Source organism: Bos javanicus, chromosome 2 (genome assembly GCF_032452875.1).
Source record: "Bos javanicus breed banteng chromosome 2, ARS-OSU_banteng_1.0, whole genome shotgun sequence".
Lineage (NCBI taxonomy): Eukaryota > Metazoa > Chordata > Mammalia > Artiodactyla > Bovidae > Bos > Bos javanicus.
Window position 1 is genome coordinate 134,803,766 of NC_083869.1, and position 123,036 is coordinate 134,926,801.

General features: G+C 54.0%; 1 protein-coding gene across 2 annotated transcripts; it reads right to left on the reverse strand.

The window, feature by feature from the left end:
- Nucleotides 1-43,997: 43,997 nt before the first annotated feature.
- On the reverse strand, nt 43,998-121,070 carry ACTL8 (actin like 8). 2 transcript variants are annotated; one of them, XM_061395264.1, is made up of 3 exons: nt 120,882-121,070; nt 47,598-47,998; nt 43,998-45,255 (listed from the first exon to the last, which is right to left on the reverse strand). In XM_061395264.1, the coding sequence occupies exons 2-3, from the start codon at nt 47,943-47,945 to the stop codon at nt 44,506-44,508; spliced, it is 1,098 nt and encodes a 365-aa protein (XP_061251248.1). In that variant the 5' UTR covers nt 47,946-47,998; nt 120,882-121,070; the 3' UTR covers nt 43,998-44,505. The 2 variants fall into 2 exon arrangements, with proteins under 2 accessions (XP_061251248.1, XP_061251258.1); XM_061395274.1 differs by lacking the exon at nt 120,882-121,070 and adding an exon at nt 117,671-117,810.
- Nucleotides 121,071-123,036: the final 1,966 nt, after the last annotated feature.

Sequence of the window (123,036 nt, forward strand, 5' to 3'; positions counted from 1 at the left end):
CTCACAGCCCTGTAAGGTCTCACTCCATCACTTTCCTCAGCTTCTCTGACCTCTACAGCACTTGCTCCTTCCACTCCAGCCCCGCGGATCTCCTGATCTTCCCTCGACATGTCGAGCAGAGGCCTGCCACAGGGCCTCTGCACCGGCACACAGCCAACTCCCTCACCTCTTTCGGATTTTTGCTGAAATGTTGATGGGCTTCCCCAGTGGCTCAGCTTGTGAGCCCTACCAGTGCAGGAGACGTAAGAGACTCATGTTCGATCCCTGGGGCGGGAAGATCCCCTGGGGAAGGGCACAGCAACCCCCTCCAGTCTTCTTGCCTGGAGAACCCCACGGACAGAGGAGCCTGGTGGGTTACAGTCCGTGGGGTCGCAGAGTCGGACACGCCTGAGCGGCGCAGCAGCACACACCAGACTCCCGTAACACTGCCCCTCCGTCTTCCTCTCTGGCTCTTCTTCGCTCTGCTCTTCGCCCAGCACTGCGCCGCGCTCTCTCCTTCTCACGTGTGCGTTATCATCCTCGTTACCTGTTGTCAGTCTCAGCACCGCAGACGCAGAGATTTCGTTCCCGTAGGGCGCCAGACACAGCCTAAGCGCTCCACAAACATTTCTGGGGGTGAATACGGGTTCACACATGCAGACCCTCAGGTTTCTGGGTAACAGGTGAGCCCTTAACACACTCCCATCTGCGGACCTGCCCGCCTCCTGCGCACTGTGCCTTCTGCGCAGTCTCACGGCAAGTCTCTCCCAGCGGTTTTGGAAAGAATATTCTCTGGCTTGAAGCCCATGTCCCCAGATGGCTCTGGGCCTCAGGCTCCCCGGGTTTAATCCCAGCTCCACCACCTGCTGTTCCGTAACCTTGGGCAAGACACCTCGCGGGTCTCTTTCGCCCACAAAGAGGAGATACCACCACCGCCGTTCTACTGGGGACTATTTATTATGTCTGTTGTGCAGATGGGGAAACTGAGGGTGGATGAAATAAGGTAGCTCCCACTGGCTGGATAGCTGCTGAGCCCAGAAATCAAAACCGAGAGGGTGCAGAAGGTAGAAGCAGCCTGGGGGCTAAAATCCTCAAAACACCACAGAAGCGCTGACGTGGAGTCATTCTTGCTCTGTTCGCCAAACAATGGAAAGTAAATTCGCCTGAACAAAGCAAAGCAAGAGCCAATGCCAGCCACATGGACTAAAAATAACCCTCCAACATCAGTGTGGAAGGGTCTTAGAGATAATCAACCCACTTTCCCATTTCCAAAGGAGAGAGAGAGGATGGGGGGCGGGGAGGCACTTCCTGGCGACCACACACGAGAGACCAGTGTCAACACCGGGATCTGAGAACTGGGCCAGCCCTGCCTGACCTTGTTCTCTTTGTTGCTTGATCGCTGTTACATTCATTCAACAGACAGCCAGTTCTCACCCAGCTCAGGAGTCAGCCGGGTTCCCAGACCCCAGGGAGGCCAGCTCTCTGGAGACTAAAAATTCCCAAGCCCGGGTCTGCATCGAAGGCAGCAGTGCCGCTCACAGAGCCAGGGGAGGGGCCTGCGGGCCCCTGGGCAGGGCGTCTGCACACCGCCCGTGTGTCTGTGGGGCTCACAGCTGCCGGAGGCGGGAGAGGCAGTCAGAGGCCGGGGGGGTCCAGGCACATCTGGCTGGAGGCTGTTCAGGGACAGGCTCATCTCACTTGTTCAGAAGCAGTGATTTCTAGCTGGGAGGTGAGGAGGATGGTTCAGCCTCTCCGAGTTACAATTAGAGATGGCACGTCCCTAGGGCCTGACAGATTTAGGACTGGGTCCTAGGGAGCATTGCGTATCCTGAGAGGGGAACATAAAAGGGCCTCTAGCCTTTCCTTCTGTCTCCATTCAACCAAACTGCTGTGCGCCCACCACCGGGCGGGACCAGGGGACACCAGAGGAAGCCCTGGGGTGGGCGGTGGGGGCCAGGATGAGTTAGACCAGGCTAAGAACACACGGAGCCCACCTCCCTTCAAAGAAACACGGCAACCCCACGATGCTGGCGTCTGAAGCTAGGCAGCGGCAGCTCCGTCCAACCCAGGGGTATCAGCTGGGCCTGTCTGACCCCTCAGGGGCATTTGGCAATGTCTGGTGACATTTTTTGATTTTCGTTAACTTGTCGGGGGCATGCTCCTGGCACCGAGTGAGATTAGGGGTGCCTCTAAACACCCCACAAGGTTCTGGAGCACTCTACAATAAGGAGTTACCCATTCGGGACTTCCCTGGTGGCCCAGTGCCTAGAACTCCACTCTCCCAAAGCAGGGGGCGTGGGTTCGACCCCTGTCAGGGGACTAGATCCCATACGCCGGAACAACAGATCCCGCGTGCCTCAACTAAGCCCTGGTGCAGCCAAATGCATCAGTAACAAAAACCAATATTAAAAAAGAATTATCCAATCCCAAACGCCAACAGCATGGAGGCTGGCAAGTCTGCTCTAAAGAAAGAGACGTCACCCGGGAGTTCTAGGACCCACAGGGGCCCACGGACGCCGTTCCAGAAATCCCAGCAGCTCCCCGAAATCGTGAGCAAAGCGTAAGATCTAGGGATCCGTGTGAACTTTTCCCACGTGATCATCGTTGTCCAAAAGTCTCAGGCCGGTTTGGAGGCCAGGCAGGGTGCTGGACGACCTGAGCACTTTACGTGCGGCTCCCGGCTCAGGGCGGGCACACAGCAAGCGGTCGGTACCTACTGTCTGGATGAACGGCAGGGGGTCCCTAACGAGACCCAGAAATAGTTTCCCTCTTCCCCACCCAAGTTCTGAGCACACTGGAAAATAAGACAAAGGAGCAGCAGGGGGAGGCCAGCACGTCACCTCTGGTGCCGCTAAAGGCTAATTTGGAGAGCGGAACACAGCTTTCTGTGAGAGCCAAACAGGCCCGCTCAATGAACCCCAGAATTAAGCAGACCGGCCCACCTTGTCACAGACAACTCGGTGAGGACAAGCCGCCCACCTCCAGGCCCCGTTGCAGGAACAAAGCCCACCTCTAAACTAGCATTGTCCACAGAAACATAACACAAGCCTGAATTTTTAGTAGCCGTGATAAAAATACAAAAAGAAACATATTCATGTTAAGGCTTTTTGTTTAACCCAATAGCTCCAAAATGTGATCACTTTAATACATAAGCAACAACAAAAAATACTCATGAGATGTTTTACATTCTGTTTTCATACCAAGTGTTCAAATTCCAGAGCGCGTCTTACACTAACAGCACGTCCCGGTCTGGACTAGCGACGTGTGAAATGCTAATAACCTCATGAGGTGAAGTCTGCCACGTTGGACGGGGAAAGTCTCAGAGGATTGAGGAATTATGCCTGCTCCCACGACCCAAGCAGGAAAAAGAGGGGAGGGGAGAGACTCCCTGAGCCAAAGTCACCCGTCAGATAAACAACTCCACCCGTCCCGGGACAGACCAGAAAGGCTAACGCGTGCGCGCTAACTCACTTTAGCCATGTCCAGCTCTTTGTGACCCCAGGGACTGTAGCCTGCCCGGCTTCTCTGTCCATGGAATTCTCCAGGCCAGAATACTGAAGTGGGTTGCCATTCCCTTTTCCAGGGAATCTCCACAACCCAAGGATCGAACTCAGATCGATCTGCCTGCATTGCAGGCAGATTCTTTACCTACTGAGCCACCAACCCAAAATGTACATTAATTAACCTACTTTTTCATAAAAGGAAATATTGGAATTGGAGGTGCACACCTCTGAATGGATACATGGCTGGATGGATGAACAGATGGACTGATGGATGGTTAACAAACAGATGATGTGAAATCAAGGTAAGATGTAACACCCCAGAGCAGGCAGTCGACTTCTATTGTTAAAAGTTACAAATGTCAAATACTGTGTGATGTCACTTATATGTAGAAATATAAAATATGACACAAATGAGCTTATCAGAGACAGAAACAGACCCACAGACATTGAAAACAGACTTGTTGCCAAGAGGGAGGGTGGTAGGGAAGGGATGGGTGGGGAGGCTGGGGTTAGCAGATAGAAACTGCTACATACGGAAAGGATAAACAACAGGTCCTCCTCTTTATTTAGCACACGGGACTATATTCAGTATCCTGTGTTAAACCGTAATGGAAAGGAATAAAAAAGAATGTATACACACACACACACACACACACACAGGTAGTGTATATAACTGAATCACTTTGCTGTTCAGTAGAAATGAACACAACATTATAAGTCAACTATGCTCCAATGAGATAAACTTTTAAAAGCAGAAAAGCCACAGGTGTCAGATCCCTGTGAACGAGCATGTGCTTTGTTTTAAAAAGACCCGAATCCAGTGCACTGTCACCTCATCACACCTTCTGCAGGTGGAGGGAATGGTAATGTCCGTATAACAAGTCTAAGGAGTATCAATCTACCAAATAACAGGCAACATACCTACCCTATGGCAGACAACGGGACCCTTCATTAAGAGTATGAGCTGTATGTACAGAAAGGCTTTTATTAGCTATTGACTGCTCCGTTTCTAGTACCTGGCACATAGTGAAGTGAAGTCGCTCAGTCGTGTCCGACTCTTTGCGACCCCATGGACTGTAGCCTACTACGCTCCTCTGTCCATGGGATTTTCCAGGCAAGAGTACTGGAGTGGGGTGCCATTGCCTTCTGCAGAGGATCTTCCTGAACCTAGGATTGAACCCAGGTCTCCCGCAGTGTAGGCAGATGCTTTACTGTCTGAGCCACCAGGGAAGTCCTTAGTAGTTCTTGGCACATAGTAGGTACTCAATAAATATTTGTTGAATTAATAAATTGTCTAATTTATTCAAGGGGCTCAGAGAGGTTGAGTAACTTGCCCAAAGTCACACTGCTACCAAATGGTAAAACCTGAACTATAACCCAGGCTTTATGGAGGTCAAAATCCATCTACCGTTTGCCTCTTAACCGACTGATGCAGGAAAATCACACTTTACCACCTATTCTTTATGAATATGGCACCAGGTCAGCCCTGTGGATTCCTCATGCCGGAGAGTAACACAGCAGAAGTTCAAAGCCAAGGCAGTTTTCTCCATTTCTCCAGCTCAGACTTCTGCATGAAGCTCTCATCTTCGGGGGAAAAACAAATTCATTTGAACTAAAACAAGCAGAGCTCATGAGAGCCAGTTGTCAGATTTTTCAGGAATTTTGTGAGCCAGTTGTTTTAACATAGTCATTATTTTAAAATTAAACTCTACAAACTTACCATGAAATAAACTGCATGAAAAGCAAAGATAACACATTCTCCAAATTAACCACGTCACAATTATTTACTCTATTTTACTATCTCCGCTCTGAAGGTTTCTAAGCCCACTGTATTTGTGTGATGAAACTGCTTTCTGATGACATCTTACTGCTCATCTCTTCCAACTCCGTCTTCAAAGATTTCACCTCTGTGAAGCTGGTAGCTTGCCATCAGGCATGGTGGGAGTGTTTACACCATGGAAACTGGCAACCGCTACAAACCTGTTCCTGCTTTTATTAGCGTCCCGGAGAGATTGTTTTCACACTGTTATCAGCATATTACAGCCTTGGATGTGGTCACAAACCAAAGGATGGCTTTACGATTCTCCACTATACACCAGGATGACTCAGAGCAAGCCATCTTCACTCAAAAAGGACATTTCACTGCAGGAAACAGCACCAACTTTGGAATCTTTGAGCCTCCCTGTGGGAGGTAGACAATTCAGTGCACTTTCCTTTTTGGGGTCCAGCTGCCTTGCTCATCTCGACAGGGGGCCCTCTGTGACCACACAATCCAGGTAAACAGCTTTCCCAGAGATATCCAACTCCCTTGGGAAATATCAACGCCCAGCCCCCTGTAGTTACTGCTACCTCTGTCAGAGCAGGTCCTTCTGTCTCTAATGAGCAACCGGCACGATGCCCGCGGCTTCATCCTGGACCTGCTGAGATGAAGTCGATTCGGCCACAGCCTCCTGTCCACACTGCACACTCGTCACCTCTGCTTTCAGGGCCTCTGGTGGGTGTGTCAGTAATTCGAGTGGAGACGATGCAAAGTAGAGAACAAAAGCAAAAGAAGTCAGACTTGGGAAGCATGCACGTCCCAGCAGCCAGCTCGTCTGTATGCCCTGAGCGTCTAGGAGGATCTTGGATTCTTGCATTTCCTTCTCGGTGGAGCTGAACATTTGTGGAGAGTCTCAGGCGCCGGATACATGCGTGCGTGCTCAGTCGCTTCAGTGGTTCCCGACACTTTGCGACTCCACAGACCGTAGCCCGCCAGGCTCCTCAGTCCGTGGGATTTTTGCGGCAAGTATACTGGAGTGGGTTGCCATTTCCTTCTCCAGGAGGTCCTCCCGACCCAGGGATCGAACCTGCGTCTCCTGTGTCTCCTGCATTGCTGGTGGATTCTTTCACTGCTGAGCCACCGACGAAGCCCAGGTATGTGCTGGGCACCTTAAAGAGACTCTTATTTAACTACTTAACACGGTAGGTATCATCAGCTGCCTTAACTTACCAGGCGATGGAGGCTTGGGGAGGTTGAGGATCCTTCTCAAGGTCAAGCAGTCAGTGAAAAGCTAAAGCCAGAATCGCAGCACTCTCTCGGCTGCAGACGCATGCATGCTGCACCTGCCTGAAATCGTTGCCCTAGAATAAGCCTTGGAGCGTGAGTATGATCTCAGCAATCAGAGCTGAGGAGGAGGCTGCCCGTGGCATGATGCAGACCAGCGTGAACTCAAAGAGGCAGGAAATAATGGGGATCAGCAGAGAACACTGAACAGCTAGAGGTTCGCACAGGAGATGAATGGATTCTCGGGGACGGGAAAACATGTGACTACAGAGAGGTGGTAAGAAAGGGTGAGTGGCCGGGTGGGCAGGTGTGAGGATGAACGTGAAGTATGGGAAGGGGGAGGGCCGGAAAGGCAGACTGTAAACGGCAGATGGTGGTCGGAAGGATGGCTGGAAGGACGGACAGTGAGTGGTGGATGGATATGGGAAGGAAGGAATGAACGGATGGGGAAAAGAAAGAAGGGAAGGGAGGGGCGAGATGAGAGATGGGTGACCGAAGGACGGGTAGGCAAGTGGAAGGGTGGTTAGTGAAAGGCAGGCGGGTGGATGGACAGGCTGAACAGCTGGTAGACGGGTATCACCAAGAGCACGTGGACGGGCTAAGAGTGGACCCGAGCCAGTGAATATTGAAACTGTGGGCAGGGGGACGATAGAAAAGGGAACCCAGACGGGGCGGATGAGCCAGCAGGTGATGGTGGGGCAGCATGGAAGGGCTTTCCAGGCCTTTGGTTGAGAGACGGTGAAAGACGGGAGAGATGAGCAGACGCGAGAGCGTGCGGACAGCATCGTGATGGACACAGAGCAGGAAGGGAGAACAGACATGAAGGCCAAGAGAGGGAAGGCTCACCCAGCCACGGGCACCGGGAAAGGCCCCTTTTCAGAGGCACCTTTTGAGGTCCCTAGGGAAAGAGAGTCGCACCCAGACGGGGACCGAGGACCAACCGGAGACGGGCTGACACAAGACGGGCAGCCAAGCTGTCTCGGAGGCTCAGCCCGGGCAGCCCCCCCGGGGACCCTGGTCGAGGGGGGTTCTGCCCCTGCCCCCACCCCCTCCTCCCACTTCCCGCGCCTGCCTGCACCCCTGCTCACACAGCCTTTTCTTGGCAAGAGGTTCCCTGGAGTCGAGGGGTGGGGCCAGCCCGTTTGACCTTCTCTGTTCTTGGACATAATTACTGTTATCCCAGATAATGGCTTTGAAATGACGCTGCCATTACACACCTTCCTGCTGTTCGGCCCATTTGTCTGAGAGCAGCCCTGTCCCGGAGACCAGGGGTTGCAACGGAAGAGCCTCGGGGGTGTTTTCTCTCTCCTCCCAGGCACCAGGCTTGCCTTAACCCTTCCTGTCTCCGCTCTGGTCAACATGGAGCTCAGGACATCAGGCAGACGGGCCCTCCGGGCAGGGACCGGACATCTCTGGAGACACTAGGAGCTGGGGGGCTCAGGCGTGGATTCGGGCACCATGCTGAGCCAGAGAACATTCCGGGGGGCGGGGAGAGGACACCCACAGCCAAAGCCAAGAGCTGTGCAGGTAAAGGGAAGAGCCTAAAGTGGGGCTACGAGAGACCCAGGCGGCAAGCTCAAGGCGAAGATTGACCCTGAGCCGGCTCGATCCCTGGAAGGTGGGTTCGTGTCATGAGCATCCCGGTTCCCCCTTGTGATGTGCAGGGCGGGGAACATGCAGAGCGCTCCAAGGCATGGGGCCACGGTCGGGAGACCCGAACGACTCTGCCCAGAAAGGGCACTTCCTTGGGGCCCGAAGAACCATGCCTTTAAGCCAGAAGAGCCCCGTCACGGAGACCTATGTCAAGTCTGCAAAAGGGGTGAAGGTACAGACAAGCCCCTCCCACCCTGGGAAGGATCCCAGCTTCCCAATTCCACTTCCATGGTTTCCCACCCATAGGCAATGCTCCCAGGAGGGCTTGACCCCCGCCTGTCCAGGAGCTCTCTAGGGCCAGCCTGCTTGGAACACTGCCTTTGGAATTTTCCAGGCTTACACCTGAATCCTGGCCCAATCGCTAGGTAGCTGTGTGACTGAGGAAAGTGCCTTAACCTCTCTGAACCTGCTTGCTTGTCTGCAAAGTGGCGATAACAATCCCACTCACTCACAGGGTGGGTGCACAGTATCCAAGGCAGAGGTGCTCAGTGAATGAAAACGCGAGGAACAGGACACGCAGTGATGCTCCCACGTCCCAGCCCTGCTCCCCTAAAGCCTGATCTCCTGCCACACCAGGCGTTGGGTCCTGGCCCTCTCCCTTCCCACTGGCTTCCATCTGGCTCAGCCTGTCACAGTAACAGTGCTCATCTGCTCCACCTGGGACCCAAGCCACACGTGGGGGGACCTGGAGTTTCCGTCAGACCATCGAAAAAGCAAGAGAGTTCCAGAAAAACATCTACTTCTGCTTTATTGACTACGCCAAAGCCTTTGACTGGGTGGATCACAACAGACTGGAAAATGTTTCAAGAGATGGGAATACCAGACCAACTTACCTGCCTCCTGAGGAATGAAGGCGGGAGGAGAAGGGGACAACAGAGGATGAGATGGCTGGATGGCATCACTGATGTGATGGATGTGAGTCTGAGTGAACTCCAGGAGTTGGTGATGGACAGGGAGGCCTGGCGTGCTGCGATTCATGGGGTCACAAAGAGTCGGACAAGACTGAGCAACTGAACTGAACTGAACTGGAGTTTAAAGAGACAAAAAGGACCCGAATCATGAGTCCTCCGGGTCAGGCAGCCTCGAGGTCACAGCCAGAGAGACCCGCTGAGGGAGGTGCATCAGGCAGTGTCCAGCCCTTAAGCTGGCTGACCATCTACAAAGAAGGGGCTCCCAGCAGCTTGCTTGGCTCCCAGTCCACCTCCCGAGACTCCCGGCGCTTCCAAGCCTCTCCTGCCCTCTGCAGTTCCCGTCTATTGCCTCGTCACCTGTCTGGACTGTTTCCTAACACTCCGGCTTGTAGCAGCCTGGCCTGACTCGTTTCCAATTTGTCTGCATTGACCATGACCACGTCAGGTGAACAGAAACGACCGATGTGACAATGCATGGAGTGTTCCTGATGGGGGGCACAGGGGGCTCCCAAACCCAGTGGCTTCTCCATTATAAGCTGGACCCTCCGTGGGCATCATCCATCTCCTTTAATTACCTTCATTACACTTTTCCATTTAAATGTGTCCTCTTACTTGGAAGAAATCAGCACTCCTGAACTGCTTGGCTCAGCCACCCAGGAGAGGTGTGAGGAGAAGCAGTGAGGCCCGAAAAGGCTGAGATCCTCCAGGATCTCAGAAAGAACTTAGAAAAAGCCCAAGCCATCAAAGTCTAGCCTCGGGGTTCTCCTCCTGCAGGAAGCCCTCCATGATTTAAACCTGCCCAAATAAGATTGGAGTCGCTGCCATGATTTGGGCACTCACAGGCAATCATTGTACTTGGGGCTAGCTGAGTATTAACTCACTTAGTAATCTCCCCATATGTGGTGAGAAAATAGGCTCAGAGAGGCAAGGTAATGTATTCAGGGTCGCACAACTCGTGGGAGGTTGGGTAGGGATTCCAACCAGATTCCAAAGCCTGTGCTCCCCCCACCAGGCCACGTCGCCCATCCCGTCACTCCTTGATGGAGGGGCCTCTTTCTGTGTTTGAAGCAGGTTTCTCAGTGACGGAAAACTGTCAAAGTTTTCTACCATTGTTCTATCATCTCCACGAGGCTGGGGGTCTCCACGGGCCAGGATCACTGACCTCACCGGACCAGGAGCTCCTCGAGGGTGGAAGCTGTGCCTCTCCTCTCAGACTGGGAAGTTGCACCTCCCCATCAGACCAGCTCCTTGCAGAGGGGAGCTGTGCCCCCCTTCACCAGACTGGAGCCCCAGCTGTCCCTCCCCACCCGGCCCTGCCCGGCTCGGGCTGCCTGTCGTGGCCCCCACCTGTCAGTTACTCCCCCTCCCAGCATCTGGCCGCTGGTGCTGTCTCTTCCCTGAGGCCCCTTCCTGGGGCTTCTCTCTTCGAGATAAGCAGCACATCCGTCATCTCACGAACAGGTGCCATCCACGGCCATGCCCAGCCTCTACCAGCTGGAGCAGAAGGGAATCCACCCCCTTGGTCGGAGCCGCACAGCCCATGCTCCCGCCAGGTCCTACCCCGAGGGCGGCCCAGAGCCCATGCCTGGAGCAGGCCACGGGCAGAGGGTCAGAGGCCTGCCTGCGTCCGGTTCCACCCCAAGGGAGCAGAGGGAAGTCCTCGCTACCCCACCGACCCTGCTTCGGACCCCACTTCGAGTTCCATTCCCAGGCTTAACTGACCAGCTGTGTGGTATTTGGCGAGTCTCCCCTTCACTCAGCCCCTAAACCTCAGTCCCCACCTTGGTCCTGCCCCCACTACTCGGCAGTCTGGGAGTCCCCGTCTGCAGGGCGGAAATGACACCCGTTCACCCTTCCCCTCATGGGCTGCCTCAGAGGATAGACCAAGCTGTGGTCAGGTGATCAGAGGCTCCACCCAGGCTGGGAGGCCAGCCTCCCTGCGCCCAGGCAGATGTTCCACGCAGGTGCGGCAGGAGGCGTGAGTGTCAGGGTGGCACCCAGAGGTCGTGCCACCGTCTTGTATCCTGGGTCTTTATCATGCACTGGAGTCAGGTATTCTCGAATTCCAATCCTGCCTCTGATACCTATGAAAACATAAAATGTGTATAACCCTTGACCTGCACTCCCGTTTCTAGAATCGATCCTCAGACATTAAAGCCCCATTAACGATGGGCGTCCCTCGTGGGGTAGCTATCACAGGACTGTAAGAGCAGAAACCTCGAAACAGCAGGGAGGAGCATTCAGAGGACAGATTGAACGCTGGAGATCATGCTGTCAGCCACTCGAAAACCATAAAAGTCGTAGCCTATATCCATCGCATTGACCTGAGGTGTTCAGAATACATTTTCAAGCAAAAGGATACCATTAAGGAAAAAACACATTAAAGGAGAAGTTACGGAACAGCGCGGCGCACCCTGCGTTCCCCAGGGTCTCTCCGTGCGCACGTGTGCATTCGTGTGTCTTTACAGGTCTGCGAGCATCACTGAAGCCCCAGACGGGAAGCCAACGTGAGGGACAGATGAGAAAGCAAAGCGAGGCAGTCTAACCATACCACACACATTAGCGTCTGTTTAAACTGTCTTAATGAGGATACGTTTAAAACAAAGCAACGGCAATTTTTAAAACTCCCCTCTCTGTCACTGATGTACAGTGGGACTTGGGCATACGGCTCTGACGAGCCTCAGTTTCTTCACCTGCAACATGGAAATAATTGTATAAGCTAACAACGTCTGCCTTGTAGATTCACTGGGTGGATCGCAGAGATCACAGCACAGAGCAGGTCATTTCCCTTCTGCGGGAAGTGGGAGGGGAGAAAGGGAAGGCCACACCTCTGCACCCAGCGGCCCAGCTCCCACGGGGCAGTCTCTGTGACTGGGGTGGGGTAGGCTCTGCCTTCATCCTCTGCCACCCCTTCCCCGGCCGTTGGAAAGGCTAAGTCAGCCTCCATCGTTTTGCAGCGGAATGACTAGACAGATGCCCATCCTGCTCTGACATCCAGTGGGCACCCCCCTGGGAAAAGACAGTTATCTCCCACTGCCTCCTAGGCATACACCCCCCCCCATACCTAGCCTCCCCGAGAGGCCCGGAGTGACTTCAGGGATGGGCAGGCTCTGCAGCGGGGCCTCTGGATAGTGCCCGAGTGAGGGGGAGGACGAGGCTCTTAGGTAAACATCGCTTGTAACACTGACGCTTACAGCTCTGCCCTGCAAAGCTCACCTGAGATGTCTGAAACCAGCCAGAGATTCCAAAAGAGCTTTGCAAACACAGCTCGTGCAGGCTGCTGCCCTTGGGGAGTTGGGGTTAACTTCTGGGCTTCCGCATGGAGGAGCATAGAGATTTGCTGGATTCCACCTAGGAGGGGCCTCCCCTGGTGGCTCAGACAGTAAAGAATCTGCCTGCAATGCAGGAGACCGGGGTTCGATCCCTAAGTTGGGAAGATGCCCTGGAGAAGGAAATGGCAACCCACTCCAGTGTTCTTGCCTGGTGAATCCCAGGGACGGGGGAGCCTGGTGGCCCGCCGTCTATGGGGTCGCACAGACTTGTACACGACTGAAGTGACTTAGCAGCAGCAGTAGCAGCAGCAGGGAGGGGAAGGAGGAGGGGTGGGGAGGGGGAAGGGAGGAAGAGGAGGGGAGCAGAGAGGAGGCACGAATCGAATTCCTGGAGACCTGAGAGCCTGTGGGTGCCCCTGAGGAGGAGCGAGCCCGCCGAGTGCCCGCGGATGCCGCCCCCCGCAGAGGGGCCCCGCGGGGACCGATGCTGACCGCAGGCACAGGATGCCGCCTGCCGACACCTTGATGCCTCCGGAACTCATCGCCCTGAGCAGCAGAGAGGACCACAGCCCTGAGTCGAACCAAACGTGAACTCAAAAGGATCAAATTTACCTGCAGTTGTCTGAGATTGCATTTTCTGCCCTCAGGCAGAAAGGGAGCTTGGGACTGAAAGCCTGTTCAGTGAGAGAAAAATAAAGTTACAGTGTCTGGCACAGCACACTAGGCGGCTTAGAGATCCCTCGTCTCCACACAGCCCCCGGATTTGAAAACAACAGAAAGAGTTGCCGGGGCAAGGAGGCGCCCCAGATTCCCACCCTCTCAATGTCCCCCGTGTCCCACGGGGAGGTTCCGGAAACACAATTTGAAAACTTCTCCCCCACCCAGAGGATGCGGTGTGGAGCGGAGGATGGCTGCAGGCCACGCACCCTTGCTCTTGGGGGGCCCCTCTTTCCCCACATATGAGTTGTCACTGCAGATCAGAGCAGACGGCAGCCCCGGGGACTGTCCCAGGAGCAGGACTTGGTGAGCGCACATCCGCTCAGAACCTGGGGAGGACGTGCCGGGGCTCCTACAGCAACTCCACCCTCCCCGGATGCTGAGGGTCCCCAGGGCTGGATAGCCCCGTCTTGGTGCTATTGAACTTGGAGCTGATCATTCTGCACTGTGGGGCTTTCCTGTGCATTGTAGGAGGCGGTCATCAGCCCCTCTGGCCTCTCCCCCCAGGCCTGTAGCACCGCCCAGCCTCCAATGATAACCACATGTTGCCAGATGACCCCAGGGAACCAAGTCCTCCCTGCCCCAGCTTCCCTGTGCTGAGCATCCCTGCTCTAAACGGTCCCTCTGGTCTCCTGATGGTTTTCTAGAGGTTCTCCAGGTCAGGGTTGCTCACCTAAGCCCCCTCAAAACCCTGGTACCCAGTCACTTGATGGAATCCTTCAGACAGGTGGGAACGTCTGGGTCTCGGCCAGCCCATGTGATTATGTGAGGGGGGACTGCCCACGTGGACCTGGCCATCTGTCCCAGGAAATTCCTTCATGGAACCAAGTGCTATCAGAGCCAGCATGGGGCCGGAGCAGCAGAAGCCATTCCCGGACGCACAGGAGATAACAGCCAAGGCTGGCACTCCGACCCTGCGGGGGAGGGCTGGTGGGAGGAGAGGCCCTGATGAGTTTGGAGGGGGTCTTTCCAGGCCCTCCCCGGGCCCCGGAGATGAGTCTCTCAGCATCACCCAGGAACCAGGCACTGGTGCTGTGAGCAGGGGACCCCAGCCCTGGCTGCCCACCCAGTGTGACAGAGGGGTGGGGACATAACCCCACAGGCTCCAAGAAGCCTGATTTGGAGGAGCTGAGCTGGGGAGAGGCCAGCCGATGGGGTAGAGACATGGGCGGCCACACGTCTGAGCTGGCCGTCAGGATCCGCCGCGTGGCTCCAGGCTCCCGCCTGCCCGCCATGCTCCCCACCGCAGCCAGCCAGGGGCAGCGCGTGGCACAAGAGCTGAACGCCGGGCTCAGCCTCGCCTTCCACAGGCATCCCTGGCAGCCTCGGGGGCCCAGCTGCATGCTTGGCACGGGGGCCCCAAGATGACCCAGATCCAAGGCTTGGGCTCCAGGGGAATGTCAGGGAGAAAGGCGTATGGGTCACTCTTAGGTCTGACGAGAACTAAGAATGGGGAGCCGTGGGATACAGGGAATACCTGATCTCAGACCAACATCTCCCTTGAGCTACCTGGATGCCCTTCAGGATCCCTAACTCATCACGTCCCCGAGGACGTCTGCACTCTGCCCTCAAACCTTCCCGTCCTCCGGCTTCACCATCGAGGGTGGAGCCACCTCAAGCCTGGACCCCAGCTGAGAGCAGCGGCGGAGCCTGCGGCCATCCCCTTCCCATCACTCTTCTGTCCGGGCAGGCACCAAGTCCTGCCAACCCCAGTTCGCACATATCTCTCAACTCTAACTGCCTCCCACACCCAGCACCTGCCTGAGTCCCTGTGCTCACACGTCTGGCTCTGGCGGTCTTCCCGGCCTCCAGAGAGGGTGCATAACACAGAGCTGAGAAACTGCCTGGGATCAAAACCCAGCTTCAGCATAAGCTACTAGTTGTGGGATGTAGAACAAGTTTTCCAACCTTTCTCAATTTACTCGTCTTTAAAATTTGCATCGAATTATTAGAGAAACACAAGTCAAAACTACAGTGAGGTTCCACTTCACACAATGGTCAGAATGGCCAGCATTAAACAGTATACACATAACAAACACTGGAGAAAAGGGAACTCCGACACTGTTGGTGGGAACGCAAGCCGGAACGGCCACCACGGAAAACCACATGGACATTCCTCAAAAACCAAAATAGAGCTGTCGTATGATCTGGGCGTCCCTGGTGGCTCAGTAGGTAAAGAATCCGCCTGCAATGTGGGAGACCTGGGTTCCATCCCTGGGTCAGGAAGATCCCCTGGAGGAGGGCATGGCCACCCACTCCAGTATTCTTGCCTGGAGAATCCCACGGACAGAGGAGCCTGGTGGGCTGCAGTCCACGGGGTCACAAAGAGTCGGACACAACTGAGCGACTAAGCACCCACAAACACACACATGTGATTCGACAGCCCCACTCCCAGGCATGTATCTGGACAGAACTGTAATTCATAAAGATACATGTATCCTTGTGCTCATAGCAGCACGGTTTACAACAGCCAGGATGTGGAAATAAACGTCCATCAACAGATGAGTGAATGGAGACCATGTGGTATATATGTGTCAGTTCAGTTCAGTCGCTCAGTCGTGTCCGACTGCGACCCCATGGACCGCAGCACGCCAGGCCTCCCTGTCCATCACCAACTCCCGGAGCTTGCTCAAACTCATGTCCATCGAGTTGGTGATGCCATCCAACTATCTCATCCTCTTTCATCCCCTTCTCATCCTGCCTTCAATCTTTCCCAGCATCAGGGTCTTTTCAAATGAATCAGTTATTTGCATCAGGTGGCCAAAGTATTGGAGTTTCAGCTTCAGCATCAGTCCTTCCAATGAATATTCAGGACTGATCTCTTTTAGGATGGACTGGTTGGATCTCCTTGCATTCCAAGGGACTCTCAGGAGTCTTCTCCAACACCACAGTTTAAGAGCATCAGTTCTCCAGTGCTCAGCTTTCTTTATAGTCCAGCTCTCACATCAATACATGACTACTGGAAAAACTATAGCTTTGACTAGATGGACCTTTGTTGGCAAAGCAATGTCTCTGCTTTTTAACATGCTGTCTAGGTTGGTCAAAGCTTTTCTTCCAAGGAGCAAGTGTCTTTTAATTTCATGGCTGCAGTCACCATCTGCAGTGATTTTGGATCCCCAAAAAATAAAGTCTGTCACTGTTTCCACTGTTTCCGCACCTATTTGCCATGAAGTGATGGGACCAGATGCCATGATCTTAGTTTTCTGAATGCTGAGTTTTAAGCCAGCTTTTTCACTCTCCTCTTTCACTTTCATGAAGAGGCTCTTTAGCTCTTCTTCACTTTAGTTCTTTTAAATCACTTTGCTGCACGTCAGAAGCTAACACAACATTTTAAGTCAACTATACTTCAATTAAAAATTAAAATTAAATTAGCATAGTAATAGTACCCACATTATAGGGTTGTTCAGAGGATTGAGTTAATATATATGAAGAAGTCGTAACTGTGCCTGACACATAATAAATGAGCGATAACTAGCAGCTGTTATCTTTCCTCACTCCATCCTCTCTGATGCAGCTGGAGTGATCGTCCTCATCTGCAAATCTGCCTTCATCTCCCGTGGAAAGTGCTTCCCACTAGGCCCTTCACAGCCAGGACCCCAGTAAGCACTCGCGTTAGCTGTCAACTGCTGTGTGACAAGTTATCCCAGAGGGTAGTGGCTTAAACCAATGAGAAACATCGATGATCTCACCCAGGTTCTGAGGGTTCATCTCAGCTGGGTGTTTCCAACTCTAGGTCTCTCTTGAAGCTGCAGTCACGGTGTCGGCTGGGGCGGTGGCCACTGGCAGGCTTGCATGGGGCTGAAGGATCCACGTCTCTGATGGCTCACGCACACGGCTGTTGGCCGGAGGCCTCAGCTGCTCACCACAGGGATTTCCCCGAAGGGCTGCCTGAGATGACGGCAGGCTTCCCCGCAGGCAAGTGACCCCAGAGCAAAAGAGAAGCCACATGCCTTTCAGGAGCTAGTGTCAGGAGTGACCTGCCACCACTTCCGCCCTTTCCTTCAGGAATACACACCAACCCCAGTACAGTGTGGGAGAGAACTACACAGGGCAGGATACCGTTCTGTAGGTTGGCTCCCAAGCCACATCCTTCCCCAGCCCGCAACTCTCAGGCAAAGCTGCTGGAACGGGAACCGCTGCATTTCCTGGCACTGCCCTTGCCAAGCCTCTGCGTTTTCATACATGCTGTTCCCGCTGCCTGGAAATCTTTTCCTTCACATCTCAGCGTGGCCAAGACTCATGTTTCAAGACTCAGATAAGGACTTTCTTTCTAGAAAATTTCTCTTAATTCTCTTAAAAGATTCTTCTTAAAGAATCTGCCTGCAATGTGGGAGACCCAGTTTCAATCCCTGGGTCAGGAAGATCCCCTGGAGAAGGGAATGGCTACACATTCCAGTATTCTTGCCTGGAGAATTCCAAGGACAGAGGAGCCTGGCGGGTTATAGTCCATGGGGTCGCAAAGAGTCAGATAGGACTGAGCGGCTAACGCTTCACTTCGCTTCACTGTGTTCTAAGCCCTGGTACTAAATGCTTCCCATGTAGTAACGCATTTGGTTTCCTAACAGCTCCACGGTGTAGGTATTAACTTACAGATGGTGGAACTGAGGCTCAGAGAAAGTAACTTGTCCAAGGTCACCCAGCTGGTTAAGAGGCAGAGTCCAAAGCTGACCCCAGCTGTCTGACTCTTAGCCATTATTAACGCAGTGCCGGCTCTCTCTGCTCGACGATAGGCTCCAGGAGGGGTGGAATTTTGCCTTATTTGTCTCTGTGCTTCCAGGGCCTAGGACATCTCCTGGACCATAACTGAGAAGAAAGCGCTTAAGAAAGAGGAACAAAGGAAAGAAACGAAGGGAGGGAGGCGTCAGGCTCTGAGCTGGGTCTGATGGGTGAGGACTCAAGTCAGGAGGCTGAGCAGGCGGCCTGGGTCCACCTGGGTCCAGCTCACCCTCCTCCCAGGAGCCTGTGGGATTTCCAAGGCCCCGGGCTGTTCTCTGATCCCCTCCCCTGGTGGGAGAGGGAAAGCGCCCTGCCTCATCACACACGGCCCTGCAGACTTGCACAGGACTGGCTCTTCATTGTCATGTCTGCTCAGGCGCTTGTTCTATTAAAGAAATAATTTAATTAACTCCAAGAAATGCAATTAATTTTAATTGTTCATGATAATTCATTGTTTAATACCCTATTAATAATTATAAAAAAATCCTAATGCCCAGTTGCTGTCCTATAAAAGGATAATTAAACACTCGTACGGGAGACACTTCATTTTCAAGGGCTTCAACAACATCATTTCAGCCTCTGGAGCACAGCTTCCTTGACTCAACCAGAACCGTACTCATGTGGAGGCTCCCAAAGGTGGTGACTTCTTCTTTCTTTAGATTTGTTTTACCTTGGAGAAGGACGGGGTGGCCCAGAAGCTGGCAAAGAGCTTTCCAGCAGGTGGAGAGCTGCTGCCTTGTGGTGGGGGCAGGGGGAACCTGAGGAGGTTTCTGAGTCTTCCTCTAAGCCAGGCAGGCCTGTCCTCATCTGCTCACACAGCACCTGTGTGACCTTGGATGGAAAGTTCGGTTAGGCAATTAGCACACATTCGTGAGCAGGCAAAGTGATGCCCGGGTAAAGCTTACATTCTGGAAGCGAGGGTTAGACTATGGGTGGATGGGTGGATGGATGGTCAGGTAAATGGATGAATGGACAGATGGATGATGGACGGACAGGCAGATGAATGGACTAATGGTTGGATGATGGATACATGGATGGGTGGATTAAGAAATAAATGATTAAGCAAATTCTGTGCTCTGAAGATGCGTAACTTGAGACTTGCAACGTAAGTTGTATTTGGGTCAAAATGAGGAGTGCAATCCAGGAGGCAGCATCTCAGATGCTCTGAGAGACGCTCTGAGAGACGCTCTGAGAGGCCCTCTGAGAGGCGCTCCGAGAGACGCTCCGAGAGGCGCTCCGAGAGGCGCTCTGAGAGCCGCTCTGAGAAAGTATAACCGGGCAGACAAAGCAAGAATTAGCAGGGAGGAACGCTTATTAGCCAGACGGGCCACGAAAGGCTTTCTGAGGAGGTGGCTTTTGTCCTGAGATCTGTATTTTGACAGAGTCCGTCTTACAAGGATCTGTGGGAAATTATTCTAGGCAGAGGGAAGAGCAAATGCAAAGACCCTGAAATGGGGGTAAGCCTGCAGTTTTTGAGGGATATCAGGGTGGATGAAGTGGCGTGGACAGAGACAGGAGGAGGATGGTGGGTGACGAGGTGGGAGAGGGAGCTGGGGACGCGACTGCGCAAGACCTCGTAGGTCAGGGGTCAGCAAACCCCAGCCGGGGCCAAACCCAGCCCACTGCCTTTCTTGTAAATAAAGTTTTATTGGAACACCGCCACGTCTATCTATTCACCTGTGAACTGTGGCTGCTTTTGTGCTTTTTTTTTCTTTTTGGCATGGTTTCAACAGAGACCATATGGTCCACAAAACCAAAAATATTTACTATCTGGTTCTTACAGAAAAGGTTGTCAACTCCTGTTGAAGGGATTTTATTCTAACTGCAGGGGAACCCTTGGAGGGTTCTAAGCAGGGAGTGTCATGGTCTAATTTCTATTTTTAAACCTTCGCTCTGGCAGCTGGGTGGAGAGAAGGCTGGAGGGGCGGCGGGCAGGCAGCCGCTAGAAGGGGCTTTGCGGCCTGGGCTCTGTTGATGGAGGGTCGCTCCATCAGAGGCCAGGCGGGGAGAGCAGGCCACCAGGAGCCCCGCCGCCTTCCGGGGAGAGGAGACGGGAACTGCTGCAAGGGCTGGGGCTGGAGAAAGGGACTGAGCCGGGAGGTCTTCAGACGCTTCAACTAAGCATCTTGATGGACTGAAATCCATCAGTCCCTACCCTGAAGCTGCCTCATGAGGCACTGATATGTGACATTTCCCCAGCTGGGGCTTGGCGCCCCCTTACTGACAGTGGGGAGGTTGGCCCAGATCTCCAGGGCCCTGTTCAACTTGACCTTCCTGAGTGCCTTGGTCCACCTGGGAAGCTGAGTCTGGAGCAGTCATTCCAACCCTTGGTCCAACCATGCCTCCCACCGCCTCCCGCCTGCCATGGGAGCCGGAGGGCAGGGAGGAGCAGGCTGGGCGGGTGGGGTGGCCGGGCCAGAGCTGACCTCAGGAGACCAGGCTGACCTGGCCCGGCCGGGGTGGGGAGGGCGTGGCGGGAACAGGAGAGCTGTGGACTCGGGCCAGGGGCTCAGTGCAGTTTCCTGGAGTAAGGAGAGGAGGTGAGTGTTAGAGCTCCACCCGGACCTCTCAGCTCCAAAGACATCCCGGGAGCTGTCCTTCATTCATTCTAGAACACCTGTTGAGACTCCTCCGTGGATACAGCAGCGAATAAAACATACAAAAATCCCTGCCCTCGCAGAACGTTAAACTCCACAAAAAGACTTGGAACACCTATTATGTGCTAGGAGCTGGGTGCTACAGCAGTGCACGACATAAAGCCCACTGCACGGAGCTCCCACGCTCACGGAAAACCACTGCCCTCCATCAAGGTCCCCCGGGTAATGCCTGAGAGGGGGAACATGGCCCAGGGAGGCTCATGGTCCCTCTTACCTGCGCTGAAGACCCTTGGCAGACATTTGGCCCCAGTATACAGGCTGAGAAACCGAGGCCAGTCCCCATCAGGGGCTTTATCAGGCTCACAGGGGCCAAGAGCAGAACTTGAGCCTGGGCCTCCGGGTGTCATTAATGTCCCCACTCCCTCTGTGTGGGGCGGCCAGCATCCGAGAGTCCAGGAGCCCCTGGTAGAAGGAAGTCTGTGAGTTTGGAACATTCCAAAAGGAGGTGAAGTCGCACCCCACCCCAAGCCTGCCCACCAGCCAGGACGCTGCCTCAGTGCTCAAAGGTGGCCCACCATTCACCACAGGCGTGTCTCATGCTCCAGGGCCCCGGCTGGGGTGGAAATCGCGCCACATTTTCCAGGCCCTTGGGGAGACTGCTTGGGACTGGAGCCCACAGTGGCCTAAAGAGCCCCCAGAAAAGCTGGTGTTCAGGCTTCCTGTGTCCCCCACCCCCAAAATGGAACCCTCTACCCCACCACCCCAACAGAGCCTGCCCAGGGTGTCTGGAGAGCAGGCGAGAACTGAGGAAGGGGTTCGGGGAAGGGACAGTAGGGTGGCCTGGGCACACTCAGCTCAGGGCTGCCTGCTCTGGGGAGGCCAGCAGAGCCCTGCCTCCAGGGGTCTGGGCTGGCGGGAGCTTGCAGAGAGACGAAGCTGGGGGCTGGCCCAGGGCCTGTGTCTCGGACAGTCAGTCGTCGCGTGTGCACACCTGTGACGTCAGGTGAGGGGGCTGGGGCACACAGGCGGGGAGGGGCAGTGCCCTTAGTCAGCCAGAGAGGCGAGGCGGCAGAGAGACAGAGACACAGAGACGGGCACTGCGTCACGCACGTGCACACACACGCACGTGCACACACACACACACACACACGCACACACGCGCATGCACACACACAGAGGCGGGGCGTCAGACAGAGAGACAGAGACACAGAGACGGGCTCTGCGTCACGCACGTGCAGACACACACATGTGCGTGCACACACACACAGACACACACACGCACACACACGTGCACACACACACGTGCACACACACAGAGGCGGGGCGTCAGACAGAGAGACAGAGACGGGTGCTGCGTCACGCGCACACACGCACACGCGTGTGCGTGCACACACAAACACACACACAGAGAGACACACACACACACAGAGGCGGGGCGTCAGAGACAGAGACACACACACGCACACACCCACACACGCATGCACACACACACACGGAGGTGGAGCGTCAGACACAGACACAGAGCAGGGTGCTGCATCACGTGCACACACGCACACCACACACGTGCACGCACACACAGGAACTCAAGCTCCCTGGAATCCTACCCGCATCCGTCCATCCCAGGCTCCGGAGGGGAACGGCAGATTTGCCCTCTTGAGAAGGACCAGGGTGGAGGGTCCCCGGGGCTCTTCACCACGTCCCTGCCCTTAAAGTAAACGCAGATCCCACTCCTCTCAACGCAGAGAGCCCGCCCCCTCCTGCCTCCTGCCTCCTCCACCTGCTGGTGGTGTCTGGACCGCGGGGAGGGAGCTGAGGGTGTGCGGGGCAGGGGCTGGCTCAGGGGGAGAAGGAATGACGCCCCATAGCCCCCAGGGCCTGAGTGTAGCCCACCCCCACCCTGCCCCAGAGGTCATGGGGTGGAAGCAGGGCTGAGCGAGTTGGGGGACACCGGGCCTGGCACCTCCTAAATGCCTACTGTGTGCCTGGCTCTGCTCCAAGGCACCATTTCCGAAGAAGTGAGTGAAGTCGCTCAGTCATGTCTGACTCTTTGCGACCCCATGGACTGTAGCCTACCAGGCTCCTCTGTCCATGGGATTTTCCAGGCAAGAGTACTGGAGTGGGGTGCCATTGCCTTCTCCATCGTCGAGAATCTCCTTAAAATCCCCCGGGTAGGCCTTCTTCCGTCGACGGGGGCCCCCTTCCGTCCTGGTGATCCTGCAGTTTTGTGCAGGACACAGGGGCAGTGGGGCGTCTGAGCCCTGAGGAGTCCCGGGGAGAGTGTCCTCTGCCGGGGGAGGGGGTGGGGGTGGGGGTGGGGGTGGGGTCAGGCACAGCCATCTCAGCAGGGGGCACCGGGCTACCCGCTGCCTTGGGAGACAATACAAGGGCAGCCATCTGCTCCTGCCGCCCCCAGTGGGAGCGCCAAGACAGGGCCCAGCATCTTTCTAATTTCCACAGAGAAGCCAGTACGGCGGCTGCATCTCCACCCTGAGCACTTAAATATACAATTTACTTGAAGGAATTACACACTGCCGGCTGCTTTTAAAATAGAGAAAAGACCCCCCGCAGAACTGTTTCCTTTCCCCCAGCGGCGTCTTCAGCAGAGAATCTGTCCAACCTTCTAATTGCGCCATCTGTGCGGGGGAGGGCCGGGCCTTCTCCCCTCACCCTCCCCGCCTTGTCGCTTTTAACTCCACATCCCCACCTGCAGGGCTCTTGCTGCGCGGCCCTCCCTCTCTGACCCCACAGCTGCCGGGGCCACGGCCGCGGACTTGGCTGGACGCCCGGGCCCTTGACTCTCCTCGTTTAACACACAGAGTGCTGGCCTCTCAGCCCCTGACTCTGGGGTCCGCAGGGTCTCTTTTGGTGGCTCAGATGGTAAAGAATCTGCCTGCAATGCAGGAGACCCGGTTCAATCCCTGGGTTGGGAAGATCCCCCAGAGAAGGCAATGGCAACCCACCCCAGTACTCTGGCCTGGGAAATCCATGGACAGAGGAGCCTGGTGGGCTACAGTCCATGGGATCCCAAAGAGTCAGGCACGACTGAGCGACTAACACTTTCACTTTCAGTATCTCTTTTAAATTCTGCCCCTTGCAGAATGTTCTGGAAGCCAAGCCCAGGGGCCTTTTGCTGCCCCATAAGCAAGAAGCTAGCGAGGCTCCAGAGACCCAGCTGCACTTTCTGCTCTCCAGGCTACCATCTGGACCTTGAGGACCAAAACAGGCCTGGGCTCTGAGCCAGGCCCCTCCCTTGCTGGCTGCGTGACACAGGGGGAGCTGCTCAACCTCTCTGAACTCTCGATTCCTCCATAAGAAAAACGAAATGCCCCATCTTCTTCTATTCGCCCAACCACCTTTCTTTCTTGGGGTTCCCTCCAAAGCAGACAAGGATTTGGGTGCAGGTCAGTTATGAAGGAGGTGATCCCAGGACACCACGTGCCCAGCACAGGAGTCAGAAGGGAGAGGAAGGGGGAAGGGAGGCCACGAAGGTGAGCACTGAGCACCTTCCTGGGAGAAACGGGCCCCATCCCCCTGGGGCCCTCTGAGAGACTGCACGGCACGGCTCAGGACTGCCGCCCCGTGCGGAACACTGACTCCCTGGTGAGGGCTGGCAGCGTACCTGGGGGTGTCTGCCTGCACCGTGGGGAGGCACAGCCCCACTCACCTCCCTGCGTGGCTAGCACAGCAGCGACCACACAGTGGATGCTTCGCGAACAGCTGCTCAGCTGCTCCATTGCCCACCAAGCAAACAGCCTTGTTTAAAATTCTGATCTCATTAAAGTTAGGACAAACAGCAATGCCTGTGAGCTTTAGGCCGGGCACTGTGCCCCAAGCCACTAGGCCACTCTCCCCACATGGGTCAGAGCCAAGGAAAGCTGAGACCAGGGTCATAGCCTCTGAGGAAGTGAATCTCCAACTTCTCCTCCCTTGGCTAGACTGGCTTTCTCTGCCTGACTGCCACCTGCCCTGGGGATTCTGCCCTCCCATCCCTAGTCTGATCAGCCTCTCCCATCGGGCCGCCTGCTGTGATGGCTGGTTCTCCCCGGGGGAAGCTCCACTTTTCCCACCTCCAGGCAAGCTGGCTCACAGCTGGGCCCCATCCCACTCCTGGTGACATGGGGACCTTGCATGACCTCCATCTGGGCAGGGAGGTGGTCAGCATCGCACTGACTCCTCACTCCCCTGCTTCTTCCTGTTTTCAATATTCACAGCCACCTCCCCTGGCCCGAGAGTTCCTGCCTGGAGTCTGAGCGTCTGCGGGACAGCTCCTGACTCATGCAGTGTGGAAGAGGACCCAGCGAGAGTTGGACAGGCTGGCTCGAGCTGCTCTGAGCAGTGACTCACCCTTGCCATCTGCATCTAACAGATGGCCAGAGCTCTGCAGCCCCTGTTACCTGGACCCTCTGAGATGTCCCCACGCCTTGATCAAACCCTACAGGCCAGAGTGCAGACCCCCTGCGCTGACTGAGCAGAGGAAGGGCAAAGGTCACCCAAACATATCCTTACGGTTAGCTTTGTGCCAGGCACCACTGTGACCTCTGGGATTAGAGTGAACAAAACCGACCAAGTCTCAGGGAGCGAATGTGCTAAGGTCCGTGGAGGAAGAGGGTGTGGCATGAAGACAGGCGATAAACAAGCCGATGGATGGCTTCAGGGCTTGATACACATTCTCTAGAGGGAAAGGGCCGGGCGATCTGACAGCGTGACCAGCTGGGGAGGGGACGTGAATGGCGAGGGGAGACATCTGAGGTTGTCATGCGAGGCCTCAGCCATGCAGGGGTTTGGGGACAGGCTGTTTGGGCAGAGGAAGAGGAAACAGCACAGCACGCGCAAAGGCCCTGGGTCCAGGGGCTCACGGTGCGTGTGAGGGGAACTGGATGCTAACATGCAACTGCGGGGTCTCCATCTGGGATTAGGTTCAAAAACAATAGACAGCAGATGCCAAGCACGTCCGCATCCTCAGACAAGGCATGAGCCACCCAAGCAGGGTTTACAAAGAAGGTGAGGAGAGCTGGCCCTGCAACCCTGTGCTCCCACCTCCAGCTCAGAAGGGGGTGGAAAGACCGAGAGGAGCTGGAGATGAGGAGGGCAGGGGGAACTGTTGGGATTCTGAGAGCTCCCCCCTACCAAGAGAAGGTGGGGGGCCCACCCTTGCCTCAAGCCCAGGGAGAGGGTCTTCAGCAAGAGGGTTTGATATGAGACCCCTGGGTGCTTGGATGGTAGGAGCATAACAGGGATGAGTGATTTGGAAAACGCCAAGGTGACAGTGCCGGGGGCGGAGGGCACCTAAAGCCTGGCGCTGGCCCAGCACTGAGCCCCTCGGGGGCTGAGTGGGCATCACCGCGGGCTGGGGGAGGGCACCTAAAGCCTGGCGCTGGCCCAGCACGGAGCCCCTCGGGGGCTGAGTGGGCATCACGGCGGGCTGGGGGAAGGCCACCTAAAGCCTGGCGCTGGCCCAGCACGGAGCCCCTCGGGGGCCGATGTGGGCATCACGGGGGGCGGTGAGGGGCAGATCAGAAAGGTCCCTGGAGGAGCAACGAGGTCCCTGCACAAAGCAGCTGGGACTACAGAGTAGGTGGACGACGGCGGGAATCCCAAGGACCAGCTGCAGGCGCAGGTGACCTAGTTAAGTGGGGCCATTTAGTCCTCGGTCCAGTCTGACTGGGTGTCCTTATTAGAAGAGGAGACCGGGACACAGAGAGACGCCAGGCACGTGCAGAGCAGAGACCGGTGAGACACGAGGAGGTGCCCCTGCCAGGCAGGGAGGGCCTCGGACCCCAGCCCTGCCTGCACCTGGTCTGGGGCACCCAGCCTCCAGAACTGCCGAGCGAAGAAACTCCTGTTGTTTAAGCCCCCAGGCTGGACACTTTGTCAAGCAGCCCAAAAAAGCGAGTGTGTGTGTGCGTGTGTGTGTGCTCAGTCGTGTCTGATTCTGCAACCCCATGGACTGTAGACCACAGGCTCCTCTGTCCATGGGACTCTCCAGGCAAGAATACTGGAGTGGGTTGCATGCCCTCCTCCAGAAAAAGTGGTTGCTGCTGCTGCTGCTAAGTCACTTCAGTCGTGTCCGACTCTGTGCGACCCCATAGATGGCAGCCCACCACACTCCCCCATCCCTGGGATTCTCCAGGCAAGAACACTGGAGTGGGTTGCCATTTCCTTCTCCAATGCATGAAAGTGAAAAATGAAAGTGAAGTCGCTCAGTCGGGTCTGACTCCTAGCGACCCCATGGACTGCAGCCCACCAGGCTCCTCCGTCCATGGGACTTTCCAGGCAAGAGTACTGGAGTGGGGCAAGTCCAAGGAAGGAGTAAATGGGGGGGATGGGCAGGGGGCAAAGGTACCTAACCCTAACTGCTTTGCCAAGGTGGAGGCACAGGCCTGTGGAAGCTCCGCTGCCTTTGCAATAAAGCACATTCCTCAGCCTGACATTCAAGACCACCAGATCAGCTCCTACCACCCACCAACGCTCCTGAGCCACCTTCGCCCTTGACAGAACTGGCCGCCAGCCTTCTAACTCTTAGGTCCTCCTCTGCACCCTTGCATGGGATGATCTCTTCCTCAAAAACCCTCCTTTGTCTAACTCCACCCCATCGTCTCAGGGCAAGTCCAACAGCACCTCCTCCAGGAAGCCCTCCTGGGCTCTCCCCACCCCGGGCTTCTGCTAGTGTTGTGATCAGTTTCCTGAATGTCCTTCTCCACTGAACCGTGAGCTGAGACTGCGCGCTCCATGCCCACTTGCTCTCCGGGGTCTGACAGCGCGCCTGGAACTTGGATTAAAGGAAGGATGCATAGAGCTGCCCTCCCAAAAAGGCGTGCTTGGTGAGACAGAGCGTCTCTGGCGTCAGAGCCGGCAGGGGCTCCAGAGGCCGCCTGCTCCGACCTGCGTGTCAACACCTGGGGAGCCGGGCCGAAGGAGGAGCCTGCTGCTCAAGGTCACAGGGCACAGACAGCCCCACGGGCCCCAGACCTCCCGCCTCCCAGCCCTCCTCCCTGCAGAGTCACGGTTTCTGCAGCCCCCTCCCAGCCCCCTTGACGAGCGGAGTTTAATTATTTACGACAGCGCTTTAGAGCTGCGGGTGAACCCACTGGAACGTATTTTGTAAAAGTAATGAAGGCTCCGTAATGTGAGACCTCGCTACAGTTCCCGTCACTAAATCTTGGCCCAGGAGTCGGGCAGACTACGTCGGCATTTTTTTTTTCCCCTCCTTTCTCTCAGAGAATTACAGGGTTTGCAGATGAGGGGTGGTTGTGACACAAAGCGTATCCAAGGCATTTTTTCTCATTTGGGGGGAACGAAGCCGTGGAGCCAGAGGCTGACTCCCGACGGCATGTCAGCTCCGGCCCCGCCCCAGGACGCGCCCCTCAGAGGTGTCACAGGGTCCCCGGGGGGCAGCAGACACAGCGACACGGGACTGAGAGAGGGCAGGGTCTCTGTTCTGCCTCCCTGGGCCTCAGTTTCCCCATTTGAAAATCAGAGAGCTGCTATTTTTTTCCTAGAAGACTCCAGTCTTTTCCCTAAGCCACTAATGGGTTTATTACAAGATACCCACAGACTCTCAGGGACTCCCAGCAGCCCTCGGGCAGACGTCCACGCCAGCCTGCAAACGAGGCAAAGAAAGGCCGAGTGACTTCTCCAAAGTCAAAGCGCTGGAGAGCCACAAAGGCAGGATTTGAACCCAGGCCTTCAGGCTCCAGGAAACACGCCTTTAGCCACCACCCCACAGGCTTTGCGCTGCCCGTTTCCAACAGGCCAGGGGCCGTGATGGGCTCCTCACATGTGGTGATGCTTCCTACCTCCCCAGTAAGGACGAAGTGTTTTCGCATCCTCATTTATAGGCGAGAACCCTGAGGCTCACAGCAAGCCCAGACTTAGAAGCTGGGCTTCCCACACAACGGCAAGGCCTCGGGTCTCTCCACTGAGCTCTTCTGTTGCCCCTGGACTGTAAGACACATTTCCTGGGTTCCAGTAGCCATGGTCAACAACACTCAGCCTCCCACGGATACCCAAGAAAGAAAGGCATTGCCCCCAACCATCGCCTGCAAGGGCCGGGCGCAGACTGAGCGGGACCGGGCACGGGGTTTTGTTTATTTCTGGCTGTGCTGGGTCTTCACTGTAGCACGCAGATGCCTTGCTGAGGCATGCGGGGTCCTTCTTTGTGGCCCGCGGGCTTCTCTCTAGTTGTGGTGCCTGGGTTCCAGAGCACATGAGCAGCTGGGCTTAGTGGCCCCAAAGAATGTGGGGTCTTAGTTCCCTGACCAGAGATCAAGCCCTACATTGAAAGGAGAATCCTTAACTGCTGGACCACCAGGGAAGTCCAGGGATGGCATTTGAGCCAGACTGAATTGGAGGGAAATGGAAAACCAGGAGGAGTCACTGGGCAGTGAGGTGGGGAAGGTGGTGGAAACATTTAGATGGAGGGTGAGCTTGAAATATGCCAGCATTGGGGAGGAAGGTTGACACAGCTTTAAGTGCTGTGATTTGGGATGGGAGGCTTAGGTGGTAAGACTGAGGGTCTGGACGGTGAGCCCTTCGTGGACAGGAGCCACCCATCTGTGAATCTTCAGAGCTTAAGACTTAGCAGGTGCTCAGGAAATGGATATGCGTGCACGCTAAGTGCTTCAGTCGCGTCTGACTCTTTGTGACCCCGGGGACTGTAGTCCGCCAGGCTCCTCTGTCTGTGGGATTCTCCAGGTAAGTGCAGTGGGTTTCCATGCCCCACTCCAGGCATCACCCCTACCCAGGGATCGAACCCACGTCTCTTACGCCTCCTGCACTGGCAGGTGGGCTCTTTACCACTAGAGCCACCTGGGAAGCCCGAACGGATATGAGGGCGGTGAAGTGAGGGGACCTGATCAGACCTTGTTCCGGCAGGATACAGTCCACAGTCGCCAAGCGTCAGACACGCCTGAAGCGGCTCAGCGTGCACGCGTGCTACTACTGACACGCAGGCCATCTTGAGGGTGTCCCGTCACTTCTTTGGATTTCTTCTTTATCTCTATAATCAGACCCGTATCTCCCACAGAAAGGTCTATCAGGCAGCTACCTAAATACGTAATCCTGCTGGTGAGAGGCTTTCAAACCGCTTCAAAAGTCAATTCAATAAATGTACCCACAAGACATTTACCATGCCAGTGTTTAACTGAAAATGCCAGAAAATTCTGTGATCAGCTTATCTGAACATCCTGCTGGTGTTTGGAGTCACACTCTTTTGCTTGGTTCAGGAGAGAAGAAGGTACTGGCTGCCCATTCTCTACAGAGAACTAACGAATCTGATCACACGGACCACAGCCTTGTCTAACTATGAAACCATGAGCCATGCCGTGTGGGGCTACCCAAGACGGACAGGTCATGGTGGAGAGATCTGACAAAATGTGGTCCGCTGGAGACGGGAATGGCAAACCACTTCAGTATTCTTGCCTTGAGAACCCATGAACAGTATGAAAAGGCAAAAAGATAGGACACTGAAAGATGAACTCCCCCGGTGGGTAAGTGCCCAATATGCTACTGGAGAAGACAGGATGAGATGGTGGGATGGCATCACCGACTCAATGGACATGAGCCTGAGCAAGCTCCGGAGCTGGTGATGAACAGGGAGGCCTGGCATCCATGGGGTCGCAGAGGTGGACACGACTGAGTGACTGAGCTCAACTAACTGAACTGCCCATTCTCTGCAGACTGCACAACTGCTCTCAAGGAAGGATGATGTGATCATTCATTCATTCAAAAAACATTTCTGAGGGTGCGCTGGCACCGTTCTGGGCCCTGGGGCTTCATCTGTGACCACAATTCGAAGTCCTGCATTTATGAAGCTTACATTCTAGCGGGGAGACAAGCTCAAGTGTTGAACACAAAGAAGCGAGAGGAGAGCGGGGTGCGGGGTGAGAGGAGAGAGGGGTGCGGGGCTGCTGGGTGAGAGGAGAGAGGGGTGTGGGTGAGAGGAGAGAGGGGTGTGGGGCTGCTGGGCGAGAGGAGAGAGGGGTGCGGGCGAGAGGAGAGAGGGGTGTGGGGCTGCTGGGCGAGAGGAGAGAGGGGTGCGGGTGAGAGGAGAGAGGAGTGCGGGGCTGCTGGGTGAGAGGAGAGAGGGGTGCGGGCGAGAGGAGAGAGGGGTGTGGGGCTGCTGGGCGAGAGGAGAGAGGGGTGCGGGTGAGAGGAGAGAAGGGTGCGGGGCTGCTGGGCGAGAGGAGAGAGGGGTGCGGGCGAGAGGAGAGAGGGGTGAGAGGCTGCTGGTCGAGAGGAGAGAGGGGTGCGGGCGAGAGGAGAGAGGGGTGTGGGGCTGCTGGGCGAGAGGAGAGAGGGGTGCGGGTGAGAGGAGAGAGGGGTGTGGGGCTGCTGGTTTCTCAGGTGGGCGGCGGGGGTCAGGGAAGCCTCTCTAGTGAGGTGGCACTTAGTTGAAGAAGCAAGGGGACGAGCTAGCAGATGTCTGGGGAAGATGCTCCAGGCAGAGGGAACAGCGGGGGTCAAAGGCCTGGGCCAGAGCACACCCGCGAAGTCGAGGACCACCAGGGAGGCTCTACCGGAGGCCAGGGCGGGAGGGGGCAAGGGGTCCACACGCCCTCCAGCAGGGCTCAGAGAGACAGCGGGCCAGGGCGGGAGGGGGCGAGGGGTTCAGGCGCCCTCCAGCAGGGCTGAGAGAGACAGCGGGTACTGAGGCTTTTACTCTGAGTGAGAAGTGAGCCGACGGCCAGCTTTCAGCAGGGAGGCCTTTCCAAGCAGAGCACGTGACATTGCGTTTACAGGCCTTGGCCGCCGCGTGCATAGAGAACTACCTGTGTGGGGAGCAAAGCTGGAAATGCTCAGGCAGGCGGGGGTCCCACGCCGGAACCCAGGGGAGAGAGGAAGGCCCGCCGTGGTAGCTACAGAGCGGGTGAGACGTGACTGTTTCTGGATGTGTTTTGAAAGCAAAGACAAGAGGAAGATTATTTATCGCTACTCGGGCTCATCCAAGGTGAATCTGGGTTTCAAGGTCTTGGCCACCAGACCAACAGTTTTGCTTCGAACTGCCCGTGGCTGACACTGACATTCTCCTTCTTCACCCTAATCCCCCAGAAGCCAGAAGAAAAGAGGCTTTTCACATTAAAACTATTAACCACCTCAGGGCGGGTGCAAGACCAGCTCTGCTGAGGCTGGTCTAAGATGCGCTGGGCAAAGCTTGGGGGAGTGAGCCTTTGCAGGGGGTCCAACCATTCCTGGAAAGTGAACTCACTGCCCCTGGCATGGCCAATAACCCCGGAACCACAACAGTGGCTATTCATGCCAGTGACTCCCCCCCTTAGACCAGCTGCAAAGACGTGTAATCATTCACCACCACCACAATCACAGCGACAAGAGCAGCCAACATTCGCTGCACGCTTCCTGTGCGCCAGGCGCTGTGCCGAGCACTCCGCTTGCAGCAGCTCACACAACTCTGTCCGCCATAAGGCAGGTAATATTACAATCCCCATTTCACAGATAAGGGGGGGTGAAGCTCAGAGATCCTGAGAATCAGCCTCAGGTCACACTGAGAGGGATAGAATGGGATGATTAAATAGTTCAGGAGTCCCACTAGGGGATTAAAGACAGAGTGGGAATTGTAAGGGGGTTTGGGAGCCTGCTCTAAGCTAGTAACTGCTGAAGAAAAGAAGCCGGTCACCTAGCGACAATCTGTACCACCTGAAGGAAGACCAGCTGCATCCAAGGTCCAGGCACACTCAAGCCACAAGACGGTGAGCGCGGGGCCTGGATCTGGTTACGAGGTCAGGGAGTTAATGGTCCTTGAAAGTACCCTTTCTGTATGTTGTCGAGACAGAAATACAGGGGAGAGGGGAAAATCCAGGTAAAGGGGGGCTTGATGCTGAAACCTGAGATTAGTCACCGTATTTTACTAAATGTTACTGCCCTTTTGCTAATACACATGACCTAAAAAGCACCATGACAGTTCCAGTTTGACCCTTTAGGGTCAAAGGAGGAACTAATCTAAGACTTGACGTCTGCCTCAGGCTGAGGAAGAAGGTGGTCTTCTCCCCGCCTCACTTTTTCTTTGATTATGAAAATGTAGCCCTCCTTGTTCTCGGGGCTGCGCTCCCTTGCCTGCCCACTTGAATCTCTCACAAACTTCCTATGCTGATAAACTCACTCTTCACCTCTTGGCCCCATGCTGAATTCTTTCTGCCGTGAGACAAAAGAACCTGAGCTTCGGTAAATTCTGGCACCAGGTGAGCAGCCTAAGGCAGGGGCTGGGGCTCAAGTCCTAGTCTGATTTTGGCTGGGTTTGAGTTCCAAACAAGCTGGGGTGCGGTTTCAGTACAGCTAGAAGATGACAGCAGCAGAGCCTGAACACAGGTCTCTCTAACTGCTCTCTCGGCCCTTACAGTTCCTCGCCGACTGGCTCTCAGTCCCCGAAGGCCCCTCCCAGAGCTCACCACCCAGGCCCACTTCTCATCGTCACGTCATCATTAGCCCCTGGCCCCTGGAGAAGACTCTTGAGAGTCCCTTGGACTGCAAGGAGATCCAACCAGTCCATCCTAAAGGAAATCAGTCCTGAATATTCATTGGAAGGCCTGATGCTGAAGCTGAAACTCCAATACTTTGGCCACCTGATGCGAAGAGCTGACTCATTGGAAAAGACCCTAATACTGGGAAAGATTGAAGGTGGGAGGAGAAGGGGACGACAGAGGATGAGATGGTTGGATGGCATCACCAACTCAATGGACATGGGTTTGAGCAAACTCCGGGACTTGGTGATGGACAGGGAGGCCTGGTGTGCTGCGGTCCATGGGGCCGCAGAGTCGGACACGACTGAACGACTGAACCACCACCACCGTCTCACCCTTCTCCTCTGAGGCGGGGCCAGCTCTCAACACTCCATCCATGTGCCCCCCTGACTCCCTCCAGCAAAGCTCCACCCATCAACCATTTCCTACCTACAGTGAGACCACCTTAACTCCAGGTAGGGGGCGAGCAGGTTGGAATGTATTTAGAGATGAAAGCCAAGTTGGTTGCTTACTGCAAAGACAACTACTACCTTACTAAGGCCGTCGGGGAACGTTTTTAATGAATATATAATGACTAAGGTGTTAGATAAAATGGCACGACCGTGGGGGATCTTTTTTCCTCCAACCTTGCTTAGCTGGCTTTCTTCCAATGGGCCAGGCACTTGACTAAGTCCATACTCACGTAAGCCTTACAGGACAGCCAGGGTTGATGGCTTGTCTGCAGCATTTTACAGATAAGGAGCTTGAAGCTCAGGAAGGTGAAGACGCCTGCCCAGGGCAGCACAGTCAGGGGGCACGAGGCAGCACTGCCTGCACAGCCCATTCTCACAGGGGCGTTAAGCTGGTTGGGTGACGGGGTGCGCCAGCAGGGAAAACATCACACCTGCAATTCTGTTCTGTTTACTTCCAACAAACCCATTCTTTTCTCCTAAATCACACAGCGAACTGCCCTTGTCAGAATCATCAAAGACCCAATTAACCCTGAGCACTGTGGCCCCTTCTTTGTAAACTTCCCCTAGACCCACAGATTTTCAGGCTGAGAATATTACAAAGCTGGTAGAAAACCAGCCCAGCAAGCAAGCATTTATTCTAGAGCGATACTGTGGGGAGGGGAGGCGGAGGAACTCACATGCATAAGAAAACCACCCACAGCCGCTAAATTCTGGCTGCCAAGCCTTTATTAGTGGTGATAAAAGGCGGCAAAACAGCACAGGGCTTTCCACTCCCCGGTGGAGGCTGCAGTCCCAGGAATTAGTCATGTTGTGACTGGTGGAGTTGTGGAATTTATAATGGAGGCCCCAGAGAAATTAAACACGGATTACAGCCAACTCCCTCCCCCAGCCGACTGTCTCCAGGAGCAAGGGCGCTGCTGGGCTATCCACTCCCTCCAGGAGCCTGGCTGCCGGCCAAGTGGCGACTCCGAGTTAGGGTTGGAGGAGATGGTCCTGGCTGCCCTGCCCACCCTTTATTGAATCCCGGGCGGCAAGGGCCAGGTCTGTCCTCTATGTCCTGGGCAGCACCAAGCACCCAGCGGGGCTTCAGTGAAGGAACTGAGTGAATCTGTATCTTCACCCCACCAGTGTTCTTGTGTTAAGCATCGTTTTCTTCCCAGAGGGAGCTGAAAGTCAAGGGGTTGGCCACAGAACTGGGGGTCAGAAGAAGTGGCCTGAATTTAGGCAAAGGATTCCAATGAATTCTACCTTATTTAAGAAGAGTTTGGACCCACCTCTCACACTCTGACTTTAGGGCCACTTTAAAACTCCAAAGAGTCCCGAGAGTGGTTGTATATCAAGATCATAACACCTTACTGGAAAAGTTCATCAAAAGGACAGGATGAAAAAAGAAGTTTGCCTGCAGCACGAGAACTTTGGGGGTACGCTTTGTGACACCTGTAACTGGTTGGTTGCTCTTAGAGTCATTGATCCCGGCTTTTTGTTACAGATGAATAACTCAGGCAGGAAATTAACCTTTAATGAGCACCTACTATGTGCCAAGCACGGTGTTAAGCCACTTCAGAAACATTCTTCAATCTAACAGAGTGTAGAAAAGGGCTCAGTACAAAGTGTGTGGCTAATAAATAGTCACTGAGTGAATAAGTAACTTAAAGCCCACATCAGCCCGGGGAGGTGGGGGCCATCATCCCCTCCCTACAGTGGAGGCCGCAGAACCTAAGAGGGGCTGTCCTTTGTCCCAGGGGACACAGCAGCCAAGTGGGGAACAGAGACGCAAGCTCAGGTCTGCCTGACTCTGACCAGAGCTCTAAGGAAAAGACAGCCATGGTTCCTCCTTTCTCAGCAGGGACTGGCTCTCTGAAGAGGAGACCATGAGGAGGTGGGAAGCAAGAGGCCAGGGAGCTGTCCGGCATTCGTGGTACTGAAAAAGTCCCTGGAGCCAAGCCCGGGCGTCTCAGTTGGTACAGGGCACATCTTGTTCTCAACCTGAATTCACCTCCTTCACTCGCCTTGGAGATGACTCTCCCCAGGCCCCACACCGGGGGCTGCCTCTCCAGTCATCATCCAGGATCAGATCAGATCAGATCAGTTCAGTCGCTCAGTCATGTCCGACTCTTTGCGACCCCATGAATTGCAGCATGCCAGGCCTCCCTGTCCATCACCAACTCCCGGAGTTCACTCAGACTCACGTCCATCGAGTCAGTGATGCCATCCAGCCATCTCATCCTCTGTCGTCCCCTTCTCCTCCTGCCCCCAATCCCTTCCAGCAGCAGAGTCTTTTCCAATGAATCAACTCTTTGCATGAGGTGGCCAAAGTACTGGAGTTTCAGCTTTAGCATCAGTCCTTCTAAAGAAATCCCAGGGCTGATCTCCTTCAGAATGGACTGGTTGGATCTCCTTGCAGTCCAAGAGACTCTCAAGAGTCTTCTCCAACACCACAGTTCAAAAGCATCAATTCTTCGGCACTCAGCCTTCTTCACAGTCCAACTCTCACATCCATACATGACCACAGGAAAAACCATAGCCTTGACTAGACGAACCCTTTGTTGGCAAAGTAATGTCTCTGCTTTTCAATATGCTATCTAGGTTGGTCATAACTTTCCTTCCAAGGAGTAAGCGTCTTTTAATTTCATGGCTGAAGTCACCATCTGTGGTGATTTTGGAGCCCAGAAAAATAAAGTCTGACACTGTTTTCACTGTTTCCCCATCTATTTCCCATGAAGTGGTGGGACCAGATGCCATGATCTTCGTTTTCTGAATGTTGAGCTTTAAGCCAACTTTTTCACTCTCCACTTTCACTTTCATCAAGAGGCTTTTGAGTTCCTCTTCACTTTCTGCCATAAGGGTGGTGTCATCTGCATATCTGAGGTTATTGATATTTCTCCCGGCAATCTTGATTCCAGCTTGTGTTTCTTCCAGTCCAGCGTTTCTCATGATGTCCTCTGCATAGAAGTTAAATAAACAGGGTGATAACATACAGCCTTGATGAACTCCTTTTCCTATTTGGAACCAGTCTGTTGTTCCATGGCCAGTTCGAACTGTTGCTTCCTGACCTGCATACAAATTTCTCAAGAGGCAGATCAGGTGGTCTGGTATTCCCATCTCTTTCAGAATTTTCCACAGTTTATTGTGATCCACACAGTCGAAGGCTTTGGCATAGTCAATAAAGCAGAAATAGATGTTTTTCTGGAACTCTGTTGCTTTTTCCATGATCCAGCGGATGTTGGCAATTTGATCTCTGGTTCCTCTGCCTTTTCTAAAACCAGCTTGAACATCAGGAAGTTCATGGTTCACATATCAGGATGCCACGGTTCATCCAGGATAAGCTTCTCTATAACTGACAACAACTAGACCTCAGACAGACAACAGGAAGATGGTTTTTGGCCCCCTAAACCTACAAGCCCAGATATTGTCAATACCAAATTCACACTCTAAAGCGTCCTGGACAGACAAAAACACCTTATCCTAGAGTCTAATGGAATGCACGTTTTCATCATCTATAGTATTGCTCTGCTCAGGTCCCTGTCTGGGCCATTGTCCAGGCTCTTCCCAGAGCTCCAGCTCTTCAAGAGATGTCGTGACCCTGCTTCCAATTCGGACAGGCCTCCCCATCACCCTCAGGATGAAGTCTTCACTCCTTGGTGTGACACTCAACATCCTTCTAGAGCCGGCCCTACCCACCTCCACCTTCATTCCGCCCCACTCCCTACTGCTCTCGTTCTCCAGCCATTCCAAGTATTCCATCTATTTAATCCCACACTGTATCGGTGCTGTTCATTGTTCAGTTGCTAAGTCATGTCCGACTCTTTGAGACCCCATAAACTGCAGCACACCAGGCTTCCCTGTCCTTCACCATCTCCTAGAGCTTGCTCAAACTCATGTCCGTTGAGTTGGTGATGCTATCCAATCATCTCATCCTCTGTCGTCCCCTTCTCCTCCTGCCCTCAATCTTTCCCAGCATTGGGGTCTTTTCCAAGGAGTCAGTTCTTCGCATCAGGTGGCCAAAGTATTGGAGTTTCAGCTTCAGCATCAGTCCTTTCAGTGAATATTCAGGGTGGATTTCCTTTAGGATGGACTGGTTTGATCTCCTTGCAGTCCAAGGGATTCTCAAGAGTCTTCTCCAACACCACAGTCTGAAGGTATCAATCCTTCGGTGCTCAGCCTTCTTTATGGTCCAACTCTCACATCCATACATGACCACAGGAGAAACCATAGCCTTGACTAGATGCACCTTGTCAGCAAAGCGATGTCGCTGCTTTTTAATACCCTGTCTAGGTCTGTCATAGCTTTCCTTCCAAGGAGCGAGCGTCTTTTCATTTCATGGCTGCAGTCACCATCCACATGGATTGTGGAGCTCAAGAAATCTGACTGTTTCCACATTTTCCCCATCTATTGTCATGAAGTGATGGGACCGGATGCCACGATCTTCATCTTTTGAAAGTTGAGTTTTAAGCCAGCTTTTTCCCTAGGTGAAAAGCAGCTGTGCTACTGGTAGCAGGGACAGGCACTCCACGCATAAGAGAGAGCGTGTGCTAACTCCTACTCCTCTGGCGAAAGTCATCTCAAGCACCACTTTCTGTCACTCCCCATAACCAGCTTCTCTCCATCCCTGTGACACCTTTGTGTATAGAATGTGAATCTGGTCCAGCACTCAATTACCCTTTAATGCCTTCCCCTGGAAAGTAAAGGAGCATTTTTTTGATGTTTTGTTATTTCCTACCTGCATGTGACCAAGTAAAAATGAACAGAAAATCTCAAAAATACACAAGCAACTCCTACAGCTCAACTCCAGAAAAATAAACGACCCAATCAAAAAATGGGCCAAAGAACTAAATAGACATTTCTCCAAAGAAGACATACAGATGGCTAACAAACACATGAAAAGATGCTCAACATCACTCATTATCAGAGAAATGCAAATCAAAACCACTATGAGGTACCATTTCACGCCAGTCAGAATGGCTGCGATCCAAAAGTCTACAAGTAATAAATGCTGGAGAGGGTGTGGAGAAAAGGGAACCCTCTTACACTGTTGGTGGGAATGCAAACTAGTACAGCCACTATGGAGAACAGTGTGGAGATTCCTTAAAAAACTGGAAATAGAACTGCCTTATGATCCAGCAATCCCACTGCTGGGCATACACACTGAGGAAACCAGAAGGGAAAGAGACACGTGTACCCCAATGTTCATCGCAGCACTGTTTATAATAGCCAGGACATGGAAGCAACCTAGACGTCCATCAGCAGATGAATGGATAAGAAAGCTGTGGTACATATACACAATGGAGTATTACTCAGCCATTAAAAAGAATACATTTGAATCAGTTCTAATGAGGTGGATGAAACTGGAGCCTATTATACAGAGTGAAGTAAGCCAGAAGGAAAAACATAAATACAGTATACTAATGCATATATATGGAATTTAGAAAGATGGTAACAATAACCTGGTGTACGAGATAGCAAAAGAGACACTGATGTATAGAACAGTCTTATGGACTCCGTGGGAGAGGGAGAGGGTGGGAAGATTTGGGAGAGTGACATTGAAACATGTAGAATATCATGTAAGAAACGAGTTGCCAGTCCAGGTTCGATGCGCGATACTGGATGCTTGGGGCTGGTGCACTGGGACGACCCAGAGGGATGGTGTGGGGAGGGAGGAGGGAGGAGGGTTCAGGATGGGGAACACATGTATGCCTGTGGCAGATTCATTTTGATATTTGGCAAAACTAATACAATTATGTAAAGTTTAAAAATAAAATTAAAAAAAAAAATGAACAGAAAAGCCAGGGTCTTTTTGCCTAAGGACTTGTTCAATATGGGTTGGTAAATACAGATATAATAATAGCTAACTTCTTTGGTCTGGCACTTTCTAAGTGTTTTACATGTGTCAACTCATCAAAACCATCTGGTAATCAGCAAAACCATGCTGAGGTAGATGTCTTTATTGGGTCCATTTTTCAGATGGGAAAACTGAGGCACAGAAGGTTAAGTAACTTCCTTCAAGGCAACAGAGCTAGAAAGCAACGCAGCAACCACATCAATCCCGACAGCCCAGCTTCAGAGTCTGACGCCTTGTCCGCTTCATCACCTGCCTCTCTAGGGAAAGGGGGCCTAGAGGTGGGAGAGACACTGGACATCTCTTCTCGGGCCAGGAGGGTGTGTGCACATACGTGCTAAGGCACTGCAGTCCTGTCTGACCCTCTGCAACCCTATGGACTGTAGCCCTCCAGGCTCCTCTGTGCATGGGATCCTCCAGGCAAGAATGCTGGAGTGGGTTGCCATTTCCTTTCTCCAGGGGATCTACCCCACCCAAGGATTGAACTCGGGTCTCCTGCATCGTAGGCAGATTCTTCACCATCTGAGCCACCAGGAAGGTACTCAGTATTAACACTGTTTTCTGCATCAACAGAACCTGAAGCTTCTATCGGGGTTATCTCAGGGAACTCGGGCATCCAAATCCCACCCAAACCCAAGTACATGGTGCCAAGCCCCATCAGACACTGGCAACACAAACTGGCATGACTGAACCCTCACAGCTGCGAATGGCCCCCCAGGGGCTCTTCCCTTTGTCCCCTCTGCCAGTCCAACCCAGCCCCTTCCCCAGTTGCCAAGACCCTGCTTCCCACTCCCCTGCACCTGGCTGCCCTGGCAGGCAGCCCCAGACCCCTTGTGAAGGATAAGCTTCCCCCAGCTCTGAGCAGCTGCCAGACCATGCCCGAGCCCGCAGGCATCTCCTGGGCACCACTCACTGCCCTACCAGGCCTGGCATGGCCCTGCACAGCCCCACAGAGGTGCTATTTTTAATTTAATTGGAGAGTCGGAGGAGAGAGATGGTACCCAGCAAGGGAGTTTTAAAAGCTTTTGGGGTGGGGGGAGGGGAGAGAAAGCAAAGCAAAGTTCGTAATTATACACCAGGCAGCCACATTTGATGCTTGAACAGAAAGGTTAAATGTTACATTCAGAATAAAATGAGGAAGAGAGTTCTGATGACAGTTGCCCAGAGCTACACAAGGAATAAAAAATACCCCTTGCCCAGCTCTTCTCCAGCAACCTGTTTTCTCTAGTACTCATTTCTGTGTTTTCCCCCTTCTGCCAAGAGTACACAAATAAACCGGTTTGGAGCACAAAGATTATTGCTTGATACGTCAACACCTTGATTTCAGTTCAAAAGCAGCTTTCACTCAAGCCTGGAAAAACCACACATCTTCATCTCTCAGGTCAAGGGATCCAACAAAGCCCAGAAAATTGGGAAGGTAGTCTGAAACTGTGGGTAACAACGCGGGCCCTGGTACGGATCGACATAGATGCAAATCCCTCTTCTGCCGAGGGACACATGCTGAAGTTGGTGAAACTGGCTGGATGACTCTTTCCTGTAGAGACAAATGGAACACTCTTTTCAACCTACCTTTTCCTGTAGGAACTGTGGGTGTGATACCAGGAGCTGCTGCAGCTATTTTGTGATCACAAGGCAACAAACTCTAAGTGGAAAAGTCCTTGACTGTATAGATACACCACTGTTCCACTGGACAGCCTACTTGCTACCTGAAACCCCCCCCCCCAAAAAAAAACCCCAATATGTTTTAGCCACTTTTAGTCTAGTTTTCCTTCGGGAATGCTGACTCCATTCCTAACTGGCAATGCACCATCAGCCTGAGCATGTGCGTGAACCTGAGCAGGTGCTTAGCATCTCTGAAGTTCCGTGGGGTCAAATATCACTTACTTCATTCAGTGTGTGTGCAAGGTTTAAACACAATTCCCTTTGTAAAACACTCACCAGTGCCTGACAAGGCACAGTGGCTGCCGTTGCTATTAATACTCCTGATTAATAGGAGAGAAACATCCACGTATAAAATTTAAAGTAACAGATTTTGATGCACTTTCTTGTTTTCAACGTGACTTCTCACCCTTTGTTTTGGTTCATCCTCAACCGCAAACCTTGGAGAGGAGGACATTTTACTCCTACTGTTCACCTGGTTGACTCAGGGAAGATGCAGAAGCCCAAGACAGCTTCATTACTGGCAGGGCCAGCCTGTTCCTCAAGTCTGACTCCGAGTCCATGGGGCATTTGAGGCCCCACTTGCCTCTGGGAACCACTGATGGCTCAGGTTCAGGGCTAAGGATGTGGATGAGAGAATGCGGTTCATGTGTCAAAGATGAGGTGAGTTTGACTCTGGTCTCCAAATACCCCTCCTATTCCTGGAACTCTTGAAGAGTCCCTTGGACAGCAAAGATCAAACCAGTCAATCCTAAAGGAAGTCAACCCTGAATACCTATTGGAAGGATTAATGCTGAAGCTGAAGCTCCAATACTTTGGCAGCCTGATTCACTGAACTCATTGGAAAAGACCCTGATGCTGGGAAAGATTGAAGGCGGGAGGAGAAGGGGATGACAGAGAATGAGATGGTTGGATGGCATCACCAACCCAATGGACATGAGTTTAAGCAAGCTCCTGGAGATAGTGAAGGACAAGGAAGCCTGACGCGCTGCAGTCCATGTGGTCACCAAGAGTTGAACATGACTGAGCGGCCAACAACAAATCCCTGGAACATCAGGGTTACCCGGTGTCAGTCCTCCACCCACTAAGCTTTTGGTTCTCTAATGTTAAGAGGCAGATGGGAAGGGAGCATTAGAGAACCAAAGTCTCCCTCCAGAAGCAGCCATACAACAGAGTGGCTAAGAGCCCAGATCTGATTTGAACCCCACTTCTGCTGTTTTCAAGGGGAAAAATTGTTTTTGTTGTTTTTCAGTCACTCAGTCGTGTCCGACTCTTTGCAACCCCATGGACTGCAGCACGCCAGGCTTCCCTGTCCTTCACTGTCTCCCGGAGTTTGCTCAAGCTCATGTCCATCGAGTCGGTGATGCCATCCACCCATCTCGTCCTCTGTCGTCCCCTTCTCCTCCTGCCTTCAGTCTTACATAAACAGTAAGCTAGGACTCTTTCCTCTGTATTACTGGAATAAGCAAAAAGCTGCTGTAACCATCCCCAGATCTCAGTGGCTGAACATAGTGGGTTCTTCCTCGTGTCCCGGTGCCGTGCGGGTTGGTGGGCTTGGGGTGGAGACTCTGGTCCACTCATTTAGCCTCTGTGCTCTTGCAGCTCTTCCCCTCCCCCATCAGAGCCACTGCATCCCAAGGGCTCATAGAGCAATTTTAAGAACCAGGCACACGCCGAACTGGCCAGTACCTATGTGTGGTCACGCGGTCCTAACTACAAGGATGCCTGGTGGTGTGAGCTCACAGTGTGCTGAGGAGGGAGGGGGCAAGTCACCCACAGTCCCCAGAAACCTCCAGCTCAGTCCACCCCACTGAAAACAGGCATCCTGCCACAGTCCAGATCACGTGACCTCATAATATTTAATTCGCTTCATTCATCAGCTCCTGAAATAGATTTCCCGACAGACACACCTCATTTTCCTGCGCTTCACTTCAGAATGCTTCACAAATACCTGCTTTTTTTTTAAACAAACTGAAGGTTTGTGGCAACCCTGCCTTGAGCAGGTCTATAGGTGGCCATTTCCCAGCACTGTTTGCTCACTGTGGGCCGCAGTCTGGCAGTTCTCACAACCTTCCAGAATTTTTCATCATTATTATTATCGTATTTGTAATGGTGATGTGTGGTCAGCGGTCTTTGATGTTACTACCACAATACGTCGAGGGCTCAGGTAAGAGCACGTGTTGGCAATAAAGCGGCTTTTGGGCCGTGTCGGTGCTCAGCCGCGGCGCGCGGTGCCTTCACCGTCAGGCAGGGGCTTCTGGTGCAGCGTGCAGGCTCAGCAGGCGTGCCGCTCGGGCTCTAGTTGTGGCGTGTGGGCTTAGCAGCCCCGAGGAACGTGGGATCTTTCCTGACTGGGGACTGAACCCACATCCCCTGCATTGTAAGGTGGACTGTAACCCCTGGACCGCTAGGGAAGCCCCAGCAGTAAAGTCTTTTTAGGCTGAGCCACGTACGGACTTCCGGATGCAACGCCGCTGCGCTGGGCGGCCGCAGCGTGAGCGTGACTTGTATGTGCCCCGCCGCCGCTCAGTCGCTCGGCCGCCTCCGACTCCTTGCGACCTCACAGACGGCAGCCCACAGGCTCCTCCGTCCCTGGGATTCTCCAGACAAGAACGTGGAGTGGGCTGCCAACACCTTCTCCAGGGGATCTTCCTGACCCAGGGATTGAACTCGGGTCTCCTATATTGCCGGTAGATTCTTTACCGTCTGAACCACCAGGGGAAGCCTTTTATACACAGTGGGAAACCAAAACATTCAGAGGGCTGTGTCACAGCATTCGCTTTCTCAGAGCCAGCTGGAAGCAAGCCCTTGGCACCCCAGGCCTGCCTGTACCCATCACATGTGCCCCCGCAGGAGACGCCAACCTCCTGGAACCAGAAACCTCACGTGTCTTTTCACCTTGAAGTCCACAGTGCCCAGCAGAATACCAGACACGTGGCAGGTTCCCTGGTATTGACTGAATAAACACTAAACCAACAGGAACACCACTTCCGCAGAGCACCGGGACGTCCAGAAGGAGTGGGGAGGACGCGGCCATCAGAGAAGGGTGCGCCAGGCCCTCACCCACTGGGCTCCGGGGAAACCACCGCTCACAGGTCCCTGAAGCCCCCACAGGCAGCCCGGGCCCCACCCCGGCACTCACGTGCTCACACTCCCTGCGTCCCCCACGACCACAGAAGCCAGCACTTCCAAACAAGTTATTTATTTGCATACGGAAAACAAGACCTCGGCCAGGGGCCCAAGGGCAGGAAGGGCGCGCCAGGCCTCCCGCACCAACCCCCACTCATCTGGAAGGAGGGGGAGGTCTACAGACTTCAACTCTCCCATCCCACCCACCCTGTCCCCCCTCAAAAATAATTCTCCCTCGCTCCCATTCAAACCTACTCAATCAAAAGAATGGGACCGCCCAAGAGAAACGCCAGGAGAAAACAAGCAACTGTTAAGCGTGGAGATGGCAGCTGGCAGCTCCATCCCAGTGACAGACTAGCCCCCCCAAAGGGTTTCCAGGGTGACAACCTGTCCTCCAATGGGGTGAATCCCAGTCTTGAAACAAGATAAAACCCTAGAGCCTAAAACAATCTCCCATGACCTCTGCATTCCAAAGCCAGCCAAGCCCACCCTGGCCCAGCCTCTCGCTGGGATGAGCCCCCACGCCCTTCCAAGGGGGGCTGGGCCGCAGGAGCAGGCCAGCTGGCTACAGCCGGAACCTCTCGTCATACTCCTCCTTCGTCAGCCACTCAGACTTGTACGTCGACAGGTGAGCCACCACGGACGCTCCCAGCCAGACACTGAAATGCCTGTTGGAGCCCGCAAACACGGACGCCTTGGTGGGGAAGAAATGGCTGGCGAGCAGCTGGTAGAGGCGCATGGTGAAGCCGGGGTAGAGGGTGTTGCCCCCACAGGGCGCCACGTGAGAGGCGAGCAGCGGGCGCAGGCTGGCCTCGCAGGCCTCGATGGAGTCCATGGCGGCCTGGGCGAGGCTGGGCCCCTGCAGGCCGAACACCTGGGGGCTGAAGAACATCTCGGGGGCCAGCCGCTGCATAGGGGTCAGCTCCACCGCGGTGCCATCCGGCAGATGGTAGCTGTTGCGCTCGTCGGCGCCGTCCGGCAGGTTCTGGTAGAAGTCCAGCTCGTCCCCCAGGTTCTGCGGCACGTAGCACTTACGCATCTGGGTGCTGGCCACGGTGTCCAGCTGGAACAGGTTGTGGCGATTGTAGTCTTCCTTGAAGAGGCTCTTGAAGAGATAGACCGAGAGGTCCTGGCCCGCGAACTCCAGCGTCGTTGCCCCGGGCCGCAGCGGGCGGCCCAGGTGGAAGGGCTGCACGCGCGTCAGGCCACAGCCTGAGTCCACCACCACGCCCGTCAGCAGGCCGGACGAGTACAGCGACATCTCCAGCTGGTCGGCCAGGAGGACGGACGGCACGTTCAGCAACTCAAACAGGATCTGCAGGAGGGGAGCGGACAGACGCTCAGCGAGCTCCCCAGGACCACGCGAGGCAGAGCGCAAGGCGGCACAGACACGTGTCCTCCAGGGACCGGCCCGCCCCGTGCGGCTCACCCTGGGGGGACTCGGGAAGGGTCCTGGAGGATCAGGAGGAGCCAGGCTGGCCCTCGGGAGCTTGCCTGATGACGGCCTTTTGGAAGACCGTTCTGGTGGAGGGGCAGGGAGAGCCTGAGTGTGTGCGCGCAGGCGCCTGGCTGTGTGAGCAGCACAGCGCAAGCTGGGGCAGGTCCAGGGCAGGAGGTGCAGCCTGAACTATTTCAGTTGTTTTCAATTTTTTTTTTTACTTTTTGGCCGTGCTGGGTCTCTGCTGCACAGGCTTTTCTCTAGCTGCGGCGATCGGGGCTACGCTGCGGTTGCAGGGTGCCTCTCGCTGTGACGGCCCCTCTGCCTGTGGGGCTTGGGCTCTCGGGGGCTCGGGCTCAGTGGTTGTGGCTCCCGGGCTCCAAGCACAGGCTCAGTAGCTGCGGGTCACAGGCTTGGCTGCTCCGCGGCACGTGGGACCTTCCTGGACCAGAGATCGAACCCATGTCTCCTGCACTGGCAGATGGATTCTTCACCACTGAGCCAGCAGGGAAGCCCCTGAAGCGTTCTTTTTAATAAGACAGAAGTGATGAGAGAAGAAAGCCGTGCTGCGCACAGCCCACCGCCTCCTGAAAGGAGGGCCAGCAGGAAGGGAGGGCGGGGCGGGGGGGACGCTCACCTCCTGACATGGGAAGCCCGTTGTTTAAGATAAACACTTTCCAAACACCAAGACAAAGCTGGAATTCTGATCTTTAGAGCTTGGCAAGTCCCCCGGCTGATTTTTTCCCTGCCTGTCACCCCCCTAGTCTTTACAGAGCACCCCACCCCCTCCTCCCAACTGCCCAGCCCACGCTGCGTCCCCAGGGCTCTGACACCACAGATGCAGAAAGGCTTGAACGGCCCAGCTCTGTAGCCCCTGGAGCCTCTGGCCACCTAGCCGCCTTTGCAGGCCCACAGGCCCACCTGCTCCCCTCAGTGGGAGGGAGCTCCGTCCATTCCTATGCTCAGACTATTATCCCCTCACCATCCATTCCCCATACAGAAGCCAAGGTCCTCTTTTCCAAATAAAAATCAAATGTGACCCCCTCACCCTACTTAAAGCTCTCCAGGAGCTCCATATTCACTCAGAGCAGAGGTTGGCAAACATTTCCTATAAATGGTTCAGGGTATCAGATGTAGCAAATAAAAACACAAGATGCCCAATTAAATCTGAATTTTAGCTGGACAACAAATAGTGTTTCACTATATCCTATGACTTCCTGGGTGGCTCAGACGGTAAAGTGTCTGCCTACAACACAGGAGACCTGGCTTCGATCCCTGGGTCGGGAAGATCCCCTGGAGAAGGCAATGGCAGCCCACTCTAGTGCTCTTGCCTGGAAAATCCCATGGACGGAGGAGCCTGGTGGGCTACAGTCCATGGGGTCGCAAAGACTTGGACACAACTGAGAGACTTCCGTTTCCCTTCACTTTATATCCTATGCAACATGTGACTCGCTGGAACAGTGCTTGCTGTTGATGGGAAATCCCAGCCTACCATGCATTTCATCTAGCAGACCTGCAGCGGCGAGCCATGGCCTCGCTCCAGCTCCTCAGTCCTGCTGCTGCGGGGTGAGAGCAGCCACAGGTGACATGTAAGCGAGCGGCCGCGGGCATGTCTCAATAAACCTTTATTTATAAAGACAGACGGTAAGCCACACCTGACCAACTGGCTACAGTTTGCCAACCTTTGATTTAGAGTGAAGTCCAACCACATCCCACAGCCTACCAGACCGATGAGCTCCGGCCCCTGGCTTCCTGTTGCCACCCTCCCTAGCTTGCTGGGCTCCAGCCTCCCACGGAAGGCCTCCCTGATCACATCAAAGGGGCTCCCCTGTTCCCCTCAGTCAGTTTCACCCCACTGCATCTTGGTTTTAGAACTGATTACTACCTGGAATTCTTGTTAACTTGCTCACCGTCAAGCATTCCTCCAGCACATAAGCTCTTTGAGGACCGGAAGGTGCTCTGTGAACATTTATGGAGCCCGTGAGCACCCAGAGCCCCCTCCCCACCGCACCCTGTTCACAGAGCGCTGACCTGCTGTGCCTCCTGCCCAGGGGGCCTCTATGCGACCCCCTCGCCTAACACGAGTGCTGGGCACACACGCGGGGCACAGTCAGCATTCACAGTGCGAATGCTTCAGAGGGCGGAGCTCCCGTGCCCACGTGGGTCTGAACACAGTGTCAGGCCCGCTCCCTGGAGGGGCAGCCCAGAGAAGGCCTTACCTCCAGGGTTTTCTGACGGTCCACGGGCTCCTTCAGGGGGCTCTCTGTGATGATCACAGGGAAGTCCTCGTGCTCCAGCCGATGCTTCTCCAGGATAAACGACCAGATGTGCTCCACACCCTCCCAGTTGATGACGCGGCCCCGCTGCACGGGGTAGCTGAAGGTGTCGGGTCGGCAAATGTCGATGCCAAGACTCACACGCCGCCGAGCGTAACTGGGGCCCGGGTTCTCCCGGCAGGGGATGTAGTTCACGACACTGGGTAAGACCAGCTGCGGCTCATTCCAGCCCGACAAGCCAGCCTTCAGAAAGGCAGAGCCGTGGTCAATGATGATGGTTCTTGCAGACATGGTGGAGGCGGGGGGGAGGCCTGCTCACGGGCTCCGCAAGCAAGTTTGGCCACCTGTGGAGGAAGAGAACAGGGGTGACCATGCGCCCACTCTAGGCCGCCACTGGCTTCTCCACCCCACAGTCAAACCTCAGGCTCCTGTGAGTTCATCTGCTCACCTTTCCCGGCCTTTGAACAAGCTGCAACCTGCACCTGGACGGTTCTTTCCAAACTCCCATTCTACGAAGTGCACCTAACAGGCCCCACCTGGAAGGCCAGCCGATCCACTTGCCCCCCTTCCAGCAGGCTTCTCCCCCTGCACTTGGCATGCTGTCCACACCACGTGGGCATCTCTGCTCCCGGGGGCCCTCTCGCATTCTGCAGACCTGAGAAGCTCGTCACAGAGGACGGGCCTGTGGACTTTGGCTGCCTGACTGAGGACACGCGGGAGACGCAGCTCCAGCTGCGGGGCCACCGCCCTCGGTAGTGACAGCGAGAACAGGAGCAGCAACAGGAATGACGACGACGACGTGGCGGCCACCCTGCAGTAGACTCTCTCTTGCCCGTCTAGTGCTGCGAGGCTGAGTGTCGGGTTGAGGGAGGCACGACAGTCGTGTGTCCATCAGAAACGATCAAGCGTCAGCAATTTCACAGGGTTTGGCCCAACAAACGGCCCCACTTCATTTTCACCACCATCTGTACTACTTCACCGTCACCACAGTCTACTTGGCAGCGCTGCCGTGACACTCGTTGACGGCAGGGAAGCTGAGGCACACAGAGATGGAAACGCGTTTCCCGGGGCCACACAACTAATAAAACCAGGGTGAGATGTAAACCCAAACCAAACTCCAAAGAACACAGCGAGCACCAGGCGAGGCTGATGAGAGGATACGGAGTTTGAGTGTGTGCTGAGAATCTAACAGACTATACAAGAGGCTGCGGGCCACACAGCTGACCATGACTGTGGTCAGCGCCCTCCTCTGTACAGTGAGGGCAATTACAAACACAGGCATGCTGAGAAGGCAGGCGTGGTCACACCTGATTTTCAGACTTGACTATAAAAACTGTACTAGCCAAGGCTATGTGGGTTGGCCAAAGGAAAATCACATAGCTCTAAAGGACAGGGTGGAGAGTCCACAAATAAATCCACACGAAAAATGCCACCGGACCTTCGACAAGGTGCAAAAACAATGACATAAGGAAGAAGAGTCTTCACAATAAACGGGAGGGAACAACTGCAGGTCCCACACCAAAAAAGAATCTTGAATCCACACCTCATACTTTGTTCAAGATTAACTCAAAATAGACCATAAACCTAAATATCAAACCTGAACCTATACAAGTTTTGAAAGAAAACACAGCAGAAAAATCACTGTGATCTCCAAAGTTTTCTAAGATACAACACTAATAGCCTGATTCATAAAAGAGCAAATTGAGAGGTGGGGCTTCATCAAACTTAAGAACTTTTGCTCTTCAAAAGAAACTATTAAGAGAATAACGCATACAAGGTACAGATTTGGAGAAAAAAGTTACAAACCACACACCTGATAAAGAGCTTTTATCCAAGAAATATAAAGGACTCACAAAACCCAATAACATGAAAATAACCCAATGTCTTGAATGGGTGAAAGATTTAAACACTTCACAAAAGACAATACAGGAATGGCAAATATACACGGGAGACGATGCTCAACATTGTTAGGAAGATGAAAACCAAAAGCACCATGATGCCGCTGCACACCTATGAGAACGGCTGAAGTCGCAGGCCGACTACAGCAAGAGCTGACGAGGAGGCGGAGGACCAGAGCCCCGTGCACGCTGCCGGTGGGGGTGCAGGACTGTGCTGCCACCGCAGAAAGCAGCCTGGCAGCTTCTCAGAAAGTCAAACATGCATCGACCACACAGCCTAGCGTTTCTACTCCAAGGATTTACCCAAGGGAAACAAAAGCTTCTGTTTGCACAAAAACACATGTTCGTGTGTTTAGAACTTTCACTCATAATCACTCAAGTATAGAAACAAGCTAAGTATCAACTGGAGAGGCACAGACACGTCTCCATCCAATGGACTCGCACTCAGCAAGAAAAAGGACTAAGTGATACACACAGTAACATGAATAATTCTCAAATGCATTGAGCTCAAGGGAACAGGTCAGACTCGGAAGATGCATGCTGTAGGAGTTCCCGTTCATACAACGTTTCGGAAAAGGCAAAAGCATAAAGACAAAACAAACCTGCGGCTCTCAGCAGCCAGGGATGGAGAAGGGCTGACCCCATGGGGCGCTGGGGGTGATGTTCTACTCTGGTGGTGGGTACACAACTGCATGCATTTGTCCAAACCCTCACATCCATACAGTAAAGAGTGGCTTTTACTCTGAGTAAAAATGAAGGCGCAAACCCAGTGGATATGGAGACAAACGAGAGATACATGAAATCCCCTTGCAGAATGCAAATCGTCACACACTCAGCAGACTTGCTACCAAGGATGCACGTGGGTGTCTAGCATGAGAGACCCTGGAGCAGCTCAGCCCGAGGCCACACCCCGGAGCCGCCACTCCGCCAGCGGTGCGCCTGCCTCAGTTTGAGCTGCAGCTCCGTCGACCTGGCGCCACAGAGCATGGCAGCCACCACCTGGCCTGGCCAGCAGCCGCCCGCTCTCACCAGCCTTGGGCCTCTGGTTAGGCTTCCTCGAATGAGATCTGACAACAGATGGGGCAGAGCGAAGAGAAGGAGCGAGACGGAACCGAGGCACCAGTCTCCTCCCTTGCCTGCTGGGACCGAGAGTGATGGAGAAACGGGCATCCAGATGACTTCTGGGACGTAGGCTGTACCACCGACCTCTCTGCACCTCAAGAGCAGGGCAACTCGTAACCGCTTCCTTGCCCCTGGCATCTGGCACCAGGAGATGCAGGCAGGCTAATGTCCACTGTGACGCTTGATCGAGTTGCTCAGTTAGGGGCGTCCAGGTGGGTGGCCCAGCTGCCCGGCCTGGGAACTTGAGGATGGAGAGCAAGGGGCCACCGTCCCCCTGGGCCATGACTGCAGGAAGAAAGTCTGGATGGCTCCAAGGAGCCCATCCCCAGGACAGAGACTAAAATGTACACATTCAAAAGCACTTTACTGAATCACCTACTGTATAAAACAAACCCCTACTGAGCATTATGGATCCAAACCATTCTGATGTGGTTGCTACCCTCCCAGAGCTTACACTCTACTGAGAGAGACCATCAGCAAGCACCTGATCAATGCTTCACACCAGGTGGGATTAGCACAATAAAGAGAAAGAAAATCTGGTAAAAGCAACACGGAGTGTAAGGGGCACAGAGGCTTGGCGTTATTCTAAACAGGGCCTCTTTATAGAGGGACAGCTGAGCAGAGAACTGAGTTCAGTGAGAGAACGAGGCATGCGGTCACCTGGGAAACCATTCCAAGCTAAGGGAACAGCAAGTGCAAAGGCCCTGAGGCAAAACCTGCCGGCTGTGAGCTGAGAGCATCCCCGAGGCCAGTGTGGGGACGTGGCGGGCGAGGGGAAGGGAGCTGAAGGTCTCAGATGGGCTTTCCGGGGGTGCTGTGCTGTGCCTCGAGCCGAGAGGAGCCACTAAGGGTCTGAATTGGGGAAGGAATATTATCTGACTTGAGTTATAAAAAGGACCACTGGGCTGATGTAAAGTACAGACCGTGAGAAGCAGGAGGCAGAAAGATGAGAAAGATGATGGCAGCGGCACCAAGCTGCTAACTCCCGAGGAGAGAGGTGCTCAGATTCTGAACGTATTTAAGAAAGATGAGTACGACGCAGTGTGAGACAAGATGAGGAATAAAGAGCGATGCCAAGATTTTTACCCCAAAAAGCCAGAAGAATGACATATGCACTCACTAAGAGGAAGACTACGGAAAGAACAGGTTTCAGATAGGGAGGAAATCAGGAATTTTATTTTGGACATGATCTAAGTCTGAGATGCCTACCAGACACACACGAGGATGCCTTAAGGCAGAGTTTACAGTTACCTGAGCTGGAGCTGCACCTGAGAATCAGTGGATGGGTGCACGCATGCTCAGTCGCTCAGTCGTGTCTGACGCTTCGTGACCCCATGGACCGCAGCCCGCCAGGCTCCTCTGTCCAAGGATTCTCCAGGCAAGAATACTGGAGTGGGTTGATATTTCCTCCTCCAGGGGGTCTTCCCGACCCAGGGATCGAGCCAACTGGTGTCTCTGTGTCTCCTGCACTGGCAGGTGGACGCTCTACCACCAGCACCACCTGGGGAGCCCTAGTGAATGGGTGGAGCTGCAGATTCTGGGGATGCATGAGATCATGCAGGGACCCGGTGCAGAGGAAGACTGATGTCTGAGAGGCTCTAAGGTCTGGAGGCCGGGCCTTGAGAGGAACCAATGAGGAAGATGAGAAGCAGAGGCCATGCAGGTGAGCAGGAACCAGAGGGGCCATCTCAAAGGCCAAGCAGAACAAATACTTCAAGAGAAGATCTGCATGTGCTGAGAAATCAAGATGAAGACCAAGAAATACCGACTGGATGAAGCTATACAGAAGCCATCAGGCAAGTGAGTTTCACTGGAAAGGGGAGGAGAAAAGTCTGAGGCATGGGAGAGAGATTCTAGAGAACGGAGCCTGCTCTGCGGAAACTCCAGCACTCTACAAAACAGAAAGCAACGCCAAGGGAGCGCTGAGAACTAAAGGACACGGCCACCAACACAGTGTACGTTTTCTGACCCTGGACACTGAGGAACGGGCTCCCGCCAGGAGCAGCAGTAACATCTCTGGTACCAGTCAAGACGCAGTAAGTGCACCACAGTCCTCTCTACCGTGGAAGATAACTAACAAGTTTGACAACACACAAAAAGCAGCTCCCTGGAGACTCTGAACAGCAAAAGGGAAACAAAACAGACTGAGGAGGAAAGTGACACCCAGAGAAGCAGCCCCTGGGGGGCGCGGCTGCTGTCTGTCTGCGTCCTCTTTCCTCTTGCAGCACTGACTTGAGGCATATAAAGCATGTCCTTTGACCATAAAGCAATCAAAAGAAGTCAAAATCAGAATGACATCTGGAAAATCTCCATTTTTGTGAAAACAATGGTGCCTGGGTCAAAGACAAAATCAGAAATTATTTAAACTGAAAATCGAAGTAGAATCTAAAACTTCAGGAGATGCCGCTGAAACAGTACTCAGGGGTTTACAGCACTGTTGACGTTCAGGCGCTCAGTCGCGTCCGACTCTCTGACCCCATGGACTGCGGCACGCCAGGCCTCCCTGTCCAGCACCAACTCCCAGAGTTCACCCAAACTCATGTCCACAGAGTCGGTGATGCCATCCAACCATCTCATCCTCTGTCATCCCCTTCTCCTCCTGCCTTCAATCTTTCCCAGCATCAGGGTCTTTTCTAATGAATCGGATCTTCGTATCAGGTGGCCAAAGTATTGGAGTTTCAGCTTCAACATCAGTCCTTCCAATGAATATTCAGGATTAGCTTCCTTTAGGATTGACTGTTTTGATCTCCCTGCAGTCCACAGGCCTCTCAAGAGTGTTCTCCAGCACCATTTATAGCATTAAATGTTTATATTTGAAAAAGAAAACCATGTTTCAAGTAAGCTTCCACCTTTAGAAGCTGGAAAAAGAAGAATGCGTTAAATTCAAAGCAAGCAGTGGATGGAAATGAACAAAATCAATAGGGAACCAATACAGAAAAGACAATTAAACCATAAGCTGGGTCTTTGAAATGATTAATAAATTGATAAACCTCTAGTCAGATTGAGAAAGAAAGAGGTAAGACACACGGGACTGCTGGCAGGAAGGAGGGGACATCACTTGGACACCACACACGTGAAAGTGACAAGAAGTGGTCATGAACGACTTTGCGACTATCAATCTGACAACACAGTTAAAGGAAGAAATTTCTTCAAAGACATAATCTGTTCAAGTTCACTCAAAAAGGAATATATAAACTGAACAGCACTGTGACTATCAAAGAGATTGGATTTTTAAAGAGATTGGGAGTTTAAAATCTCCCAATGAAGAGAACTCGAGACCAAATAGCTTCACTGGTAAATGCTACCAAAAATTTAAGCAAAGAAAAAATGATTCTAATTGTATACAACATCTTCCAGAAAGCCAAAGATGAGGTCCCGTATCTCATGAGGGCAGTGTGACCTTGATGACCAAATCAAAGATACTACAAAAAAAGAAAAACACAAACCAAAGTCTCTGATGAACAAAATTCTGAATAAAACATCAGCAAACTCAGCAATATATAAAAAGAGTAATTTGCTAATTTTTCTTCTTTGGTCGCTAATTTGAGTCTGTGTCCAACCCTTTGTGACCCCATGGGCTGTGGCCCGCCAGACTCCTCTGTCCATGGGACTTCCCAGGCAAGACACTGCAGTGGGTTGCGATTTCCTTCTCCAGAGGATCTTCCCAACACTCATCAACTAAATGGGGCTTTTCCCAGAAATGTAAAGCTGGTTTAAGATTTTTTAATTAATATAATTCAATCTACTGACAGAAGAAAGAAGAAAAATTATATGACCATCTCGATGCAAAAAGAAAAACTGGATAAAATTCAACATAAACTTATAATAAAAACTCTCTACTACTAGGGGATAAAAGAGAATCTTCTTAACCTAAAAAAAGGCATCTTCCAAAACAAAAAAACCCTACAAATAATATACTTAAGTTTTCCTCCTAAGATCAGGAGTAAGACAAGGAGGTCAATTCTCACCACTCAGTTAGCTGAAGTTTCAGCCAGTAGTGCTATAAGGCAAGGAAAGTATGAAATAAAGAGCATATAAACTGGAAAAGAATAAATAAAACTGTTCCTGTTTGCAGAAGAATCCCAAAGTACTTACAAAAAAGTTTCCTAGTAGTAATAACTGGGCTTGGACAACTCCCAGACGTAAGTTCAATATTTTAAACATCAATTGTATTTTATAAACTAGCAATTAACAGCTGGAAATCAAAATTTCTTACAATAACATCAAAAACTATAAAATACTTTGGTATAAATCTAACAAAACGTGTTATACTGAGTACAATATGCTAACAACCACAAACAGTGATGAAAGAAACCAAAGAAAACCTAAACAAACAAACAGATGCTGTGTTCATGGATTAGAAGACTCAGTATCATTAGGATGTTAATTCTCCCTAAATCGATTTTTAGATTTAATCCCAATCAAAATCAAGCTTCCCTGGGGCTAAGACAGTGAAGAATCTGCCTGCAATGCAGGAGACATGGGTTCAGTCCCTGGGTCGGGGAGATCTCCTGGAGAAGGGAACGGCTACCCACTCCAGTATTCTGGCCTGGAGACTTCCATGCACAGAGAAGCCTGGCGGGCTGCGGTCCATGGGGTCGCAAAGAGACGGGCACAACTTAGCGACTTTCACTCACTCACTCAAAATGCCAGTAGGATTTTTGTTTTAGATATCAACAAGATGACTCTGAAATTTATATAGGAAGACAAAGAAACTACAAAGTCAAAATAATTCTGAAAAAGAAGAACAAAGTTGGAAGACTTATACAATGTGATTCCAAGACCTACTATAAACCTATAATACTCAAGAAGTACAGTATTGGTGAAAGGATGGGCACTCAGATCAGTGAAAAACAACACCCAGGAACAGACTGGGACAAATACAGCCAATTGATTGTGACAAAGACGCAAGGACATTTCAGTGATGAAAGGCAGTCTATTCAACAAACGATGCTGGAAAAACTGAATCCCTCCGAGAGGTTTAAAAAAACCCTCAACCCATTCTTCACCTCTAATACAAACATTAACTCAGAGTGAATAATGTAAACCATAATTATAAAACAACAACAAAAAAAAACCTGTGAGACAGAAGAAAACAAAAGAGAAAATCTCTGTGACTTTATCTAAGAACATCTAAGCGTTCTCAGATACAACATCAAAAGCAGAACCCATAAAAGGAAACATTTGTATCCTAGACTTCATCAGAATTAAAAACTCCTGCTTTTTGAAAAACGCTATTAATGAAAACTCAAAAGACAAGCCACAGGATGGTAGAAAATACAGTTTACCCTTGAATGATACAGAAACTCTGACCTGCACAGGTCCACTCACACGCAGGTTTTTCCAATAAATACGCACGACAATACTATGCTACCCACGGTTGAGTCCAAAGATGCAGAAAGGTGGATGGAGGACCAACCGCAAAGCTACGTTCAGACTCTCAACTGAGCAGGCTCGCTGTCTCTGACCTCCACGTTGTTCAAGGGTCAACTGCATTTGCAAGTCAAATTTCTGACATAGGACTTGTGTCCAGAATATAAAGAGCTATCGAAAGATCAATAATCAGAAAAGAGATGGAGCTGGCTCAAGGGGGTAGTGTAGGAAGACCCTGAGCTCACCCTCTCCCACAGGGCACACCAAACCTACAGCTGCATACGGGACAACTCCCTCTGAAAACTAGCTCAACCGCTCCTCAACAACAAAGGATGAGAGAGGCAGAGACGCCGTCTCACCCAAAGCCCCATCCCCGGCCCAGAGACCCATAGCTGGGGGATCTCACAAGTACGGCGCTTCTCTCTGAGAAGAGAGGGGTCTGTATCCCACACTGGGTACCCCAACCCTGGGACCTGCCCCGCAGACAGACGCCCCACTGCAGCTGGCTTTGAACACCAACAGAAAGCACATCCCAGATGGAGTGGAGACACCACTCTTTTTTAACATGTTTTCCTTTTATTTTGGGGGTCACGCTAAACGAGACATACATGTTTGCAAAAAGGATGTTGGGCTTCGCTGGGCCAAGAGGGCCGACAGAGACTCGTGGGGTAAGGAGGGGCCCCGAGGGGAGGCAGGGAAATGGTGCCAGCTGGAGCAGGGACCCAACTGTGAACCCAGAAGACGTCCCCCCAGAATAAAAGCAAGTCCCCGCTGTGTTCCAGGACAGGGAGGGAGATGCTGGAAGTAGGAGGGACAGGGTAAGTGTCTAGCCAGAGAATCCACTCTGAAAGGGCTCGCGGGCAGCCTCACTTGCCTCAGAACCCTTGGCAAAGGCAGGGAGCGTGCCGGTGCCTGGAGCACACACGAGAGCCTGACCGGCCAGCCGTGCAGCGTCTGAGGCAGGGACAGGGGCCCGCGGGGCTCTCCCCAGGATGCAGGCACCAGCCAGCCGCCTAGGTGGACACCCTTTCTACCCCGCGAACCCCAGGGGGCAGGCCTCACCTCCATGCCACCCCCTGCCCCTGCTGAAGCCAGCAGGCGTGCCCAGCCTCACACTCCCCCTCCCCCATGGCCCTGCTAAAGCTGGTGGGCACACTTAGCCCCCACAGGGGACATCCCCGAGCGCCTGGCTCTGGTGTGCAAGGGGGCTGGCATTTCCAGGCCTCATGGACCTGAAACAATCAAAGATACTTCTTGGCAGGATAGCACCTGCAGGGCACCGCACAGACTTCAGCCCGGAGCCCACTGCCAGGCTTCCTGTGGAAAGGCCTGGTTATGCCTGCAGCTTCAGCCAGAGGGGCAGGCTACAGGCACACCACACATCTAGAGGCCTTGGGTCTATTTTGAAAGAAGCAGATGGGGAGACATGTGAACAAATGAATAGAGAAAGGTGTGTGTGTGTGTGTGTGTGTGTGCGCGCACGCGCGCGCGCACACACACACACACACACACACACACACGTGTGCAATGGAATAGTACTCAACCATGAAAAAGAATCAAAGTTTGCCATTTGTGATGGTACAGACAGACCTTGAGGGTATTATGCTAAGTGAAATAAGAGAGAGAAAGACAAACGCTGTATGCTTTCACTTATATGCGAAAGACACAAAAAATGAAAACTCACGCACACAGAACAGACTGGGGGCCGCCAGAGGGAGCAAAGTGGGCGAAGGGGGTGAGGGGCTACAGCGTGGGTGACCACAGGCTGTACCGTCCAGCACAGTCAGGGCGGCCAGCAATGCGGTGCTCATGTCTCAAAGTTGCTAAGAATAGACCTGAAAAGTCCTCATAACAAAAAAATGTTTTGTGACTTTGTGTGGTGACAGGTGGTAACCAGGGTTACTGTGGTGATCATTTGCAATGTATACAAATACCGAATCATTATGTTGTACGCCTGAAGTTAATATAATAAGTCACGTATATGTCAATTCAGAAATAAAAAGATGACAGGAAGTAAATATTTTAAAACTGGGCCAAAGATGTGCACATGCCGTCAAAGAGGCTTTATAGATGGTGAGCGCCCAGAAAGATGCTAATATCACGATGGAAAGGCTCACTGAAACCACATTGAGATGCCACTACACACGCACTAGGCTAAGATAAAATTTAAGCACAGAACCAACTGCTACAAGGTGAGAGACACTGAAACTCACATGCTGCTGCTGGGAGTATACAGAGGTCCAATCAGGGCAGGAGCTTGGACGCTTCTTACAGAGTCAAACATACACCACGCAGCCCAGCAATTCTCCTCTGAAGAGCAGTAGGAGCTGAGGTTCGCATTCAAGCCTTTATGCCAATTTAAAAATCGCTTTATACCAATGCAGATCACTAAGAACCGGAACCACTGGTTCTTCACCAGTTCTTCAGCTGGGAATGGATGCACAAACCGCGGTACACTCATTTCATGTGTTCCGCTCGGTAATGCGAGGAAACTGACCCCGAAACAACGCCGTGACGGACTTCCAAAATCAGCCCGAGTGGAGGAGGCCGGGCCTACCTGCTGCCACCCGCACTGACCTGGCATCGTGGGAAAGACACAGCTCCGAGGACAGAGGGCGGGTCAGCGGGCGCCAGGGCTGGGGTGGGGAAGCGCAGGCCACGAGGGGAAGGGGCACGCGCGGGCTGGGACCAGACCATACCCTGACGGCAGCAGCGGGCACGCACCTTCGTGCATGTGTCAAAATTCAGAGCTACATGTCAACAAGAGTGACTCTCACTGCACATAAATTTTTAAAAGCGCGTTTTGGGAACTATGGGTAAAATGTGAATATGGGTTATATTTTCAATGTTAAATTTCCTGCCCTTGATCACTATATTGTGGTTTTGAAAGAGAATATCCTTGATTTTAAGAAGATCTGTGAAGAGGTATTTACAGGTAGAATGTCATGCAATTTACTTTCAAATAGATCAGGGGAAAAAAGCATATATATATAGCAAAAGCCTCAAAGCAAATGTGGTCAAAAAAATGACTACTGAATATGGGTGAAGGGTGCATTCTGAGGTGCACCCAACTACTCTTACACCTCTAGGCATGAACAGTTTCTAAGAATTAAAAGCCATGAGGGAAAAAGGATGAGAGGAGGGAGGTTAGTTTACACTGGAGACAGCCAGCAGACAAGCATCGTGAGTTCTACTATGAAAGGAAGCAAAGAAATACAGCAGATGTGAAGAGGTATGGGACCCCAGGAGGTCTGGGGTTTTTTAAGATGAGAAATAATATGCTAAGGGCTTATGCTGACTGGAATAATCCAGGGGAGGGAGAAAGGAGACTCTGCCATTAAGCTCGGGCCTGCTTGTCCACACCGTCCTGCGCCTCCTCCCCCGCAGCGCCTCTCCAGCCCCACTGACCTCTCCTGTCCTGTCCCGGGACCACAGCCTGTCCCTTCCTCCCGTGGGGTCCAGCATGTGCGTCCCTTTCTGTCTGAAAGCCCTGTCCCTGCTCTTCAGGAAACCATCCTTCCAGTCTCAGCTCAAGGGTCACCCCCCAGAGAAGGCGTCACGGGACCACTCCCGCTGCTCTCAGCCAGTTTCACGTTAGCTACTTCTATCATCTGCACAGCACTGAGCCGTAAGCCCTGACTCGCCTTCCTGTCTAGCTATCTCCCTCTCAAGAAACAGGACTCTAGAGTCCAAGGTGGACGAGTTTTGGTCCTTGGCTTCCCCGTGGCAGTCCCATCGCCGGCATCTCTGTTAGATCCGTCTGGGCTGAATGAATCATTTCTTAGACGCACCAACTCGCTGGCAGCGCCGCTGGTCCATGTGGACTCGGCGCCACGCCCCTCAAAGAACAGCTCCTTCTGCGGGCTTCCAGTTCCCTGCCCGCTCAAGCCCCTTCCAGCTCCCACAGCCAGTAAGGAGGCTTCCCAGTGGTGCCAGAGGTAAAGAACCTGCCTGCCACGCAGGAGACGCAAGAGATGTGGGCTCCATCCCTGGGTTGGGAAGACCCCCTGGAGGAGGAAATGGCACCCCGCTGCAGCATTCTTGCCTGGGAAATCCCACGGACAGAGGAGCCTGGCGGGCTAGTCCATGGGGTCGCAGAGTCGGACCCGACCGAGCACCCAAGCAGGCCCACACGGGCAGCAAGATGAAGCCTGCGCTCACCCTCGCCTGCAGAGCACCCCGGTCCCGGCCCCCGGCCCCGGCCCTCGGCCGCCCTCCCCCTCCTCTCCTCTCCACACACCTGACGCTGCAGCAGAGGCTGCTTTAAAACGCAGGCCCCTCCCGCACCGCTTCTGTCTGCAGCTCTCTTCCACCCCACCTCAGCCGTCTTTGAGATACCAATCAAACCTTCACTCCCAAAGGCAACTTCACACCAGACAACTTCCACCTGGCGGCTCAGGCCTCCACGGACCACACAACGCCCGCTGAGCACTCACTGCGCGGTGCTCCCACAGATTACCCCACTTAACCTGCACAGCCCCAGGACGAGGGCACAGCGCTCCAGTGCTCTCTCTGGCTTGTGGATGGAGCAGTGAAAGTTCAGAGAAGTGACGCAATCGGCTCCAGGACACCCTGGCTTCCGGGCAACCAGGACTCAAACCCACGCCTGTGGCTTTGCAGAGGCCCAGCCGTAACTACCCCCGTGATGAACGGCTGACCTCAGGTTAACCAGTTCTCCCAGCCTTAGTCTTCAGGTGAGAAAGCCTCCCTTCGTGGATGTTCGAAGGATCAGCAATACCGTCTGAAGGCAACGGGGTGGAAACCTGAACACACTGGCTTTTGTTAGACCTGCGGGGCCCCGACTGCGCCTGCCCCCGTTAACTGCCCGCCCGGGGTCTCCCCTCACCCCGGGCCATCCCCTCTCCCCGCCCCAGGGTCTGCAGCGTTTGCACACAGGGCCCTTGAGGGTTTGTCCGTCAGGGCTCCATCTGGGCCCTGTGAACTGCTCTGTGGTTTTAAACATTTCGCCAGGAGTCCTCCACTTGGCCCTTTTATCTATTGGGTTGGCAAAAAAACTTGTTCAAGTTTTTCCATAACATCCTACATAAAAAATCCAATCTCAGGGACTCTTATTTAAACAGCTTGTGGAGGTCAGGGGAGGGTCAGTGCCAGGGGGTGGATGCCATCATCCCAGTGCTCATCCATTCATGTACCCACAGTCCATCTCCAGGACCCTCTACTGCTGGAGAACACGGAGTGTGCTTCCCACAACCCAGGCACCCTGCCGGGCACGTGTGTCCTCATTTCAGAGCACAGCCCGTCTGTGAGGAGGCACTATCGCTGGCCTGTTTTATGCCTAAGGAAACGGAGCCACAGAAAACTCACCCTGTTTCCCACAGCTTTAGCTGTGTGGATTAGGAGCTGGATTAGGGTCTGAACCCACAGTCTCTGGCTCCCGAGTCCATGCCTCTCACCAGGCAGCCACCATGCTTCTCACCCTACAGCTGCTGTGTTCAGGACAGCACGAAGTCGTCCACATCCCACCCCATCATGAATGTGTTGGGATACAGGCAAAGGGCAACGAGGGATCCTAATCACCTGGCCATGGGTTAGGGAGAGCTACCTGGGTTCTCCAGTGGAACCACAACGACCCTTTAGAGGGAGGAAGACGCCACAGCCCTGCTGGCTCTGAAGATGGAAGAGGGGCCACGAGCCAAGGAGCGCAGGTAGCCTGCAGAAACCAAAAAAGGCAGAGACAGACCCTTCTCCAGAGCCTCCAAAGGAACACAGCCCTGACTTTAGCCCAGGGAGGCCCATTCTGTGCTCTGACCTCCAAAGAGTAAGGTACTGAATCTGTGCAATTTTAAGCATGACGTTTGCGGTCTCTTGTTATAGCGGCAGCCACAGGAAACTCAGATGCCAGAGCAGCTGACAGCCCTTTCCTGCTCAAAGCTGGCCAGGCCATCCGGGCTCTGCGGCAGGGTCCGAAGGCAGAGCCCACCCCAGCACCCTCCCCTGGCCCACCATGGGCGGCCCCCTAAGGCTCCGTCAGGCTTTGTCTGCCTATCAGGGGAAACCAGACATTCTCGAGACCAGACATGGCCCAGCTTCCCTGCAAACCTGGAACCAAGCTGGGAGCACAGAAGCCAGGGTCCCTACACAACAGGCCGAGAGCATGGGCTCCCAAGTCCCTCCCTGGGGGCGAGGTGCTGGCAAGCCCCCTGCCAGAGGCAGAGGGGTGAGACTCATCACAAGAAGCCTGAGGACAAGGGTGAGACTGCCCTGGTGGTCCAGCGGTTAAGAACTCGCCTCCAATGCCAGGGACAGGGGTTCGATCCATGGTCTGGGGAGACTCCACGTGCCACAGGGCAACTAAAGCCCCACGCCCCAAACACTGAAGCCCGTGTGCCTAGAGCCTGCGCCCTGCAACAGGAGAAGCCACTGCAGTGAGGAGCCCACCCGCCACAACTCGAGAAGGCCCGCATGCGGCAATGAAGACCCAGTGCAGGCAAAAATACACAAATGAGTGTTTTTTTCAAAGGTGGTGCTGATGCTTCCAAGGAGCATGTGGGTCCAAAGTGAAAGGGAAGTCGCCCAGTCGTGTCCGACTCTTTGCGACCCCATGGACTATAGCCCACGAGGCTCCTCCACCCATGGGATTCTCCAGGCAAGAATACTGGAGTGGGTTGCCATTTCCTTCTCCAGGGGATATTCCCGACCCAGGGATCAAATTCGGGTCTTCCACGTTGCAGACAGAGGCTTTACCATCTGAGCTACCAGGGAAGCCCATGCGGGTCCAAGCTGAGCCTGTACTTGGAAAGGGTGGGGGCACAGGGCACAGTACAGAGACAGAAAGAGACATCAAATTTGCATGAGGGCAGACAGCGTTTTAATTACTCCTTTTCTTAACCTCATTGTGCCTTGAGGTATTTTAACATTACTCTCCCTGGCAGGAAGGATTGACTGACTGTCTCTTGGCATTCAGAAACCCTGATTAATGTAAAACTAACCAGTCGTTCTGAACTCTGGGGAATTAATCACTTAAATGTGGGAATTACTCAATAAACCGTTCAAACATGCAATAAACCAAGCCATTAAAAATTAATCGCTCGACATCCCGGCCATGTAAACAGGGCTAATAAGATCCTGGAAGCTTAGGCTGAGGAGGAAAAGGAAGCAGCCGGGGGAGAAATGACTTTAACCAGCCACCCCCAAGGACCAGAGTGGACACACCGATGCCCCGGCCACACAGCCCAGATCACTGGGTCGGGGGACGTCCACTTCCTGGGCCCTCCCACCCTGGCCCTTGGACAAGGGCAGGCAGGCAGGCGAGAGAGAAAAGCAGCTCCTCCGGACTGTTACGAGGACGTGCTGGGGTTGGAGCTGCTGCCTGTCGCAAGCATTTACTGAGCACCTACTCCGTGCCAGGCCTTGTGCTGGGGTCCGCAGATCTGAGCAGGGCTCTGCTGCGTGTTGCGTGCTGCAGATACCACATTTTTACAAACTGAAGGTCTGTGCCAATCCTGTTTCAAACAAGTCTATGGGTACAATTTTGCCGACAGCATCTGCTCACTTCATGTCTCCATGTCACGTCTTGATCGTTACTGTAATACTGCAAATGCTTTCATGACTGTTGTACTCGTCACGGTGATCTGTGATCAGTGATGGTTAATGTTGTTACTGCAGAGAGATGATGACTCCTGGAACTCCCCTGGTGGTCCAGGGGCTATAAGACTCCACGCTCCCACTGCTGGGGGCCCAGCGTCTCTGGTCAGGGAACTAGATCCCACACGCTGCAAGTAAGACCTAGCACAGCTACATACATCAGGTGATTTTTAAAAAAGATTATGACTCACTAAAGGCTCAGATTATGGCTAGAATTTTTTCAAATAAAATATCTGTAATTAAGCTCTGTACATTGGCTTTTTAGACACAGCATTATTGCACACCTAATCTATTACACTATGAAATTAAAAAGTTTAAGTTAGTCACTCAGTCGTGTTCAACTCTGTGATCCCATGAGCTGTAGCCTGCCAGGCTGCTCTGTCCTGGACTCCTCCAGGTAAGAATACTGGAGTGGGTTGCCGATTCCTTCTCCAGGGGATCTTTCCAACCCAGGGATTGAATCCAGGCCTCCAGTATTGCAGGAAGATTCTTTACCATTTGAGCCCCAGGAAAGTCCTCACTGGAGTAGAGTATAAACATAACCTTTATACGCACTGGGAAACCAAAATATTTGTGTGACTCGCCGTACTGCAACACTGGCTTTATTGCCAAGGTCTGAAACCAAACCTGCCAATGCCTCTGAGGTCTGCCCGTACAGCTGTGAGCAAGGAGGCGGCGGGGCTGTCACGGGAGGAGGGGGGGGGGGTGTGCGTGCGCGTGTTAGGAAACGGTGGGGGTGCGTGCGCGTGTGTGTTAGGGAACGTTTGTGTGCGTGTTAGGAAACGTTTGTGTGCGCGTTCACATGTGCGTGTTAGGAAACGTTTGTTTTCCAAAACATTGGCTATAAAGGAAAATACAGCAAGGGAGAGCAGTAGGTATTTTGGGAGAAGAAAGTTCTTACTTTAGACAAGCTGATCAGAAAAGGTCTCTCCGAAAAGATGCCGCCTGCGTGAGACCTGAAAGGTGGCGGCACAGGCCCCAAGTGCATAATGCAGAGGCTGGAAGGAAGTGACCAGAGTGTGGGCTTAGGGGGCAGCCGGGAGTAAGGGTGCAGAGGGTCTGAGGCCAGGAAACCACAGAAACCAGCTTCTGCCTGGGGGATGCTGCCATGGGCGGCTCCTGAGAGGAGAATCTCGCTGGCCGCGGCAATGACACCAGAAGATGAGGCCAAGGCAGGAGCAGGAAGGCCTGCCAGAGGCCACCGAACCATCGGGGGCAGCCAGCTGCTGCCTCCCCGGTGCCCGCGCCCCCTCCCTGATCGACAGCAACTGCTCTGGCTTCGGGCCTGCCTGCCCCTCTTCCCCCACAGAGGCTGGGACAGGGCTCACTCGGCTCTCAGCTCAGAGGCGTGTCCCAGCAGGCTTTTGTCCCAGCACTCTGACCACTTATGATCAAGTGTGTCCCAGCACTTGTGATCTGGCTGAGGAGCCCTGCACGGCCCCCCACATGACTGTCAGGTCTGAAATGGCCACAGTACCACCTGAGGACGGAGCAGATCCCTGAAGAAGGACAGAGCCAAGAAAGTCACGGAGAAACGGGACCAGTGTGACAGCAGCGGTTTCTGGGTCACACTGCTCCTGCAGCCAGACTCTCCTGAGGCTCCCAGTTCTTCCATCAGTCTCCTTGTCTGAAGCCAGCTTGGGCAGATTGGATTCCTGACGGACATGGCGCCTCACGCTCTGCGTATGTTATTTCACCCAGGGCTTGCAGGTACTCTAAGCAGTAAGCACTGGAGCCAACTTTCCAACTTACAGATAAGAAAAGCCAGGCTCAGCGCCCAGGGGCACACTGCTAGAATGTGGCAAAGGTGGAACATGAGCCCAGGCGCTTCTGGTTTCAGAGCCCTCGCTCTGGGCATCTGTGCTCATTCTCTATGTCTCTCTCCCTGTGTGTGTGAGGCAAAGAAGCTTCAGTCATCTCCAACTCTGCGACCCCATGGACTGCAACCTGCCAGAGCCCTCTGTCCATGGGATCCTCTAGGCAAGAATACTGGAGTGGGTTGCCAGGCCCTCTCCAGGGGAATCTTTCTGATCCAGGGATCAAACCCACGTCCCTGCGTTGGCAGGCGAGGTCCTTACCTATAGCACCGCCTGGGAAGCCCGTCTCTATATATATGTCTCTAAAAATGTCTCTCGGTGGGCTTAATGATTTAATTTTGGAACAACAGGTGCCTCATACACGGCCCTCTCCCCTACCCACAGCCTCAGCAGCCTCATCGCTAACAGCATCTCTAACTATCTGAAGAACTCGCTCCTGCAGGGCCCTGAAGCGATATGGCATCTCTTCATGTCCCTGCAGCCCCTAGATAATGACAGACCCGGTCCTGCCGAGACGGGGATGCAACACCAGCCGCTGAACCGTGGCAAGCTGCCCTCTCCCGGATCCCGTCCTGCTGGGGCCACGGAAGGAAGTGGACGTGGACACTGACACCGAGGAGAAGCCACTCGGAGATGGCTGGGCGCCCTGTGGGGAGACAGCAGCCCGAGGAGAAGACGGCCAGGCACCGTCCACAGGAGACGGATAAAGGTCAACGCCGAGTCTTCTCTCTGGGCCCCACATGGTTCAGTCACAGATCTGAAAACGACAAAAGTTTCCAGAAAATATAAAGTGCCCACAGTGGTAAAAGAACCAAAGTGGCCCAATGGGCTGTTCAACGAGCTGAGATGGCGACCAGAGGGTCCTTGACCGAAGCGCCGCAACCTCCGATGACTGTGGGCGAGTGCTGCCGGACTGACTACGCCCACAAGAAGATGTGGCACGCACGCGCATTAGAACACTACTCAGCCGTGAGAGAGCGTGAAGCAACGCCGTCTGCAGCAGCACAGGTGCAGCAGGAGATCGGCGTCCTGAGCTGCGCGGAGTCCAAACACGACACAAACGAGCTCACCTACAAGTCGGAGACGGACTCCCAGACACGGAGAGCAGGTCTGCGGTGGCCAGGGGCAAGGGGCGCGCGGGGAGGAACGGGAGCTCGGGGCCAGCAGACGCGACTAGGACGCACAGACTGGACAAACAGGCCCGCTGCACAGCACAGGGGCGCGTGCAACACCCGGCGAGAAGCCACGAGGGAAAGAGTGTGCATGTAGACACGCGTTCGGCTCCATCACTCTGCTATTCAGCAGGAAGCAACGCAACACTGTAAAGCAACTAAAACTCCAACTTTGAAAACTGATTAAACCAGCTTATAGAGTACCAGGAAAAAGGAAGGCTACCGAACCTACTACATGAGGCTGGTGAGGACTGAACGTCACAATGGAACAAAGACAGTATAATAAAGGAAATCACAGGCTCACCTCACTCATGGACAGGTAATTCCAAAGTAAAGGTTCAGCGAGCCAAGTGCGAGCCAACCGAGAACAGCCGGTGCACAGGCGCGGTGCTGTGGCGAGCAGGCGAGGCAGAGTCAGACAGCTGGGCTCCGATCCCAGCCCCCACCCTGTGCTCGCTGCAGTAACTCCCTGAGCCCAGCTGACGGGGTCCCTGCCCTGGACCCCGCCTTTAACAGGCACACACACACCCACTCCATCACAGCTCCAGCACAACGAAACCCCCAAGTCAGCACCCACATCCATGACTGACACTCTGGCCCCAGAAGACGCTCCGTGGCATCTCCTGCTCGACATCACAGAAACAGGGGACCACGCTGCTGCAACCAGAGGAACCCGGCTGTAAGCCGCAGCAGAACTGAGCGGCAGACGCAGTTCAGAAGGAGAAGGGATGGACCTGTCCACTCTCCCCCAGGGCTCACACAGCAGGGTCCCGCGGGGCCAAGGATGCTTCTGGGAGCTCCCACTTCCTGGTCGCTGTGAGTTTTAATGTGCAGGAGGCAAAAGGGATTCATGATTTTGCCGGATTAGAACAGTTTCCATAACAGCCTCATGAGGCACCTCAGGAACATTCTGAAACACTGGGACTTCCCTGGTGGCCAAATGGTAAAGAATCCCTGCCAATGCAGGGGCACAGGCTCGATCCCTGGTCCAGGAGGATTCCACGTGCCACAGGCAACTAAGCCGCACCCCACACACACTGAAGCCTGCGTGCCCCAGAGCCGTGCTCTGCAGAAGAGAAGCCGCCACACAAGGCGCCACGCACCACACCTACAGAGCAGCCCTGCTCGCTGCAACCAGAGAACGCCCGCGCAGCACCGCACCCCCAGCGCAGAGAAACATACAGACAAAAGCGGCACTGAGAGAACCACAGGGCCCACACGCTCACAGGCAGACCTCAGAGGCACTGTGGGCTCTGCTCCAAACCACCCCCAGAAGGCGAGTGTCAGAAGAAAGTGAGTCACACACATTTCTTGGTTTCCCAGTGCATTTAAAGTTACACTTTTATATGTGCACACTCCACTGCAGTCTATGAAGCATGCCACAGCATTATGCCTCAAAAAGTCGATGGATATAGCTTCATTAAAAATACTTTATGGCTAAAAAATGCTAACCATCACCAAAGACGTCAGTATGTCATAATCTTTTTGCAACTGTAACACCAAAGCTCCCTGATGACGGATCACCATAATGAATATAATAATGACAAAAATGTTTGAAATATTGCAAACATTACCAAAAAGACACGGAGTGACACCGAGAAAGCAGGTGCTGCTGGAAAAGGGCGTCGACAGACTTGCCTGATGCAGGATGGCCACATTCACTTTACAACACACACACACACACACACACACAGGGTTAGGGTTCCTCTGGAGGTCCAGTGGTTAAGAACCCCCCGCCAGTGCAGGGACATACTTGATCCCTCGTCAGGAAGATTCACACACCTCCCAGCAACTAAACCCGTGAGCCCCAACTACGGAAGCCCGTGCCCTAGAGCGCACTCCACAAGAGAAGCCCGCGCACACCGAGGAAGACCCAGCGCCGTCAAAGACGGATGAACATGTGATGAAAACCACAGCGCCTGCGAAGCACAAGAAAGCAAGGGAAGCCGAGCTCTAGACGCAATTCGGGTAAAAGCATGACACTGATTATTTATACCGGCAACTACATGGATATTGAACGCCAGAATTATATTTTCAAAGGGTAAATAAATTCAAGCTTTAAGTAAGTTTGAATGTAAACTTTTATTGATACATGTTTTGCTTTCTAACATCTGCAGATAATTTTACATTTTAGATGAAAAACCTTTCAAAAGGTGAAGAAATTCTTTTTTGCATTTATCACATAGTTGATTAAAGTTTTATTTTGTATACTCTGAACATAATTCTGCCCCATATTTTAATGTGTTATATCACTAGTATCAATACAACACAAACCATAGGAAAGTCTGAATCACTACAAAATTTACTTTATTAAATTGGAAGCAAGAAGACTAAGTTTTATGGAATACATGTATACATTATGAATTATGTATGACTGTGACTCATCCAAGTATCTCAGATTTATCAACAGAATATTGAAATGTGTACAAATAATTAAATTCTGTCATCTTGGTATCTCACAGACTGGCACCTTGCAGGGTTTGATTGAGGTCTCTTCCTCAGACAGGAGAGTGGAATCTATTCAACAGTCTGTCAGCTTGTTTCAGCACTTTAAGTGTTCGTTCTCTATATATGAGCGCCCACTCACACTCTTCCCCTGTTCTACAAATGCCAGAGTGGGCCTGACGGCGATGGGGCGCTGAGCAGGTTAGTAGCCCTTCTGTGCCTGCCTTGTCTCACCTAAGAAAGGGATACTAAGTAGTGCCTGGCTCACAGAGTTGTTAGAGGGACTGAGTTAGTATTTATAAAGCACCTCTAACTCAGTCTGGCACAGAGACGGCCTTTATAGGTACTTTTAGACAGAGTGGGATTTAGCACAGAAGCACAGGAATTATTTCTCAAGACTGACAAATCCATTTGATCAAATTTAACATCTATTTATTTTTTCAAACTCAAACAAGAAATTGAAGAGAAGTTCCTTAACTAGATCAACTCTGTAGCGTTACAGAGTAAAACCTAAAGCAAATGCCATCCTTGGCTGAGAATCTTGGCCTTACTCCCTTTAAGATTAGAAACAAGGCAGGAAGTCAGGCGCCTGCTAGTGCTATTCCACATTGCACTGGAGGCCTGGCATTTTCAGCAGGACAAGGCAGAATAAAACACAAGATAATCGGAAGAAGAGAGGGAAAAAATATCACTGTTCACATTTCAGATAAACACGTCAGCATTTACAAAAAGAAATCTAACAGAATCTGAATAGTTTGGAATAAGAAACTTAAAAATCGTCAGCATTCTTCGACACTGGCAGTAGCCAACCAGAGACACAGCAGAAGATGGGACACTGTTCATATTATCAATCAGAATACAAACTAGGGCTTCCCTGGTGGCTCAGTGGCAAAGAATCCGCCTGCTAACGCAGGAGACACAGGTTCAGTCCCTGGACCGGGAAGATCCCCCGTGCCACAGAGCAGCTAAGCCCGTGCCCCACGACGACTGAGCCAGCGCTCCAGAGCCCGGGAGCGCAAGTGCCAAGCCCAAGTGCCACGAGTACTGAAGCCCGTGCTCCGCACCGAGACGCCTCCGCACCGAGAGGTCTGCGTGCCACATCCACGCAGCAACAAAGACCCAGAAGAGCCAAAGATAAATGAATTACAAATACATATATAAACTATTCTGGAATTGACCCACCTGCCCAAGACTTGAACAGGGCAAGTTTAAAACTATTAAATAACCAAAAAAATAAAAATAAAAAATTAACAGGAAACCCAAACATCATGTTAACAGTATTAACATGTTAATTCCCCAAAGTAATCATAAAAGCTCAGTGCAATTTCAGTAACAATGATGGTGAGGTTTTTTTTAAGAATTTGATCAATTAATTCTAAAATTCACCTGGAAGAAAATGTCCTTTACGTGCTCAATCTCAAAAAGGAAGAACAAATCATCTGGGCTCCCAGGGATTAAGAGAGATTCCAGAGGTGTAGTAATAAAAACAGCTGTGATGCTCACACACAAAGCAGATGAACCAACAAAACAGAAGAGAGTGCCCAGAAACAGAATCTTCTGGGTATGGAAAATCAAAGCATGATAAAGGCAGTTCCCGAAACCGAAGGAGGAGCGATGGGATGTGGGTGTTGGGGGCAGGGGGTGGCACCGATCGACAGTAAGGGAAAAAAATAAAGCTGCGTGCTTGCCATACAGAAAACAGAGCAGAATCCAGATGCGTTACAGCCCTGAATTCCAAAAGTGTAACTATAAGGGAAGCTAAGGGAAGAGAGCATGGGGGAATCTTTTTGGCCTTAGAGTCGGGAAGGACTTCTAAAACCAGGACAGAAAAATGCGTGCATACACACACTTCCTAAGGCCAAGAGGAGAGAGGGAGGGAGAGGGAAGGACATAAAAATGATGGACTTCTATTCGGTGAAAGCACAGATGCATTTAACACAAATCTATCAAAACAGGACAAGACACGGCAACGTCTAACAGTGACAAGGAAGGGTCTCTTACAAACCAACAAGAAAAACGCCCCCAAAATGAGGAAACGGACAAACTGGATGAGGAGCCGATTCACCGAGGGGACCCGCAGATCAGCCACTGAACAGCCAGCAAGCACGCAGAGGTGTTTAGCCACATGCTCATCCGAGGCACGCACAGGAAAGCAAGCAGACGCTTTGCACACACCAGGTTCACGAAACCAGAAAGTCACCAAGTGCCTGTGAGGATGCAGGGAGAGGCAGCTCCCCGCCCCGCCAGGACCCTCCGCAGAGCCAGCTGGTGGAGCCTGAGGAATGTCAAGGGCACACCGCCATGTCAGCTTTTCCCCTCCTGGGTCTACACCCGCTTCAGACCCACCACGGGGCTGCACAAGGACGCTCCTGCAGCCCTGCTCCAGGAGGCCCGCTGCTCAGGGAGCGCCTGAGGCACCGTGAAACGCGGGCTTGTCCAGGTCATATCCGCCGCACGGACATCTTTAAGATAAGGTGTCCATAGGTGCGTGGATTTATCTCTGGGCTTCCTATTTTGTTCCAGTGATCTATATTTCTGTCTTTGTGCCAGTACCATCAGAGAAGGCAATGGCACCCCACTCCAGTACTCTTGCCTGGAAAATCCCATGGATGGAGGAGCCTGGTGGGCTGCAGTCCATGGGGTCGCTAGAGTTAGACACGACTGAGCAACTTCACTTTCACTTTTCACTTTCATGCACTGGAGAAGGCAATGGCACCCCACTCCAGTGTTCTTGCCTGGAGAATCCCAGGGCTGGGGGAGCCTGGTGGGCTGCCGTCTATGGGGTCACACAGAGTTGGACACGACTGAAGCGACTTAGCAGTAGCAGCAGCCAGTACCATACTGTCTTGATGACTGTGGCTTTGTAGTAGAGCCTGCAGTCAGGCAGGTTGATTCCTCAAGTTCATTTCTTCTTTCTCAAGATTGCTTTGGCTAGTCGAGGTTTTTTGTATTTCCATACAAATTGTGAAATTATTTGTTATAGCTCTGTGAAAAATACCGTTGGTAGCTTGACAGGGATTGCGCTGAATCTATAGATTGCTTTGGGTAGTATACTCATTTTCACTATATTGATTCTTCCGATCCATGAACATGGTATATTTCTCCCTCTATTAGTGTCCTCTTTGATTTCTTTCACCAGTGTTTTATAGTTTTCTATATATAGATCTTTAGTTTCTTTAGGTAGATTCCTAAGTATTTTATTCTTTTCGTTGCAATGGTGAATGGAATTGTTTCCTTAATTTCTCTATTTTCTCATTATTAGTGTATAGGAATGCAAGGGATTTCTGTGTGTTGATTTTATATCCACCTTATCTTTGACAAAGGAGGCAAGAATATACAGTGGAGAAAAGACAATCTCTTTAACAAGTGGTGCTGGGAAAACTGGTCAACCACTTGTAAAAGAATGAAACTAGAACACTTTCTAACACCATACACAAAAGTAAACTCAAAATGGATTAAAGATCTAAACCTAAGACCAGAAACTAGAAAACTCCTAGAGGAGAACACAGGCAAAACAGTCTCCAACATACATCACAGCAGGATCCTCTATGACCCACCTCCCAGAATGTTAGAAATAAAAGCAAAAACAAACAAACGGGACCTAATTAAAATTAAAAGCTTCTGCACAACAAAGGAAACTATAAGCAAGGTGAAAAGACAGCCTTCAGAATGGGAGAAAATAACAGCAAATGAAGCAACTGACAAAGAACTAATCTCAAAAATATACAAGCAACTCCTGCAGCTCAATTCCAGAAAAATAAACGACCCAATCAAAAAATGGGCCAAAGAACTAAATAGACACTTCTCCAAAGAAGACATACAGATGGCTAACACACACATGAAAAGATGCTCAACATCTTTTCAAAATCAAAACCACAATGAGGTACCATTTCACGCCAGTCAGAATGGCTGCTATCCGAAAGTCTACAAGCAATAAATGATGGAGAGGGTGTGGAGAAAAAGGAACCCTCTTACACTGTTGGTGGGAATGCAAACTAGTACAGCCACTATGGAGAACAGTGTGGAGATTCCTCAAAAAGCTGGAAATAAACTGCCTTATGACCCAGCAATCCCACTGTTGGGCATACACACCGAGGAAACCAGAATTGAAAGAGACACGTGTACCCCAATGTTCATCGCAGTCTGTTTATAATAGCCAGGACATGGAAGCAACCTAGATGTCCATCAGCAGATGAATGGATAAGAAAGCTGTGGTACATATACACAATGGAGTATTACTCAGCCATTAAAAAGAATACATTTGAATCAGTTCTAATGAGGTGGATGGAAACTGGAGCCTATTATACAGAGCAAAGTAAGTCAGAAAGAAAAACACCAATACAGTATACTAACACAAATATACGGAATTTAGAAAGATGGTAACAATAACCCTGTATGCAAGACAGCAAAAGAGACACAGATATACAGAACAGTCTTTTGGACTCTGTGGGAGAGGGATGAGGGGGATGATTTGGGGGAATGGCACTGAAACATGTATAATATCATATAAGAAACGAATCGCCAGTCCAGGTTCAATACAGGATGCTCAGGGCTGGTGCACTGGGATGACTTGGAGCGATGGTATGGGGAGGGAGGTGGGAGGGGGGTTCAGGATGGGGAACACGCATACGCCCGCAGCGGATTCATGTTGATGTGTGGCAGAACCAATACAATATTGTAAAGTAAAAAAAAAATTTTAATTTTTTTAAAAAAGAAAAGAAACTGAAAAAAATAAAAATAAAAAAATGAAAGTGTTGAACGGAAACAGTTAAATGAAACAAGCTCTTCAACAGCACAGTACCAGTGATGGAAGTTAACACAGAAGCCTACACGCTTCTTATACACACACACACACACACACCTCAGCACAGAAGGAAAAAAGGAAAAGCACGTGTGTTCCATGAGGAGGAAGAGGACCAGAGTCTGGGCATGAAAGACTGGCAGAGAGGGAGACCGGGGAGCTCCCCCGACAGGCGGTAGAAGGGCACGAGCTGGCTTCACCCCGGGGGTGACAGGAGAAGCCTTTGTAATTGGTTTTGGCTTTTGGAAAGCCATGTGTCTCCACTTCCCTGGTAGAAACTAGGGCAGGACTCAGACGAACACACCCTGAAACCACAGCTCCCAGGAAGCCTCTGCGGGCCTTTCAAATCTGTTACTCTCAAGTTGCTGTTGCTCTGTCGCTAAGCTGTGTCCGACTACACGACTCATGGACTGCAGCAGGCTGGGTTTCCCTGGCCTTTACTGTCTCCCGGAGTTTGCTCAGATTCATGTCCACCGAGCTGGTGATGCCATACAACCATCTCATCCTCTGCTGCCCTCTTCTCCTTTTGCCTTCCATCTTTCCTAGCACCAGGGTCTTTTCCGGTGAGCCAGCTGTTTGCATCCCTGGTGGCTCAGAGGGTAAAGCGTCTGCCTGTGATGCACAAGACCCAGGTTCGATCCCTGAGTCAGGAAGATCCCTTGAAGAAGGAAATGGCAACCCACTCCAGTATTCTTGCCTGGAAAATCCCATGGACAGAGGAGCCTGGTGGGCTACAGTCCAGTGGGTCGCAAAGAGTCGGACAGGACTGAGCGACTACACACTTACACTTAGCCAAAGGATTGCAGTTTCAGTTCAGCTTCTCATCCCCTGCTGCCCTCTTCTCCTCCTGCCTTCAATCTTTCCCAGCATCAGGGTCTTATCCAATGAGTTGGCTCTTCGCATCAGGTGGCCAAAAGATTGTAACTTCAGCATCAGTCCTCCCAATGAACACCCAGGACTGATTAGCTTTAGGATGGACTGGTTGGATCTCCTTGCAGTCCAAGGGACTCTCAAGAGTCTTCTCCAACACCACAGTTCAAAAGCATCAATTCTTTGGCATTCAGCCTTCTTTATGGTCTAACTCTCACATCTGTACATGACTACTGGAAAAACTCCCTGTCGGTCTGTATCTCTCAACTGTCCTTCCCTGCACTCAGCACAGGTCGGCTGTGAGTCTTCCTTTGAGATCCTGCAGCCCCTCCAGGATGCTGTCCCCCAGGCCCTGCATCCCAGCATCAAGAGGGCCCTCTGCCCTCCCAGACCCCACCCCAACTGTGCATCCTAACTGCACCTTCGCTGCCCAGCTCCCCACAAGATGTCAGCTCCTTGGGGGGCCTCGTCTGTCCCCTGTGCCCCGGCTCCGGGCACCTTGAAAGTGGCGAATGTTTGCAGAGTGAAGTGGCAGCATTCTGCAGCACTCTCACCACAGAGCCCAGGGCCAGAGGGAAGGCAGAGCCCAGGCTGGTGAGGCGGCTTAGCTGTGCCGCAGACTTCACAGGCTTACAACCTGATACAACCTCACCTCTGCCTTCCAGGCAGAGCTGGACTAATGAGCTAACTCTATGAGCTTCTCGGAGAGAACCCAGGTGCCCCTAGAGCAGCGCAGTGATAAGAGAGGACGAGGACGGTGAACTTACCCGGGGATTTGACTACATGAAAAACCATCATGGGGAGAGGGGAACTTCCTCCCTTGCCTCCATCCTCTCCACATTCAGACCCCATGGCATTCTAGCGTCTTCATTAATCCAGGTCCCACCTCATCTCTGAAGCCAACTCAAGATGTCTTGCTCCTCACCCCTCAGCCCTTTGTGCTGGTAGTAAGACTGCCTTGGCTGGAGACCCACAACACGCTCGGCACTGTGGTACCAGCTTTATGTTCACTCAATCCTTGGACCACCAGAAAGCTGAGGATCCACCTTCCCATTTCACAGATGAGTAAACTGAGGTTTGCAGAGATCGCAAACATCTAATAAGTGGAGGACACCACCAGAGCCATGCCCAGGCCCACAGGTTTCCAGAACCTTCTCTCAGGGATGCTCTACACTGTACTCCACAGGAGGAATGAGAAGAGGTCTGACTGTCCAGCGTCTGAGAAATGCTACACCCTTGCCCTGTGCCCTTGGAGAAACTGGCAGCCTCTCTGGCATACCGAGGGCTGAGAGCCTGTTTAAGGCAGCATTTCTCACACGTGTCACCACAGACCCTGCTTCCCAGGGTGCTCGTGTCTGCAGAACATGGCTTGGCAGACGCCCATGTGGTCAGCTCCAGGAAGGATGGGGCCCAACTCTAAGCAACCACAGCCTCACAGGAGAGACGGGGTTCCTAACATTACGACTGATGACCACGATGCAGGGAGAACATATCACCGTGGGGCTCATTGGCCATCACCTCAAGTCCCCCAGCAGCCCGAGCGGGTGCCATCCTGCCTGTGAAGATGCAGACACGGAGGCTCTGGGGTGCTGGGGGCCCGGCCCTGGACCACCAGTCGGGCAGGAGGGATTTGTGTCTCCAACGTGGTCTGGTGTGAGGCCTGCACTTTCTCCAGGAACCAAGTGCTTCCTAGTCACGGGGCTCCCAAACCGGGCTGGAAGCCTGGGGTGGGGAACGTGGGGCCCAGAGTGATGGCCGCTGCGCTGGGCCACCAGGGAGAGCCCCCGTGGCTGCACTCTGGAGAGGCAGAGCAGGGGGCGCCCGTCAGTGGCCAGGGTGGGCTCTGCCTTCCACCTTGGCCCTCGGGGCTGGCCTGGCCGTCCTGGAGTCCCCGAGATATTCCAACTCTGTCATCGTGGAAAGTCCTAGCCTGGAGGTCAAGAAGCCGACTCTAGGACCACAAGGTAACAGCCCAACAGGCTGCCGTCTCAACCTTCCCACTGGGTTCAGGCTGAGGCCAGAGCACACTATCGTATCACAGAGAGGGGTCCACCTGGAAGGGTTAGACAAGGACATCAATAAGAACTGTCTCACCGCAAGTAAACTTTATTCCGAAAGCATACTGTCCGTGCCTGGAGCCAGCTGGGCCTGGGGGCTGAATCCCAGACCAGCCCCATGGTATCTGAGCCTGGAGGTCGGAAAGTTCTCCGATCTCCTGCGCCAGGCTGCGTGCGTGCACGCACACGCACACACACACACACACCCCTATCTCACACACACCCCTATCTCACACACACACCCCCCCATCACACACACACACACACACACACCCCTATCTCACACACACACACACACAGCCCTATCTCACACACAGCCCTATCACACACACACACACCCCATCTCACACACACACACATACACACAGCCCTATCACACACACACACCCCTACCAAGTCAAACGCCCCCAAAACTACTTCCCATTCCTCCTCTTCTCCTTCACCCTCTGTGCCCAGCAGAGTGGGTCTGGCATGCTCAGCGGCCAGGGCAGCCGGGGGTCCACCAGGACCTGCTGCCCACCACTGACTTTAACGCCCCACAGAGGTGAGATGCCAGGGAAGAGCTGCACTCCCAGCAGACTCCACTGAACAGAGCGAGCCACCTGCTGGGTTCCCACTCACCAGCTCAGCTCTTAAAGGCCCCGAGGCACTCCTGGGGGGTGAGCCCTGATAGGGAGAGGGTGGCACGGGCAGGAGGGGCTGCGCCACACCGTACCCCACGCCAGACTGCTTGGTGTGCAGTCTTGGACTCGCCCAAGCTCATCTCTAGTTGGAAAACAGTCACATGTGCAAATGTGCAAACCCACACCACCCTGAGCAAGTGTCGAGCACGCTCAGGGACGACAGTCACAGCGACCTGGGGGAGTCCTAGGACGGTGAGGTCGCTCCAAGGTCGTCAGGCCCATACCCTGTTTCTACACGTATCTAACCCCGAGTGACCCACGTGGGCCCCACACCCTGCTTCTCATTTCGGTTTTACAGCCTCGCTGAACGCGGCCCAAGGGAACCCACTCCCCCAGGATTCTCCTGTGCGCGCCACTCCCTCTCAAAGAGCATTCTTTTTTTATTGCTCCTAAATCTTTCCTGGAGTAGCTTTAGCTTCCCTTTTAGTCCCAAGTAATGGAGGGAAGGGAAAACTAAAAATAGAAGGAAATTTACATGTGCCGAACACCTGTTAAATTTTACCACATTCTTATTTAATCCTCCCAAGAACCCTGCGAGGTGATGAGGCTGTTTTTGGTAGAAGATAAAGGCTCGGGGAAGCCCAGGTTTGCATGGGATAAAGACTTCCTTTCCCAGCCTCCGCTGAAGCTAGATGTGGTCCTGAAACGGTCAGCGGGAGTGTAGGGTTAGGTGTCTATCCGCAACGTCGAGGGAGGGCCCCTAATGGGGGAAGTGTGCCTTCCTCTGTCCTTGCTCCCGTGTGCCAGCTGGAGCCCCACATCTTGGAACATGAGTATCTTGGAGAAGGAAATGACTACACTGCAGAAACAGAGGGAGACAGAGCTCGACACAGCGGGGCGCCACGCCAGCACAGACCCACCTCTAAACTACTTGAACTTAAGGGTGAATCAACTTCTGTGCTGCTGAAGCCTCTTATTGGGGGTTTTTCTGCATTAATCGTAAATGGATATAAGGACCCATGTATGAGGTCATCTTCTGCAGACCTTGTCAACAGTCGGCCTACTGCTGCAGCCTTTAAAGGGTTAAAGGGAACTTCTGGTGTCACTGATCACCCTCTCCAACAGGAGCAGTTCTGCTTTTAAAGACACTTTCTCTGAGGGGGAAGAACTGGAATCTTTACATTACCCCCAACTTCCCCTCCAATGACAACCAGAGCTTCACAGAGGAATTTAGAAAATGTTACATTACTTCATATGGTAGGAAATAAGACACAATGGGGAAAAAAATTCACTGTAAAGAAAAAAGTAGAAAAAAATAAAACGCGATCAGGAAGGCCTATACACACTCGCAGCACTCCGAGCTTCCCAGCAGACAGAGCAAAAAGGGAAACACAGCCAACACGCGCTGGCCACTGCTCAGTGCCCCTTCCCGGGCCTGAGGGCACTTCTCTGTGGAGCTTGGGGCGGGGGCCGGCACATTGCAATACGAGTCCCGCAGTTACAGCATCCAATCCTCCCATCCACCCTGAGTATTACTGTGAATTGCCATCCACAGTTTACAGCTAAAGAAATCCAGGCAGACTTAAGTAACTCTGCCCAAGGTCACCCATCTAGGAAATGTGAGAGCCAAGAATCCAATCCAGGAAATCAAGCGTCATAATCCAGGCTTTTAACCAAGGGGGTTGAGGTTAGCCTCACCTGGGTTCAAATCTCACTCACTAACTGCTGCTGAGAGATCTGGGCGAGTGACTGCACCTCCCTGAGCTTCTATATCCTCAACTACCAGTGGAAATAATCTCAGAAACCAGGAAGAAAGCAGCAAGAAGAGAACACGAGGGGACTTTCCTGGCACCTGGGGCCAAAACCAGAATGAGAGACAAGGAGGACCAAGAACCCTAAGAGTCAAAAGACAGCTGACAAGTAACTGCTGGAAACTGTGGCCAGACCACCCCTTCCCGTTCCCTGCCAGGATTCGCCAGGAGGCAGGATCAGTTCAGTTCAGTTCAATCGCTCAGTCATGTCCGACTCTTTGCGACCCCATGAATGACAGCACGCCAGGCCTCCCTGTCCATCACCAACTCCCAGAGTTCACTCAGACTCACGTCCATCGAGTCAGTGATGCCATCCAGCCATCTCATCCTCTGTCGTCCCCTTCTCCTCCTGCCCCCAATCCCTTCCAGCATCAGAGTCTTTTCCAATGAGTCAACTCTTCGCATGAGGTGGCCAAAGTACTGGAGTTTCAGCTTTAGCATCATTCCTTCCAAAGAAATCTCAGGGCTGATCTCCTTCAGAATGGACTGGTTGGATCTCCTTGCAGTCCAAGGGACTCTCAAGAGTCTTCTCCAACACCACAGTTCAAAAGCATCAATTCTTCGGTGCTCAGCCTTCTTCACAGTCCAACTCTCACATCCATACATGACCACAGGAAAAACCATAGCCTTGACTAGACGAACCTTTGTTGGCAAAGTAATGTCTCTGCTTTTCAATATGCTATCTAGGTTGGTCATAACTTTTCTTCCAAGGAGTAAGCATCTTTTAATTTCAGGGCTGCAGGACAGGCAGCCCCAAACACCAACTCTCCTGACACATGCTGCGTCCAGAAGGGCAGCCTTACAGAGAGCAGTGTGCTGGCCATGGAGAGATGACAGGTAAGGAGATGATGGTCACCGAGCAGGTGTCAGGAGGTGCCGTCAGAGGGAGGGCATGCCAGAGCGCACAGAACCCACCAGGCAGGACAGGCGGCTGCGCCCACTGCAGCCTGCCCAGTCCAGCAGAGAGCAGGCCCTGCTCCCCCACCTCCTGGAGAAAGCCAGAAGAGTCTGGGGTGGGAGTGACATAGCTTTAGATGAGGCACAAGACCCACAGCTCTGAGACAGACTGGACTACAATTTAATAACTAGAAGGGCCAGAAAACAGCCAAACTTGCCTGAGGACATTAAGGCCCAAGAAGAGAACACAAAGGAATTCCATTAAGGGTGGGAAAATTCAAATCCATTTTTACCCACAAAGCATGAACACTCCTCGGTTAACTGGCTACATGGATAAACGAGCAGGAGGGTGGACAGTGCTCAAGAGAGAGGCCCCCGTGAGCTCTGGGATGAGACAGGAGCCACTGTCCCCCACGTCAGCATAAAGGTGGTGGCGGGAAGAGCAGGGCCCTGCGGGAAGGACAGGGCAGGTCAAGTAGGGGCTCGGTGGAGACGGATGCGTGGGGCTTCCAGTCACCCATCTGAGGCCTGAAGGAAGAGAAAATACACGTGTCCTCAGATCTCCGGCTCCGTGGGGTTTGCATCTGATGACGAGACATGCGGGGCTGGACTACCCTGGTGGTGCAGGGGCTTAGAACCCACCTGCAGGGCAGGGACACGGGTCCCCTCCCCAGGGGCCCACAAGCCGTGGAGGAGCGAAGCCCGTGCCCCACAACTGCTGAGCTTGCGAGCTGCAACCACGGAACCCTCGCACTGCAGCTCCTGAAGCCCATGCGCCTGAAGCCCGCGTCCTTCAACAAGAGAAGCCACCGCCAAGAGGAGCCCACACAGCACAGGGGAGCCCCTGCTCGCTGCAACTGGAGGAAGCCCACGTGCAGCAATGAAGACCCCGCACAGTCAAAAGAGACTTTTTTGAAAATGCATAAAAAATTTAAAAAAGAAAGATGAGGCTTTTTCCTGGGTCTGATGCGACCAGAAGATGCTTCCAGATATCTGAAAGCAAAGTCACAGGATCACATCATTTTCAAACAGTTCTTATAAATGGGGGGTGTTTCCACATTTGATCAAACCAGTCACAGGCCCGTGAAACCCAACTCTGTGCTTCCGTTTCCAATCTGTCACATCCTCTAGGAAGAGTTGGGCTTCCTTGGTGGCTCAGCTGGTAAAGAAACTGACTGCAATGCAGGAGACCTGGGTTTGATCCCTGGGTTGGGAAGATCCCCTGGAGCAGGGAAAGGCTACCCGCTCCACTATTCTGGCCTGGAGAATCCCATGGACTGTATAGTCCATGGGGTCACAAAGAGTCAGGCACGACTGAGCAGCTTTCACTTTGACTAGGAAGAGTTAAAATGCATCTCCTAGGAAGGAGAGAGTTGGAATGACGGGGTTCAGGTGGGTGGCCCTGGGCAGGGACACTTGCCCACAGTAGGCACCTCTAAGTGCGTGGTTGGCCCTTCATCGAGCTCAGATTGAGGCAGCTGTCCTCAGTCGACTGAGCTGCTCTGATGCAGAGAAGTGGGGTCCCGAGGCGTGGGGCCTGGCTGCAGCCCAGCCACGGGAGGGCAGGGTTCCAACCCGAGGCAGCCGCGAGTCACGAACCTCACAGATGGCAGTGAGAAGGGGGCCGTGAACACGCCTCCTGTCTGCAGTTCGGAAGAACCAGCTTGGGGATGAGCTCTTTTTTTTTTTCTCCCTCTCTTCCTCATGTGATGTGTTTCTGACAGTAATCAGAGATCCATCCCCCTGGGAGCCAACAATAATGATTAATGGTGTTAAATATAGCCAGAGACTGCGGGGCAAAATTAGGTGCCATGCATAAAACATCACCCTCCTCGTCAAGCAGGCAGCTCAGCCGGGCTCCGGGGCCTGGTGCCACGAGTCAGCGCCCTCCACTGGGCGCCCGATCCAGCCGGCCTCCTCGTCGCCTGCCCGCAGGGAGGAGTCTGCCAGGGGGCCTGGCTTTCAGTCTGTGCCCCATGTGCCCCCGACGGACCTCAGGGACACCACAGCCCCTGAGGTGACCGTGAATAAAGGAACTGCTGTGCATCTGAGACGAACACATGCGTGCTACTATATACATATATAAAACAAAGGACTTGCTGTGTAGCACAGGGAACTGGGCTCGATGTTTTTTAATAACCTACAAGAGCAAGGGGGCCTCCCTGGTGGCTCAACTGGTAAGGAGTCCGCCTGCAATGCGGGGACCCGAGTTCAGTCCCTGGGTCAGAAGACCCCCTGGAGGAGGGCATGGCAACCCACTCCAGTATCCTTGCCTGGAGAATCCCATGGACAGAGGAGCCTGGCGGCTACAGTTTGTGAGGTCACAAAGAGTGGGACATGACTGAGCAATTAAACCACCACCAGCACATAAGGGAAAAGGATCTGAAGAATAACAGATACACGCACACGAGAAACTGAATCACTGTGCTCTACGCCCGGAACTGACACAGCACGCTAAGTCGACTATGTGTCGTGTGCCAAGTCGCTCCCATCAGGTTTGACTCTCTGCAACCCTAGGGACTGTGGCCCGCCAGGCTCCTCTGTCCATGGGACTCTCCAGGCAAGGATACTGGAGTGGGTTGCCGTGCCCTCCTCCAGGGGGTCTTCCCACTCCAGGGATCAAACCCACATCTCTACGTGTCCTGCCCTGGCAGGCGGGTTCTTTACCACCAGCACCACAAGGGAAGCCCCAAGTCAGCTGCACACCAATTTTTTAAAAAGGAACTGCTGTGGAGAATGGAAGGAGGGTGTGCTTGGGCCCCACACAGAGCTGAGTTCAAATCCCAGCTCTTCCACTTCCTAGCTGCATGGCCACAGGCACGTCACTTCCCACCTCTGAGCCTGAGTCCACTCTTCTGTGAACAGGCCTGCTCACAGCCAATGGAGTGAGAGTCAGACACTCAAAAGAAAAAGGTAAACCCCCTTCCTCCTGCTGCCATCCCCAATAGCTGTGTGGCCTAGAGCAAACTGCTCACCCTCTCTGAACCCAAGTTTCTCCCCTACGAAATGGAGGTGGTGACGTCGACCTTCAGGGGCATGGAGAACACCTTTGCTGCTGTTCAGTCTCTCAGTCACACCCAACTTCTTGCAACCCCACGGACTGCACGCCAGGCTTGTCTCTCCTTCACTAACTCCCGGAGTTCGCGCCCATGTCTCAGCACATCCCTCCACTGCGCTGTGGACGGCAGTGAGAGCCACCCGAGCGCCAGGTGCTGTCCTGAGCTGACCCCCAGGACTCAGACACTGAGTCTCGCTCTCAGGGTCCCTCCTGACAGTCTAGTGGGCACACAGGCAAGAAATTAAACAGACCAAGTAACCACAAATTATAAAAGATTTTCTAAAGGAAAAGAAAACAGAAGCCAAAATAAACTGTAAGCGGGATTGGAAGGGGCTGTTCCGAGGAGGTGGCAGATGCGACGCGGCAGCCTTCCAGGGGCGCGGGAGGAGCTGTTTCCTTCCCGCAGTCACTCTCAGATCTCCCCGACCACGTGCACAGCCCTCCCGTCCGCGTCGGGAGTCCTCTCATTCCTGGGGCGGCCGGGGACGGCCACAGCCACGCATCCCACGGACACCAACGTGCTCCGCAGTCGTGACTGAGCATCACGTCCCGTGTGCGTGCTTGTCACTGGCAGCATGCGCTGCCTTCATTTTATGTACATCATTAAACACACACAAACACACCGTCAGAGGAGGAAGAAGGACATAAATAGAGCTGAACTTCTGATTCTGCCTCCCACTCTCCATGGTTCCTTTCACACCCTCCTGGGCATCCACAGAGCCCACTTGGCGACCACTGATCCGAGCCCAGAGATGCCCAAGGCAACCCAGGAGGCCAGCGGGCAGACACCGGCTCCCGCAACATGGGCGCGCCAGACAGGAGTCGCCGTGGCAAGCGCGCCAGCCCAACTCTCTCCCCACATGTCCCCTGACACTGGGCATCAGCTCTGGGTCTCCTTCTGTTCTGCACGTGGCTACTGAGGCCTGGTCCTGGGCGCCCCTCTCCAGCTTCCTACGTCCCCTGAACCCCCGTCTTCCCACAGGTCAGGGCCCCTCAGGGAGCACAAGCCCCGCCACCCCCTCCCACTGCCCCCCCCAGGACCCGCACCCTTCTTCCTCACCTGGCCAATTCAGCAACCACCCCCAAAGCATCAGCCAAGGCAACCCCACGACATCCAACACAGAGCAAATGATACTCGTGTGGGGTCCACGGATGCGGTGCCCACGGCGGGCAGCAACCCTCCTGGGGGCTTGGGCCACTCCAGGCCCCACCTGTCCGCTCTGAGGGTTGAGGGCACTGGGCCTTGGCACACCTGCACCCTGAGGCCTCACTGGGAGGCTCTGAGCTGAGGGAGCAGCCCTCCTGAACCCCCACCTGTGTTCCATTCTATAACTCCCCGCGGGACATGGAGCTCCTTAATGGTGGGGACGCTTCTTCTTTACCCCAGGTCTGTGGTGTGTGACCCAGCCCCTGGCTCGGGTCATACCCTTGACAAATGTTTCTTAGACTTTACTGTGACATGAAAGGAAAGCAAACACGGGCAGGTGAGGACCTTCATAACCAAAGAAGACCACGGAGACCCAGAAACCACGGACAAATAGACAAACACTCCTGGGACTTCCCTGCTGGTTCATGGTTAAAACTCCACCTACCAATTCAGGGGGTACAGGTTCAATCCCTGTTGAGGGAGCTAACTTCCCACATGCCTTGCACCCCCCCCCAAAAAAGCCAGAAAACAGAAATAATACTGTGACAAATTCAATAAAGACTTTAAAAAGGGCCCACATCAAAAAGTCTTAAATTAAAAAAACAATTTAAACAAAAGACAAGTTTTCCTAACTATATGACAATTCTAAAGTTTTGTATGGCAAAAGAAACCATAAACAGAGTTAACAGGAAATGCAGCATCTCTTGCAAAAGAACTGCTCCACAGAGGCCAAAAGAGGGTTAATACGTACGCTACACAGAGAGCTGACAAGTCGACAAGACAGGGACAAATGACCCTTCGGACAAATGAGCAAAGGATTCACACAGGCAAGTCACAGGCGTGCATCCAAATGGCCAAACAGAAGCAGCTCAGACCCACTGCTCGAGGGGGAAATGCAAATTAAAAGAAATGAGAAGCTGTCACTTCACACCTCTCAACCTGGGCAAACTAACAAGCCCGATAACAAGGCTCACTGGCGGGATACGGGGAAAGACGAGTTTCCAGGTACTGGGTGAGAGTGCTGCAGCCTCTGGAGAAATGAAGCTACGAGAACTAGAAGTGCAGAAACCCTGTGACCTAGTGACCCAACCCCTGGAACCGGCCCCAGACAAGCGAAACGGAAGGGTGTGCATGTGGTGGGTGGCCATCTTCATGCTGCTTACTGTGATAACAAACAGGAAATGAGCGACAATCGATGGGGGAACGGCCAGGGGGATTACAGGACATCTAGGCTCTGGAATAGTGTCCAGCTGCTAAAAAGAATGACCTAGAACTGTAGCTATTGGTACAGAAGGATTTCCACAAAGGATGGTTGAATGAGTGATGATCTAGGAATGCTTTTGAGATGATGGGAATGTATGAAAGGATCTATATGAGATCATTAGTGTGGTTTCAGAGTGGGATCCTCCCTGATTATGTCACTGGTTAGCGTCAGTTGCTCAGTCGTGTCCGACCCTTTGCGACCCCATGGACTGTAGCCCACCAGGCTCCTCTGTTCATGGGATTCTCCAGGCAAGAACACTGGAGCGGGAAGCCACTCCCTTCTCTAGGTCACTGGTTAGGGGAATAAACAAAAGATTGGGGATAAACAAAGAGAGGAAAACTACACCAAGACTTACAATGCAGTATTTGTGCATTTACATAAAACTGCCTATGAAAAGAATTTACTTCTGTGTGCAAAGAAACCCCACGTTTGCGCCCCTCCCCCCTTCAGTCCTCGCAACTTCCTGCTCACTTTCATCCCCCACTTCCTTCACTCTTCCTCTCGGGTCATACAATCCAGACAAGAAAAGCAAGAAGATTCCAAATAAGAAGTAATACCTTATCGATCTGGCCCCCTTAACTCTCCAGAACACAGGTTGCTTTGTACAAAGCAAAATGAGATCTAACAGCCAAAAAGGATTATATGTTCTTCTCCCGAGGAAAGTGCTTTGAGCTAATTACTCTTATTTCATACAATTTTAATAAGCCTATCAAACCCACTGTGGCAGACATGCCTAAAAGCGACCCCAGGGATCCACTCCATGGCATAATCCGCTCCCCTGACAGGTAGGCTTGCTTCTAACCAACAAACCATCACAAAGCTGGTGTGATATCACACCCACGACTGTGCCGCATTACATCACTGTCTCAGCAGGCTGAGAGGGATGCCCCCCACCCGCCCCGCTGGCCTGGAAGAAGCAAGGTGCCAGGCTGCAAACGGCCCGTGGAGAGGCCACGAGGCCAGGCCTGTGGGAGCTGCGGGGCCCTGGGGGTGCCCACAGGCCTGGAGGGCAGCCCTGGCCAGCAGCCAGGAAGAACTTACATCCTTGGTCATCCAACCACAGGGCACTGATTTCTGCCAAAATCCAAACTAGTTTTGAAAAGATTCTTCCCTGATCAAGCCTTCAAATGAGAACACAGCCCAGCCCACTCCACTGTAGCCTCATCAGACCCTGAGCAGAAGGCCCAGCTAAGCCATGCCTGGGCTCCTGGCCCACAGAAACCATGCAAAAACGCGTGCTGTTTCCCACCTCTAAATCTTGTTATTTGTTATGATGAGGTAAGCGAGAAGTAAAGCGCTTATCAAATTAAGAAATAAAAGGGTGAACTGACGGTGAGCCAATATCTGTAAGAAAAGGCCATCGGGATGAAGAACAGCACCCCCATCATAGCGGAGGGTCGCTACCTAAGACCCAGGGCACCAGGAAGGAGAGCGAGGATGAAAGGAAAAGTGAGCCTTACATCAGCTGTAAGAGCAACAGCCTATCGGATGGACGCTCTTCCCATCAAGTGGAACAGAAGGGACCATCCGAATCCTCTCTGCAAGAGTCAAGCGGCCTCCCTGGTGGCTCAGTGGTAAAGAACCTGCCTGCCAGTGCAGGGGACTGAGTCTGACCCCTGATTTGCAAGACCCCACATGCTGGGGAGCAACGAAGCCCATGGGCCTCAACTACTGAGCCTGTGCTCTGGAGCCCGACGCTGCAACTACGGAGCCCACGGCCCTAGAGCTGGTGCTCTGCAGGAGAAGACACCTCGAGAAGAGCACGCACGCAACCAGGGAGCAGCCCCCACGAGCCCAAATCAGGGAAAGTCCGAGCAGCAAGGAAGACTCAGCACAGCCGGAAATAAATAAAGTGTTTAAAAAAATAAAGTCTATGCCTCAAAAAAAAGAAAGCATCGACAGCACACCGCAGCACGAATCCTTTCCAGGAAAGATGGCTCGGCACGCATGAAGAGGCGCCCGCACCCGCCAAGCGCACCCACCAGGCACACCCACACACCCGCCAAGCACACCCACACCCCCACACACCCACTAAGCACACCCACACACCCGCCAAGCGCACCCACACACCCACCAAGCACACCCGCACACCCAAGCACACCCACACACCCGCCAAGCACACCCACACACCCGCCAAGCGCACCTGCCAAGCGCACCCACACACCCGCCAAGCACACCCGCCAAGCACACCCGCCAAGCGCCAGGGCTGCTTCCATCTCACAGGTGACACAGCAGAGGTTCCACAGTCATACGCCCTATCCTGTGTCTCCTCTAAGCCACAGCCCTCACTCTCAGCAACCACGCTGCCTCTCTGGACTCAGTGTCCTCCATGTGTGAAATGGGGAGAGGCGAGGGGCTTGCCTCCTGAGGAGCAGACGGGCTGATGCACAGACAGCGTTTGGAGGAGCACCTGCAAAGCGCTGAGCTCTCTTTCCCACTGTTACGGTTCAGTCGCTCAGTCGTGTCCGACTCTCTGCGAGCCCGTGGACTGCAGCACGTCAGGCCTCCCTGTCCTTCACTATCTCCTGGCGTTTGCTCAAACTCCTGTCCATCGAGTCGGTGACGCATCCAACCATCTCGTCCTCTGCCGCTCCCTTCTCCTCCCGCCTTCAATCCTTCCCAGCATCAGGGTCTTTTCCGACGAGTGGGCTCTATGCATCAGGTGGCCAAAGTACTGGAGCTTCAGCTTCAGCATCAGTCCTTCCAATGAATATTCAGGACTCATTTCCTTTAGGATGGACTGACTGGATCTCCCTGCAGTCCAAGGGACTCTCAAGAGTCTTTTCCACCTCCACAGTTCACTCAGCCTCCTTGACGGTCCAAATCTGATATCCGCACGTGACTACTGGAAAAACCACGGCTTTGAATATATGGACCTTCCAAACAATGAGGACAAAAGAACAAAAGTTCAACTTCTGAACTCTGGGAGAAACGGGGTAACGTAAATCACTCCTCCAAGTTTATGGCCCTTTTCTTCACACACAGGGCTCAAGGAGACTAGCCTTCTACCTACAAGGAACGTATGGGAAAGGCCGTCCTCCCACATCGGAGACCAGACCACGGAGGCCGGGAATGGTTGAACCACCTGTCCAGTCCGCACACCACAAGGCAGGATGGAAGACGGGCGCCTGTTTAGATCTAGAGGGCAACAGAGGACCCACCCCAGAAACCCTTAAGTTCTAAGTTATTAACAGTTCAAAGGCTTTCAGCCAACTGGCTAAGACTCCCCTTTTTACCAGCTCAGGCTAAGAGCTACTGCTCATTGCAGAATTCCAGGCTAGTGGAACCCAAGAAACACATACCCCAAGAAAACAGAACTTCTTTTTCTTAAAATGGAAATGAACACTTACATGGGCTTCCCCAGTGACTCAGTGGTAAAGAATCCACCTGCCAATGCAGGAGACACAGAAGACCTGGGTTCGATCCCTGGGTCAGGAAGACCTCCTGGAGGAGGGCATGGTAACCCACTCCAATATTCTTGCAGGGAAAAGCCCATGGACAGAGGGGTCTGGTGGGCTGCAGTTCAAGGGGTCGCAAAGAGTCGGACGAGACTGAAGCGATGGAGCACACACGCACAAACACTCCCGTGCGGAGGAGGCCTGGAGGCAGCACCCCTCACACCACAGCCACGTGGGTCTGGACCCCCTCCACCTCTCGAGAGCGCGAGGACTCAGCTCCAGGGCACGCCAGGGAGCCACAGTCACGGAGGACACAGAGCACCAGCGGCCAGTGGGACGGGGCGCCTCTCGCTCTGCTCCCGGCCAGCCCAGCCCAGGACACAGGCATCGGGCAGCAGTGCTTCAGCCAACAGACACCACACAGAACAGACCAGGCCGCCTCACACACGCGCAGAGCCAAGCCGTGGCACCGCCAACCCTTCATCCAGCGTTCAGTGCCGCGTTGTCTATAAACACGGACTCACTGTGCTGCACACCCGAGACCAACATGACACCGCGCATCAATGATGCTTCAATAAAAAGTTAAAAAATCACCACCACCACCTTCAGAGAGCCCGCGCGTGATATGACAGAGACCCAGCCAGGACCCCAGGAAGCACTAGAGCCCGGGGGTCACCCTCGGCTCGGGGCGCCCCCATTCCCCACACAGGATGGGGGGCGGGCCTGGGACTCTTTGTGACCCCCATGGGCTCTTTTGTCTGTGGAGTTTTCCAGGCAAGAATTCTGGAGCGGGCTGCCTGCCTGCCCTCCTTCAGGGGATCTTCCGGACCCAGGGATCAAGCCCGAGTCTCCTGTGTCTCCTGCGTTGGCAGGCGGGTTCTTAACCAGCTGAGCTGCCAGGGACCCCCCCCCCCACCACACAGACCCAGAGTCAGATAAAGGCTTTGAAATGGGAAATCCATAGATCACTTCACTGCTTGAGGCTTACAACACACATCCCTGCACAGACGCACGTCTACAAAGAAGCTGAAAGGATGTTCGCAACAGAACTGTGTACAGAGGAGGACAGGGAACAGGGCCACGTGCCCCAGGAGCGGAAGACTGGCGAAGCCCACACATGCAGACCCCAGAATCCTATGCAGTCAGCCCCAGGAGCGGAAGACTGGTGAAGCCCACACATGCAGACCCCAGAATCCTATGCAGTCAGGAGAGATGCTTCGTGACCATCATTTCTTCCCATAAAGAAGTATTTAATATTTTAGGTTAAAGCGTGAGTTTTACGCTTTATTAAAAGCCTAAAACTCTTATGAATATTATCATCCCCTTCCTGTCAAACAGAATACAGAGGAAGAGGTTGCCGAGGCCGTGGACAGAGGCGTTACCCACCGATCTGCGGGGGGTGAGATTAAAGGCGTCTTCCCTCTCAGCGCTCATCTGCGTGTTTTCTTACTGTGCAGACAGTGCTTTGTACAGTTTAACAAAAAGGAGATGAAATAAGTAACTTAGCTTTTAAGACCCGGGAGCACTCTCACCCACGTTCTCTCTTGTAATCCTCAAAACCAGGAGCAGACGTGAGGGCTTCCACCGCTGGCCCCCAACTGCCAAATCCGACCCGAGCCGTCGACGCGGTCTGCAGTATTTCTTGCTGTTTTCTTCCTCTCTGTTCTTCTAAGCCCTTCTCCTCCGGCAGGGGCCCTGCCTGAGGTGTCTGGGGACCCAGGAACGGGCCTTAGGGTGGGGCAGGCACGCGCCCACTGGGTCATACACCAAAGCAGGCGTGTTTAGGAAGCACATTTTCCTGGAGACGACACGGAGGAGGTTTTGTTCTTATGTCTGGGGGGTCGGAGGCGTGCTGCGCGGCTTGAGGGATCTCAGCTCCCTGACCAGGCGCTGAATCTGGGCCCAGCAGTAAAACTCGCAGAGTCCAACGGCACTGGACAGCCAGGGAAGTCCCAGTATTCCAAAGATGCCGTGGCCCCCGGAACGTATGGCCCTGTGCCAGGCCCTCCAGAGCACCCTTCTTCCAGCTCCTCTCGCTCCGTCAGGCCCCTTCCCTGGCCAGTTCCCCAGAGCCCCCCTTCTTCCTGTGTTTCCCATGACCTGTCCTCTGCCCTACGGTCCCACCTGCCAGATCTGTGTCCTGAAAGACTGCCAGACTCTCATCTTGGGGCTCTGACATATCAAAGAAAGTTGCGTGTCCTCCGAGGGCGAGTCACCCACTCATCTTGGGGCTCTCAGACAAATCAAAGAAAGTTGCGTGTCCTCCTAGGGCGAGTCACACACACTGAACTCCGTGATGGCTCTAGGAGGCCTGCACCCTCCTGAGGCCCACCCGTGGGCGGGCTCTGTAGCAGGCTGAATAGTGTCCCTCCCAAATCTCATGTCCTCCAGAACTTCAGAATACCACCTTGTTTGGAAATACAGTAAGCCCCCTACATACGAACCTTTGAGCTGCAAACTTGCAAAGGTTCAAACACGCACTGGCAGGTCCAGTCACGCAGTCGTTAGCACTTCACGTGTCTGGCGCACACGGCCGCTGGCGCCGTCGTGCGCGTCAGTGTACAGAGCACAGCAGCGCAGCATCTTTACCTCAAGCCCAGCACGTGCGGAAGCAATGGCGATGCAGCTGGTGCTGTTGTTTAGTCACTCGGTCACGTCCAGCTCTTCTGCAGTCCCAGGGACTGTAGCCCGCCAGGCTCCTCTGTCCACATTTCCCAGGCAAGAATACCGGGATGGGCTGCCATTTTCTTCTCTAGGGGATCTTTCCAACCCAGGAATCGAACCCAAGTCTCCTGCTCTGACAAGTGGATCCCTTACCACTGAGCCACCTGGGAAGCTGACGCAGCGGGCAGTACTGTACTTTTCAAGGCACTGCACTGTAAGATTAAACACGTTTCATTTTCGTGTTAGTTTTTTTATATTTGTCTGAAAAGTATTATAGACCCATTACAAACTACCACACAATTGCACTCATCTCACACGCTAGTAAAGTCATGCTCAAAATTCTCCAAGCCAGGCTTCAGCAATATGTGAACCGTGACCTTCCAGATGTTCAAGCTGGTTTTAGAAAAGGCAGAGGAACCAGACATCAAATTGCCAACATCCGCTGGATCATGGAAAAAGCAAGAGAGTTCCAGAAAAACATCTATTTCTGCTTTATTGACTATGTCAAAGCCTTTGACTGTGTGGATCACAATCAACTTTGGAAAATTCTTCAAGAGATGGGAATACCAGACCACCTGACCTGCCTCTTGAGAAACCTATATGCAGGTCAGTAGGCAACAGTTAGAACTAGACATTGAACGACAGACTGCTTCCAAATAGGAAAAGGAGTATGTCAAGGCTGTATACTGTCACCCTGCTAATTTAACTTATATGCAGAGTACATCATGAGAAACACTGGGCTGGACGAAGCACAAGCCGGAATAAAGATTGCCAGGAGAAATATCAATAACCTCAGATATGCAGATGACACCACCCTTGTGGCAGAAAGTGAAGAAGAACTAAAAAGCCTCTTGATGAAAATGAAAGAGGAGAGTGAAAAAATTGGCTTAAAGCTCAACATTCAGAAAACAAAGATCATGGCATCTGGTCCCATCATTTCATGGGAAATAGATGGGAAAACAGGGGAAACAGTGTCAGACTTTATTTTGGGGGGCTCCAAAATCACTGCAGATGGCAACTGCAGCCATGAAATTAAAAGACGCTTACTCCTTGGAAGGAAAGTTATGAAAGCTGAAACTCCAGTACTTTGGCCACCTCATGCGAAGAGCTGACTCACTGGAAAAGACTCTGATGCTGGGAGGGATTGGGGGCAGGAGGAGAAGGGGACGACAGAGGATGAGATGGCTGGATGGCATCACTGACTCGATGGACATGAGTTTGAGTGTACTCTGGGAGTTGGTGATGGACAGGGAGGCCTGGCGTGCTGTGATTCACGGGGTCGTGAAGAGTCAGACACGACTGAGCGACTGCACTGAACAGTTTCCCTGGTGGTCAGATGGTAAAGAGCCTGCCTGCGATGCAGGAGATCTGGGTTCAATCCCTGGGTCAGGAAGATCCCCTGGAGGAGGGCATGGCAACTCACTCTGGTATTCTCACCTGGAGAATCCCATGGACAGAGGAGACTGGCAGGCTAAGGTCCATGGGGTCGCAAAGAGTCAGACACAACTGGGCGACTAACACTTTCACTTTTCTGAATCTGCACGTGCAGGCCAGAGTCCCCCGGACACTCCCCATGGCTGCCTCTCTGTCGGAGCCTCAGGGTGCCCCCTCGCCCCCCAACCCCCCTGCCTCCAGTGTTCCTGCTTCATGCCGATTCCATCCACCCAGGTTCTGAACCCAGCACCCTCCACCACAACGCATGCCCTCTCCTCCCACATCCTATTAATAAAACAAAGTAAAAATTAAATTACTTCTAACACACCCCCAGTCTGCTTTCAAGAGGGCCGGATGGTTTGAAATTCTAATTTGCTTTCCAAGGTCTTAAAATAATTTCACAAGAGCCGCAACGCCGCCGCCCCCACCCCGCCCGCATCACACAGCAGGCTCAGACAGCAGGGCTACCAGGCGACACATCAGAACTGTGAGCGGGGAGGACAGTGTCTGGACCACGGGAGGGCTGGGAGCAGCTCCCTGCCCCCCAGGCCCCAGGGGCCGTCTCGGGCAGGACCCCGCCCTCTCTGGACCGCAGCTCTCCCGTCTGTAAGGCGACACGGGAGGCGTTCCAAGTCTGCTCAGGCTAAGGTCCCTTCCTGGCTGCTGCCAGTCACGAATTCAGAGCCGCTGGCCCGGTCTGGACTTCTGGACTGCGATGAGAGTCCTCGGGGCTCATCCAGGTGCAGTCCCCCTCCCCGGGCACGTGGAAGAAACGTCCCAGTCCTGGGCGGGGCCGAGTCCAGTTCTGGCCTGTGACATGTGAGCAGGAGTGGTCCCTCCTGGGCAAAGGCACTGAGCCATCTCCACCCGATGCCCCCTTAGCAGTGACCATGGAGGCCCTGGGGCTTCCCAGGGGGCGCGGTGGGAAAGACCACCCCCCTGCAGTGCCAGAGACAGAAGAGACACAGGTTCCATCCCTGGGTTGGGAAGATCCCCCAGAGAGGGGCATGGCAGTTCAGGATTCTTGCCTGGAGAATCCCATGGACAGAGGAGCCTGGTGGGCTACAGTCCACGGGGCCACAGAGTGTCAGACACGACTGAGTGAGCAGACAATAACAACAGAAGCACCACGCTGAGATGGTGGAACCAAGGTCCACCCTGGGTCTCGGTTACGAAGCGGGAGGGAGCCATCCTGGAGAGCCACCCGATTCACCTCAGACTTGGAACAGGCAAAAGCCAGGTCTGACTGTTTCCACCACTGAGGCTGCAGGACATATTTATCAGAGCAGCACAGCCTGGCCTCACCGGACTAACACAGGTACTATTTCTGATCTGATAATGAGGAATCTGGGCAGAAAGTAAAGGGGCCTGCATGAATTCACACACCAACAGCAGCCAAATCCAGTGAGCAGAGACTTGCCGGTGGTTCAGTGGTTAAGACTCCACACTGCCTATGCAGAGGGCTAGGGCCTGATCCCTGCGCAATGTGCCCAGAAGATTTTAATTTTTTTTAATTAAAAAAAAAAAAGCAGACAGTGAGACCAAGACTGAACGAGCCAGGGGGTGAGTGGAGTGGGTCTCAGACTGCCTCTAACGCCAGCCAAGGGCAAGGCACAGGGCAGAGGGCAGAGACGGCCTCCCCGCGAGGTCCACCCCGACTGCACGTTACAGGGACGAACGGGGGCGGAGGAAGGGCAGATCTGAGAGGGAATCGGCAGGTGCAAACACCCAGAGGAGAAATCAGACACAGAGCCGTGACTCTCGAGCGTGGCTGGCGTCTCAGGGGCGGCAGGGAAACGAGGGCTGCAGAGGCAGACACAGGAGCCCCGCGGTGGAGGGGCGACCAGAGGCTTTCCCAGGTCGTGCCTGGAAAACCAGGGCGAGGCGGCCTGCAGCCGTGTCTGTCCTGACCCGGGAGGGCCTGCCATCGGTCCGCCTGTTGTCTCCCCGTCGGCCGCTCGGCTCTGGCACTTCTGCAGCCCGCAGGCGTGTCAGTCAGCGACGGGGAGGGTGGGCTCCTGGGACCCACCGCCGCCGGCTACTGGGTTCAACCACAGACACTCCACCTGAGGGCGGTCGGACCCGCGTGAGCCCAGGCAGAGCGGGAAAGGCCTCAGATCTCCAGCCATCTCCCTTCCTGTGCAGAGAAGCGGGCACAGGGAGGGGAAGGAACCTGCCTAGAGCCTGCAGCAAGTCCGCGGCGCGGCGGCGTGACGGCCCCGCTGCTCCCTCACTGCTCCACTTCCTAGGTCCTGGGTCCTGGGATTTACGGGTCACCAGAAACCGGCCCTTTGCTGACTCAGCAGCGGGCCGACAACACACCTTCCACTGACTGGCTGTTAGTTCTGGCCTAATACGCAAGGAGGAGGGGAAAGATGACCCAGGATCTCAGGGGCAAATGCTGAGCTCGGACGCCTTCACGGGTCCCGACAGAACAGGCCCTGCACTCCGCCAGCCCCGGGCTCCTCCCCACCCGCACTCCCCAGGAGCCTGCAAGACACCCTGGGGCGTGGCCCGAGAGTGCTTCAGCCTCGCAGCCCCTCTGCGCCGTGAGGCTGAGAAGACAGCAGGCCCTGTGCACCGAGACCAGGAGAATCTCAAGGCCTGGTGCCCGGGAACCACTCCCTGTTCACCCCGGAAGGGATGCTGGCTGCTGGCAGAATGCATGCTATTGGATAAACACGAATCTCAGAACACAGCGACTCCCAACTGTCCCCAAGCCTGAGCCTGCCTCCCACTCAGCTCTCAGAGCAGCCAACGGGCACGTCCGCACGCGCCGCCAGCCTTCACAGCACAGACACGACGAGGGCAGAAAAGGTAAGAGGAAAGGGCCCCGGCCCAGACGGCAGGTTCGAGCACACCGTCCACCACTCTGCTGCCCTCGTGCAGTCGGGGCAGACATCACTAATCAATCACGGACTCTCCCCTACTGAGCACAGCCTGGAACCCCACCACAGCCCATTCCTGTCAGCAGCAGCCATCTATCAGAGCTGGCGCACGAGAGGAAAGCCACTCCCCACACCTGCCATCGCGGCCATGGGTCTCAGATACGAGGGCTGCCTTTCACCTCTGGGCGTACATTTGTCTGATGTCGTGAGTGAAAGATTCAGGACACAGCCAGAAGGGGAAGGAAGCGTGCCTGGGAAGAGGGATTGCGTGGCACCCTGCTGAGCAAGAGCTGCCAGGCGCAAGGAAGCAGTGGGCGGGGAAGCCGGCGTCTGCGTGCTGTGAACCCAGGCAGCGCTCTGAGAGGCCACGAGGCTCCTCGAGAGCCAGGACACGGAGCTCAGACTTCCTCAGGGGTCTGGCGGGGTGCAACATGTATATTATTTGCGTTTTTCAGTTCCTCTGCTGTGGTCAGGTTATTGGCTTAGAAAAAGGGAGGGAAAATGTGAAAAGCAAGGTCACCCTAAGGACTGCTGCTAGAACCAGGCTTACTTAAAACCCTCACAAGTGCGCCAGGCAAAAGAATGTGCGCGAGATTGCCCAGACTGCCAAGGCTGCAGATGGTGCCGCCTGCCTGTGAGGGGAAACGAGGCCATCAGGCCGTGTGGCAGGGAGGAGGAAGCAGCGGGCGGTGGCAGGGAAGCCAGGAGGCCCGGAACAGGAGCAAGGCAAGCTCAGGACCAACACAGAAGCTCCTGCAGCCACTCCAGGGACCGAGCCTCCCAGACTCACTGGCCCCAGGGGCTGACACAGAATCGGTTCAAAGCCATCATCGTCCAGGTCCACAGCAGCGGCTCCCAAAGAGGACAGTTCTTTCCGGAGCTGGTGGAAAAAGCAAGGTGAAGGCTGCTTGGGCAGGTCGCAACCCCAGGGCCTTCTGCTGCTCTCATCACGAGTTTCTGTCCACGGCTCCCTGTGGCCCTCAGGGATGGGTCATTGGTCTTGGTCAGGCAGAAGAGGCAAAAGGTACAAACCCATCCCTGTCACTTCCTGCCTGTGTGACCTCGGCCAGTGACCCCACCACCTGCCCCTCGGCAGCTCCGCAGTAGAGACAACGGCTGCTCCCAGCACTGAGGACGAGGCGAGGCGCCCTGCGCTCCACAGACACTCCGGGGCCTCTGTCGTCAGTCTGTACAAGACCTCCCACACTTCTCTTCTCCAGCCCTGAGAGAGTAACAGCAGGCACGCGGAGCCCGTCGTCTCTCAGACACGCTGCTCTCCTATCGCCGTGCCCTCTGCCTGCAGGGACCTTCCTTCACCCCACCTTACACTCCCAGGTAGCTTCTCTGCTTCCAGTCCTTTCACTGAGGGATGCCTCCTCCAGGAAGCCCCTCTGACTCTTCCAGGTGGACCAGTTGCTTCCCCACTGTCCGAGGATACCCCTTCTAGCTCTAAGACCCCCTCTCCACCCCATGCTGGCTTTACTAGCCTTTGTCTGTCCACCCCACCAGACAGAGACATCTAGGGCAGGTGAGGGTTAGGAAGGAGGGAGGTCGGGAGAAAGCCCAGGGAGCTCCGAGAGAAAAGCACTCCCACCTAAACAGGGTGTGTAGCCAAGTCAGCCCAAGGCCCGGACAGCATTCTCTTTGGGGACTGAAGGGGCTGTGGGTGTTCGCTGTCCGCAGTCACAGGTGACCCTGCGAGGTGCTGCAGCCTTCTGGAGGTCCACCCTGGTCCCACAACGGGTGCCCTTGAACGTCACCTCTGGGCACACCTGAGCTTTCCGCTGATGGCGCACACCTGGCCAGCTATCCGGCTGGCCTCTGGCACCCCCATCCGATTCTCTCTACAAAACCTCCTGCCTGCCCAGCCTGCTGCTGATTTACGAAACTTTTTGGCTGCCCCCACCCCAAGAGGCCCCTCTCTTTCCTTCACTTCCATAGAGTTAACTGAGGCTCTGGAAGCCCATCAGTGGGGTGGGCAGGGTGCAGCCTCTATAGGCCCCTCCCAGGACCCCCATTCCTGCCCCTACTCCGTGGGACACCTTGGGCCCCAGACTTCTGGCCTGATGTCAGCCCTGGGTCTCTACCTGTTAGGTGAACTCGGGCCAAACACTGCCCCATCTGACCTCAGTGTCTCTCCAGGTAGGTTGAGAGAGTCAGAGTTAATTCTGCTCTGATCTCACAGTTCAGTTCAGTCGTTTAGTTGTGTCCAGCTCTTTGCAACCCCATGAATCGCAGCATGCCAGGCCTCCCTGTCTATCACCAACTCCCGGAGTTCACTCAGACTCACGTCCATCGAGTCAGTGATGCCATCCAGCCATCTCATCCTCTGTTATCCCCTTCTCCTCCTGCCCCCAATCCCTCCCAGCATCAGTCTTTTCCAATGAGTCAACTCTTCTCATGAGGTGGCCAAAGTACTGGAGTTTCAGCTTTAGCATCATTCCTTCCAAAGGACTGATCTCCTTTAGAATGGACTGGTTGGTCTCCTTGCAGTCCAAGGGACTCTCAGGAGTATTCTCCAACACCACAGTTCAAAAGCATCAATTCTTCTGATCTCACAAGTCCCTTCCAAAGAGCCATCGGGACCACCCTCCCTGAAGCCCAGGGAGGAAGCACTTCCCAGGAACCCCTAGACTTCTCTCTCCTCACTCCCAGGCTCCAGGGCTGAGGCTCCCACATATGAATCAGATTTTTTTAAATGAAGGCTAGAGGCTGTGTCCAAGGAGAAGGCAGAGCCTGACAAGGCAGGTGCATCCCGCTAGGTGAGAGGGGACACCTGTCCCCAGAGGCCGGATGAAGATCCTGGCACGACCCTCCTGGGGGTTGCACCTCAGCCTCCTTCCGGCTGCCCTGGCAATCAACTGCCACCATCACCACTCAGCCTGGCGCTCCCAAGCATGCTAAGCTGCTTCAACCGTGTCCGACTCTTTGCAGCCCTCTGGGCTGTGGCCCGCCAGGCTCTTCTGTCCATGGGATTCTCCAGGCACAAATACTAGAGTGGGTAGCCATGTCCTTCCCCAGGGGATCGTCCGGTCCCAGGGACCGAGCCCGCGTCTGTTACATCTACCTGTACTGGCAAGCGGGTTCTTTACCACGAGCGCCCCCGCAGCTGCTGTCAAAGCAGGGAGAGCTCTGACGTCACCCCTCTTGCTGACTGCACTCCAGGACCCTTGGCCCTGTCTGCTCCTCAGCACGCGCCTGCCTCGGGATCTTTGCACTTGCTGCTCCTCTGCTGGAGCCCCCTGCCCCCTCCCCCCACCCCCGACAGCTGCACGGCCTGCTCTCTGACCTCTGGAGTCTCTACTCGGACGGCACCCTTTCAGTGGGTCTTTCTTGGCCCCTGGGGAGTTAAAACTGGAAGCTTCCTGAAATACTCTCCAGAATCCCAGTCCCACTCCCTGCTCTATCTTTCCCACACCGCTCTAAACGAGCAGGGGTGCTTGTCTGTCTGACATTCACTGAGTACCCACCAGGTGCCAGGAGCTGTGTCTGGCCCTGAAGACGTGACAGTAGACCAGGCAGCCCACACCCCCGCCTTGGCACACTTCTGAGCCAGTAATAAAGCAAGATGCCCAGTGTGGCTGAAACCAAGGGCACCACAGCTGCTCAGCTGGCAGAAGAGTGTCCCCCACTTCCCAAAGGGGGAACTGTATGACCAGGACCAATACGGGAAGCCGTTATTTGTAAGGCTGCTGAGCTTTTGGTCATAAAAGCCCCCTACTGCCCTACCCCCCACACTGGAGCCAAATGAGCCCAGACTGGGGACTCAGAGAATTCCAGACTTTAAGTCCCGATCTGCTGTCTGCAGTCTGCACGTCAGATTGTGGCTGTCTGTGAAAAGGAATGAAGAGACACCTCTGGGGTCCTCGTGAGAACGGACCCCCATTTCTGACTACTGCCAACGTGCCAGGCATCGCGCAGACAGGACTGCACCATACCCTCTTCATCACCCTACAGAGGCGGCATCACTACCCAGAGAAGGGAAGCTTAGAAACCCCGTCAGTCCCCCAGAAACCAGCATGGGCCACGCACTGGGCTAGCGGCACCCTGCATCGTCACTCAGCTTAATCTCTCACTACCTGTGAGAGAGATCCTCCTCCTATCTCCATTTTACAGACAGGGAAAGCCGGGCACGGAGAGGTCGAGAACGGCACCCAAAGTCACACAGCCGAGAGGAGAGCAGACTGAGCCCCTGAGGCACCGTCTCTTTCTCCTCCAAGACCACTCCCCACACGACGCAAACCGGGACGGACGCTGGCAGTCTAGAAAGCTCATCCCAGGTACACTGCCGCAGGACCTCCAGGCACAAATACACACGCGTGCGTGAGTGGGCTGAGCTACCCCTTCACTCGGCCGTTTCTGAGACAGCCAGCCCTCATTCCCGCCTGAGAGAGTGCTCTCCACGCGCTCTCGCTGCCCTGCCATCGTTAAGTTCTCTCCTTTCAGTGAGGGCTCAGAGAGGTGCGGCCACGTGCCTGAGCTCACACCGCAAGCTGCCGTGGGCAGTGAACCCCAGCCCGGTGCTCTCCTGACCTCACGGGGCGCCAGCAGGCACCCAGCTGGTGGCGAGAAGCTGCCTGAACGAGGAAGTCTGCTTTTCCGACACGCATAAAGCAGGCCCCTAATCCTTGTTATTAATGTAAATAATACTCTGGCAGAGAAAGCAAGCTCCCTGCCTCCCAAGGGGCTTCAGGGGATTACGTCGACAGTGTCCGCTGCAGCAAGGACAATAACCGGTTGACTCTTATTAAAACTCCAATAATGCGGTGTGATTGCGGCTTTGATAAGCGCACTGCCGCGTGCGGGGGTCAACCGCGCTAGGAAAATGTAATTAGACTAATAAATTCCGGGCAATCCTTTTGTGCTTTTTTCTCCCTCTTTGCTCCAAGGAGGAGCCACGTACCAGACCTCATTACCCACGTGGAGGCCCCATGGTGGACGCTGCTGCTAAGGGAAGTAGACCACAGACGGCCTGGGCCTGAGAGGAGGAAACCCCTCGGCCCCGGGCGCGCCGGCCGAATGGCGGAGGCTCCAGGGAGCCGGGGGTGCGTGAGGGGGGCTGGACTTAGTACAGGACCTGGTGTGGCACCTCGAGATCTGAGAGAGCAGCTGACGGGAGTCACAGGGGAGACAGATGCCAGGGGAGGCTCAGCCTCACTCAAGCCCCCGGGCCGCCTTGGCCTTGAACTGCGGAGCACCAGCCCCCACCTGGGGCAGGCCACACTTACAGGAGTCCGTATTTAGGAGACCCCCCCACACCTCCTAACACTCGACTTTTCAAAGTCCAGCCAATGTGGCTAGAGCACTTGTTCGGAAAACACGCATCTTCCAGGGCAATCCCTGTGTTGGGGGACAATTTGAGCATCGTGCAGATTTTCCATTTGCTTCCACGGGATTTCACCCACAAGGAGCAGCAGGCAGACAAGACAGCTGCCCTGCGGAGCCAGGTGGGAAGACAGACACACACACCTCACTGGGCCAGGGGCCACCCATGCTGGGGCCACAAGCCTCCCTCCCGTCGCTTCCCAGGCCCGCTCGCCTCCCCACTCTCTCCCTTCGGCCCGTTTTGTTTTTCTCTCCATCCTCTTGCCTTTTCCTTTCCGCACCTGCTTTCCTTCCTTCCTTGTGCACGCTGGGCGGCAGGCGTGCGAACTGCACGGGTGGCCAGCAGGCAGGATGGCACACACGCCCACGAGCAAACGCCAGGTCTCCTTCAAGACGGAGCGCCACGCTTGGCAGTCTAACATTCATGCATTTCTTAACCTGAACCGTGGACAGAGCACGGCTGCCACCACATTCGACTCCTACTTTTCACGTGCTTGAGTGCTGTGCTCTTAACCCCATCTTCCCATAAGCCCGCGGCTTTTACTGTGTGATTTCAGGCAGCACGATGGTATCGAGGCGCTCAGAAGGGTCTGTTACAGAAAAGGGGTGGCTCTTCTCATGCACCAACCATCCTGTGAGGCAAGAGCAGCGATGGGGACCACGTGCCCGTCACACAGGCGGGGACGTGCCGCCAGGGTGGGCCGAGACTCACCAATGACGTCACGCTGGCCGCACTCCTGGGTTTTCACGGTGGCTGCTCACCTGTTCTGCGTCCAGTGACGGCAGGAGAGCCAGGTGAGAACGGGCTTCAGAGTTAAGTCCCAGCTCTACTGCCCAGCTCTGTACCGCGAGCAAGCTGTAACAAGCTCCCCATGGCTCAGTTTTCTGAGCTATATGATGGGAGCAGCTCAGAGTGGTCGTGACAATTATAAAGTTAATCAACACAGCAGACCCTGACTCTTTCACACTGTTGCTTAGCTCAGTGCCTGGGGCACTGCCACCCCCCCAAAACACTGGCCACGCCCACCATCAGGCCCCCGTGACCTCCAGCAGCAGCTGAAAGACGGAAGCCGGGGATGGGGATGGAAGATGGGATGCCAGGCTGGCAGGTGCAGGCTCTTGGTGCCCGACCCAGATTCAATCTCAGCTCTCCCTTCCTCTTCTGTGGCCCCAGATGGGTATCTGGGCTCAGCCTCAATGTGTTCATCCACATGGGGTAAAAATTAAAGACTCCTCATTGAGCAGCTGAGGATTCATGGACTCCCCCATGTGAGTTGCTCGAACAGGGGGCCCAGCCCATGAAACCCATGACCCCCACCCGGCATCCCCATCTGCCATCACCCTTGACTCACATGCTGTGCTCCTCTGCCCCGGACTCGGCCCCACCACCCTGCGGGCCCAGGGAGGGCTGTGCTGGGCTGGAGTCCCTTAACCCCTCACCCATCCGTGCCCTGAGGATGCCGGCACACAGGCCAAGAGAAGACCAACACAGCCAACCATTGGGGGGCCGGCCACGCGCCGAAGGGCAGCTCCTCCCTGACCCTCCCGGGACACCCCAGCAGCCTGGGCCCAGGGGGGGACAGGAGAGCAGAGCTTGAGCCCCGGCCGTCAGCAGGGGCGCTACACTTTACACGCACCCACGCACTTCACGGCGAGCGACAGGGAGGCCCAGCGTGCTGCAGTCACGGGGTCGCAAAGTGTCGGACACGACTGGGCGACTGAATGACAGCAACGCATTTCAGCCTCATGACCGCCCTGTCAACAAGGTAATACACTCCCACTTCACAGACGGGGAAACTGAGGCTCAGAGAGGCTCACAAAGGTAGGAAGCTGCGCCGCTGGGGTCTGAGCCAGGTCCGCGGCCACAGTCTTTGTTCCCATCACACACCCCGCCCCCCACCACCTAGCTGGCAGGTCCGGCCACGTGGCCAGCTCATCCTCTATCCCCTCACCCCCCTCCTGTTAAAGAGAAGCAATGTCAGACCCACCTACATCTCCAGATTACTCAAGAAGCAAGAGGGCAACGTTCTCTGAGATCAGGAAAGGAGACCTGGAAGAAGGGGAACCTGCCCAACCTCCCCCACCCCTGGCCAGACCTGCAGGAGCCCAGCTCGGACCCCAGCGCCTCCACGTCCATTCCCTGGTGACCAGACCCCAGGGCAGTATGGCAGCGGCATCCGGCCTCTGCTCGGGCACTTCCAGGGCAAGAGCCCACCACGCCCAAGGCAGTCTACTCCAACTGTAGGTATCTCGAGCTGCTGGAAGCCTCGGACCCAAGAATTCGTCGGGCCCAGAGGACAGCCCTATTGGGCTGCGGGGACAAACTCCATCGTTCTCCCTGAGCACAGTCTTCACACGCCCCTGCCTCCCCACAGCTCTTTCTGGGCCAAATATTTTACTGCCTTCAGCCTCCCCTACAGGGATGAAAAGGATAATGAAGAAGATAAAGGTAATTTCAGCGACTAACATTTAACGAACATAAAATGGGCATTTTACATCAAGAATCAGCAAACTCTGGCCCGTGGGCAGAATCCGCCTGCCTGCCTGTTTTTATATGTACGGCTTATGAGCCAAGAATGGGTTTTGCATGTTTAAACGATTAGAGGGAGGGGGAATCAGAAAAGAGGACTCACTGGTGACACATGGCAACTATAAGAAATTCAAATTCCAGTGCCTATAAAAATAAAGTTTTATTGGAACACAGCCCTGCCCATCATTTACATATTGGCTACAGCTGCTTCAAGTTACTATGGCAGAGTTGAGGAGTTTGGCAGAGACTCCAAGGCCCAAAAAGGCTCAAATGTTTACTATCTGGAACCTTTACAGGAACAGTTTGCAGGTTCTTATTCCAGACACTTTACATGTACCATCTCAGTCCTCAGCACAACCCACGAGGAGCCGACTGCTACGACCTTCACTTCACAGACAAAGGAGCAGAGGCTCAATCACCCAGCTGCCAATCCCACTGCCTCATGGTGGTGGAATGCAGACTGGAGCCCAGACAACCTGACACGTGTCTGCGTCTCACCCACTCCCCTCGTCCTGTCAGACTCAGGGCTGACGTCTACCACGTGCCACAGGCCGTGGCGCCGTCTCACTCCCTTGCCTATCGGCCCTCCTGGCTTTCGCTGTGCCTCACGGGAATGACCAGAGGGCCTGGTCAGCTCATCGGCCACTGTGACCCCAAAATCCTCTCCTAATCCTCATGGCTCTTTGTGATCTTTCCCAAGCCCACCCTTAAATGGGACTATAAACCCACTGCTCTCTGGATACTAAAAAAAAAAAAATCGATCCACAAGCACCCTCCAGTCTAGGGACAGCAGCAAATATGATAAAGTCAGTAGCTCTCGCCAGAGGTCTCTAAAACTTTATGAGAGCCAATAAATCTTGCTCTCGGGCTGCCCACTGGCTTCAAATAAACCCGTCCTGCCCACGATCTCCCAGAAGCAGAAAGCAGAAGTCTCTGGGACTGCTGTCCAGGTTATGGAAATCTCAAGGCCTCCCTCCCCACTCCTCGCTCTCCGTGAATATACATGAGGGGAGACGCCAGCATGCTCTGTTGCCATGGAAACTAGGCTAGGCTACATCTGCATTAGGAAGGATTAAAGACAGACGTTAGAGGCGGAAGTACTCCAGAGGGAGGTCCAGACACACGGGTCCCTAATCTGAGATTAAAGTTTCTCAACGAGGTTTCTGCCCCATTATTAACTCTGAGCTTAGATGCACATTATAAACCACAGAGCTCATCCATAAACACAAATCAGTGTATCTGGAAGGCAAATATTTGATTTTTATTTATATGCATATTAAATAGAGCCGTATCTCAGCTGGCTAGAAGAAACCCAGACAAAAAGCCCAGGCACTGCCAGCCAGCAACCACAGGCCCCCGTCAGACCATGGAGCCGCTACTATCGGCTTCCACAGAATTTCTAATTAAGTTGCTAACAGTCAAAAGTTGAAATATTTTTCCAGCACAATTCTGAGTTCTGCCTGTTTTGGAAAAGAACCTAGAGATTGGGCGGTAGCCACCCCAGGTAGCAGCAGCCGGCCGGCGCTGACGAGGGGCCGTCCCTGCAGGCAGCGCCCGCGTGCCAGGCCCCACTGTCCCCAGCACCGTCTTCACACCTCGTCTCTCCTGGAGGGTCCCCGCAGGCTCCTGAATCTGTGACATCCCACCCGAGGACCCGCACCCCCGCTTCACTGGTGGAAACACCGAGACCGACAGGGGAAAACGGCATGCCTAAAACGCAGCAGCAGATTCGTGACAAAGCTGGTCCCCAACACGCAAGGCGGGCTCAGCTCAGACCCGTCAGGAAGGAGGGCCAAGGCGCTGGGCTAGTACCTGTCAGCTGCAAACGTGTCTAAGGTGAAAAGCAGACTTTTCTGCTGACTCCAATCTTGCCAGCTTCACTCCATCTCTTTGCAGGGAGCAGGGAAGGAGGATGGAAAGCGCTGCAGAGACAGGGAGAATGTCTCCTCAGACCCTCCCCAACCCCCATCTCCCACCACCCCTGCCGGCCCACGGCCGCGCCCAATGCTGTCTAGGACTCCGAGGAAGAAAAGGCTGGGGCCGCAGCCCAGGACAGGCGGGCAGGCAGCTCCCAACCTCCCAGCTGACGACTGCAGCTCAGATGAGCAGAGAACATCAGCTGGGCCGGGCTCAAACCCCTCTCTGGTATTTGCTGGCCGTGTGGCCTTGGCGAGGTCACCTAACCTCTCTGAGCCTGTCTCTTCACCTGCACGCAGGAGCAGCAGCAGCACTCCTGGGCTGTCTTGCTGTGCAGGCTAGACAAAGCCACACCAAAGCACCTGGCAGAGCGGCAGGCACACAGTCAGGGTCACGTGTGACCCTTTACAACCCCGTAGCCTAACAGCCCGCCAGGCCCTTCTGTCCATGGGATTCTCCAGTCAGGAACACGAGAGTGGGTAGCCTTCCCCTCCTACAGGTAGGGGTCTCCCCGGCCCAGGGGTCAAACCTGGGGCTCCCGCATCGCAGGCGGGCTCTTCACTGTCTGAGCCCCCAGGGCCCCCATAAACCAGTGTACCCCACAGCCTCTCAAAATCTGCTCCCACGCCGGCCAGCCAGTAACCCCCCGGCGCCTGCTGATCAGTTCCACCCTCCACCTGCAGCTCCAGCCACGCTCCCCGCTCCCCACCAGCGGGTGACTCACCAGCTGGCCTCGCCTGCACTAAACCCAGCAGGCACGTCCTCACCTCTGTGACTCAACCCAAGCGGTGAGCCTGGGTCAGAACACCGTTCCCCACACTCGCCCTGCAACTCAAGACCACCCAGATCCAGGGTTTCACAACCTCCCCGAGACCCTCAAACCTCTGTCCACCCTGACCTCTGCTCCTTCATTCACCCGGAGGAATTTGGTCCTGTTCTCTAATATTCTGTAAGGCACCACCCTGTGCCTTTAGCATCTTGAAGGATGCGGCTCACACATCTTTTGAGTTCCTCTGAGGGGACATCAGGTGTTTGTAATGGCCACACACCCAGCACCTCTTCTTTTGACACCAGCACCCCAAATTCCTGTCCTGGACTGATCCTACATTCCAAAACCCAGTCTTGGCAGGACTACCGATCACAAAGTTCCGAATGCCCCCAAGCCCGGACTGGTCAAAGCCCCTCAGTTAGATCCATGTCTCCCAGGACGTGGAACTCCATCCTGCACGGTCCTCGGAAGCTGGGGCTGCCCACCCTGGTGGTGCAGGTGGCAAAGAACCAGCTGCCAACGCAGGAGACTCAGAGATGCGGCTTCAACCCCCGGGTCGGGCAGACCCCCTGGCACAGGAAACGGCAGCCCACTCCAGTGTTCCTGCCTGGAGAATCCCATGGACAGAGCCTGGCGGGCTACAGTCCACGGGGTCGAAAGTGTCGGACACGACTGCGCACACACAGTGCCCATCCCGGTGGGTCCCAGAGGCTCTGAACAGGTCTTACCAAGAGACCGCCTCCCTGGAGTTACCTGAGCTCCTGGCCTTTTAAAGGCAGTCCTTCAGTTCAACCTGATCCCATAAACTTGCTTCTGGTCAATCCCTTTTCTGCTGAAGTTTGCAGAAAAGAGCCCTCCCTGATTCGCTAGAACCCCCACCACTTACGTGCTCCCACATGCTTCCCAGAGCCCAGCCCACAGACGCCCGTCAGAGAGGCTCATGGGCACCACTTCCGCGCAGCCACAGAGGCCAAAACCCTCACGCTTTCGAGAAAAAGCCAGGATTTCAATGGCTTAAGTAACACAGCTTAATTTCCCCCATGTCAGCAAAACAGAATCCAAGTGCACCGAGAAAACAAGTGGAGCGGTACCTCCTGCTCGAAAAAAATAAAAGGGAACAATGAGACGTTACTGAGCAGATTACACATAAAGCAGGTATTTCTGCAGATGTCAAAAATAAAACCTGAGGACCTAAGTAGGACAAACACAGCATGCGTGGATTTTCAGCGTTGGCTGAGAATGCAGAGAGACCAAAAGACGAGGCTGTCCAGCACGAGAGCAGCACCGGGGCCTGGGCAGACAGGCAGCCAACCCGCCCCCCAGAGCCCAGGGGAGGCCTGACGCAAGGGAAGGCCGCTCAGAGCCAGCCAGCGGCCGAGAGGGGAGGGGAGAGATGCCCAAAGAGAGTGCGCTCAGAACCACCGTGGCCCAGGCAGCCAGGACCCTCCCCGTCTCCTCCGCACCACGGCAACCACCTCTGCCCGTCTCCTCTGCCACTGCATCGCCCCACAGCCTTCCCCAGCAGCGCACGTCAGGTTGTACTCCTCTGCCCGAACGCCCCCACCAGCACCCCCCACACTCATCTTTCCGACCTCACCTCCGCCCACCCCCACCATGGGTCCTCCAGCTGGCTCCGCACGGCCGGACCACGGGGCCGTTGCACACACTGTTCCCTCTGCAGGAAGCCTCCTCCCCATCACGTCCTCACGGTTACTGCTGGCTCCCCTCAGGTCTCTAACCCACCCCCCTGCCTCTCTAGCTAAGATCTACTCTCTCCCATCACAGGGCCCTCCTTCCTAACTCATCTTCCTCCACGACTCTCCCATTCTGAAATGCAATTATCCATCCACTTATGGTTTGTCTCCCCCAGCTGGAACAGAGGCTCCATGGGGGCAGCAACCTTGTTCTATTCAGGACTGAATCCCTAACACCAAGGACAATGCTTGGGCCACAGACGGTACCCATAAACAAGGGCTGAGTGAACGAACGGAGTCCCTGAAGAAAAACCAGAGTATATCCAGGAAGGTTCACACGGCAGGATGATCAGAGGCCTGGCCCTGGGAACTGCCTGGGTTCCAGCCCCATCACCTCCCGTCCGCGCGCCCCTGGGTCAGCACACCATCTCTGGCTCCAGCTCCTCATCCGTAAACTGGGGATGATAACAGCCTCCACCACAGCGGGCCGGGAGGATGAAACGCGTTACTAGACAAGGCGAAGTGGATGGTGCCTGATGAGCCGTGAGTGTCTAAGGTTATGATTTTTGTTTTTATGTGACTGCTCTTCAAATGTCAGCCGGGTGGCAGAATCCTCAGGAGGTCCTCACTAAGGGGGCCTCTGGGAAGAAGGGGGGAGACAGCAGAGGAGCTCCAGACGTGGGGACGGGAGGCCCCAGCGCAAGCCAGGCGCTGCCACTGACGCGCCGTGCAGCTCTGGGAGACACGCAGCTCCTCCGCCCAACAGCCAGGGCCGAGCGCCACGCCCACGGGGCTGCCGCGGGGCTCCAACCCGGACCAGCCGTGTGCGCACGGAGGGCGGGGCAGTGAAACACGGCACCCGCCCCAGTCACGACTCTGCGCGCACAGCAGCCACGAGGCCAGAAAGCCAGAGTGCAGGCGACGACGCTCCCAGCACACGCCACGACCCCCGGCTCCTTGTGGAGGTGTCGGCTGTGCTTTCAAAACCTCAATTACAAGGGCAGGCAGTGTCACGGCTCCTCACATTTCGGTCACAATATCAGGCAAGAGCTGAGGGTTATGCAGAGGAATTACAGTAATTACTCCTTGGGAGGGCTGGCTGTATGAACTTCGGCTGACCTAAAACCTGGGGTGAGATTTAACCACCTGGGAGTTGGGGTAGAAACACACAGGGGAACCTCTGCCTCGCATCAGGGTCCCGGGGAAATGACACCGCTGTCATAATGAACTCATAGCTCCTGTCAGGCCAAGCGACGGGAAAGAAAAGAACCCAGATGTCACATCAGATCAGCGGGCCCTGCCCGCCTGTGGTCGCCACGAGGCAGACGCTGTCCTCAGAGACCTCACCTTCCAGGGCAGTGGAGACAGGACATTTCCACATGCTACAGGCAAAGCGAGGAGGCTGAAGTCAGTGTCACGGGCCCAGGGCTCAGGACAGGCCCCGGAGGCAACACCGAAGCTGAGCCCTAAAGGATCATGAGGAGCCAGCCATGGAGGAGGTCTGGGCATTCCCCTTCCCCTCCCTGGGCCTCAGTTTCTTAGCCTGTCGAATGGGTATAATTAGCATGGTTCCTTCCTGGGGTTATGACGAGGGTGTGCTGAGTGTACAGGCGTGAAACACTGAGCTCGGGTCTGGTCCGCAGGGTTCACGGAGAGGCTGTGGTCTGGAGGCCAGGAGGGGGCTGTCGCTTGATGAAGTGTGAGCCCCTCCCCTGTGCCAGACCCAGGCAGCCCCCAAGACGCCGCGGTGACCTGGAGGAGACACACCCCCCAGCCCCAGGGGCCAGTGCAGGAGGAATGCCACCCAGCACAACTCCAGCAGCACCCTGGGTCACAGTCCCTGCCCGCAAGCCTCCAGCTCACCCCACCTCGCCTCCTACACTGGGTCCCAACGGCACCCCTCCCCCGCAACCACCGCCCAGCTGCCCACTGGGACCTGTGTCCCGATCCCTGAATCAAGGTCCTGAGAGGCTGTGACAAACACAGAGCCCGGGGCCGCGCCCCACGGGAGAGCTTCTGCAGGTCTGAGCAAGACCCGGATGCCAAAGGACCACACGCAAACCTGTCTGCCCGTCACCCGCCCAGCCCTGAGTCCCCAGGGCCTGGCACTCAGTGGTGCTCAGCGCAGAAGACACACACTACCGACCGGTTCAAAGCCTCCTTCCTTCCCTCCAAAGGCCCAGAGGGCAGTCACCACACGAGACCCAAGGGGTGACCAGCTGTGCCTGGCCCCCGGGGTTAGTGGAAGGGAAGGGAAGGTCAGGTGACCTGGGCACAGAAATGCCTGCTTCTGAGCCGCAGTTCCTCATCCTGAGGATGGGAGCCGTGACTCCAAGGTTCAGAGAACTCCAGGCTCAGAGGATTTTGATCTCAGACAGCTTCTAATCCAGTCCCTCACACACCTGAGAGGAGTCCGCTCTGACCCACCTGGACAATGGCCATCGGCCCCCTGCTTGCATAACCCCCAGTGACGGGGCCACACCGCCTCATGAGAAAGCCCACCACACAGGCAGACTGGTCCGCTGATGGGAAGTTCTCGGGGGCAAACCACTCCAGTACTCTTGCCTGGAAAATCCCATGGACGGAGGAGCCTGGTAGACTATAGTCCACAGGGTCGCAAAGAGTCAGACGCAACTGAGCGACTTCATTGTTATCATTCTCGCTTCACAAGCCAGTCCTGCCCTTTGACTCCGCAGACTGAAGCTGCTCCTCATTTCATCCAGCTGCAGGGAAGTCACGGGAGACCTGCCGGGGCTGGGAGGCCAGCTAAGTGTGGCAGGCTCAGCGGGGGCACCTGGGGTCCAAGCCCCGGACCACCACTCAGCAGAGGTGTGACCCTGGCCAAGTGAGCCCTCCAAGTGACAGCTTCCCGGTAAAATGGGGGAAATAACAGTGTGCCCATTATTACATCAGGTCGGGGTGTGTGTGAGAGAGAGTGTGTGTACACACTCAGTCACTCAGTCGTGGCCGACTCTGTGACCTCATGGACTGCAGCTGCCAGGCTCCTCTGTCCATGAGATTTTTTCAGGCAAGAATACTGGAGTGGATTGCCATTTCCTCCTCCAGGATGTCTTCCTGACCCAGGGATCAAACTGCTGTCTCCTACGTCTCCTGCTTTCCAATCGGATTCTTTACCACTGAGCCACACAAGGTTGCCGGCAGCCTAGCTCAGAAGCATCCCCGGAATTCTGCAATGACAAGGGGGGCACTGGGAGCAGGCAGACCCCAGGGCCTTGAAAGCTGGGCAAAGGGGGTGGATCTGTCCCCAGCACAGCCTTGAAGGCCTCTGTCTGTTTCACTCATGGAGAGGGGACTGGCCCAACAAGTCACAAATAAACGGCCGTGCCCTAGATGGGACCAGGGTCTGGCAGTCCCGGTGCCTGCAGCTCACGGCACCCGGCAGACTCTAACATTCTGTGCCCACCCAGCCCCCAGCACCTGGACAGGGTCCCGGAATCAAGCACAGCTCGGGCTGAGGGCAGGGGCTCAGAGCAGCACAGAAGCAGGGCCCTCTCTGCAGGAGGCTAAGTGGGAGCCAGCCCGGAGATGCTGTGGGCCTATTAACACACGGGTTTCTGCATGAACTCCCACAGGGAGCCAGGCGGGCAGAGTCAGAGGAATGAGGGCCTGGAGACAAGCAGAGTTTTTTTAAAGAAATATTCAGCCATTAAAACACCAGCTCTGGGGCCAGGCTTGGGCTGCATACTAAGTGGGGCTGGTGGATTGTCAGCACAGCCTGGGTGGGGAGAGGAAGAGGAGGCTGGAAGGGACCTAGACATCAGGAGGAGGGTCCACAGAGGGGTGCCCCAGGAGGCTGGGCCACTGTGGTCAGGAGCTGCCCCTGGCCAGGGGCACCCAGACTCAAACAGGCCCGCCTGTGGAAACCCTGTAATGTCCCTGGCCACAGCAACCAGAGCGGCAGGAAGAAGCAGCATGCGAAGGGGAAGAACACGCCCAAATTTCAGGCTAACTGCACGTGAGCCGCCGGCCCCGCCCCACGCACGGACCAGGGAGTGCTGACATCTGGGGCCAGGTGAGTCTCTGCCGTGGGGAAGGGCACCCTGTGCGGCGTGATGGCTTTATTAGCACCCCGGCCTCTACCCAGCAGACGTCAGTAGCACCCCTGCCATCCTCCCGGTCCTTCCGTCTGACAACCCCAAGTTCTGACAACCAAAGTCCCCTGAAGGGCAAAAAAAAACATGGTAAAGACTACTGGGCTAGAGAGATAAAAGCCATTAAACAACAAGCCTGATCTCACTGTCCCCGTTTCAAACCGTCCCTGGCACCATCGCCCTTGGCATGGACCCCAAGCTCCGTGGCTTGACATTCAAGGCTCTGCCCCATCAATGCTCACCATCCCCTGCCCCACGTCTGACCCTCCAGCAGCAACACAGCACAGGTCATCCCGCCCAGAAGCCTTCCTTGCTCCTGGCCTGACATCCTCCCAATCCTCCTATCTGCTCCTGGCCTGCCGTCCTCCCGGTCCTCCCGTCTGCTCCTGGCCTGCCGTCCTCCCAGTCCTCCCGTCTGCTCCTGGCCTGCCGTCCTCCCGGTCCTCCCGTCTGCTCCTGGCCTGCCGTCCTCCCGGTCCTCCCGTCTGCCTGCCTTCTGCCAGTTCGTGTTTAGAGTCCACACAGATGTTACCCTCTCCAGGAAGCCTTCCCTGCTACTCCCCACCCCGAGGAAGTTGCACACTCTCTGTGCTCCCACGCCCCGTATCACACTCCATTGTATCTAACTCCAACTAAGCACTCTGTAGGCAGGACCATGTTGCGGTCACCTGCTTGCCCAGGCCAGCCTTCACCCTCAGGGAACTTTCAACAGAATGAGTGGCTCAGACAGCAAAGAATCTGCCTGCAGTTCAGGAGACCCAGGTTCGATCCTTGGGTTGGGAAGATCCCCTGGAGAAGAGCATAGCAACCCACTCAAGTATTCTTGCCTAGAGAATCCCATGGACAGAGAAGCCTGGCGGGCTATAGTCCATAGGGTTGCAAAGAGTTGGGCACGACTGAGCAACTAATACTTTCTCTGCCTCCTACTGAAAGGGGACTCACTCTTTCCTTTGGTCAAGAAGGGAAATCCAGGGCGGCTTCCATGGCGGCTCAGAGGTAAAGAGCCCACCTGCCAGTGCAGGAGACGCAGGTTCGATCCCTGATCCAGAAAGATGCCATATGCCGCAGAGCAACCAAGCCCGTGACCCCCAACTACTGATCCTGTGCCCTAGAGTCCTGCTCCACAGCGAGAGAAACCCCTGCAGAGAGCAGGCCGGGCACCGCAGCTGCAGAGTGGCCCCTGCTCTCCACAACAGAGCGACAGACACCCGGCACAGCCAAAGATAAACAAACAATTTAAAAAAAAAAAAAAGAGGAGAAATCCAGAGCTCAAGAGGATCCCCGATAAACTCGATCAGGACCAGACTCTCAGGGAAAGACAGAGGGGCCTCGGGGAGGGACAGAAGGGCCGCACACCACGGCCGGGCACCTGAGCAAGGGGCCAACCAGACGCTGTGAGCACACCGAGGGCCCTGGCACCCCAGCGAGCTCTGCCGCCAGCTTCCGAGGCCTCAGCCAGCTCCACGCCTCGTGGCTCTGCTTCCGTCCTTTGCTACTGGATCTGGGACACATCGCCAAAACTCACCGTCATTGTGATAGAAAGTACGAGAGAAGTCACTGTCTCATTAACCCTGCTGACGGCCCTGGGAGCTTACGCTCCGACTCCGCGAGCAGGAAGCCACGGCTCAGACTCACCAGGCCCTCCGCTGGTAAACCACAGAGCTCTGCCTCAACTCGGGTTTCCTGCCGCGGACACCCACCACCCCCTACACCTCTCAGATGGAAGCCCCCAGCCTTCTGTTCTTTTGGGCAGGGGTGGCGGGCAGAAGGGAAAACAGGAATAAGATGAAGGAACACCGAGCTCTAAGCCTTCCAGCACCCAAGGCCTGGGTGTGAGCCCAGAAACCCTGGAGAGGGCCTCCCACTAACGAGAAACTGGGACGAAAAGATGAAATCGGACCCTTAAAAAAGCCTCTCCAAGCCTGCGGGGGATTCACTGTGCCCTCTGAACCATCCTTTCCAGAGGGGACTCACCAGACTCTCCTTCCAGGCGAGAGGCCCCAGGGAAGGGAGGTGGGGGGGCACTGGGAGGGGCTCAGAGTGGCCAGACTCCAGGCCGGGGGCTCCCACCACCGAGCCGGACCTTCCCGCAGGTTGAGGTGGGAGAACCACGGGGGCAGGAACATGCAGTGTGACCGAGGGAACCCGGAGGCTCCCCTGCCCACCCCCACCCCTCACCCACGCCACCCACTTCTGGTGGTCTCAGTGCTGCTGTGACCTGTAACCTTCCATGCCTGGGTTGGCTTGTTCACCACCCGTCTCCCCCCTCACTATTTTAGATGCCCTGAGACCCCTCTGGATGGGGTCAGCACAATGGAAGTTCATTCTAAGACCTAAACCCCACCGTCATTCAAAGCTCACAGGCGCCAGTGCCTTTTCCCAGCGCCCACCCCATCACAGGGTCTTTCATGCCCCAGTGGGGTACCAGGGAAAGTCCTAGACCCTCACTCCAGCCCCAAAAGCCTCCCCTCCCCAGAGGCGCCCTAGTGTGGCTCGGAAGGGGAACCAAGGGATCAGAGACCCGCTCCTGCCGGGAGTCTCTCTCCCGCATGCTCACGCTGACCTTTCCCGTCCCAGAGATGGAGACCGAGTCCCTGGTCCACACAGCAGATCACAGAAGCTGGCTACCGCGGAGCCGGAAGCCCCTGCAAGGCCGATTCTCCCCTCCACAGCCGCCAGCAGCCCAAAGGAACAAGTTGCAGGAACACCCAGGCTGAGGCCTGGCAGGGCGGGGGCCGGGGGGGGGGGGGTGGCCACCCAGGGAGAAAGCGTCCTTGAGGACAGGCCCTACCTCAGGGCTCAGCTCCTCACATCAGCATCGGTCCCTCCATCCCCAGGGACTCCAGACACTCCAACTAAAAGGTCCCCCTCAAAGTGCCTGGCAGGGAAAGGGGCCCAGCACCAGAGTTAGCTGTCCGGAGGGGAGCCAGGGCCCCGGGAGGGCGGAATCCCGACGGCTCCTGGCCCCGGGTGTCAGCCAAGGAGAGAGAGTGTGGCCGGCTGTGGGCCCAGGCATGTGCCCCGAGTTTACAGGGCCTGAGACAGAGGGGCAGGCGAGTTTGTGCTTGACCGCGAGGTGGGCAGGGAAGGCCAGGGAGGAACGGACAGCGACCACAGAGAGACCTGCAGCCAAGCAGGCCAGGGGCTGTGTGTCTTCAGGTCTCAGGCCCAAGCCCTGCCTCTGGGGGTCTGGACCCTGGGAACCACCCTCTCTGGGGTCGGGTAAATTATCTCCACTGTCAGTGCTGTTTGAATCCTTTTCAGCAAGAACCCCCATCTCCCCAGCTCACCCCAGCCACCAGGAACCCGAGTTTGCCCCCAAAGTACAGTCTTGCCCTCAGGATGAAGGAAGGGGGCTGGACTTCAGGAGCCCCTGGCATCCCGGTGACCTCAGAGGAGTCCCTCGGCCACCTCAAACCTTCCCATCCAAGACAAAAGATATCACCTCCAGCCCCACATGTGGAGGGCATACAATAAACCAAGCACCAGAACAAAGCCGTATATTATAAGAGAACAAGGCTGGGCCCACATTCTCAAACACCTTTATTCTCGGTGTTCCTCTGGGACGGACTCTTGGTAATTAATCGTCCCATTTCAGAGATGAAGCTATGGAAGCCCAGGGGTGTTATACTGCTGGTCACACAGCGTCTATTAGCAGGACTCTGGCCGAAAAAGGCTGCTGCCTCTGACCAGGAGCCTGCCTCAGGCCCCAGAGGAGGACGGAGCGAAGCAGAGGAAGCAGAAGCGTGCATTCAGCGCGTGCATTAAGCGCCTGCAGCGTGCATTCAGGATCATGCTGAAATGCCACGGCCCCCAAGGTTCCAGTGCAGAGGACGCTCGTCTTCCTCCCTCTGCAGTGAAGGGGGCCCACGCAGCCCAGCCCCCCACAGGGATCTGGGTCACTGCGATAAGGACATCTGCAACCTTATTTAAAAGTCACTACCGCACAATTAGAGGCACTTACCCCCTCAGAGCCATCCTTCTCCTCCGATCGGTTTTATAGCCAGTAATAACTCTTATAAATTCCTCAACAGATGGAAATTTTATTTGACTAATCATGGCCATTTGACTTGCTGGGGTGCAGTGGCTCGGGGCTCAGGCTGGCAGGATGCCAGCTGAGGTGATTGTCAAGGGGCTGGGCGAAGAGCCCAGAAGCCAAGGCCACCCTGTGGGTCCACTCCCCAGAGGAAAGCCACAAGACAGTGTCGGGAAGTGCCAGGCACTGAGAAGCAGTGGGCAGCTGCGCTCTGCCTTTTCTGGGTCCAGAGGTGCCTCTGGGCAGGGTGCTGAGACCTTGTCCACCCCTCTAGGCTCTATCTCTGGACACGTGGGAGCTGGTGCCAGGGAGAAACTGGAACACCCGGGCTTAAACCCCCAACTAAATCAGCATTTTGGCTGCACTGCCCCATGCACACCTACCCCATGCCAAAGGCCGCGTGGGCATCATCCCGTTCAGTCCTGCCAACAATTCTGTAGATGCGTGTGAACATTCCCATTTCACAGATTTCCAAACAGATGCCAGAGCACGTGCAACAGCCATGAAGATGAGTGCCACCTCCATCTCAGGGACGTGAAGGCTGGTGCCCCTCCCCCCAACTCACACGGGCCAAGCAATCCTTCTAAGACCCACACTGAATCCCATCACTGCTACAAAAAAAAAAAAAAAACACCCCATGAAACTCCCAGTAATTCCTCAGCACCCTCCAGACAAAGTCAAAGTCCATTAGCCTGGCCTTCACAATGGAACTGATTAGAGGTATCTATCCAAGAAATATGAAAACATATCACACAGAAAATCTTGTCCATTTGACAATATGTATGGCAAATTACTCATAACAGCCCTAAATTGAAAATATCAACAGGAAATGGATAAACAATCTTATGATCTATATGTACAATGGATATCCCTTTCCAACCGACAGGAGGGAAAAAGCACACCGCAATTTGAACAGAGCAAGTTTCATGTAAACAATTATCAACTATAACAGCAGACTGCATTAACAAGGCCTAGCTAGAGAGAAGTAAAGAGAACTTTAGAGAATAGTACCAAGGAAAAACCCCCAAGGCCTAACACAGACCCTGATGGACACAGCCTCCACCACCACGACGTGGATCGAACAAGGCCCCCGAGAGCACCCCTCCCCCAGGATGAGAGCCCGCCCAAAGAGGAGCCCCCCTAGACTGCAGGAGAACCCCTACGGAAGAATGCCCACACACTCCCCCCAGCACGGGCACCCGGACCTCACTGAGGGGCACGCCTGTGGCTCGGGCGGTAGGCACCGCACACCCGCGTAACTTGCTAGAAATCCAGCCTGGGGGACTCACCGGAAGTCTGCCGTGAGGAACGCCACACGGGAGGCTCACACGAGGCGTCTCACCAGAATCACCCCACGACAAAACCGCCCTTAAAGGGACGCGGCGTGTTCCGGCTGCTACACCACGGCTGCAGAGACCCGGCACGGGAGACGCCGCGCACGCGCACTGGAGACGCCGCACGTGCTCAGGAGCCCGCGCAGAACGGGGGGCGGGGCGAGCGGCTCTCCGGCGCTCTCTACAGGCTGAAGCTGAGCTTGCCTTGTGGCCGGGGCTGGGGGGGAGGAATTTAAAGGGCCCAGCTTTACTTTCAGTCCGCAGGCAAGAAGGGTGAGTTTATCCAGCATATCCATTTCTTTGATGACTCAGCTTCCACGTGAGCCCTTCTCACGTGGAACCACACCCCTGTATGACAACACAACTCTTTATTTCTACCTAAGAAGACACAGCTATCCTTCTTACAAACAAAGTTCTCACCCTCTCCATAAAATGAAACCAACAGCCCCACAGTCATAAGACTGTATTTGCTGCTGCTGCTGCTGCTAAGTCGCTTCAGTCGTGTCTGACTCTGTGTGACCCCATAGACGGCAGCCCACCAGGCTCCTCTGTCCCCGGGATTCTCCAGGCAAGAATACTGGAGTAGGTTGCCATTTCCTTCTCCAATGCATGAAAGTGAAAAGTGAAAGTGACGTCGCTCAAGACTGTACTTCAGTTCAGTTCAGTCATGCAGTCGTGTCTGACTCTTTGCGACCCCATGAATCGCAGCACGCCAGGCCTCCCTGTCCATCACCAACTCCCGGAGTTCGCTGAGACTCACATCCATCGAGTCAGTGATGCCATCCAGCCATCTCATCCTCTGTCGTCCCCTTCTCCTCCTGCCACCAATTACCCCTCAAATTCAGTCACAGTTCCACAGAATATTGTTGCCTAAAGACTATACTTTAAAGCTAGCTTCCAAAAACTTGCATGCGAAATAAAACTGGAGAGGGGAGAAAACGAAACAGTTGCAGAGTGCGCTTATTCCACGTATTCATTCAGAAACTGCATAAATAACCTCGGGGTGGGTCCATGGACCAAACAGGTCCACCGTGAGTCAGACGGGAGCCAAGACTCTATTACCCATCATAAGCCCCCACTTTGACGTATGGCCCACAGTGGCACTGCAGGTCCCTGGGAATTAGTGTGAATTCAGAGCCTGTGCCTAGTAATTCAAGAACCATGTGGGCATTTCCTGTGCCCCAATGCACTGCCACTCTGGCAAATGGCTGCCAGTCCCTGTGGGGCAGATTTGGAGGAACAGTTACAGCAAGTACTCGCGGCAATGATGCAGGCTCCTTCTTCCACAGGACCTGGCCTCCAGAGGGCTTCTGGGCCTGGGCAGCAACGTGGATCCGGAATCTGCAGGTTTCATGTAATACATCCAGCCCAACATGCCTGTCTCCCCAAGCCCTTCAATGCCCTCTTCCATATCACACCCCCACTAACTGTACTACTGAGTCCAGATTTCAGTGAGTCAACCAGGTGAACTGTCAGAGCCAGCCTCCAGTGCACATGCTAACAATCAAACCCAGAATCTCTAGTCAGGGCACCCACAGCAATGAATTCAGCCCAGCACGGTGCGATGCTCTGCCCTCTTGGTCAAAAACTCTTGTAATAAACTCCCACACACGTTTCCCACATTTCTACCGATATATATTAGCAAAGTGTGGCAATTCTTTTGCATTTTCCCTCATAAGTCACCAATCACCAAGGAATGGACTGAGATTTGACCCTTAAAGTCTAGTGACAAGAGAGGGTGGTTATGGTGAATCTTAAGGAAAACAGGCATCCCCTTTCAGGGTACCTGCCTCCACTGAGGTTATTACCCGGTTTTTAAGCAGAGGAAGAACAGCCTCCTCAGACACTGGAAGGAAACCTCCCACCACCCATACGGGATGCTCACCGCCACTTGGAAGTTTCAGACCATCAGTTTCATCTGGGTCCCACAGATGTCCCCATCCCACGTTTCAGGACCCCCTTCTTTCCCAATTAATACCCTAATTTCCACATGAGCAATTTGTCAAGATGTGAATTCAATTGTGGTTATAATTCAGCAACCAGCACAATTAAATTTTTTATTTGATTTTCAGCAATATCAGCCCTGGGGCTGCAAGAAATAAGAACTTCTGTAAAGGGCTGTCATGGGAACTCTCTGGTTCTCACACCACATGAGAAGAGGGAGTTAATGGACCTGAGCTTGTTGTTTTCTCTGTGTAAGTACTCGAGCCCTCCAACGAATCCACCCCACCCCACAGTCCTTACAGCCATCACTACTGCCCTAACAGTCAAGGGCAGTATCACTCAGGCTCCCGAGGGATGTAGCGCTTTATCTCAACCCACCACGCGTAATATCTCCATTAATTGTATGGCCACTACACGCCTTGGGTTACCAGCATTCCATTTCCTATTAGCAAGGACTCATGCTCAAGCCCAAAGACACGAGGAAACTAATCCATAAATCTCATATTTACAGGTCAATCTCCTGTTATCTCTCCTGAAACCAATTCTATATTGGTTTGGGTCCAACTGAGAAAAAGAAATCACACAGTAATTTTAACAGGGAACGTTTCAAATGAAGAATTATTCAACTGTAGCAGGGGACTGAACCAACAAACAAGGGCTAATAGAAAGAACTACAGTTAATGTAAGAACAGCAGCTGTAAGAAACGGCACAACCCACAGAGCCGGAACTGAGCCTCAGAGCATCCACCACTCACCACTCAGATACAGTCCCCAAGGAAGAGCCTCTCAGGGCCTTGGCAAATGTCCAGAGAGAGCCCCCAGGACTGAGGAGGAGCCCTAAAGAAAGATCCCCCCAAAACCATGGCCGATACAGAGCCCCCGGGGAGCACCCTGATCTCAGGGCTAATACGGAGCAGAGAGTCGCCCAAAAAACAAACCTCCCACCAGGCTGAGACAGAACCCTAAATGGTGGAGAGCCCCAGCCCAAAGAAGACCTCCCACCCAGAGCTGAGACACAGCCCCCAAGTAAGAGCCCCCTCCTAAACCTTAAGTAAAACCCCCAGAAAAAGCCCCTGGGCAGAGCCCCCCAAAGCAGTGCCCACACACACCCCCAGCGCGGGCACCCGGGCCTCACCAAGGGGCAGGCCTGTGGCTCGGGCAGAAAGCTGGTCCGTGCCACACACCCATGGAACTTGCTAGAAATCCAGCCTGGGGGACTCACCGGAAGTCCACTCTGAGGGATGGCACACGGGCTGCTCACAGGCGTCTCACCAGAGTCACCCCACTACAAAACCACACTTAAAGGGATGCTGGGTGTCAGCTGCTACACCACGGCGGCAAAGACCGGGCGGGAAACACCACGCACACGCACGGCAGACGCCGCACGTGCTCAGGGACCCGCACGCACGCACGCATGAAGCCAGGGGGCGGGGTGAGGCGGGGGCGGGGCCAGCCAGGGGCGGGGCGGGGCCAGCCAGGGGGCGGGGCGAGCGGCCGTGCGCCTCTCCAGCGCCCCCTACTGGCTGAAGCTGAGCTTGCTGTGTGGCCGGGGTCGGGAGTGGGGTGGGGTGCGGGGGAGGGGGGGTAGATTTAAAGGGCCCAGCTTCACTTTCCGTCCGCAGGCAAGAAGGGTGAGTTTAGAACTACAGAGCAATGGTGAATAGCCAGCAAGCAGTGAAATATCACCCAGCAATGAAAAAGACGGAATTACTAATACAGGGATTAATCTTCTAGGTATTATGTGGGGTGAAGGAAACCAGATAGAAAACGGAACATTCTGTATGCTCCTATTTATATTAAGTTCAAATACAGGCAAGCTAATCTACAATGACAGAAATTTTAAAAACAGGATAGAGACATTTTACTGAAAAGGGGCACGATGGAGCTTTCTGGGGTAATGAAAATATTCTCTGTTGTGATTGGGGTGGTGGTAACACAGCCATTTACATTTGTGGAAAACCTTCATATAGAACCGTCAGTATCTGTGCATTTAAGTGAAGATAAACTACAACTCAAATTTTAAAAATTCAGTTCAGTTCAGTTGCTCAGTCGTGTCCGACTCTTTGCGAGTAGCCCCCCCCCCCAATTTTTGGCTTCAAATTCAGTCACTGTGCACTGCTTGTGCACAGTAGGTAAACATGTTTGCATAAATAAACGTGTGCTCCAGTGTTCTTGCCTGGAGAATCCCAGGGACAGAGGAGCCTGGTGGGCTGCCGTCTGTGGGGTCACACAGAGTCGGGCACGACTGAAGTGACCTAGCAGCAGCACGGATCTTATTCTCCTATCTAATTTGACAATCCCCCCAAATGATTAAGCTACTGGTCTGCCTTTCTGGGCTCCCATATCCCTTAGCTCTTAGCTCAGTCATAGCTTGTACTGTGCTGATGTTCACTGCAGAAGGGCCAGATGGACTATCAGCGGGACCAGCATGTTGTGAGCGCTCTGTGCTTCCCTCTGTTTCCAACAGATGCCTCACAGCCTGTGCGGTCGTTACTGCTAGCAACCCCATCTTACAGATGAGGAAACTGAGGTGCAGTTTGTCCACACTCTTAACCACTTTGTCTTGAGTCAGACTGTCGGAAGTTCGTATCCCAGCTCCCCCAACTTGCTAACTGTGAGTGATGGGCCAGACAACTGGTTCCTCTGAGCCTTATCCTTCTCTTCTCTGAAATGGGGATGATATTTGCCCCCCTTGGGTTGTCATAAGGTACAAGTGGTTTATCCACATAGGCTATTTATCACAGTGTCCATTTGCGGACACATGTTCACCATGAATAAACAATTCATCGATTCTAAGACCCACATGTTTTCACATACTTAAAAACAGCTTGTGTCTTGCAGTCCATGGCATCTCACAATCTCCTTGGACAACGACTGTGCTGACACAGTCGTCACAGCCTGTGCAGGAGGAAACCCGATCAAAAGGGTTCGTATTGCCGTCACTTCCACGTCTATGTAAGTATCAAATAGCTCTTTCCATAAGAATAAAAAAATACAGTGAGCTGAGAAAGCATCATGTCATACTTCAGTTGGCAGTCACTTTTCTTTCTTGGTGGTACATAAATTAATGGTGTATCTTACAGTTGATGGTTTCTCAGATTTGATGAAATGCAGTACAGTGTTATCATCACAGGCCTGTCTGTCTTCCCCCAGAAGGTGATTAGATTATTGTTCCCTATTCTTCTTGCTTCCCTATTAGAAAGTTAGACATCCATGCCTTTGCCCTGTGACTTTGCAGTGCCTCCCACTAAGCAGAAAAGGAAATCCCCCGCCCCATCAGTGCAGAGTTTGGCCATGTAACTTGCCCCAGAATTTGAGAAGCAGGTCAGTGCACCAATTTCAGCATGAAGGCTTAGAGGATACTGTATATTTATGCC

Coding starts and splice junctions, on each gene's coding strand:
- ACTL8 (XM_061395264.1), bottom strand. CDS start 47,945: ATGTCTGCAAGAACCATCATCATTGACCACGGCTCTGCCTTTCTGAAG. Junction 45,256..47,597: donor ACCGTCAGAAAACCCTGGAG/GTAAGGCCTTCT, acceptor CCCCTCCTGCAG/ATCCTGTTTGAGTTGCTGAA.